The sequence below is a fragment of the Anticarsia gemmatalis genome, chromosome 18, assembly GCF_050436995.1.
Source record: "Anticarsia gemmatalis isolate Benzon Research Colony breed Stoneville strain chromosome 18, ilAntGemm2 primary, whole genome shotgun sequence".
Classification (NCBI taxonomy): domain Eukaryota; kingdom Metazoa; phylum Arthropoda; class Insecta; order Lepidoptera; family Erebidae; genus Anticarsia; species Anticarsia gemmatalis.
In genome coordinates, this window is record NC_134762.1 from 264,034 (window position 1) to 402,687 (window position 138,654).

Genomic DNA, 138,654 nt, shown 5'->3' on the forward strand with positions numbered 1-138,654 from the left:
ATGCGGCGCACTTCGTCCGACATCGTTCTGTCCGCCAGGGCCTCTACGATGTCAAGTAGACCCGTCGCCGCCATATTGAGGGTCCTCATATAACCCCCCTTGAGGTTTTTCGATGTGCGCACGACCTCAAAAATGGCCGCTGCACTCACGCCAGCCTGCGCCCTGAGTTGTTCGGCATCGAGCCGATGCGGCGCGTCCAATGTTGGGCGCTCAAGCCCCTCGTCCGGGTCAAAGATGGGCGCCGGGGGTCCCATTGCGGTACGGGACGAACTCCTCGACGACCGACTCCGGGTAGAAGGAGCACCCGAAGTGGTCCTTCCGCGCCTAGCCACCGGCTCACGTGGAGCAGTGCGGTCCTCGGTCTCAGTTTCCGAGCCCGAAATTTCAGACCCGAGCACCGAGGGCGTTCGGTGTCTTTTACGGCGGGCACCGTCGCCTGAGGCCAAAAATTCATCCACTCCGACTGGGAGTCGTTCCAACACCACAACAGGAGTAAGGGGCCTGGAACCCCCTCCTCCGACAACCGACGAGGGTCGCGCAACACTGGGCGTGCGACGACCCTCCACCACTGCGCAGTCTACACTGCCGGGCTTTTTGCCCCCGATCTCCTCCTCATTGTTGGGCTTCTCGCCCCTCCCACTGTTAACGTCGTTTAGGTTTTTGTTTAAATTTAAGAAATCCATATAGAGTCCCACGAGTATGGGGGAAATAAACCGTCCACCCAGGCAGAGCCCCCTGTACCTGGGTAACCCTATTACACGGTGAGGTCGGGCAGGTTTCACCGGATCTTACAAACTAACTTTTTTTAGTGAGGTTAAGTCCTCTTGGCCCGGCCAATTAAGGCAAGGCCCTCGGTCCCAGCAGTGGCCGCGAGACGTGACCACGACACCTCCACTGGGATAACGAGTTTGAGGGCGGTGACCGAAGTCTGCCCTCCCGGAGACGATACCGAAACCGGGAGAGCCCGCCCTCCCACCGACGGATCACCCGTCCCTCCTCCGACACCTGTGCCCTCTGCAAGCAGAGGGACACGCACAGTGATTTTTTATAGAGGTTTTCTTCCTCGCGACCGCTGTCTCCCCGACCTCCGACAAGCAGCCCCCGATCCTGACCCAAAAATTGAGCCAGGCTTGCGGTTTGGGTCCGCCGAGAACGGTACTCAGCGGACACCCCCACCCCGGGCAGGACATGAAAGTCCGCCCCCCCATGGTTTTTTATAGAGGTTTTCCTTCCTCTCTCGTGCAGTGGCGCTCGCGCACCACCACACGGTGTGAAGGGACCTGGTTCTGAGCCTGAAGGCCTCAGAACGAAACGGTCCCTTCGGGTCTGTCTTGGCTTCGCTAATGCTACTGAGCCCCCTCACCACGACAAGGTGCAGACCCACGAGGGGGGGGGGGGGCAAACCTTTTTTTTTTTTTTTTAACTCGGTTAATGCATGAAATTGCATCCCCAGCGCCCGGGGGAGCGTTGGGGTATGTGGGGCTCTCCGAACCAGAAGGGCTAGGCCTACCCACTAAACCACCGAGGTGTTGCTTCCTCCTCCGCATAATGTCGAGGCTGCGGGATCGCTAAAAGCACGCAACCGCAGCCCCGACGCGGCTGTCCATTACTGGACCCGTCCACAGTGTGGGACGACACCGCAACACACTGGTGCCGTCCCTCCACATGCCCCCTCGTGCAATGGCCAGAAAACTCCCCCGAGTTCGCCGGCCGAAGAGGGCCTTCGGAGGCCGGGACAGACTGCGCGCAGATGCGCAGTATGTCCCGGCCTCCGGTATAATCCGCACCGGCCACCGAGCCCGGAGGTGGCAGACTGCCCTCCCCCGGACCCGGCGGCCCAACAACTTCTCCTACCTACTTCTACTACGGCGGGGGGAGGAGGTGTGCATACCTCCTTCTTCGTACACCCCGCCTCCGCTGGCGGCGCGGGTCGGAGGAAGACGCCTCACGATCCCGCTCCGCGGCCTCCTTCTGCGACATGACTGACTCGCAGAAGGTGGCCACCGCCCTCCAGGACCCCTCGCTATTCAGCATCGCGCTGATGACGCTAGTTAGCGAGAGGTCCCCCTCCACGAACGCCGACATAGCGTGCCTCTGCGGCCCCCAGGCCGCGCACTCAACCAATGTGTGGTGCGCTGTATCTTGTTGTGCACCACATTCGTGGCAGGCCGGTGATGGTTCCCGGCCCGCAATCTGGTGCAGGTACTTACCGAAACAACCGTGTCCGGTAAGTACCTGCACCAGCCGGAAGGACAGAACCCCCCACTTCCTGTTTAGCCAACGGGACAGGTGTGGCTGGATTGCCTCCACCGTGTCCCGGCCAGCGACTGGGGACCGCAGTTGCACGTCCCATCTCTCGACCAGGTCTGTCTGCGCCTCTGACCTGGTCCTCCGCACATCATCAAAGTCTGGGCGTTCGCCCCGCGTTCTCGCCTCCGCTTTGCAGGCATATACTTGCGCTAAGACCCCTGCCTGTAATTCCCAGGGGGGGTCGCCCGCCAACAGGGTAGCCGCCGTCCATGATATGGTACGGTACCCCCTTATCGCTCTCACCGCTATCACCCTCTGGGGTCTCCGCAACAATACTAAGTTTTTAGCGGTGAGAGCATCCGCCCACACGGGGGCACCGTACAGCGCCATACTCCGTACTATCCCTATGTAGAGACGCCGACAAACCGAGCTTGGGCCCCCCAAATTAGGAAGCAGCCGACCTAGAGCGGCCGCTGCGGCAATCAGCTTCGGGGCCATTTGTGTGAAGTGGGCCCCGAAGTTCCACCGTCCATCTAACATGAGGCCCAGGTATTTAAGTTGGGCCCTCACCGGCACCTCCACTCCCTGGACGACTATGCGCGCGTCCGGGGGAGGACCCCGTCGCGGTCCGTGGAAAAGGAGGGCCTCCGTCTTGGTCAAGGAGACCCTCAAACCCAAAAGTGCGAGCCGGTCCACCACCAAAGACACGGCGATTGTGGCCAGCCGCGCCGCCTCCTCATAGGACCCCCCCCGGGCAGCGACGAAGGTGTCGTCCGCATATCCTATAACCTCCGCTCCGGGAGGTACCGGTCCCCGAAGGAGCCAGTCATATCCGATGTTCCACAGGGTCGGACCCAAAACCGACCCCTGTGGAACTCCGCACGTCATTCGGCGCGCATGCTTCCGTCCGTCTCGACCCTCCCAAACTATCTCCCTGTCCTGGAGGTATGCCCCCAACAGCTTCCGGAGGTAGGGGGGCACCCCATGGTACCGGAGTGCCTCCATGATCGTCTCAAACGGAATGCTGTTGAAGGCGTTTGCCACATCCAAAGATACCCCCAGGACGACATCTCCAGCCGCAACCGCTCGTTTGCTGGACTCCTTCAGGGCTGTTAAGGCGTCTAAGGTGGACCGCCCTGCCCTAAACCCGTACTGGGCCTCCGAGAGCTGGGGCCCAACCACATCCAAGTGCTGGACGAGACGAGATGCGATAATCTTCTCCAGCAATTTGCCCGTCTCGTCCAGCAAAACAATTGGCCTGTATGCCGATGAGGAGTCAGGAGGCCGATCTCCACCCTTCGGGAGCAAGCACAATCGCCCGACCTTCCACTGCTTCGGGAACTCTCCCCTGCTGATACATGCATTGAAGAGTCCCCGAAGCTGTTCTTTCAGATATTTGAGCGCGACTGCCAGCACTCGTCCCGGAACGCCGTCAGGTCCCGGAGCCGTTTTCCGGCCACGAAGTCGGTCCAGGGCCAGCTCCATCTCTCCCTCTGAAATTGAGGGGGGAGCCTCTTCCTCTGCGGGCTCCGGAGTAGGAGGAGCCATCACCGGAGGCGTGTGTCCCGGCGAATCGGGGAACAGTTCGCCCACCACCCTGCCGAGAAGATCCGGCTGTAGGGTCTCCGTTAACGGGGCGCCGAGATTCCGTAGTTTCTTTCGGGCCGAGCGATAGGGGCGCCCCCACGGGTCCCTATCTAGGTCCGCCAGGATCTCCTCCATGGCGGCCGACTTGGCTTGGCTTATAGCCAGTTGTAAGGCTCGCTTGGCAGCTCCGTACTGTTCCCGCAATTCCGCCAGTTCGGCATCGGCTCTCTCCCGGTCCGGAGCTCGCCGGTTGCGTGTCCGACATCGGGCGTGCGCTCTTCGGGCTCCGTTGGCTGATCTTCGTAGCTCGGCGATCTCTGGAGTCCACCAGTAGACCGACTTGCGCGCTGGTCGACGTCGCGCCCTCGGCATGGCCGCATCACACACCTCAGTGAGGATGGTGTGCATCCGGCCGGCCAACACCTCCGTGCCGGCTCCCTCCTCCGGCCTGGGGGCGAACCATCGGTGAACGATGGCCGCCTCCTCCGCCAGCTCCTTGTCGAGCCGGCCCAAGTTCCACCTGGGGAAGGTGCTGACGGGCCGCTGCCCACTCGCCGCACCTCCCGAGGGAGGGGAGACCACAAATCTGATGTAGAGGTGATCAGATAGGGTCTCGACATCCTCCTCCACCCTCCATCCAGCCACTCTGCGCGCGACTGCAGGAGTGGCAAAGGAGAGGTCCACAATGGACCCCCCGTTGTGCCGCACGCAGGTGAGAGCTGTCCCCAGGTTGAGCAGGGACAGCCCGGAGAGGAGTCCCCAAACTTGGACTGCCTCCCCCCTCCCGTCCGTGACGGGGCAGCCCCACGCCCGGGACTTAGCGTTGAAGTCGCCGAGGACCAAGATGGACCCCGGCGACCTGCGAAACACAGCCACCCTGACAGAGTCAAGGAATGCCTCGAACTCTGCCAGGGAGCGGTTGGGGGAGAAGTACACCCCAACAATGGTGTACTCCCCCCATCCGACCACGACGTAACCTGCCCCCCTTTCGATGACAACAAGAGGGGGGCCAACACCCATCCGGACCACCACCGCCACCGAACCGTCGAGGTCCCCGGCCCAGTTAGAATGGGGGGGGATGAAATACGGCTCGCAAGCCACCGCAACGTGCACCTGCCACTGCGCGAGGGATTGAAGGAGGAGATCCTGTGCCCTCGCACAGTGGTTGAGATTCGCCTGTAGGAAGCTAGCATGTCGACTACAATCCATTATTATTCTGACATGCTAGCCTCCCTTTCTGCCCTCCCTGGCCGAGTCGAGGCGATGGGAGCTCTCCACGCCCCCACGCCCGACCTTCCTTTTACCGTGGGGGGAGCACAAAGCCTCCCCCCCATTAGATGTCCGGCCGGCTTTCCGGCCGCAGCGCAGACGCTGCACCGCATGTTTGCGGATTTGCAGGCTGCAGTTTTATGGCCCTCCTCACCGCACCGGAAGCATATTTTGCTGCGGTCGACGGGAGAGGGACATGTCGGCCTTGTATGGCCAACACCCAAACACTTGTAGCAGCGGAGAGGCCGCTGCTCAAGTAGTCGGACCGTTGCAGAGGTCCATCCGACCATTATTTTGCCCGCCTTCGATATAATCTTGGTGGCCGCCACCGGGCACTCGGCTATACACGAGCCCATTCCATCGGGGCCCGCGGTGATAGGGTGGACCTTGACTTGGTCCACTAGACACCCCCCGGCACGAGACACAGCAACGGCCACTTTTTCAACAGTGGCCGTATCCCCAAGCCCCAGTACCCGCAGATCGGCGCATTTGACGGGGACCGCTACCTCGGCAACCCCGTCGAGGGCAACCTTCAATTTGTCGGCCAGGGCAATGGCCTTGTCCTGGCTTTGGGAGCCTGGGATCTCGATAATCCGGGCCCCTGTGGCGGATCGGCGAAAGTGGACGGACTCTATGCCCAGGTCCGCCGGGTTCACCGCCTCCTCTGCCCGCTCCATGAGCTGGGCGTACGTCACTCCCTTAGCGGCAGCCTCCGTGTTCAGGGTGACCAGTACCGCGGCCGTCTTCGGGGCGGTCAGCTTAGGCTTGGCCCGCTGGGTCTTCTTAGCCGCCTGGGAGGCCGGTTTTTGTGCCGCCGTGGAGGGGGGGGACTTTTTCCCCTTCCCCTTTCCCTTCTTTACCACCTCCGTCCAGGTGGTCGCTTGGTTCGACGGACCCGCTGTAGGAGTGGTGTCCATCGCCTCCGGGGTCGGAGGTACCGCCGGCAGTTCGGGGACCGGGGGATGACTGACTCCCTTTTTATTCCCCTTTTTCCCCGTCTTTTTCCCCGACTTTTTCAGAGCGGGAATGGACTCCGCTGCAACAGGTGCCGGAGCAGAGACCGGCGCCGGCACCGGCGCCGGGGTGCCAACTGGCACCACCGGGGCCCTGTCCGCCCTTAGAGGTGGGCGTATTCTCGTCTCCGGGAGGAGGCGCTCCTCGATGCCCTCGAAGCGGGCATTAATCATGGTCCCCACTGAGGCTATGATTGAGCGCCTAAACTCTTCTAACAGCTCCCCCATCTGAGGCATGGCACTCGAGACTGCTGGGGTAGGCGGTGGGCAAGTTGCCCTCGTGGCGGTTGTAGTGCTCGCCTGTTCTAACTCCACCAGCAGGGATTTGCGCTCGGCTTTCAACGCCTCATTCTCCCGGCGGAGGCGAGCGAACTCCACCTGAATGCGGCGCACCTCGTCCGACACCGTTCTGTCCGCCAGGGCCTCAACAATGTCCAGTAGACCCGTCGCCGCCATATTGAGGGTCCTCATATAGCCCCCCTTTAGGTTCTTCGAAGTGCGCACAACCTCGAATATGGCCGCTGCACTCACGCCGGCCTGCGCCCTTAGTTGCTCGGCATCGAGCAGATGCGGCGCGTCTAGTGTTGGGCGCTCAAGCCCCTCGTCCGGGTCAAAGATGGGCGCCGGGGGTCCCATTGTTTTACGGGACGAACTCGACCGACTCCTGGTAGAAGGAGCACCCGAAGTGGTCCTTCCGCGCCTAGCCACCGGCTCACGTGGAGCAGTGCGGTCCTCGGTCTCGGTTTCCGAGCCCGAAATTTCAGACCCGAGAACCGAGGGCGTTCGGTGTCTTTTACGGCGTGCACCGTCGCCCGAAGACAAAAACTCATCCGGCTCTCCAATTGGGAGCCGCTCCAGCACCACAACGGGAGTAAGGGGCCTGGAACCCCCTCCTCCGACAATCAACGAGGGTCGCGCAACACTGGGCGTGCGACGACCCTCCACCACTGCGCAGTCTACACTGCCGGGCTTTTTGCCCCCGATCTCTTCACTATTGGGCTTCTCGCCCCTCCCACTGTTTACGTCGATTTGGTTTTGTTTATAAAAAGGTTCCATAAAGAGTCCCACGAGTATGGGGGAAATAAACCGTCCACCCAGGCAGAGCCCCCTGTACCTGGGTAACCCTATTACACGGTGAGGTCGGGCAGGTTTCACCGGATCTTACAAACTAACTTTTTTTAGTGAGGTTAAGTCCTCTTGGCCCGGCCAATTAAGGCAAGGCCCTCGGTCCCAGCAGTGGCCGCGAGACGTGACCACGACACCTCCGCTGGGATAACGAGTTTGAGGGCGGTGACCGAAGTCTGCCCTCCCGGAGACGATACCGAAACCGGGAGAGCCCGCCCTCCCACCGACGGATCACCCGTCTCTCCTCCGTCGCCTGTGCCCTCTGCAAGCAGAGGGACACGCACAGTGATTTTTTATAGAGGTTTTCTTCCTCGCGACCGCTGTCTCCCCGACCTCCGACAAGCAGCCCCCGATCCTGACCCAAAAGTTGGGCCAGGCTTGCGGTTTGGGTCCGCCGAGAACAGTACTCAGCGGACACCCCCACCCCGGGCAGGACATGAAAGTCCGCCCCCCCATGGTTTTTTATAGAGGTTTTCCTTCCTCTCTCGTGCAGTGGCGCTCGCGCACCACCACACGGTGTGAAGGGACCTGGTTCTGAGCCTGAAGGCCTCAGAACGAAACGGTCCCTTCGGGTCTGTCTTGGCTTCGCTAATGCTACTGAGCCCCCTCACCACGACAAGGTGCAGACCCACGAGGGGGAGGGGGGGGCCAAACCTAACCTAACCTAACCTTTTTTTTTTTTTTTTTTTTTTTTTTTTGCGTCAGGAAAATGCATTACTGCATGTCCCGCCCCAGGGAGGAAAGCGGGGGTCTGTCGGGCTCTCCCGCCGGCAAGGCTTCCGGCTAACATGGGCATACCGACTAAAAACCTGACGGTGTTCCTTCTACAGTCACCATAACGTGGCCAGGACGCGGTACCTCCAATCGGATACTCCGCGTCCCAGCCGGTGACGGCCCGCTTTGGATGCGGGCCCTACTTCGAGCGGGGGCGGACTTGAGGATTGTCCCCCCCTAGCTCTCCACTTCACGGGGGTGCGCCAGGAACACACAGCGCACTCCCCACCTCTCGGACCTGTTCCCTGTCCAGGCGACGGAGCGTTCCGCCTCCGCCGCCCACAGGTCCGCGTCACGGGGGCCGGAGATCGTCCCGGCGCCTACGACGCCCAGTGCGTCTTGCGCGGGAAGGGAGGGGAGCGTTGATTTCTCGCTCCCGTTCCGCCGCCTCTTTGAGGGAAATGACCTCTTCACAAAATGAGGCGACGGCCGACCACGCTGCCTCGCTCCCGACCATGGACAGAACCACAGCCGAGAGCGAGAGGTCGCTCCCGACCACCCCGGTCAATTGACGGCGCTGCGACGACCACGCCTGGCAGTGTGCCAGCGTATGCAGCGCCGTATCGGGGCAGTCACCACAGTGATGGCACCTGGGCGTCTGCTCGCGGCCTATGCGACACAGGTACTTGCCGAAACAACCATGTCCGGTCAAGACCTGCGTCAGCCGATATGTGAGCGCGCCGTGCCCTCTCAACCTAACCTTTTTTTTTTTTTTTTTGCGTCAGGAAAATGCATTGCTGCATGTCCCGCCCCAGGGAGGAAAGCGGGGGTCTGTCGGGCTCTCCCGCCGGCAAGGCGTTCCGGCTAACATGGGCATACCGACTAAAAACCTGACGGTGTTCCTTCTACAGTCACCATAACGTGGCCAGGACGCGGTACCTCCAATCGGATACTCCGCGTCCCAGCCGGTGACGGCCCGCTTTGGATGCGGGCCCTACTTCGAGCGGGGGCGGACTTGAGGATTGTCCCCCCCTAGCTCTCCACTTCACGGGGGTGCGCCAGGAACACACAGCGCACTCCCCACCTCTCGGACCTGTTCCCTGTCCAGGCGACGGAGCGTTCCGCCTCCGCCGCCCACAGGTCCGCGTCACGGGGGCCGGAGATCATCCCGGCGCCTACGACGCCCAGTGCGTCTTGCGCGGGAAGGGAGGGGAGCGTTGATTTCCCGCTCCCGTTCCGCCGCCTCTTTGAGGGAAATGACCTCTTCACAGAATGAGGCGACGGCCGACCACGCTGCCTCGCTCCCGACCATGGACAGAACCACAGCCGAGAGCGAGAGGTCGCTCCCGACCACCCCGGTCAATTGACGGCGCTGCGACGACCACGCCTGGCAATGTGCCAGCGTATGCAGCGCCGTATCGGGGCAGTCACCACAATGATGGCACCTGGGCGTCTGCTCGCGGCCTATGCGACACAGGTACTTGCCGAAACAACCATGTCCGGTCAAGACCTGCGTCAGCCGATATGTGAGCGCGCCGTGCCCTCTCTCCAGCCACTCCGTGACCGCCGGCCGCACGGCCTCGATGGTTATGAGGCCGGCGCTGGGGTCTTCCAGTCGTCGCTTCCACGCCGCCAGGACATCTTGGCGGAGCTCTGCTCTCCGCGCCTCGATTTCTTGAGGCGCTGGCAGTGAGCCTCCGCCTCGGGCCTCCTCGCGCCATGTATAGAGTGACGCGAGGGCCCCCGCGTCCAAGTCCCACGGCCTCTCAACCTTTTTTTTTTTTTTTTTTTTAACTCGGTTAATGCATGAAATTGCATCCCCAGCGCCCGGGGGAGCGCTGGGGTATGTGGGGCTCTCCGAACCAGAAGGGCTAGGCCTACCCACTAAACCACCGAGGTGTTGCTTCCTCCTCCGCATAATGTCGAGGCTGCGGGATCGCTTAAAGCACGCAACCGCAGCCCCGACGCGGCTGTCCATCAGTGGACCCGTCCACAGTGTGGGACGACACCGCAACACACTGGTGCCGTCCCTCCACATACCCCCTCGTGCAATGACCAGAAAACTCCCCCGAGTTCGCCGGCCGAAGGGGGCCTTCGGAGGCCGGGACAGACTGCGCGCAGATGCGCAGTATGTCCCGGCCTCCGGTATAATCCGCACCAGCCACCGAGTCCGGAGGTGGCAGACTGCCCTCTCCCGGACCAGGCGGCCCAACAACTTCTAACTCCTACTACTTCTGACTACGGCGGGGGGAGGAGGTGTGCATACCTCCTTCTTCGTACACCCCGCCTCCGCTGGCGGCGCGGGTCGGAGGAAGACGCCTCACGATCCCGCTCCGCGGCCTCCTTCTGCGAAATGACTGACTCGCAGAAGGTGGCCACCGCCCTCCAGGACCCCTCGCTATTCAGCATCGAGCTGATCACGTTAGTTAGCGAGAGGTCCCCCTCCACGAACGCCGACATGGCGTGCCTCTGCGGCCCCCAGGCCGCGCACTCAACCAATGTGTGGTGCGCTGTATCTTGCTGCGACGGCCTCTCAACCTTTTTTTTTTTTTTTTTTTTTTAACTCGGTTAATGCATGAAATTGCATCCCCAGCGCCCGGGGGAGCGCTGGGGTATGTGGGGCTCTCCGAACCAGAAGGGCTAGGCCTACCCACTAAACCACCGAGGTGTTGCTTCCTCCTCCGCATAATGTCGAGGCTGCGGGATCGCTTAAAGCACGCAACCGCAGCCCCGACGCGGCTGTCCATCAACGGACCCGTCCACGGTGTGGGACGACACCGCAACACACTGGTGCCGTCCCTCCACATGCCCCCTCGTGCAATGGCCAGAAAACTCCCCCGAGTTCGCCGGCCGAAGAGGGCCTTCGGAGGCCGGGACAGACTGCGCGCAGATGCGCAGTATGTCCCGGCCTCCGGTATAATCCGCACCGGCCACCGAGCCCGGAGGTGGCAGACTGCCCTCTCCCGGACCAGGTGGCCCCACAACTACCCCTACTCCTACTACGGCGGGGGGAGGAGGTGCGCGTACCTCCTTCTTCTTACACCCCGCCTCCGCTGGCGGCGCGGGTCGGAGGAAGACGCCTCACGTACCCGCTCCGCGGCTTCCTTCTGCGACATAACTGATTCGCAGAAGGTGGCCACCGCCCTCCAGGACCCCTCGCTATTCAGCATCGCGTTAATGACGCTTGTTAGCGAGAGGTCCCCCTCCACAAACGCCGACATGGCGTGTCTCTGCGGCGCCCAGGCCGCGCACTCGACCAGTGTGTGGTGCGCCGTATCTGTTGGCGCGTCACATTCGTGGCAGGCCGGCGTTGGTTCCCGGCCCGCAATCTGGTGCAGGTACTTACCGAAACAACCGTGTCCGGTAAGTACCTGCACCAGCCGGAAGGACAGAACCCCCCACTTCCTACTCAACCAACGGGACAGGTGTGGCTGAATCGCCTCCACCGTGTCCCGGCCAGCGACTGGGGACCGCAGTTGTTCGTCCCATCTTCTGACCAGGTCCGTTTGCGCCTCTGATCTTATCCTCCTCACGTCGTCAAAATCTGGCCGTTCGCCTCGATCTCTCGCCTCTACTTTGCAGGCATACACCCGCGCCAAGACCCCTGCCTGTAATTCCCAGGGGGGGTCGCCCGCCAAAAGGGTGGCCGCCGTCCACGATATCGTACGGTACCCCCTGATCGCTCTCACCGCTATCACCCTCTGGGGTCTCCTTAACAACACTAAGTTTTTAGCGGTGAGTGCATCCGCCCACACGGGGGCACCGTACAGCGCCATGCTTCGGACGATGCCGGAATAAAGGCGCCGGCAGGCCGAGCCTGGGCCCCCCAAATTAGGCAGCAGCCGACCTAAAGCGGCCGCTGCGGTGATTAGCTTCGGGGCGATTTGTGTAAAGTGGGCCCCGAAGTTCCACCGTCCGTCCAGGGTGAGACCCAGATACTTGAGTTGGGCCCTCACCGGTACCTCCACTCCCTGGACGACAATACGCGCGTCCGGGGGAGGTCCCCTCCGCGGTCCGTGAAATAGGAGGGCCTCTGTCTTAGATAAGGAGACCCTCAGACCTAAAAGCGCGAGCCGGTCCACCACCAGTGACACGGCGATTGTGGCCAGTCGCGCCGCCTCCTCGTAAGTCCCCCCCCGGGCTGCTACGAAGGTATCGTCCGCATACCCAATTACTTTCGCACCAGGGGGAACCGGCCCGCGAAGGAGCCAATCATATCCGATGTTCCACAGGGTCGGACCCAGAACCGACCCCTGTGGAACACCGCACGTCATTTTCCGCGCATAAAGTCGGCCATCTCGGCCCTCCCAGACAATTTCTCTGTCCTGGAGGTACGCCCCCAACAGCTTCCGGAGATAGGGAGGCACCCCATGGTACCGGAGTGCCTCCATGATAGTCTCAAACGGAATGCTGTTGAAGGCATTCGCCACATCCAGCGATACCCCCAGGACTACGTCTCCAGCCGCAACCGCTCCTTTACTCAGCTCTTTAAGGGCTGTTAGGGCGTCTAGAGTGGACCGCCCTGCCCTAAATCCATACTGGGCCTCCGAGAGTTGGGGCCCAACCACATCCAAGTGCTGGACGAGACGAGATGCAATGATCTTCTCCAGCAACTTGCCCGTCTCGTCCAGCAAAACAATTGGCCTGTACGCCGAGGGGGAATCAGGTGGTCGATCTCCCCCTTTCGGGAGTAGGCACAAACGTCCGACCTTCCATTGTTTCGGGAACTCTCCCCTGCTGAAACATGCATTGAAGAGTCCCCGAAGCTGTTCTCCCAGATGTTTGAGCGCGACTGTCAGCACTCGTCCCGGAACGCCGTCAGGTCCCGGAGCCGTTTTCCTGCCACGAAGGCGGTCCAGGGCCAGCTCCATCTCTCCCTCGGATATTAGGGGGGGAGCCTCTTCCTCTGCGGGCTCCGGAGTAGGAGGAGCCATCACCGGGGGCGTGTGTCCCGGCGAATTGGGGAACAGTTCGCCCACCACCCTGCCGAGAAGATCCGGCTGTAGGGTCTCCGTTAACGGGGCGCCAAGGTTGCGTAACTTCTTCCGAGCCGCTCGGTAGGGACGCCCCCACGGGTCTCTGTCTAGGTCCGCCAGGATCTCCTCAAAGGCGGCCGATTTGGCTTGGCTTATGGCCAGTTGCAGGGCGCGCTTGGCAGCTCGGTACTGCTCCCGCAATTCCGCCAGTTCGGCTTCGGCTCCCTCCCGGTCCGGAGCTCGTCGGTTGCGTGTCCGACATCGGGCGTGCGCTCTTCGGGCTCCGTTGGCAAATTGTCTCAGCTCGGCTATCTCCGGGGTCCACCAGTAAACGGACTTGCGTGGTGGTCGACGTCGCGCCCTCGGCATGGCCGAATCACACACCTCAGAGAGGATGGTGTGCATCCGGCCGGCCAACACCTCCGTGTCGGCTCCCTCCTCCGTCCTGGGGGCGAACCATCGGTGGACGATGGCCGCCTCCTCCGCCAGCTCCTTGTCGAGCCGGCCCAAGTTCCACCTGGGGAAGGTGCTGACGGGCCTCCGCCCACTCGCCGCACCTCCCGAGGGAGGGGAGACCTCAAATCTGACGTACAGGTGGTCAGATAGGGTCTCTACTTCCTCCTCCACCCTCCATCCGACCACCCTGCGCGCGACTGCAGGAGTGGCAAAGGAGAGGTCCACGATAGACCCCCCGTTGTGCCGCACGCAGGTGTGGACTGTCCCCAAGTTGAGCAGGGACAGCCCGGAGAGGAGTCCCCATACTTGGACCGCCTCCCCCCTCCCATCCGTGACGGGGCAGCCCCACGCCCGGGACTTTGCGTTGAAGTCACCGAGGACTAAGATAGACCCCGGCGACCTGCGAGATACTGCCGCCCTGACAGAGTCCAGGAACGTCTCGAACTCCGCCAGGGAGCGGTTGGGGGAGAAGTACACCCCAACAATTGTGTACTCCCGCCAGCTGACCACGACATAGCCTGGCCCCCTTTCGACGACAATAAGAGGCGGGCCAGCATCCATCCGGACCACCACCGCCACCGAACCGTCAAGGTCCCCGGCCCAGTTAGAATGGGGGGGGACAAAATACGGCTCGCAAGTCACCGCCACATGTACCTGCCACTGCGCGAGGGATTGAAGGAGGAGATCCTGTGCCCTCGCACAGTGGTTAAGGTTCGCCTGTAGGAAGCTAGCATGTCGACTACAATCCATTATTATTCTGACATGCTAGCCTCCCTGTCTGCCCTCACAGATCGAGTCGGGGCGGTGGGAGCTCTCCACGCACCCACGCCCGACCTTCCTTTTACCGTGGGGGGAGCACAAAGCCTCCCCCCCATTAAATGTCCGGCCGGCTTTCCGGCCGCAGCGCAAACGCTGCACCGCATGGTTGCGGATTTGCAGGCCGCAGTTTTATGGCCCTCCTCGCCGCACCGGAAGCATATTTTGCTGCGGTCGACGGGAGAGGGACATGTCGGCCTTGTATGGCCAACACCCAAACACCTGTAGCAGCGGAGAGGCCGCTGCTCTAGTAATCGGACCGTTGCTGAGGTCCATCCGACCATTATTTTGCCCGCCTTGGATATAGTCTTGGTGGCCGCCACCGGGCACTCGACTATACATGAGCCCATTCCATCGGGGCCTGTGGTGATTGGGTGGACCTTGACCTGGTCCACCAGACACCCCCCGGCACGAGACACCGCGATGGCCACCTTCTCAACGGTGGCCGTATCCCCGAGCCCCAGCACCCGCAGATCGGCGCATTTGACGGGGACCGCTACCTCGGCAACCCCGTCGAGGGCAACTTTCAACTTATCGGCCAGGGCAATGGCCTTGTCCTGGCTTTGGGCGCCTGGGATCTCTATGATCCGGGCCCCTGTGGCGGATCGGCGGAAGTGGACGGACTCAATGCCCAAGTCCGCCGGGTTCACCGCCTCTTCCGCCCGCTCCATAACCTGGGTATAGGTAACCCCCTTGGCGGCAGCCTCTGTGTTAATGGTGACTAGTACCGCGGCCGTCTTTGGGGCGGTCAGTTTAGGCTTGGCCCGCTGGGTCTTCTTAGCCCCCTGGGAGGCCGGTTTCTGTGCCGCCGTGGAGGGCGAGGACTTTTTCCCCTTACCCTTTCCCTTCCTTACCACCTCCGTCCAAGTTGTAGCTGGGTTCGAGGGACCCGCTACAGGAGTGGTCTCCATCGCCTCCGGAGTTGGAGGAACCGCCGGCAGTTCGGGGACCGGGGGATGGCTCACCCCCTTTTTATTTCCCTTTTTCCCCGACTTTTTCGCAGCGGGAGTGGACTCCGCTGCAACAGGAGCCGAGACCGGCACCGACACCGGCGCCGGGGTGCCAACTGGCACCACCGGGGCCCTGTCCGCCCTTAGAGGTGGGCGAATTCTCGTCTCCGGGAGGAGGCGCTCCTCGATGCCCTCGAAGCGGGCATTAATTATCGTTCCCACTGAGGCTATAATTGAGCGCCTAAACTCCTCCAGCAGCTCCCCCATCTCAGGCATGGCATTCGAGACTGTTGGGGCAGGCGGTGGGCAAGTTGCCCTCGTGGCGGTTACAGTGCTCGCCTGCTCCAACTCGAGCAGCAGCGACTTACGCTCAGCCTTTAGCGCGTCATTCTCCCGGCGGAGGCGAGCGAACTCCACCTGGATGCGGCGCACCTCGTCCGACATCGTTCTGTCCGCCAGGGCCTCTACGATGTCGAGTAGACCCGTCGCCGCCATATTGAGGGTCCGCATATAACCCCCCTTTAGGTTTTTGGATGTGCGCACGACCTCGAAAATGGCCGCTGCACTCACGCCAGCCTGCGCCCTTAGTTGTTCGGCATCGAGCCGATGCGGCGCGTCCAATGCTGGGCGCTCAAGCCCCTCGTCCGGGTCAAAGATGGGCGCCGGGGGTCCCATTGCGGTACGGGACGAACTCCTCGACGACCGACTCCGGGTAGAAGGAGCACCCGAAGTGGTCCTTCCGCGCCTAGCCACCGGCTCACGTGGAGCAGTGCGGTCCTCGGTCTCAGTTTCCGAGCCCGAAATTTCAGACCCGAGCACCGAGGGCGTTCGGTGTCTTTTACGGCGGGCACCGTCGCCTGAGGCCAAAAATTCATCCACTCCGACTGGGAGTCGTTCCAACACCACAACAGGAGTAAGGGGCCTGGAACCCCCTCCTCCGACAACCGACGAGGGTCGCGCAACACTGGGCGTGCGACGACCCTCCACCACTGCGCAGTCTACACTGCCGGGCTTTTTGCCCCCGATCTCCTCCTCATTGTTGGGCTTCTCGCCCCTCCCACTGTTAACGTCGTTTTGGTTTGTGTTTAAATTTAAGAAATCCATATAGAGTCCCACGAGTATGGGGGAAATAAACCGTCCACCCAGGCAGAGCCCCCTGTACCTGGGTAACCCTATTACACGGTGAGGTCGGGCAGGTTTCACCGGATCTTACAAACTAACTTTTTTTAGTGAGGTTAAGTCCTCTTGGCCCGGCCAATTAAGGCAAGGCCCTCGGTCCCAGCAGTGGCCGCGAGACGTGACCACGACACCTCCGCTGGGATAACGAGTTTGAAGGCGGTGACCGAAGTCTGCCCTCCCGGAGACGATACCGAAACCGGGAGAGCCCGCCCTCCCACCGACGGATCACCCGTCCCTCCTCCGTCACCTGTGCCCTCTGCAAGCAGAGGGACACGCACAGTGATTTTTTATAGAGGTTTTCTTCCTCGCGACCGCTGTCTCCCCGACCTCCGACAAGCAGCCCCCGATCCTGACCCAAAAGTTGAGCCAGGCTTGCGGTTTGGGTCCGCCGAGAACAGTACTCAGCGGACACCCCCACCCCGGGCAGGACATGAAAGTCCGCCCCCCCATGGTTTTTTATAGAGGTTTTCCTTCCTCTCTCGTGCAGTGGCGCTCGCGCACCACCACACGGTGTGAAGGGACCTGGTTCTGAGCCTGAAGGCCTCAGAACGAAACGGTCCCTTCGGGTCTGTCTTGGCTTCGCTAATGCTACTGAGCCCCCTCACCACGACAAGGTGCAGACCCACGAGGGGGACGGCCTCTCAACCTTTTTTTTTTTTTTTTTTAACTCGGTTAATGCATGAAATTGCATCCCCAGCGCCCGGGGGAGCGCTGGGGTATGTGGGGCTCTCCGAACCAGAAGGGCTAGGCCTACCCACTAAACCACCGAGGTGTTGCTTCCTCCTCCGCATAATGTCGAGGCTGCGGGATCGCTTAAAGCACGCAACCGCAGCCCCGACGCGGCTGTCCATTATTGGACCCGTCCACAGTGTGGGACGACACCGCAACACACAGGTGCCGTCCCTCCACATGCCCCCTCGTGCAATGGCCAGAAAACTCCCCCGAGTTCGCCGGCCGAAGAGGGCCTTCGGAGGCCGGGACAGACTGCGCGCAGATGCGCAGTATGTCCCGGCCTCCGGTATAATCCGCACCGGCCACCGAGCCCGGAGGTGGCAGACTGCCCTCCCCCGGACCAGGCGGCCCAACAACTTCTACCTACTTCTACTACGGCGGGGGGAGGAGGTGCGCGTACCTCCTTCTTCTTACACCCCGCCTCCGCTGGCGGCGCGGGTCGGAGGAAGACGCCTCACGATCCCGCTCCGCGGCCTCCTTCTGCGAAATGACTGACTCGCAGAAGGTGGCCACCGCCCTCCAGGACCCCTCGCTATTCAGCATCGAGCTGATCACGTTAGTTAGCGAGAGGTCCCCCTCCACGAACGCCGACATGGCGTGCCTCTGCGGCCCCCAGGCCGCGCACTCAACCAGAGTGTGGTGCGCCGTATCTTGCTGCGCACCACACTCGTGGCAGGCCGGAGTTGGTTCCCGGCCCGCAATCTGGTGCAGGTACTTACCGAAGCAACCGTGTCCGGTAAGTACCTGCACCAGCCGGAAGGACAGAGCCCCCCACTTTCTACCTAGCCATCTTGATAAGTGTGGCTGTATCGCTTCTACTGTGTCGCGGCCAGCGACTGGGGACCGCAACTGCTCACTCCACCTCTCGATCAGGTCTACATGCGCCTCCGACCTGATCCTCCTTACTTCCTCGAAATCTGGTCGTTCGCCCCGATTTCGCGCCTCTACTTTGCAGGCATACACCCGCGCCAAGACCCCCGCCTGAAGCTCCCAGGGAGGGTCGCCCGCCAAAAGGGTAGCCGCCGTCCATGAAATCGTGCGGTACCCCCTGATCGCTCTCACCGCTATCACCCTCTGGGGTCTCCTCAATAGTACTAAGTTTTTAGCGGTGAGAGCATCCGCCCACACGGGGGCACCGTACAGCGCCATGCTCCGAACGATTCCGGTGTAAAGGCGCCGGCAGGCCGAGCCTGGGCCCCCCAAGTTTGGTAGCAGCCGACCTAGAGCGGCCGCTGCGGCAATTAGCTTCGGGGCCATTTGTGTAAAGTGGGCCCCGAAGTTCCACCGTCCGTCCAAGGTGAGGCCCAGATACTTGAGTTGGGCCCTCACCGGCACCTCCACTCCCTGGACGACTATGCGCGCGTCCGGGGGAGGTCCTCTCCGCGGTCCATGAAATAGGAGGGCCTCCGTCTTCGTCAAGGAGACCCTCAGGCCCAAGAGCGCGAGCCGGTCCACCACCAGTGACACGGCGATTGTGGCCAGTCGCGCCGCCTCCTCATAGGTCCCGCCCCGGGCTGCTACGAAGGTGTCGTCCGCATACCCAATGACTTCCGCGCCGGGGGGAACTGGCCCGCGGAGGAGCCAGTCGTATCCGATGTTCCACAGGGTCGGACCCAAAACCGACCCCTGTGGAACACCGCACGTCATTTTCCGCGCATAAAGTCGGCCATCTCGGCCCTCCCAGACAATTTCTCTGTCCTGGAGGTACGCCCCCAACAGCTTCCGGAGATAGGGGGGCACCCCATGGTACCGGAGTGCCTCCATGATAGTCTCAAACGGAATGCTGTTGAAGGCATTCGCCACATCCAGCGATACCCCCAGGACTACGTCTCCAGCCGCAACCGCTCCTTTACTCAACTCTTTAAGGGTGGTCAGAGCGTCTATGGTGGACCGCCCTGCCCTAAATCCATATTGGGCCTCCGAGAGTTGAGGCCCCACTACTTCCAAGTGCTGGACGAGACGAGATGCGATGATCTTCTCCAGCAACTTGCCCGTCTCGTCCAGCAAAACAATCGGCCTGTATGCCGAGGGGGAATCAGGGGACCGATCTCCCCCTTTTGGGAGCAAGCACAACCGCCCGACCTTCCACTGCTTCGGGAACTCTCCTCTGCTGATGCATGCGTTGAAGAGTCCCCGAAGCTGTTCTTCCAGATGTTTTGACGCCACCGCCAGCACTCGTCCCGGAACGCCGTCAGGCCCCGGAGCCGTTTTCCTGCCACGAAGTCGGTCCAGGGCCAGCTCCATCTCTCCCTCTGAAATTGAGGGGGGAGCCTCTTCCTCTGTGGGCTCCGGAGTAGGAGGAGCCATCACCGGGGGCGTATGTCCTGACGAATCGGGGAACAGTTCGCCCACCACCCTGCCGAGAAGATCCGGCTGTAGGGTCTCCGTTAACGGGGCGCCGAGATTCCGTAATTTCTTTCGGGCTGCCCGGTAGGGGCGCCCCCACGGGTCCCTATCTAGGTCCGCCAGGATCTCTTCGAAGGCGGCAGATTTGGCCTGACTTATGGCCAGTTGTAATGCTCGCTTGGCAGCTCGGTACTGCTCCCGCAATTCCGCCAGTTCGGCTTCGGCTCCCTCCCGGTCCGGAGCTCGTCGGTTGCGCGTCTGGCATCGGGCGTGTGCTCTTCGGGCTCTGTTGGCCGCTATCCGTAGCTCGGCAATTTCTGGAGTCCACCAGTAGACGGACTTGCGTGCTGGTCGACGTCGCGCCCTCGGCATGGCCGCATCACACACCTCGGTGAGGATGGTGTGCATTCGGCCGGCCAACACCTCCGTGTCGGCTCGCTCCTCCGGCCTGGGGGCGAACCATCGGTGAACGATGGCCGCCTCCTCCGCCAGCTCCTTGTCGAGCCGGCCTAAGTTCCACCTGGGGAAGGTGCTGACGGGCCGCTGCCCACTCGCTGCACCTCCCGAGGGAGGGGAGACCTCAAATCTGACGTACAGGTGGTCAGATAGGGTCTCGACTTCCTCCTCCACCCTCCATCCGATCACCCTGCGCGCGACTGTAGGGGTGGCAAAGGAGAGGTCCACGATAGACCCCCCGTTGTGCCGCACGCAGGTGTGGACTGTCCCCAAGTTGAGCAGGGACAGCCCGGAGAGGAGTCCCCATACCTGGACCGCCTCCCCCCTCCCGTCCGTGTCGGGGCAGCCCCACGCCCGGGACTTTGCGTTGAAGTCACCGAGGACTAAGATAGACCCCGGCGACCTGCGCGATACTGCCGCCCTGACAGAGTCCAGGAACGTCTCGAACTCCGCCAGGGAGCGGTTGGGGGAGAAGTACACCCCAACAATAGTGTACTCCCGCCAGCTGACCACGACATAGCCTGGCCCCCTTTCGACGACATTAAGAGGCGGGCCAGCATCCATCCGGACCACCACCGCCACCGAACCGTCGAGGTCCCCGGCCCAGTTAGAATGGGGGGGGACGAAATACGGCTCGCAAGCCACCGCAACGTGCACCTGCCACTGCGCGAGGGATTGAAGGAGAAGATCCTGTGCCCTCGCACAGTGGTTTAGATTCGCCTGTAGGAAGCTAGCATGTCGACTACAATCCATTATTATTCTGACATGCTAGCCTCCCTGTCTGCCCTCACAGGTCGAGTCGGGGCGGTGGGAGCTCTCCACGCCCCCACGCCCGACCTTCCTTTTACCGTGGGGGGAGCACAAAGCCTCCCCCCCATTAAATGTCCGGCCGGCTTTCCGGCCGCAGCGCAGACGCTGCACCGCATAGTTGCGGATTTGCAGGCCGCAGTTTTATGGTCCTCCTCGCCGCACCGGAAGCACATTTTGCTGCGGTCGACGGGAGAGGGACATGTCGGCCTTGTATGGCCAACGCCCAAACATCTGTAGCAGCGGAGAGGCCGCTGCTCTAGTAGTCGGACCGTTGCGGAGGTCCATCCGATCAATAATTTGCCCGCCTTTGCAATAGTCTTGGTGGCCGCCACCGGACACTCGACTATGCACGAGCCCATTCCATCGGGGCCCGCGGTGATAGGGTGGACCTTGACTTGGTCCACTAGACACCCCCCGGCACGAGACACAGCAACGGCCACTTTTTCAACAGTGGCCGTATCCCCAAGCCCCAGCACCCGCAGATCGGCGCATTTGACGGGGACCGCTACCTCGGCAACCCCGTCGAGGGCGGCCTTCAATTTATCGGCCAGGGCATTGGCCTTGTCCTGGCTTTGGGAGCCTGGGATCTCTATGATCCGGGCCCCTGTGGCGGATCGGCGAAAGTGGACGGACTCTATGCCCAGGTCCGCCGGGTTCACCGCCTCCTCTGCCCGCTCCATGAGCTGGGCGTACGTCACTCCCTTAGCGGCAGCCTCCGTGTTCAGGGTGACCAGTACCGCGGCCGTCTTCGGGGCAGTTAACTTGGGCTTGGCCCGCTGGGTCTTTTTAGCCGCCTGGGAGGCCGGTTTTTGTGCCGCCGTGGAGGGGGGGGACTTTTTCCCCTTCCCCTTTCCCTTCTTTACCACCTCCGTCCAGGTGGTCGCTTGGTTCGAGGGACCCGCTACAGGAGTGGTGTCCATCGCCTCCGGAGTCGGAGGAACCGCCGGCAGTTCGGGGACCGGGGGATGGCTCACTCCCTTTTTATTCCCCTTTTTCCCCGTCTTTTTCCCCGACTTTTTCGCAGCGGGAGTGGACTCCGCTGCAACAGGTGCCGGAGCAGAGACCGGCGCCGGCACCGGCGCCGGGGTGCCAACTGGCACCACCGGGGCCCTGTCCGCCCTTAGAGGTGGGCGTATTCTCGTCTCCGGGAGGAGGCGCTCCTCGATGCCCTCGAAGCGGGCATTAATCATGGTCCCCACTGAGGCTATGATTGAGCGCCTAAACTCTTCTAACAGCTCCCCCATCTGAGGCATGGCACTCGAGACTGCTGGGGTAGGCGGTGGGCAAGTTGCCCTCGTGGCGGTTGAAGTGCTCGCCTGTTCTAACTCCACCAGCAGGGATTTGCGCTCGGCTTTCAACGCCTCATTCTCCCGGCGGAGGCGAGCGAACTCCACCTGAATGCGGCGCACCTCGTCCGACACCGTTCTGTCCGCCAGGGCCTCAACAATGTCAAGTAGACCCGTCGCCGCCATATTGAGGGTCCTCATATAGCCCCCCTTTAGGTTCTTTGAAGTGCGCACAACCTCGAATATGGCCGCTGCACTCACGCCGGCCTGCGCCCTTAGTTGCTCGGCATCGAGCAGATGCGGCGCGTCTAGTGTTGGGCGCTCAAGCCCCTCGTCCGGGTCAAAGATGGGCGCCGGGGGTCCCATTGTTTTACGGGACGAACTCGACCGACTCCTGGTAGAAGGAGCACCCGAAGTGGTCCTTCCGCGCCTAGCCACCGGCTCACGTGGAGCAGTGCGGTCCTCGGTCTCGGTTTCCGAGCCCGAAATTTCAGACCCGAGAACCGAGGGCGTTCGGTGTCTTTTACGGCGTGCACCGTCGCCCGAAGACAAAAACTCATCCGGCTCTCCAATAGGGAGCCGCTCCAGCACCACAACGGGAGTAAGGGGCCTGGAACCCCCTCCTCCGACAATCAACGACGGTCGCGCAACACTGGGCGTGCGACGACCCTCCACCACTGCGCAGTCTACACTGCCGGGCTTTTTGCCCCCGATCTCTTCACTATTGGGCTTCTCGCCCCTCCCACTGTTTACGTCGATTTGGTTTTGTTTATTAAAAGGTTCCATAAAGAGTCCCACGAGTATGGGGGAAATAAACCGTCCACCCAGGCAGAGCCCCCTGTACCTGGGTAACCCTATTACACGGTGAGGTCGGGCAGGTTTCACCGGATCTTACAAACTAACTTTTTTTAGTGAGGTTAAGTCCTCTTGGCCCGGCCAATTAAGGCAAGGCCCTCGGTCCCAGCAGTGGCCGCGAGACGTGACCACGACACCTCCGCTGGGATAACGAGTTTGAAGGCGGTGACCGAAGTCTGCCCTCCCGGAGACGATACCGAAACCGGGAGAGCCCGCCCTCCCACCGACGGATCACCCGTCCCTCCTCCTACACCTGTGCCCTCTGCAAGCAGAGGGACACGCACAGTGATTTTTATAGAGGTTTTCTTCCTCGCGACCGCTGTCTCCCCGACCTCCGACAAGCAGCCCCCGATCCTGACCCAAAAGTTGAGCCAGGCTTGCGGTTTGGGTCCGCCGAGAACAGTACTCAGCGGACACCCCCACCCCGGGCAGGACATGAAAGTCCGCCCCCCCATGGTTTTTTATAGAGGTTTTCCTTCCTCTCTCGTGCAGTGGCGCTCGCGCACCACCGCACGGTGAGAAGGGACCTGGTTCTGAGCCTGAAGGCCTCAGAACGAAACGGTCCCTTCGGGTCTGTCTTGGCTTCGCTAATGCTACTGAGCCCCCTCACCACGACAAGGTGCAGACCCACGAGGGGGACGGCCTCTCAACCTAACCTAACCTTTTTTTTTTTTTTTTTTTTTTTTTTTTTTTTTTTTTTTTTTCGTCAGGAAAATGCATTACTGCATGTCCCGCCCCAGGGAGGAAAGCGGGGGTCTGTCGGGCTCTCCCGCCGGCAAGGCGTTCCGGCTAACATGGGCATACCGACTAAAAACCTGACGGTGTTCCTTCTACAGTCACCATAACGTGGCCAGGACGCGGTACCTCCAATCGGATACTCCGCGTCCCAGCCGGTGACGGCCCGCTTTGGATACGGGCCCTACTTCGAGCGGGGGCGGGCATGATGGTTGCCCCCCCCTAACTCTCCACTTCACGGGGGTGCGCCAGGAACACACAGCGCACTCCCCACCTCTCGGACCTGTTCCCTGTCCAGGCGACGGAGCGTTCCGCCTCCGCCGCCCACAGGTCCGCGTCACGGGGGCCGGAGATCGTCCCGGCGCCTACGACGCCCAGTGCGTCTTGCGCGGGAAGGGAGGGGAGCGTTGATTTCCCGCTCCCGTTCCGCCGCCTCTTTGAGGGAAATGACCTCTTCACAGAATGAGGCGACGGCCGACCACGCTGCCTCGCTCCCGACCATGGACAGAACCACAGCCGAGAGCGAGAGGTCGCTCCCGACCACCCCGGTCAATTGACGGCGCTGCGACGACCACGCCTGGCAGTGTGCCAGCGTATGCAGCGCCGTATCGGGGCAGTCATCACAATGATGGCACCTGGGCGTCTGCTCACGGCCTATACGACACAGGTACTTGCCGAAACAACCATGTCCGGTCAAGACCTGTGTCAGCCGATATGTGAGCGCGCCGTGCCCTCTCTCCAGCCACTCCGTGACCGCCGGCCGCACGGCCTCGATAGTGACGAGGCCGGCGCTGGGGTCTTCTAGTCGCCGCTTCCACGCCGCCAGGACATCTTGGCGGAGCTCTGCTCTCCGCGCCTCGATTTCTTGAGGCGCTGGCAGTGAGCCTCCGCCTCGGGCCTCCTCGCGCCATGTATAGAGTGACGCGAGGGCCTTCGCGTCCAAGTCCCACGGCGGCGTTCCGGCCAGTAGGCACGCCACTTCGAAGGAGATCGTGCGGTAGCCTCTCACGGCCCTGACGGCCATCACGCGCTGCGGACGTCGCAGCGCGGCGATGTTCTTGGCCGACAGGGCATTGGCCCAAATAGGTGAGCCGTATAGGGCCATTGACCGCACGATCCCGGCGTACAGCCGTCGGCAGGTGTTGTTTGGCCCCCCGAGGTTCGGCAGCAGGCGAGATAGTGCGCCCGCTGCACCTACGAGTTTGGGGGCCAGCCGACTGAAATGGGCTGTGAAGTCCCATCGGCCGTCGAGAGTCAATCCAAGGTACTTCATCGACGAAGCAATGCCGATGGTGACTCCGCCTACTATTATGCTGGATCCGGGTGGAGGGCGGCGTCGGGGCCCATGAAAAAATAGGGCCTCAGACTTTTCTAATGCCACCTCCAGACCCAGCCGCCGGATGCGAGCGACTACTTGTGCGACCCCAGCTGTGGCCAGCACCTCTGCGTCGCGGTGCGTCTTCCCCCGGGCTGTTACCAACGTGTCGTCGGCATAGCAGAATATGCCGACGCCCGGCGGGAGCGCACCGCGCAGAACGAAGTCGTAGCCTACGTTCCACAGGAGAGGGCCTAGAACCGACCCCTGTGGAACCCCACACGAGACTACGCTTCGCGACCAACTATTTTGACCCGGGTAGACAATCGTTCTTCCTTCTAAGTAAGCCCCGACAATGCGGCGGAGGTAGAGTGGCACTCGGTGATATTCGAGTGCCACCTGTATGCTACTCCAGGGGAGGGTGTTGAAGGCGTTGGCGATGTCGAGTGACACCGCCAAGACGACCTCTCCCTGGGCTACTGCGTCCTCCGCCAGGGCCCTGACGCGTGCGATCGCATCAATCGTGGAGCGCCCTTTGCGGAACCCAAATTGTTGGTCCGCTAGGTCCGGCCCAACACAACTTAGGTGTGCGACGAGGCGGTCCGCAAGAATGCGCTCGAAGAGCTTGCCCACCTCGTCCAGCAACACGATGGGCCGGTACGCGGACGGCGAGTCCGCGGGGCGCCCCTCCTTCTTCAACAGGACGAGCTTCCCGGTCTTCCACGATGCCGGGAACTCGCCCCTCTCGATGCACGCGTTGTAGAGCCCCAGTAGTCGGGGCTCGAGGGCCTCTCGAGCCAGGACCCACGCTCGGCCTGGAATGCCGTCGGGCCCTGGGGCGGTGTTCTTAGCCGCGAGGCGTTGCACCGCCACCCTCAGGTCTACCCGGGTCACCGGGGGGATTTCCTCCTCCTCCTCTGCCGTCGTCGTCGTCGGCGTCTCGCCCGGCGGAGCCATGGGCGGCGGGATGTGTGCCGCCCTGAGAGGAAACAGAGCGGACACCACGTTCGCGACCACCTGGGGCTGGAGACTTTGCGTTAGTGGGGGGGCCCAGGGGCGAAGCTTGCCCCTAACCCAGCGATACGGGCGCCCCCATGGATCTGCGTCCAACGTCTCCAAAAGTGTGCCCCAGGCGGCGGTTTTGGCCCTGCAGATTTCTGTGGACAGGGCCTTCTTCGCCGCTCTGTACCTCTCGTACAGCTCCGCCTCTTGTGACTCCGCGTCTGGGGGTCGGCGACGCCTCCTGCGGAGGCGTTGGTAGCGGCGGCGTGCCGCAATACAATTGTTGCGCAACTGCGCGATTTCCGCCGACCACCAATATACCCTCCGCCGTCCGGGACAGAACCGGACGCGGGGCATCGCAATATCGCAGACGCGGGTCATGTCTGCCCGGAGCCTGTCCGCTTCCGCCTCCACGTCGACGGGCTGTTCTCCCGACGCCTGCGAAATCCAGGCGTCGACGATGGAGGCTTCGACTAGCGCCTCCTTGTCGAGGCGTTTCAGGGACCAGCGCGGTCCGACTTCGACCGGGGCATCCTGGCTAGGCAAGGCCCTCGAGGTAACCGGGGAGATGCTGAACCGTATGTATCTGTGGTCAGATAAGGTCTCAACCCCCTCGAGGACTCTCCAGGACTGGACACGGGGCGCAAGTGCGGGGGTGGCAAATGTGAGGTCCACTATGGACCCACCCCGCTGGCGCACGCACGTGTCCACGGCACCCCGGTTCAAGACAACAAGGCCCGTGGCCGCCAACCAATCTTCGACTTCCTCGCCCCGCGCGTCCGTAGAGGGGGAACCCCAAGCCGTGGATTTGGCGTTGAAGTCCCCCAGGACCAAGGCGGGGCGAGACCTATCACGGCCGACCACGGTGCCGATCCGCGCGAGAAACGCCTCGAATTCGGCCAGGCTCCGGTTTGGCGAGAAATATATGCCGACGACGACTATGTCTCCCCATGTGACCGCCACATAACCATGGCCCCTCGCTGTGGGTACGAGGGGCGGAACTCCGACGGCGGCCGGGGAGACTACGGCTACTGAGCCGTCTAGATCGCCCGCCCAGTCATCCCTGGGCGGTACAAAATACGGCTCTGCCGCTACTGCCAACTTTATTGACCACTGTGCCAGGCTTTGGGAAAGAAGATCCTGGGCCCTGGCACAGTGGTTCAAGTTTGTTTGGAGGAGATGGAGAGCCATTAATGTTGGGTCTCCATCTCCACCACGTCTGCCGGCACTTCGGCGGCATTGGAGGCCGCGGGCCGGTCTGATGCCTGCGAAGCGGCCTTGGCCTTCTTCGCAGACTTCTTCTTCTTCTTTTTCTTATCTTTTTTGGGGTTTTCCCCCAAACTGTTCTTCTTCGTAACCTTTGGTGGGGCGCAGGCTTTGCTCCCCACCACGTGCGCCGCCGGCTTGCCTGCCGCGGCGCAAACGGCACAGTTCGGTGCTTCCGAGCACGACCGGGCAATGTGGCCCGGCTTGCCGCACCGGAAGCACGTGCCGCTTCGGTCGACTGTGGAGGTGCACCGCGCACAGACATGGCCTCCCTCGAGGCACCGATAACAGCGACGCTCGCGCGGTGGGAGAAGCTCCACCCGCGCCGACACCCAACCGATCAATAGGCGGCGGCCATCTACGATCTTCTTGGCCACCGCGACTGGGCAGCAGGCCCAAATAGATCCGCCGCCGTGAGGGCCGAGGCGGATCTGACCCAGCCGGACGGAGTCCGCTGGGCATTCGCCGGCCCTAGAGAGGGCGGCTCTTACTTCCTCCGGAGAGGCAGAGTCGTCCAGGCCCGTTATCCGTAGTTCGGCGGTTTTGGTGGGCCTGGACACGCGGACGATGTCCTCCCCGAGGACCTCGCGCAATTTTAGCGCGAAGGCGTCCGCCTTCTCGGCTCCGGACGCTCCTGGGAGCTCAAACATGCGAGCCCCCGTGGCAGCGACCTTAAAACGGACGTCATTGGGGCCTATGCCTAGGTCGGCCAGGTTAATTTTGGACTTTGCGTCCCCAATGACGTCTCTGTACGTTGCGCCGTTCTTCGCTGCCTCCGGCTGCAGTGTTATGACGACTGCAGCCGATTTTGGAGTCCGGAGCTTCGCCGCCTTCTTTTTGGACGCCTTCTTCTTGGCGTTCTTAGGCGCCTTTTCCTTAGGCGCCTTTGCCGCCTTTCCATTCTTCCCGACGAGCTGCCACTCGTTGGCAGTCGCCGGGATTGCGGGAGCCTCTTTGGCGGGCATGGCCGCCACTGCGCTGTACGACGGCTTGCCCTTTTTTCCTCCCTTTCCTTTCTTTGTCGAGGGAGCCGGTGGATTTGGCGCGGTGACGGGTTCTGCTGCCAGCGCTGGTGGCGCTGGTGGCGCTGTCGCCTTGCCCTATCTGGCGGCGGGTGTTGGTGCCGCCGTCTTCGTCGCTCTAGTGGCGGGCACAGGAGGTGCCCCTGCCGCTTTTTTGTCCGCCGCTAGGGGCGGACGGATGCGGGGCTCCGGCGGAAGCCGGGCCTCTATGGCCCCAAAGCGGGCGTCCACCATGAGGCGGAGGTCGGCGATGGCGCGCTCTACGCTCGGAGATGCCTGCCCAGTTGTTACGGGCTGGGCGCCGGTGGTGGTGGTGTGAATGTTCTCCACCACGGATTTCAGCGCCGCCATCTCCTTATTCAGGTGATCGACCTCCGCCTTTAGCCGGCTGTTTTGAGCCTGAAGCGCAACGTTTTCGTTGGTCGCGGACCGCCGACTTAACTCAGACGCCGCCAACCTGATGTTCCGCGCGGCGTCTTTTAGGGACTTAATAAAAGTCCCCTTAAGGTTCCCGGACTTGTCGGCGACCTCGATAACTGCCTCCAGGTTATTCTGGATTGTATCTGCCAATTGCTTGGCAGACTTCTCCTCCGGGTCAGACTCTGGCGCTCTCTTTGTCGGCGCCTTCTTTTTCTTGCGCGCCCCGTCCGACTCCTCGGACTCGGGGCGCGGTCGTCGCTTACGCCAAAGGCGTCCGCTCTCCGACGCATGATGCCCATCGGATTGTATGCTCATATCGGAGCCAGTGTCGGAGTCGACACTGGACTCCTGAGCGATACGAGACCGTACGCTGGGGCTCCCGAGGTGGATTGGGAGCCGCTCCAGCACCACTACGGGGGACAAGGGCCTAGAACCCCCTCCTCCAATCGACGAGGGGCGCGCAATACTGGGCGTGCGCCGCCCCTCAACTGCAGCACAGTCTGCACTGCCGGGCTTTTTGCCCCCGATCTCCTCCTCGCTATTGGGCTTCTCGCCCCTCCCACTATCTTCGTTTTTGTTTTTGAGATTAAGGTATTCCATTAAAGTCCCACGAGTATGGGGGAAATAAACCGTCCACCCAGGCAGAGCCCCCTGTACCTGGGTAACCCTATTACACGGTGAGGTCGGGCAGGTATCACCGGATCTTACAAGCTAAATTTTTTATTGAGGTTAAGTCCTCTTGGCCCAGCCAATTAAGGCAAGGCCCTCGGTCCCAGCAGTGGCCGCGAGACGTGACCACGACACCTCCGCTGGGATAACGAGTTTGAGGGCGGTGACCGAAGCCTGCCCTCCCGGAGACGATACCGAAACCGGGAGAGCCCGCCCTCCCACGACGGATCACCCGTCCCACTCCTGTGCCCTCTGCAAGCAGAGGGACACGCACAGTGATTTTTTATAGAGGTTTTCTTCCTCGCGACCGCTGTCTCCCCGACCTCCGACAAGCAGCCCCCGATCCTGACCCAAAAGTTGAGCCAGGCTTGCGGTTTGGGTCCGCCGAGAACGGTACTCAGCGGACACCCCCACCCCGGGCAGGACATGAAAGTCCGCCCCCCCATGGTTTTTTATAGAGGTTTTCCTTCCTCTCTCGTGCAGTGGCGCTCGCGCACCACCACACGGTGTGAAGGGACCTGGTTCTGAGCCTGAAGGCCTCAGAACGAAACGGTCCCTTCGGGTCTGTCTTGGCTTCGCTAATGCTACTGAGCCCCCTCACCACGACAAGGTGCAGACCCACGAGGGGGAACCTAACCTTTTTTGTTAACTCGGTTAATGCATGAAATTGCATCCCCAGCGCCCGGGGGAGCGCTGGGGTATGTGGGGCTCTCCGAACCAGAAGGGCTAGGCCTACCCACTAAACCACCGAGGTGTTGCCTCCTCCTCGCCGCATAGTGCCGAGGCCACGGGAACGCTTTAAGCACACATCCGCGACCCCGACGCGGCCGTCCACACGTGGACTCCTCCACAGTGTGGGACGACACCCCAACACACGGGTACCGTCCCCCCACTATGCCCCCTTGTGCAATGGCCAGCAAACTCCCCCGAGTTCGCCAGCCGGGGGCCTTCGGAAGCCGGGACAGGCCACGCGCAGATGCGCAGCATGTCCCGGCCGCCGGCGGCGGAAGATGTGTAGGCCGCCGCCACCTCCTCTCCGGCCGCCAAGCCCAAGAGCAGCGGTCCGCCCACTCCAGCTGCCCAGCAGCCTAGGCCACTGACCCAAGAGCGGAGTGTCCCACGCTCCGACTCCAGCTGCCCCGTGACCCTAGCCACCGAACCCAAGAGCGGCAGTCCGCCCGCTACTACTCCAGCTGCCCAGCGGCCCCACCACCAGCCGCCATGGGTTAAGAGCCGGGTCCGACCGCCCGACCCCCGGCTCCCCACGGCAGCCCCACCGTTGCCGCATCTCGCGGTGCGGCCCCGCCCAGTCGCGGAGATAGGGTACATCCCTTCCTCCGCGACCAGCCTCTCCAAAACCGGCCAGACTGCTCCTCTCAGCCCAGCCGGCCGGCCGCTTTTGGTCCCCCGGGGTAAGACGGTACCGCCCAGACAGGGAAGCGGCCTCTCCACTGGATCTCTCTTAGCTTCACCGCAAACGAGTGTCCCACAACCACTCGGTTGCGGCTACTGAGCCCCCCCACCACTGCAAGGTGGAGATCCCTCGGGGGGGGGGGGGAGGGGGGGGGAACCTAACCTAACCTAACCTAACCTAACCTAACCTAACCTGGAGGATCCATACAACAACTGGGAACTACCAACCATCACTTGGGTCAACGGAGTTCCAGGGTGCGGTAAAACCACCTGGATCATCAACAATTTCAACCATCAAACAGACATCATCACCACCACAACAACAGAGTCAAAAAATGAGTTGAGGGAGAGGATTAGTCAACGGCAAGGAGCAGAGGCAGCGGAGAGGATCCGCACAATGGCCTCCATTCTCGCGAATGGAGTAAAGGACCAGGACCGGAGCAGTTGCAGCCGCATCATAGTTGATGAGGCTCTAATGAACCACTTCGGCTCAATCATCATGGTCGTGCGCCAACTCAAAGCCACCCAATTACTACTCATCGGGGACATCAACCAACTTCCCTACATCGACCGTGACAACCTCTTCAAACTACATTATTACAGACCATATCATCTAACACCTATCACAAAGGAGCTGCTGTGCACACACAGGTGTCCTGTAGACGTGGCATACGCCATGCAGGAAATCTACACAGGTGTGTACTCCTCAAGTAAGGTCATAAAGTCCTTACACATCTCCAGCTTCAGAGGAGCCGAGATCCCCAAAGACCAACCAAATACTCTCTACCTAACAAACACTCAGGTAGAGAAGGAAACCCTAAAACACCAGGGATATGGTAAGGGTGAGGGATCAAAAGTCCTAACTGTCCATGAGGCTCAAGGACTACAGCAGCCATCCGTCATCATGGTGAGGATGTCTACAAGAGACATTAAAATCTACCAGAGTGTCCCACATGCAGTGGTGGCACTCTCAAGACACACCAAATCCCTCGTCTACTACACCGACGGGGCAGACGACGCACTCAGTACTCTCATGAAGAAAGCCATCCGGCAGACTCCTACCGAGATTACTGAGTACAACACCAAAATGGCCATCTTAAACAGGGATAATAATATCATCTCCCAGTTAATCAACAAAATTGGACCACATCAACAAATAAATCAATAAATTAAGGGGGAACCAAGAACCCCCAAAATCACTACAAAGTGCAGTCCACCAGCACTGTCAGTAGAGGATAAACACTACAAATATTTCAATCTCTTAAACAAAATAAATCAAAAAAAGGCATGGACCACGCGTCCATGGTGTTTCATTTATTTCCCAAAAAAAAAAAAAAAAAAAAAAAAAAAAAAAAAAAAAAAAAAAAAAAAAAACCTAACCTAACCATCCCTTATACAGGTCGCTTGTCACACCTTGTTGCCGTCGAAATCACACTCAGGTTACAAGAATTGACATGAATTTAATCGAACTTTCGATCTTTGCATGAATCGATTATGGTTCTTCATATTCGATATTTGGTTGGGATTGCGATCGGGATCGGGATCGGGATCGGGATCGGGATCGGGATCGGGATCGGGATCGGGATCGGGATCGGGATCGGGATCGGGATCGGGATCGGGATCGGGATCGGGATCGGGATCGGGATCGGGATCGGGATCGGGATCGGGATCGGGATCGGGATCGGGATCGGGATCGGGATCGGGATCGGGATCGGGATCGGGATCGGGATCGGGATCGGGATCGGGATCGGGATCGGGATCGGGATCGGGATCGGGATCGGGATCGGGATCGGGATTCATTTCGATCATTTCATTTGTAAAGTGTAGTAAGATTTACGATATCATGAAGTTATTTAATAATTTCGAGGAGTCAAAATAACATTTTAGGGAGACGTTATAAGATTTCAGGGAGTCATAATATAATTTCAGGGAGACATAAGATTTCAGGGAGATACTATAAGATTTCGGGGAGTCCTAATATCTTTTCAGGGAGATATAAGATTTCAGGGAGTCCTAATATCTTTTCATGGAGATATTATAAGATTTCAGGGAGTCATAATATCTTTTCAGGGAGATATTATAAGATTTCAGGGAGTCATAATATCTTTTCAGGGAGATATTATAGGATTTTAGGGAGTCCTAATATCTTTTCAGGAAGACATTATAAGATTTCAGGGAGTTATTATAAGATTTCAGGGGGTAATAATATCTTTTCAGGAAGATTTCAGAAAGATATGCAATTTCAGGTAGTCATAATATAATTTCAGGGAGATGTTATAAGATTTCAGGGAGATGTTATAAGATTTCAGGAAGTTATTATGTAATTTCAGGGAGTCATAATATCATTTCGGGGAGATGTTATAAGATTTCAGGGAGATGGTCCTCATAGAAAGATGATGTCACAGCGTCACGGGGTTCAATCGAGTCAAGCGACGCGCGCGCTTCTGAAATACTATTCTACCCACAGGCACGTCATTCATCCGGCGTTCAGATATTTTATGCCATGTTTTGAATATTTGTATTCGTGTTCAGTGAGAATAAGAATAATAATATATGAATTTATTGTACTTTTACGTACGAAGGTGACACACCTACATACATAGCTGCTGCCAATTGTGGATGCCTCGTGATTTAACTGCCTCTGTGGCGGGGTCGATAGTATATGCGGCTGCCGTGCGAGAGGTCTCGGGTTCGAATCCTGGGTCGGGCCAAAAAGTTCTTACCTCTCTTCCAGACCTCTCACTGGTCGTGTCGGTTATCCGTCCCACCTGACTATGAGAGTGATGGAATAGAGGCTGTACCTGTGTATTGTGCACACACTTGGACACTATAAACAGAGTCCTGCACAGATGGCTAGTTTCAATGAAACTGACCGCTGTAGCCGTATATCGGCTAGAAGGACATTATTATAATTGTGGATGAGACATGAGATGAATCCATATGCATGTTTTTTTTTTTTTTTTTCCCCCTATTGTATACACATTTGAAAAAAAAAAAAAAAAAAAAAAAAAAAAAAAAAATTGAATTAGAATTTGATTTCATAGAATCAATAATATCTATTATGCAAGTATCTATTCTTTCTATAAGTACACATGAGCAGTTACTGTTTGTGCGTAGTACTTACTTTTTTTTTAATGTCATCCAACGAAGCATGAAATATTCAATATTTCGAGAAATTAGAGAATGTCTACTTTTTTCATAAATTGTTCTAAATGAATAATTTAATTAATATATAATAAATTTTCATTTAAGAATATTCTTTCCAATAGCGCTAGTTTAGCAGTATTGAACAGAACTCGACTAATTGGTTCCGTACCTAGAAGGTAAATGGCATGACGAGGGTTTGGTGAGCGAGTAAAAGACATGACACAGCATTTTGAGGTGTTAAAGAGTAGTTTGTTATCAATGCTCCATCGATACACATAATTGAGGTCTTCTTGCAGTGTATGCGTATCTGCATTTGTTTCTACGCCGTATATTAATTTGAGGTCGTCAGCATACAGCAAAGCTTTGGAGTGTTTTAATACTGATTCAAGGTATATTATTTCAAGAGTCTCTAGCTGTATATTATATGTATAATCTAGCTCTTAGTGTGCTGGAACGAATGCAACAGTACGACATTCACGCGAGCGAAACCGCACGGGTCACCTAGTATTATACTGTATCTGTCATCCAGCTCAGTACGAAGTGAGAGGAGCGAGGGGCAAATAAAACAAGGTGCGTAATACCTAGATCGTTCGTTATATTAGTTATGTACAAGGTTATAGCAGATAAATGCGTCGTGCGGCGCTCACTCCTCCTCGTGCAGCGAGAACAGCTTGGCCACCTCGAACAGGTCGTCGAACTCGCCCTGCGCCAGCACCTGCACACACACACACACACTACAGCTCTGACAACACTAACGCGCGGCGGCCACAAGCTCAATGACGCACCTGTCTGGCGACGTGCATGCGGTTGAACAAGTTCCACAGCAGCACGCCCACCACGCGCTTCTCGCGCAGGTAGAACACCACGCCGCGCTCGTAGCGCCGCTCCGGGCCCGAGCCGTCGCCGGCGGGCGCGGGCTCGGCGCCGGCCGCGGCGGCGTCGGCGGGCTCGGCGGCGGGCTCGGCGTCAGCGCCGGCCGCCAGCGCCTTGTCGCCGCTCGTCACCGCGTCCGCGGAGAACACGCCGACGGTCGGCAGCCGCGAATCGATGATGCCTATAGCCTGCCGGCGAGACGGACGGTCATTTACATGCGCTTGCGCGTCGTGCGCGTTCGTTCGAAACGAAGCGAGAGTACCTCGTAGCCGAGCTGCGGGCCGAGGTCGCTCCAGAACATGCTCTGGTGCGTGTAGTGCTTGGGCGGCGCGAGCCCGGCCATGTTCTCGCCGGCCAGGCGGCCCGACACCACGGCGTGGTCGTGGTGCTCCACGCGGCGCCGGCCCAGCACCACGTCGTAGAAGCAGGCCGCGTCGCCCGCCGCCCACACGCCGGCGCGCGCCTGCAGCTCGGCGTTGACCAGCACGCCGCCCAGCGCCGGGTGCGTCTCCAGCTGCGACGCGCGCGCCAGCTCCTCGTCGGGCGCCGCGCCCACGCACTCCACCACCAGGTCCGCGTCCAGCGCCGCGCCGCCCGCCAGGCGCAGGCGCACGCCCGCGCCCGCCGGCTCGGCCGCCAGCACCTCGGCGCTCGGCACCAGCGTCACGCCCGCCTCGCGCAGGCGCCGCGCCGCCTCCTCCGCCAGGTACTGCGGCAGCACGGCCGCCAGCGGCGCCTCCTCGCGGAACAGCTGCAGCACGGAGCGGCCCTCGGCGCGCAGGCGCTCGGCCAGCGCGGCGCTCAGCTCGGCCGCCAGGAAGCCGCCGCCGAGCACGGCCACGCGCGCCACGTCGTCGCGCCGCAGCTCCCGCGCCAGGCGCGCCGCGTCCCGCACGCCGCGCAGCGTGAGCGCGCGCCCCGCCTCGGCCGCCGCGCGCAGCGCCTCGGTGCGGCGCGGCCGCGCGCCCGTGGCCAGCAGGCACTTGTCGTAGGCCACGCGCACGGGCTCCCGGCCCGGCGCGCCCAGCTCGGCCTCGCGCCGCGCCACGTCCAGGCGCAGCACGCGCCAGCCGCGCGCCACTGCGGCGCCGCCGCCCCGCGCCTCGAGCTGCTCGACGGGCGTGTAGAAGGCGGCCGGCTCGTAGGTAACGGTGCGGCGGCGGCCGTTCCACTGGCGGAAGGTGAGCGCGTCGAGGTCGCTCGCGGCCGCCAGCTCGGGCTCGCGCCACAGCTCCTTGCTGAGCGGCGGGCGCATGTAGGGCAGCTCGGGCTCGTCGCCCACCATGAGCACCTGCGCGTCGGGCCGCGCCGAGCGGATGGCGCGCATGGCGGCGAAGGAGGCCGTGCCGGCGCCGACCAGCAGGTACTGCACGTGCTTGGGGAACGCGTCGCCGGAGCTGGGCACCGGCGCCGGCGCCGCCTCCGGGGACTGCTCGGCCTCCGCGCCTGTCGACGTACTCGCAATATTGGTGACCGCCACTTGCGACGTTTAATGTTTATACCAAAAGTTACTTGTCGGCCGCTCCGACTGGCCCTGCCTTGTTGTGTACCGTGTTTAAATGATTCGGTTCGATTAGTTACGAGTGAACGGTTAGCATATTAATATGTATATGATGCTCACCCGGCGAGGGACGCTCGTCGAGCGGCACGGGAGAGTCGTCACTCAGCTTGCGGTAGTAGTAGACCTGCGAACGAACAGAACAAGTTATTGCCCTATACTTTTATATACGTGACATTAGTTCAGAATACTTCATTGTACCAGATGAATTTTAGAAATTCACGTAGACACAATTGTTAAAACAAAAAAAAGCATAGAAGATTCCTGCGTCTATCGTTCTTGAGTCAATTGATACTGCAGATTCTTGAGAAGTCACTTAGGCCCTATAACATTACTATATATTAATTATAGGAGTGTAACTAATATATTAATTATAGCATTTGTCTTGTGTAGCATCCAAACCAATACTCCAAACAAAATAAAAATTATAGTTACAATAAATTTAAACTACTAATTGAACGGAACTTCACGATGATACTATTATACATACTTACGATTTACTGTGTCTGTGTATAAATTAAGTGACATAATTCATTGTTTTGTCTATTTTTAACTGCACACAGTAAATCATCAATATAAGATTGAAAAAAATGTATTGACACTGAAAAAGAGCAAGCCCAACTTAACAAACAAAATGTAAAAATCCAAATTAATTCTAAGAGTTCATTCCAATTGGGAGAGAGTGTCGAGACGTTCTCCTTATTTTGTTCTCTACACATAATATATCTCTTGGAGTGGAGGTACATTGTAAATTAAACGACATAAAAAGGTCGTTATCAATTCGATTGTTTTACCTCCGATTGTTTGTATTGTTATTGGATTTCACTTTTAAATTTGGAAATAGGTACTAAGAAATCTGGTCATCTGGATGTCGTATGAGTTTACTTGACGATTATGTAGGTACTAGCTGACCCGCTCAACTTCGCTTGCGTCACCTAAGAGAATGGGTCAAAATTTTCCCCGTTTTTGTAACATTTTTCGTTGGTACTCCGCTCCTAATGACCGTAGCGTGATGTTATATAGCCTATAGCCTTCCTCGATAAATGGGCTATCTAACACTGAAAGAATTTTTCAAATCGGACCAGTAGTTCCTGAGATTAGCGCGTTCAAACAAACAAACAAACAAACTCTTCAGCTTTATTATATTAAAGTATAGATAAGGCGGTAAGAGACTCACCCCGCCCAGAGAGGCGGTGATGGCGAGCGCGGTGGCGGCCACGTGCCAGGCGCGGCGCGGCGGCGGCGGCGCGGGGGGGTCCGCCTCGCCGCGCGGCGGGGGCGGGGGAGGGGGCGCCGCCGCATGGCTGGCTCTCGGCGACGTCAGCACAGTCTGGAGGACACAAGTTATCACAGTCTTACACTCTATATCATATGTCAATAAGATAATGATGTGTTGCAACATAATATGCAACATGTTATAACATGGTCCTGAACTTACAGACAGGTTCCTGACTGGGGAATACACTGTATCCTCTAGACAAAAGATTGCTTGAAACTCGAGGACCATGTAAGTTACATTATGTATATTACCTCCCGCTGTTGTGGTTCCTATTTTATGGATGTACATTACAAATATAATAATTAAATAAAATTTCAAAGTACCCACCGTTCTGTAGCTTTTAATTTTCCTTGCATGCTTGAAAATAACAGGGTACAATATTAAATAAAATACCTTGTAACAGTGTTCTTCATAATTACTTTAAAATTTTACACACATCTTGCACAATCATGACAAGATCATCAACATCAATTATATTCACAAAACTAAGCATGTACATGTATGTATAACAAGAGGATATGTTTCATTTGAAGTGTATTACTAGTAGGATCTACAGAGGGGGCAACACTTTCAACTAAGTACACAATCATGCATGTACAATACTGTATCAATCTCTACAGGCATGTCCCTCTTGACTGAATGTCATGTTATTGTGGAAAAAGTTTGTTTAGCTACTATATTAAATAATTTACAATTTCCAAAATACTTGATACTTCAAGTGCTAAAAATAAATAGATTATTATAAAGTTATATCAAAACGAATCAATAATATATTCCAGAAAATATTGCTAAAGATCAGTGAAGTAATATTGTCTTGATTAGTTTACAAACAAACATGAACAACACAATAATAATTAGTAGACCAGGATCAGCAGGGACTTATTGTAACTAAAAACTATCTTGTTGCATGCCCTACAGATGGAGGGCATAGGGGGAGTGGAAAGATACCGCCAAATATGAGAATCATTGTGTCTGATAAGGGAGTGCTTGTGAAGTGTAGCACTTGTGAATGATGTTGGTAGATGTTACCTGTGTGGCGTGTGGGGCGTGCGCGGCCGCCGCCTGTGTCGACAGTGAGCTGGTGCCTGTAACCAACCAATTAGTGTTTACAACAACTATTAGCACACCAACCTTTACTTACAGCACTTACAATACAATCAAACTTGAAGCCGCAACTACTATAACTTATATACCATTGATAGTTCCGAATATAAACGCCTATATAAACTACAGGTACTTGTGAGTTATAAACAAATAAAGAGGTTATATTCCCATATCAACATTATATCGATTCGCGTAGGATGAGACAAACTCATATTAGATATACTTACGAAAAAGCTTAAATACATCTCTCCTCGCTGATGAGAGTAACTCGAGCGCCTGGCTCTCTATATAAATTGTAGATACGGCTCTGAGCATCACTAGTATTTCTCACTATAAACAATGTTGAAAAAAAATTTTTTTGGTTTGTTATTAATTGACTCAGTTGCAATGTTTCAACTCATTTTTGTGCATATTGTTAAAGTTTTATAATTATTGTGAAATAGAAATCCTCAGTGTAAAACGTCGAGAGGTTATGTCGCTACTTTTTGACATTAACTAGTACATAATGCAACAAAAAAAAAGAGTGGCTAGCTCAGCTGGTCAAAGACAAGAAAAATATTGTAATTTTAAAAAGGTAATATATTAATATTAAATCGTTTTCGTTAAAAATAATCAGACATGCTTCATAGTATTAGGTATCTTTATAGGTATCCTATTTTAAGGAAGCTAGTAACTTTCTCACGTAAAATAAAAAATAATAATTTTAGAAAATCTTACGCCAACACCAAGACAGCTGGAGCACGGGGCGAGCAAGACAGATTACAGAATTGTCATTAATGTCAATGTCAGCTGTCAATAAAATAATGCAGTTTGCCGTGTAGTACAAGATCAATTATATTGCGCCGATATTGGAGTCTACTTAGAATTTTTCATATTACTTGCTACAGCACATTCGTTATATTCGCGCAAATAATACTTATAATCGCGCCATCAGTTTAACCGCAGTTACATTAAAACAAATCAAGATTCCTCCTGCCTCGGCGACTCAGGGATCTTCTCTCCGAACTGCTGATTGGTACGTATTGACGAAAACACTATCTCTTCAGTAATTAGCTCGTGATATGGAGATACGAGATTATAATCTGTCACCGGCTTATGCATAGTCGCTTAGGAGTTATTATTGCAAGACGATGTACACTTACATTATGGAAATATAATGATGAAATGGTTGCATTACGTTTCGGGTTAGCCAGTTTGACAAAGAGTAACGTTAGTAACGTAATGCACTGAACGTAATTATGTACTTGCATGTCTATTACAAATTTTGAGAGTATTGATTACTCATTTGTTTTAGTTTATGGGTACTGTTATCTTACTGTTTTCATAATAATGTAAAACTGATCCCTTAAACTGTAAATTGTTCTGTGTGTTGTGAATGTGTCTCAATATATTTTCCTCTGTTTGACACATTTCTGACTGTTCATTTAGTTTAGGCTTCTCTGTTGACTTTTATATTTTTTACATACCTACATTTAATCACAACCTTTTTCATATGGGGGTAAGCAGATGTTGGCAGACAAAGATTGATACATTATAAAATTGTATTTAAAAAGTGTTGTAATGTATGTTGTCTGAGAGTACAGATCTATATTTGAGTTTAATCATTACTTACATTTACAAAACAAGCTTTACAAGACGCACAATGGTGATTTTATATGCTTCGAAGAATATTTTTAAATAGAGAGTGAAAAAGATGAAACTAAAAGTGAGAGAAATTGTAGTTTTAATGTTGTATAATGTGTCCATTATGTGTAAAACTTTGGATCCACAAATCTGATCTGAATTTCTCTGATTATAACTCTCACTAAATTAAACCACTGTAATTTTCAGTTTTAGGAATAATCTACCCCCCTTTGGTCTTGGTCAAAGATCTTACTTGAGGGGGGGGGGGTCTTTAACCCCTCAATGCCTCTCATGCAAGAAGACCTTCTTCCCAGACATAAATATAAAGACCCCCTCCCTTCCATATGTAATAATAATCACCCCCCCCCCCAACCAATATCATAAAAATGTCACTGTAAACATCCATAATTTGTGAGTTGAATGAAAAGTTGAACTAACTTTAGATTTGTATAATATCACAAAAAAATGAGTGAAGGTTATCACTGAAGCATCTAACTTATACTACTACTGAAGTACAGAGCACTCATACAACACTGTCACATGTTATATGTACTATACATCTGAGTGAATATTGGTGACACTTGTTATGTTGTCTCCACAAGAGCAATTTTAATGTTAAGCTAGTTAATACGTAACTATGCGAATGATGACTGATAATGTTCATCGGATTGATTTGTTGCTATGTGGGGTGACCTCATTATCCTAATATTAATGAATGTACATTATTCTCTTTATCTAATAAAAATTTTGATCTAACATTCTATATAGTCAGTATGTGACCAGGCCAAAGGATAATAAAATGCTCGGTTTGAATCTTTAACATTATTTAATTCATAAATAATGTGCCACTTTGACAATTCACGCAGTAGTAGTATGCATAGTAGGTACATAGGTTCGTAAGAAAATAAAGTATGTGTAACCGAGCGCCGTCGCAGGCTGTCGGAGATGTTGGCGGCGTGCGAGGCGGGCGAGGTGTTCGCGCTGCTGGAGGGCGGGCCGGCCGCCGGCGCCGGCGAGACGCTGGCGGCGCTGTTCGGCGCCGTGCGCGAGCCCTGGCTCACGCGCGCGCTGCTGCACTACCACGCGCGCACCGCCTCCACCCGCGCGCTCGACCTGCTGGCGCGCGCGCCCGACGTGCACGCGCGCCACCTGCTGGACGCGCTGCAGGAGCAGCTGCGCGGCGAGCGCCCCGCGCGCCACCACGCGCTCGCCGCCTTCGCGCCGCTCGTGGCGCGCCGCCCGCCCTGGCTGCACCGCCTGCCGGCCCACCCGCTGGCCCGCGAGGTGCTGCGCGCCGCGCGCCTGGAGCGCGAGCCGCTGCCGCTGCTGCACGCGCTGCTGGCGCTGGCGGCGCTCCTGCCGGCCGCGCCCGCGCTGGCGGCCGCGTGCCCCGCCGACCTGGCCGAGGCGCTGCTACGCCCCGCGGCGCTAGAGCCGCCGCCCGAGCCAGCCACGCGCGCGCACCTGCTGCTGGCGCAGCGCGCGCTGTTCCACGCGCTGTACGCCACGCACCCCTGCACGCTGGTGGAGGCGCTGCGGGCGCACGGCGCCGAGCTGTCCGGCTCGGCGGCGCGGGACGCCTGGGAGAGGGCCGTGGGCGCGCTGGCCGAGTGCGTGCGCCTGCACCCCGCGCTCGTGACGGGCTCGCGCCTGCGCGAGGCGGACCCCGCTCGCTGGGCGCGCGTCGAGATCCACGACGTGGTGGCCGAGTGCCGCCGCCTGTCGCTGCACTCGCGCGCCGAGGAGCCGGCGCCCTCGCCGCTGACCGTCGTGGGGGCGGCGCCGACGCAAGCGCCGCCGCGCGCCTCGCCCGCCCCCGGCACCGGAGCCCACGCTGCGCGGGCGGTGGCCGCGCTCCGGCCCGGCGCCGAGCCGTGGTTCGCTCTCGGCGACCGCTGCGGGGCTGATTCCGCACCTCACACGCCGTTGCCGGCCGACGTGGACGCCGCGGAGCCGCCGGAGGCCGCCGTAGAAGCTACGCCGGAAAACACGCCCGCTCGGGAGACGCGCGCTCACTTTCGCTTCCCGACCGACTCGGGCGCCGTGCGAGCTATCGGCCGGCGCTCGCGCCCTGCGTCTCCGCCACGCAAAGAGACGTCGCCGTCGGCGGTGCTGGGAGAAGCGTACGCCTCAAGACTGGCGCGCGTGGCGCAGGAGCGGCGCGCCGCGGACTCCCCCGTGCCGTTCGCCGGCGTGCCGCCGCCCGCGGGAGCCGCCGTGGCCCGGCCGGAGCCCAGCCGGCCGGCGGCGCCGCTGGACGCGGGCGCGGCGGGCGCGCCGCTGGAGCCGCTGAACGTGGAGGATCGCGAGGTGCTGGAGCTGACGGCGCGGGCGCACTCGGACGAGGAGTGGGCGGACGCGCTGGGCGCGGGGCTGGGCCGCGAGCGGGCGCGCGCGCTGGACCCGCGGCGCGGGGAGCCGGCGCTGGCGGCGCGGCGCTCGGCCCCGGCGCCGCGGCGCTCGGCGTCGTGCTCGCCGCGGGTGTCGGGCGCGCGCCGCTCGTCGGTGGCGGTGCAGACGGTGGACACGTGGCCGGAGCCGCACGAGTTCCTCATTGCCGACTTCTTCCGCGCGATGCCGGACGACACTCGGCGAATGGTGAGTCGTGCGGTTTATTACTTACTATATAATAATATGTATAGCTTAAATATACCTCTATTAAAATGACCGATGTCAAACTGTTCCGATTAATCGAAATCGATGGCAAAAAAACAGATTCACCAGTTTAATCAAACGACCAAAAAAGGTAACTTATCAATAGAATAGAATTGTCATAATTGTTTTAATCGATCGATCTACTTTTATCTATTGCGTCTTCGCACTTAATTTTGTTCGCAGGACGTAACCTCGGAGGGAGGTTGCAAATAATATTAGGATTTCAGTTTATGATTATACGAAATAGTATATATATAAATAGTTAGTTTAAGGATGATTGTGTTGAATTATTTTGATTTTATGTAAGGACTAGCTGACCCGCGCAACTTCGCTTACGTCACATAAGAGAGAATGGGTCATATTATTCCCCGCTTTTTTAACATTTTGTACTGATACTCTGCTCCTGTTGGTCATAGAGTGATGTTATATAGCCTATAGCCATCTTCAATAAATAGGCTCTGGCTATCCAACAGTAAAAGGATTTTTCAATTCGCACCAGTAGTTGCTGAGATTAGCGCGTTCAAACAAACCCTTCAGCTTTATAATATTAGTATAGATTTCTATTTAAAAAATAGTCATGTTAGACATAGCAGATTTTCCGTGTGCCAATTTCTTAACTTCATTAGACGTCACGGCAAAGTTGTGTCACCAGTTTCGCTTGGAACTCTGTCCGGCTCAAGAGTTATTTGTGAGGGGTTTCAGTTTTTATGTTATAATGTGTAGTCAAGAGCAGTGATAGTCGAATGGTGCGAGCGTGTGTAGCCGGGGGCTAGCGCTCGAGGCGACACGCTGGTGACTGATAGAATGGTGAAGGAAAATATCGCTCTGCCTCGTGCCTCGCTGAAGCGTACAGCCGCCGTCAAAGTCGTTAGGTGGAGCAATTATGTACTTAGCGACCCTTATGTATTTCTTGAGGGCGTGCAAAGTTTTCAACCGACTCGAAGCCTAACCCCTTCCTTCCAATTCGAGAAGCGACCCTCGCTCGGTAGTGAACCGTTGATTTTAAATGTATTTGTATGTAAAAAATGCATTTTAGAAAAATGTCATGGAAAAAAAATACAATTTTATTATTCCATTTATTAAAAAAGGGTTTAGCGAAATTTTAATCGGGCGTCACACTAAAAACGTCAGGCGAACTCATAATCTGCACGCATGCTCGTTCGTCCGCAGAGCGGCGAGGCGAGCGCGCCGTGCGAGCGCCTCGACACGTACATGGCGGAGCTGTACGCCGGGCGCGGCGCCGCGCGCGCGCCCTCCGAGCTCGCCGAGCAGCTCGCGCTCGCGCACGCCCAGCTCATGTACGAGCGCTGGCGCCGCGAGGCCCACGCCGAGCGCAACCGCCGCCTGCTGGGCCGCTGCCGCCAGGTGCGCGCGCTCGAGCTGCAGAACGCGGCGCTGCACGAGCGCGTGCGCGCGCTCACCCGCGAGCGCGACGAGCTGCGCGCGCGCCCCGCCCGCGCGCCGCCCGCGCCCGCGCCCGACGCGCCCGGCGGCCTGGAGGCGGCGCTGGCCGAGGAGAGGGCCGCGCGCCTGCGGGCCGAGGCGGCGCTGCGCGAGGCCGAGGCGTGCCGCGCGCTGGACGCGGCCGAGCTGCAGCGCACGCGCGGCGAGTCCTTCGAGGCGGCGCGCCACGTGGAGGCGCTGGCGCGCGCCGCGCTGGCGGCCGAGCGGCGCGCCGAGCACGTGCGGCGGCTGCGGCGCGAGCTGCTGGTGCTGGCGGAGCGCGAGGCGCGGCTGGGCGCGGCGGCGCGCGGGGCGGGGGCGGGCGGCGCGGCGCGGCCGGACGAGCGCGCGCTGCGGGCGGCGCTGGCGCGCGCCGAGGCGGAGGCGGAGGGCGGCGCGGCGCGGGCCGAGGCGCTGGCGGCGCGCGCGCACGAGCTGGAGGCGCTGCTGGCGGCGCGCGAGGCGCAGGTGGCGGAGCTGAAGCGCAGCACGCGCGCGGCGGCCGAGGAGGGCGCGGCGCGGGTGAAGGCGCTGCACGACAAGTACTCGGCGCTGCTGCGCGTGGTGCGCGCGCGGGACGCCCGCGAGCTAGAGCGGCTGGCGGCGCCGCCGCGGACGTAGGCGCCGGCGGGGGCGGGGGGCGCGCGCCCCTCGCGAGCTCACAGTGACGCGGCCGCCGGCGGGAGGGGCATCGAGGCGCCGGCGCCGCGCTCGACGCGCCCTCCGCGTGTCTAGTGTATCTCTCGGTCGGTCGTCCGTGGGGCGTCGTTCATGTAACCCGAGGATCGGAAATAAAAGTCAGTTTTCGTTCGAATCTGTGTTTATCTTAAATCGTCGAGCGGACGCTCGTAATAATACATCATACACGGTATATTTGGTACAAAATTCACAACAAAGTATAATATAAATAGTTAAAATATCAACAAACTCTTATTTACAATGTACAAAATATACAAATACGTACAAAAGAATCAACAACATAAGACTACGATATGGTATTTGGTGTGCGGCGACGTCACGGCAGCGGCTCCACGTAGTTCTCGGGCACGAGCCCCGTCTTGCCGTTGAGCGTGCCGCGGAGCCAGCCCGGCTCGCCGCTCGGCGCCACGCTCGTGATGATCTGGTTGGGCTCGAACGACAGCTCGCCCTCGCTCTCGCCCAGGCACGCGTACAGCGTGCGCACCCGCCCGCTGCGCGCGCCCCGCCCCGCGCCCGCGCCCGCCCCCGCGCCCGCGCCCGGCGGCGGCGACGCGCTGTGGCTCGACACCGACTCCGCCGAGCTGCTGCTGGAGCGGCCCACGCCTGCGAACACGAACCACGTTATCACTCTGTCCCACTGACCACATACATAGATAGACTGACCACTACACGCGAGCGCACGAGCGGCGCGACTCACCTCTGTGCGGAGCCAGCGGCGGCGCGAAGTGCTGCAGCAGCTGGTGGTGGTGCGGCGAGTAGCGGGCGCCGGGCGCGCCCAGCGTGGGCGCCAGGGAGGGCCCGAGCGCGGGGCCCAGCCCCACGCCCACCATGCGCTCGCAGCCGCCCACGCTCACGCCGAGCCGCTCCACCACGGACATGTCGCGCGCGTTCATCCCCACCGACGTCGGAGACGTCCTGCAACGACACAAACACGCGTTATTCGCACCGCTCTCGACCACTACCGATTTTATCACAATGACACCACCACAATTTCACTATCTACAAACTTCTATAATAAATAAATCATAACTCGAACCGTCACAGAGATCAATTTATATAATAATATAGAAAAAACATTTAAAAAAAATTATAATCGTCGAAACGAGATGTCGAACACACACAGCGTGGCTCACGACTAGGAAGATTAATAAACGAGGAACAAACGGACACTAACCCGGCGATCACGAATCCAGAGAGACAGATAATCATTTCGCACGTGTGAGTGAGTGAGTAAGCAGGTTGACAGTAGGTCGATGTGTTCGCTGCGGCGCTCAGAGCGCGAGTGCGCGCAGTGCGGGGCGCGCGCTCTATATAGCGCAGTAGCGGTAGTAGCGGGAGCGGCGGGCGGCAGATGCGCCACACGTGCAGCCACACACCTGCCGCACCGCCGCGCCACCACCGACTTACCTCCTTCAGGAACTCGGCTACATGGAGTTCCAAGACTCCGATAATTTTCTCATCGTATAAGCCAAAGACAGTAAGAATTCGACACTCTAAGAACTGTGCTCTTATAAATACGTGAAAAGTTAAGTATAAACAGTTCGACCGAATTCGACGACACGGCTTTCGACAAAAGCTTATAATTAGAGGATTAAACGAAACGAATTAGTATCTAGTATATGTTTAATATCCCGACTTTGATTGTGTCTGTAATACACACACAGAACAGTGTCACAGAAGTCAAAGTATCTTAGACAAAGATTTACGCCTCTTAATTGACAGAGAATATTGGAGAGCACAAAAGTTAAGAAGCGCGAGCGTTTGCATGAGTGTGGCTGGCGCGCCTGTATTGCCTACATTCTACCAAACGCACCAATTATGCAGATAGAGTTGTGATTCTTAACGACAAAACTACCAGGAAGTACTTAGAACAGTGTGGCCGCCCGGCCGGAATGAAATAGGTAAATCATACCTATTTCTTTTATTGCGTAAAAATCACACTTTTGGTGAAAATGACACTGAATCACTCTGGTTTTAGCGTCAATAGTGTCCGGAGATGCGGCTAACGTGTGGCGTCGTACTTGTGAGCTTATTCGATCAACGTTCATACATTCGTAATCATTGTATTGCTTATGTCTATGTATAATGTACCTTACAACTGCTAACACATTTTGCTATTAGTGACACAACAACTTATTAATAAAACGTATTGAAAATCAAAGCTGGTTTGATTTTTAAAAAATATGTTGTTAAGTTTCAGCTATAATTCTAGATTTCCGTTTGGGCCAGTAGTATAAGATTGAGATCGTGTTACATCAGATGTATATTTGACTACTAATATCAGGTAGGATTACCTGCGCCAAACATTTCTATATATGTATTTGAACAAACAAAAACGCGTTAGTAAGGTGTTTATGTTTATTACACACGTTCATTTAAAAAACAAGCGATCAGCTGACATGGTGTTGTGTCAACATAAGCATAAGTTACTAATTATACCGTGTTAAGAATTATTAGATGATAAGGGCAAATTATTCTGAGTGAAGCTTAAACAATAAGGCGTGAGCTCCACAGGAACAAAGAGTGTAGTGGTGATAGTGTAGGTAGTGTACTAGTGGTACTAGTGGTAGTGGTGGTGAGGTGGTGGCGCGGCGGGCAGGTGCCAGGTGCACATTCCGCGCACGCGCAGCTGCCGCGTCCTGCATTCTTATCTCTCGCCGAGGCTTCGGACACCCGGCGCACCCCCCCCTCCCCACACTCCCTCCTCCTCGCGCCCCAGGCACCCGCGCGTGCAAATAATCCCGCTCGCTGAACTACTACGTACTGAGCAGCGATTACTTGATGCACTTACTAGTTGTCGTCTTTGTTTATTTAATTTCCCGCTTTTCATCCCTTATTAATAGTCTGTAGGTGTGTCAAAAACACAAATGGGTATTCAGTATTTACGATTATTGGGGTGATCGAGATACATTATTATTCAAAAATGTTAACATATTGCATTTCTCCTACACATAAACTATAAGTAAAGGATCAAGTCATCCCTGCAGATAACGGAGCACGAGGTCGAAACGACCTATTAGCCAAGCCCAGCTAAGATCAATTTATTAAATATCATATTTTGTAAACCTATTTTTTTTTTCATCGAAATTAAGAACAATATGCGTAAACATTGATAATATTGAGTAATTAAATTAAACGGAACCATCTTGTTTTCTACTTGTAAGGCAGTATTCCTAAAGGTTTATTATTAGCCTCCAGATACAAGAAGCTTCGCTTCGTTAAGAAAAAAATCCCAATACATAAGGTAGAGAGTGTTGTGTTGTGTGTGTTGTGTTGTGTGGAGCGCACAGCTGCGCGTCGCTCGGTGCGGCTTCACTGACATCTGCCGCTGTCACACTCACTGCTGAGCGCTGAGTAGTGAGTGGTGACTGTAGGGAGCTAATCAGCATCAGCTGAGCTTGAGCTGAGTAGGAACACATGAGCGCGGTCGACAGTTGAGAGTAGAGGCCGCGGCTCACGATCACTGGGCCGCGTCTACTTAGTTCGTGTCAAACTGTCCATATCACGGTGTTTATATCCAAGTAGTAAGTATCAATATTAACACGAAGTTTATTTACTTTATAATATCTACTTAAATTCATTCAGCAACAAAAATAAAACAATTTACTTGGGACATTTAGTAAATAAACCATAGTTAATATCATAAGTATATTCCCTATACCATACACGATATACGTAGGTACACGTTTCAATGAAACGCATAACATGTTACATAAAAGTATTAATTCAATTCAATTAATTATATTCAATAAGGTTTATGATTTAGAGTGAAAGTAGTGTATTTTTTAGAGATATTTCAACCCAATCTCATTCACGCCCAAAATGATATCTTTCAAGTGAACACTACTACTAAGATTTGTTTAATTTATAAGTTGCCAGGTGTGTCGTGAGTGTAGTGAGTACCGTGTACACATAGGCGTCGTGAATAAAGATAACGTTCAACTTGCGGCTAAACATTGCGCAGCGCAGGCGCACAGGTGAGCAGCGGGCGGGGCGGGGTGGGGGGAGCGGCGCGCGGGGGATAATGACGCGAGACGTTTCTTTTAGTGTTTGTGTCGCGAACAGCTGTCGCGCGCAGCCTCAGCCCCTGCACCCCGCCCCTCCGCCGAGCATCTCATCAAATGCCTGTCCAGTCATTATCGCACACTTGCATAACTTCATGTAATGCTCACTTTTACATAGTTTTACTTCATTTGCAACACGTGTGTACGTCGTTGGTTACTGTGTGGTGTGTTGGATACTAATGTACATAACATTAAAGGGTTCAATGTCACGTATCTAGGTGTACCTACGTTAGTCGAAGATACTTGAACTGGTAATAAGGAACCCGTAAAAGGTTTAATATAATTAATCAGAGTATTGAGCAACCCTGTTATTGTTAGGTCGTATGTATGTATGTATGTATGTATGTATGTATGTATGTATGTACAGGAAACTTTTCAAAAGGTTCAGAGTGAGCAAGTTGTATGACGAAGCAAGGCAGATGATCGTGAACACAAATAGCGAAGGGGAGCTTTTTGCACCCGATCAAAGTGATTGTGCCAGCGACCACGTGGCCAAACAAAAAATCAGGTAGAATTCGATTGTAAGAGTCGTCGCCGTACAACTGTCGCACTGTCGACCCTTACACCACACACGACAGTGTAGGTATACCGATACCGACACAATCTACACAATGACGTGACAACGACAACTAGACGTCGTAGCGCTGTCACGTCACCACTGTCTCGCACAAACATGTCTCGGTACACTGATTTACTAAGACTACGTTACCTTGTATTCTAGAAGACACTTATTAGTTAGGTTTCGTCAATGGTCTACACGTACTATTATGTACAGTATTGTACCGGTGCAGTCAAAGCATGACCGAAACAATTATTATTTCCATCGAAAACTTTCCCTTGAAACTAATAAGTACTTAAAGCAATGATATAAGTTCCTAAACTTGCCCACGCCCACTAGGTCAGTGGTGAATAAATCCAGGGTTCGAACAATAGGTAGCTCCAGTGTGTGGAAGTAAAGTGGAGTGGTGCGCGGAAACGGAAGCGCGCGACAATACCGCGCGGCCACCTGTGCACGTGTGCAGTGTGCAGTGTGCACGCAACTACGACCTGCCCACCAGCGCCGACCAGTGACCCGCCCACTAATGCAAGCTTTGTTTTTATTGAGTACGCTTCAACTGCTCTTTTGTTCACAATTGACGCTATCCAGAACGACAACACTTCATTTTAGATCTTTTGACAAATATCTTGTACGAACTATACGCAAAGTAGATAGTGATGGCAGACTACACGGTGAGGCGTCAGCTTGTCCGACGCGACACAGGTGCAGGCAGCAAACATTGAACACACGTAAGGCTTCCTCCGATCAAATGAACTAATAATGCGTGTAACATACAACAGCGGCAGTACTTAACTCAAGTACACGGAACATAAAAGACGGAAGATTTAAGACAGAATAATACAGGGTGTAACAGACAGGCTACCGAAAACGAAAAAAAAATGATTCTAGACATGATTCTGGTGCTTATGGCGTTGAAAATTTTTATCGCTTTTTTCATGATTTTTCCGATTTTTTATGCGTTTTTTTTATTTTTTTTCGGTATTATTTCGTTAATACTACACAGTGCAACATGAATATGAGAAAAAATCCGTCATATTACTGTTTTTCACAAAAAACAGCAATGGATTAAAACAACGTATAAATTCGCTATCAGCTGTCCGCGGCCAACGACACCGCGCCGGCGGCGGCCGGCCGCGACGGTCGACGTACCTACGCGCGCCACACAGACACGATTACGCACACAGCTGTCAGCCTCACTCTCACTAGTATGCAGCGTTACTTAGTATTTGTTCTTCTATGTTAAAAATGAAAATGACATAATTATCCCGCTCTCCGATAAAAGGTACATTAATAAGATTTAAAATGTGTGATATCTTATTATTATTACACGTACAAATACATACAGAACGACAAAAAATCCTATTGATATTCTTTAGCGCTATAAAAATCTCTAATAAACAATTTAACAAGTATTGTCGCTTTGTTCTTGCAAACTTATTATTCTATTCGATATTTACACGCTCATTCATACAAGCGCGGTGCGACTCGAAAAGTAGATGGCCGTAGTGACGCGTGACGCCGCGACCGCGCGTGGATGTTACATAGATGGGATGCGACAAAATGAATGCTAAGTAATTCTCCGGGGATAATGAATTATGATAAGTTAGTTTCTCTAATAAGAATATTAATGGATATTGATTGTTATCATTGTTATGTACCTACATTTTTTATGGTTTAATTAAATAAACGTTTCGTGTTTATTTTATTTACTTTAATCTGATTTTATGTTATTAAATATCAAAGTAGGTATTTTAAACTTACATCAATAATGTTTGTAATGTTATTCGGTATTTGAATAGAACTACAATGCAACGAGTAACAACTGTGACAAGTAAAAATAGTACCTAATGCCACATCAATATTTTATTCAATCTAATTTCTCGCTGGGATCCTAACTCATCGCTCGTCACCAAATCGGCGGCGCGCGCGCGGACGGCGCGGAGGGAGCGGGTGGCGCGGGCGAGGGGCGGCGCGAGTGAGCGGAGAGGCGCCCGCGCCGGCGGCTCTCTTTGATAGTTCGAGCAATTCGCTCGCGGAAGACGGAAGCTCTTCACCGGTGTCGTTCGTTATGTCCTATTCGTCGTGTCGTGTGTGAACTGTTGTTTATTATTACTTGTTATTGTTTCGGTTTTGAGTTGTTAGTGTTTTTATTGTTATTATTTTTGTTGTTATTGTTTTCGAAGTGCAGTTGTGTTCGTAAATAGAAAGAAATGTTGATGTGCTATGTATGGTGAAGCACGTGGAAGTGCACGGCGTGCTCTGCACCTGTACGTCCGGATCCAAAGGTACCTACTCAAACTCTCGCCATACACCAGGTATTTGCGTGTTGATAGACATTGATAACAATTCGTTTTAGCACTTTCTTATTATTGGTTACATTTTGCTATTATTGTTTGATTTCACGTAAGCCAAGTAGGTATCTACCTACTTACAATTTTACTATGAGCTATTGTAACATACGAGCGTACTTACGATACCTACCATAAACGATACATGAGATTGTTATCTAATAATACATACTAGTGAGCGCATAGACGTGGTGGTACGCGTACGTACCGCTGATTGTTGGCAGCTCCTCGCATGATCAATTATTGTATCAACCACATTGTAAAACTTTTGGCGATTGAAAAGAGTGGCCGTGAGTTTCTCGCAAGCTCTTCTCATAAGGCTCTACCCCCTTTCCGAGCTAGTGGTAGATTCAGTAATTGTAACGACTATCGTAAGTGTCAACATTTGACCTAAATGAATAAATGATTTGATTTTGATTTTGATACCTACGACGCGTCGCGACATGTCGTCGCTCAGCGCGCCGCCGCCGCCAGAAATCTCGTAGGCATGCGCGGAGATATATCGCGTTGTTCACTATACATTGAATGCTCAAAAATGACTAACTCGGGAACCAATCATTTCCGAGAAAAATGGTTGAAGTAAATTTCGCGCATTTAGTGTCACAAAATTAACACTGAAGTTTTCGGTTAACCGTCGTTTACACCCTGTATATGAAAAATACTGCAGGATGACTTAACAATGAAATGCCCCCTGATGTGATGTATATGATTGTCTTATATTGTTATACTTGTATGTTGACTATAGTTAATGGCAAGGTGACAGGTGGTGGCCGTGCTTGCTACTCCCGCTATTCTCCTGCGCAGTCATTAATTGTGCAGGCACTACATGTTCATTATTCAGTAAGCTTTTTTAAAAATTGATAACAATGAAAGGCTATAATAGTAAATATTTCGTAACATTTTTTTTAACAGTATGCTACTTTTTGTTTAAATCATTCAATGATCACAAAGTGTCGAATACAAAAGAGTAAGAAAGCGTTTCGTTTGTGAAAAGTAAATACAAAAAAATCATGTTAAAGATGCTAAAGAGCGTGCAAGTTAACGGCACCGCGGCACGGCCTGCCTCGAGCGAGCAGTCTGTAGCAGTCTGTGCAGTGCACTCAGCACTGTGCGGCGACGACCGGCGGCGGCGCTATTGTGTGATTGTGTCAAGGTTGCGCCATTTTAAAACCTGTTTACCAGCTATTATTCGGTGCAGGACCATCGCCGTCATCGCCTTAAGATAGTGTCAATAGTATTTACCGGTTCATTTAGCTTGTCATCTTTACACATACCTATTATAAAATCACATATATTTTACTATGGTGCTTATTTTTAGCCAAAAACCTGTTACATGTGCAATAGTGCAATGTGCATGTCAAATAACAACACAATACAAAATATCGTGAACAAATAAATCTTTGAGATTTGACAAAAAAACCATAGCCTTAAAATATTCGATGCCTCGGGTCTTGCACGCGTTTACAAAAAGAGGTTTGAAAAAATCCGGCCCGTGCCAGGTGTGCCTTCTTCAATAATAAGAATTCGACCCAAAAAGGGATGTCGGCCATTGATGGCAATCTAATTTGAACGTAACGTTAGCAGATGCGCTGCTAAAAGAAAAACATATCGAGTAGAAGTTGAGCACGCGGCGCGGCGGCGCATCTCCAGTGATCTCGACACTAAATAATACTTGTAACTATGTGTTGTAGTGAGTCGCACGTGCGCCGCGCGGCGAGTGCGCCGACCAGGTACGCGCGCCCTACAACCTACAGTATCAAGGAACAAAGGATTTATACACAACACAATACTCGCCAATTGTTTTGTTATTTTCTTAACTAAATATTGGCCTCAGGATTCCTATTATAATAAAGGCGCTAATGCTCCTTTCTTTTAAGGAATGCTCCTCTATTCTAAGACCGATCTCTTGTTAACAGGTTCCCGTTGCGATCGCACAAGGTTTCCATACTCGTTTAGAGTCACACCTTTTGTATTCGAAGCTACACTACTGGCTACTGTTCAAAACAACGAATACAACAGAAATTAGGAAAACTCAATAGCACCTGGACCGATCCGAATCGAACAGAATCGAACAGCAAGTCACTACCGTTGAGACATAGAGGTATAAGTCAGTATTTTCCCTGACAAGGCCACACTATGGAGCCAGCTGTTATAACTGTATAATTGCCTGCCTTGATTTCATACATCGACCTGTGGTTTTTATAGAAAACTAATTTTACAATGCCTTGTATTCACTCAGTCCTAATTGTATTCAATGAGACTCGAAAGCTGTAAAAACCTTACATGCTCAACCCTACACCCTAAGTGGCGGCGAAATACTCAGACTGAGGTGTAGAGTTTGTAAACACCTTATTTATGTAAGTTGCTTATAATTTAGAGAGACTTGTGAACACGTGGCTTAATATCTATTCTGTAACAAGGACCCCCTACATCAATTTTCAGACCTCTAGTTAAAGATGCTAGGGGTTAAAAGTTCCAAGATTTATAATATTTTTATAGTCCTGTGTGCTAATATTAGCTTACACCTCAAATTTCAGCTTTCGAGAACTTCAGGAAGTACCTTATACATTTTGGTGATCATCAATGAGTGAGTGAATCTGAATTTATCTGGTAGGTATAATCCAAATCTTAGTTACGTATACCCAATACGACGATGCGCTTTGAGAAAAAGGTAGGTAGTGCCCTTGTGTTTCACTCGGCTCGTCTTGGCAGGAGCACTCCCGGGCCTCCAGAGAAATGCGAAAGTTTGGATGTGACATTTTGTTGGATGTTTGTTACTCAATCACGCCACGACTACGGAAAAGATTTTGATAATAGCAGTTTAGTAACTAAGGACCGGCCTAACACATAGCCTATAGAAATACTGTCCTTTGTCCGTGACATAACTATAGTCCACGCCGATGGAGTCGCGACCAACGGCTACTTACAAATAATTAACACTCGTTCTAACAGTGAAGGAAACTTGCATCTCCTTTGTCCCACATGCTCAATTTATACATTAATTACAATCAGTTTAGCCTTTATTCCAACTGTGTTGGATAACTCGGATCGTATTATGGTCACCCATTAACAGAACAATCTCGGCAAACGTAATTTAACCTCAGAGATCGATCTGTGCATTCTGTGCGGCTGTTGTTACTAAGACACGAGCTTCGCTCAGATTCATTACACTCATTTGAATCCTCATAATATGAAAACAGGTATGAACAAAAATAAATATGTATCGCACGCAACGTCTCAGTACCAAAAGCGTCGGGTGCTGAATGAAACAAGTGAAACGTTGCTAGTAGTTTGTAGAGAGTAGGCACATACCTGAGCGGTCCGTTGTGATGGAGCGCGTGCGGCGCGGGCGGGGCGTGCGGGGGCGGCGGCGCGGGGGGCGCGGCCCCGCCCTCGAAGACCTCGGCGTAGTGCTCCAGCAGCGTCTCCACCAGCACGTTGTAGAACTTGAGCTCGAGGATGGAGGCCACGGTCTCGCGCTCCGGGCGCAGCAGCGTGGGCCCGAAGCACACGGCCAGGTTGGACGACGACATCAGGTTCTTGTCGCTGCGCGCCGCCACGCTGCGCACACCGCGCACGACACGCACACGTTAAATGTGAACTATCTCGCCGTGGGACAGAAGCGTCCAGTGCCTCCATTTTGTACACTCGATACTAAAGTCACTCTATCCAGTACCATACATTGCAATCGAGCTACTCGTTAGAAAACCGGCAGAGAATCACGAAATATCGTGTATCGACTACACTAACTAACATGACATTTAACGTGGGTCAGAGAAGAAAAAAGATTAGTTCTGAAAAATCGTTCTAAATGAAATTTTACTGGCAATAATCGTGTATTAATAAAATTTAAAATATATTACATTATATAGAGGATGAAAAGAAATCATGTAAGGTATTATTCTCATCAATAATAATTACAATTTACGTTAAACCGTATAAGTAAAAATAAAATACTAACATCAATAATATGACATTGTCATAATTATGTTGTTAAACGAAATATTAAACACAAAAAAAGCGTTTATTTCTTTTGCCTCCGTTAAAGCAGGCAAAGGAAACAATACGCATACAGCCTTGTCTTCCTAAAATATACTATATTATCCAATATGGATTATTTGAATAATTAAAAATTTAGAAAAATATTTCATTACTCAATTTGAATTTCGAATTGCTCCTAAGTGTGCATATAATATGATTTATTTTAATTATTTTATTATTTGGTGAAAAATGGCGTCATTAAAGAACATAAGTTTTGTAAGAATATGGTAGGGGCGCTGATAATATTTTTTTCTTATAAATTTTTTCGATAGCTCGTTGCCGGTCGTCGATCCTCGACAGTCGTACAGAATGCGGGTACGGTACTCACTTGCGCAGGTGCTGCATGACGAGCTGCAGCATCTCCCGGTTGGTGGGCGGCAGCGCCCGCACCAGCGCCGCCACGCCCGCCGCGCGCTCGGCCCGCCGCTCGCACTCTGCACACACACACACAGGGTGAGGCTCGCAGCACAGTCACACACGACACACTAGGCACACATACTTACTCGCCACGGCGATGAACTGCGCGTGCAGCGCGCGCGTCAGCAGCGGGTCGGGCAGCGCGCGCAGGTAGCTCTTGAGCGCCGACGTCAGCGTCTTGGTCTCCCACTCCAGCGGGTCGTGCAGCTGCGCCGGCAGCAGGCGCGGCGCGGCGGCGCAGGCCACGAGGCGCGCCACCTTGGAGGCCACGCCGGCCACGCGGTACAGGCCCTGCTCCTCCAGGCCGCGCGCCTCGATGGCGCCCAGCACGGCGCGCACGAAGGCGAAGCCGGCGTCGTCCAGGCGCGCGGCGGGCTCGGGCGCGGCGCCGGGCGGGGCGGCCGGGCGCGGCCGGGCGTCCGGCGGCGGGCAGTCCACGGCGCGCAGCCAGGCGGCGCGGTCGCGCTCGCCCAGCGCCTGTAGCGTGAGCGCGGGCCGCTCGCGCTCGTGCGGCACGGCCTCCCAGCAGAAGCGCCGCTCCACGGCCTCGGCGCAGGCGCGCGCGCCGCACACGCACACGCTCTCGGCGCCGCCCGCCTGCACACACGCACTCATGAACCACCGACACGCGGCTACGTCGACCGCCACTAATGCTAGAGTGGTTCCGCACTGTGGTGTACTAGTCTACGCTCTCGTACGTTCGTAAACGCACGTATGTGAGAGCACGTCTAATACTTAGTCTCACGAGCAGGTCTTAATTAATACTCTTCGCGTCATAAAAAGCGAAACGCCCCTCAAATGAGTCACACCAGCACATCAAAATATGACTATTAAACATACTGCATTTAATTTGTGTACTTATGCTGATAATAATAGTTTTTGTTTTATCAAAATCGGATCAAAATTACCGAAGTTACAGCGGTATAAAGATTCACTGCTTTTTAAAATTTGCGTTGCTTCGCGCGCTATGCGCCGACGTCACGTCGCGACAGACACGCTTGTTCGACTGCGGGTGATGCGGAGTTTTGATTTGAAAAGTGATTTGCATTTAATATTTAAAGAGTCTGTGTATGTGTATGTGTTATAAATTTAATCATCGTGTTTTTTGTAAAATAAGCCTCCACTAAGATATCCTCGATCTCGATCGCCATGCACACAATCATCAACTAAACCCAGGTAAAGAAAGTTGAACTCGTATACTACTAATAATATTTTTGTGTGTAGTTAACAATAAAATTGAAGGTTTGTTACAACTGGCATTACAAATAATGAGTGTTACGTACCTACCAAGTGTAAATTTGGAAAACCTAGTTTTAAAATAATATTATAAAAAAAAAATTGTCACCCCTGCCTCTGACTTTAGTCAGGTTGATGGCTATCATATGAACGCATGAATCTACTCTGTAGGTAGTCTTATATGATTGGGTGTGTAATGAGAACTTTTAATTAAACTAACATTTTAATTTTGATATTATTAGATTTAATAAACGTGGGTTCTTTTTTCAAAACAAAAAACCAACGCCAACTCAACCGCCGCGCTCGGCTCGCCGCCGCCTGTGAGGTCATTGAACTGCTCATTAAATAGTATCAACTGTTTAGTAGAAGTTCATTGCTAGGTAGGTATGAACATGATATGGCATCTTGATCTTGAGGAAGTGTTCAAAAGGCAATAAACGTCTATTTAACATTTGCGCTTGACAGTATCTGAACCGGGCTTTAAGTTTTAGATTAGGTGTCTTTTGCAAAAATATAAAACAATTTACCTACATGGTACAGAAAAAAACAATTTTTGGGGTGTTTTTTCACTGGAGTTAGTACACATAGGAACAATACAATATTTTCTAACCATTTTGTTTATCCACTATAAGTAAAACAAATTATTTAAAGCGAAACCGCGAGAGCGCAACGAGCCTATGTAGGTATCGGCAAGTACTGACGAAATAGCAGTGTCGCGAGATGACGTCACACGTCCGTGCGGCCGCTTCACCGGAGTTTGGCGCGAAGGCCAACTTTGACGTTTAATATCTCGGTCATTTTTGAAGATACGAAAAAAATAAAAACAGATTTTTTATCCTTGAAGTACCTAGTTTTTAAATATGCTCATAACAAAAATCATTGGTGTGACTCATTATCTTGAGAGGTAAATTTTCACACAAATACTTTATGCACGACAAAACCTATACTTAATACTTACCTAGTATTATTAATTTGGCTTTACGAGCTGGCCTTTTAAAATAAGTAAGAGTCAAAATAAGTTCCTTGAACTCTTAACTGATTGTAGTCACTGACAACCGTGACCCTACTACAATAACTACATAACACAAGCTAAGCTTCACTCGCTGATACTGACACTCAAGTATTGTGTCAGTAAAAATATTATCTTATTTCTCGAGTTACCTACTTTTTACATATATAGTGTTGGCAAAAAACGTTGATGTGTCTCATTGTTTACTAACTTCTAATTAACTATTGATGTCTGTCTGGCTCTATGTGTACTTCAAAGAGTTTAATTTCATCAATCTCGCTTAAATTTAACATTGAAAAGCCTCAATCATTTGAACTGCTTTGTTACATATAAGCAAAAGATATGTCTTGTGTTATATACGATAGATTAATAAAACAACTGCAAACGAAAGCACAACACTGTGCGATGAGCACTGAGCACGTGTAAGCGGCGCCAAGGGGCGGGGAGGCAAGCGGCGGGCGTCAACAGTGGAACACTGTACTTACTTCGGAGGTCGTGGTAAAGACGGGCCGGATGTCCCGTAAATTGACGGGGCCCAGCATCTGATGATAGTTTATGTCGGTTACACGTTTGTACAAGGGACACGTACAACTAGCGCGTCGAGCGGCCGACTGAGCTGAACTATACACGCTGAAGAGGGAACTCTGTACGTCACGGCACTTACGATGACGAGTACCGTAGAATGGGGTTACTTTAGGAAAATTTGGGGTGAATTTGATTATAGAAATAAGTAAATTGTTCGCATAAATAGCTAGCGACGAGATCGGTTTTCTGGTTCTTGGTACTAAATATCGTTATGAATATAATTATAGCATTTCAAATAGAGTGCTGACCTTTAACATGTCTATTTTTTTCCATTTTAAAGTAACCCCTGTATTCAAAAGTAACCCCGTTCTACCGTATGTAAAGTATGGACCTCGTGTAGCGTCGTGACGGCTCGTGTATCGTTACGTTGAGCTGCGCAGCTCAGTCGCCGCTCCACGGTGAGTGTGTGAGGTTCACGCGGTAGCGTCGTGTCAGCTGTGTGACATGTCGCTAGTGTGTCGGTGAGGTGGTGTAAGTAGTGTGACAGTGTGTGAGTGACTCACAGTCTTGACGTTGATCTGGTTGTAGGGCGTGAGCGAGAGCAGGCGCGAGCTCTTCTCGTACGTGCAGTAGTGCTTGCTCCACGTCGTCGTGCCGAACGCCTCTGTACGACACAAACACACGTACACCGTTATTTCTTTATCCAGAAAAAGATATGCATAACAACGAATAATATTAATAAAAATTACAATCCGGTGGCGGCGTTGATAACTTGAATAATAGCAATATTGCATGTAATGACACAAAAATAGTACTTGTGAAATGTTAATGCGCTTCATATTTCCCTCTAGAAAACGGACGTAACTTATTCTAAAGTAAAAGCTTAAGTTTTACGATAATAAATACTTTAAAATAGGCCGCAGTGGGGCGAGGTTACAAAGATTAGTGCAGTACTCACTCTTCTCCATGAGGAAGAGGTAGCCGGCGCGGGAGCCGCCGCCGCCCGCCTCCTCGGCGCCCTCCTCCTCCTTGTTCTGTCACAACACACGCGCTACATTACATCCCTGACACCACACCAATCAACTTACTACTTAAGATCATGCATAATAAGTCAAATTTCAACATGACAACTGACAAGGCAGTACAGTGAGTGAGAGACCACGACAAATATTATTCAATGTATGAGACAAAGTAGTCCCTCGACGACACCTCATCCTTAATCACAGACTGTACGTGACGTGTGATCTGTCGGTTACTTATTAATATGAGGGGAGTTTGTTAAAGTGTGTATCAAAGTGTAAGTACTGACCATCTGGCGCACCTCCATCATCTTCTTCATGAGCGACTCGGTCTGCTTGCTCATCTCCTCGAAGTTGCTCCGCGTCTGCACACACACACACACACGCAGCGTTATCGTCAGTGTTAGTACACACGCACACGCACACGTACACACACACTCGCATGCTCCTACCGCGCACGCACACACGCACACACACACACACACACACACACACACACACACACTCGCACACGTGTGACAGGTCGAGGGCATGCATGTGAACCGTCGGGCGCTGCATGAATGAAACTTAAACGATTATTATTGGTGAATGAGCGGTGATGAACACAAACAAAAGCAACTGGTCATTAGTGATGTAGTCGTCGCCACTCGGCCGACAGTATGAATCACACTAGACCTACGAGTCAAGTCGGGGGGCGCGCTCGCCGACACCGCGCGGCACCTGCGTCACGCAAACACATCTGTACTGTATACCGCGGCACGGCGCTGGGGGAGCGGGAGCGGGAGGGGAGGGGGAGGGACGCACGCACCCGCTGGATGCGCAGCTGCAGGTCGCGCACGCGCGGCTCGGCGTCGGCGTGCACGTCATGCGCCGTGTGGTGGAAGGTCCACCAGCCGAACACGAAGCCCAGCAGCGTCTCCACCAGCTCGAACTTCTTGCGCTCCTGCACCGCCTGCAGCTGGAACACGTACTCCAGCGACGCCTGGCAGAAGTCGCGCTCCGCCATGTCCATGGCCGCGTCCGCCTGCACGCAAACAAACGTGGCGCGTCACAACCTGCGCGGCACTAGTGGCACTTGTGGCACTAGTGCTAGTGAGAGACGCGAGCGAGCCTCACCTCTTGGAACACGTTCTCCGGCTTCTTGGTGGAGAGCGACAGCGTGCGCTCCTGACTCTGACAGAACTTCGCCGTCTTCTTGTCGAACTTCTTCTTACCCTCCTGTAACGCGACAAGCACACGTTAAACGACAGCCGACTTGTAACTTATGTTTGTTAGCTCGTCTACTGGGAATTTTTAAACAGGAAGACACCAAAACTATACTATCTAGTTGCAAATGTTATTACATAACTGAATAATTGATGTATTCTTGTAAGAAATAAAGTATCTCAAACCTCAAAACTTCGGGATTCGAGTGCAATATTATAATCTCCGGAATACTACTCGGACGACTACTTAGTCGCACTGATAAAAATTTTGCAAAACATAGAATATATTATTTTGAATGGCAGTTAAATATAATGTAAAGTGTAGTAGGTATTGAAGGGTGTATTTACCCGGACGGCGCCGATGTGCTCCTTGCGGAAGCGCTCCAGCGGCTGGATGATCTGCTCGTGCGCGCGCCCCAGCTGAAACATCACAACCTCACCTGAATCATCTACCGTCAGGGCAACTCTCCTTACAACTCATTACATCGCACCACGTATGGATATCAATAATTAACATTCACATACTACTTTGACTGCAATACTATCATGATGTAGGTAGATGCTCCCATCATGCTTCCAATACACTTGTTATGTTATTAGCACCTTTATATTGATTTAATTTATTTATATTATACCTATGGGTGTTCGGTAGTGTTGATAGCAGCTCCTTACATCATCAATGATTTATACCTAATAGAAGGATTGTTAAAATTAATTGGCGATTAAAAAGAGTGGCCTGGAGTTTCTTGCCAGCTCTTCTCATTGGCCCTACCTTCCGAACTGGCGGTAAATTCACTCTCTGTATCATTGACTATCATAAGTGTCAACATTAAATTGACCTGTATGAATAAATGATTTGATTTCTTGATTTTTGATTTTTCATACAACCTACAACATATAACCTATCATCCTACTGCTGGGCAAGGGTCTCCTCCCGTAATGAGGGAGTCGTTAGACCTTGAGTCCACCACACAGGCCAAGTACGAGTGGGGGACTTTGCATTACTTCAAGAAATGCGAGAAAAAACTCTCAGACATACAAGGTTGCATCGCGATGTTTTCCTTTACCGTTGGCACAAGTGATCACTTATAATACACACATAACTTGGAGAAGTGTTCAGTGTGTTGGCTCTGGTTCGAACCATCGATCACTAGCGCTGGAGGTGCGACTTCAGACCACTCTGCTAACACTGTCTCGACTTTATTGACATACATCAAATAAATCATACCAGGCTACGGAAGAAAAAACGCCATTATTTGTTAACAAGAAACAATTTAGGATAAGATTAAGCCAGAATGTTTAAAGCTAAACCGTGGTTAAAGCACAGTTAAATGATTTGGCACAAGAAGGGTAATGTGCCGTATTGTCGGATATTTAACACATAAACTATATAACATGCAACTGTGCAGTTTACTTGACTGCACGTCTGGTGGTCTAGTCGCAATAGTAATTAACATAACTGGACGTAGTCGTGCTGTTGCATGTTGTGCAAACCGGAAACATCCCACTGCTTGTTCTAATTGACTTATTTAAGATCACAAAACGGTCCTAATTCTATAATCGGGTTTAATCACCGAACGAGAATTGGTAGGTTCTAGTACATTACACACATACAGTACCAAAAACATAATGGATTTAGAAGTATATTTAATACAAGACGAGACAGTGAAGGGGATGTTCCGCGGCACACGTGTTTACTGCAAGCTATTTGTGATAGAGCAGACTAAAATTGTCCTTAATGTTAAGGACTTAAGGCCCAGCTGGAATAGCAAGCTAACGGTGAAGTAGCAAGGAGCGTTGTCTGTAAGCCGGCTCATCAGCGCGCCAGCACGTGCGGGGGCTGAGTCACACGCGGCTCGTCCTGCGCCGAGTCACCGACACACCGCATGAGCAACTACTCAATAACACACGGATAAAGGACAACTACAGTGGTCACCCACTATAAACACATCAATCCACTTCACCGTGCACGTGTGCTGATATCATTATCACACGTTACCTTACAATTATATCTGCACTGTCAGTGTGCCATTTAATACAATAATAGGTTACATTCCCGGTTGTATATTATATGTCGTTATAACTATACAAACTTCTTCAACTAATGAAGTTTCTCTTCATAGTTTTTGTTGCTCGCTTTACAAATCAGAACAACATGGTTATCGGACGTTAAATACATGATAATGAGACACGGCTATTATGCATATATTAGTGTCGACGCTTACAATGTATGTTAGTGTATAGACTGTTCGTGTATTGTATGGGTGTAACGGTGACAGTATGTAGGAAGCAGCTTTGCTAATTGTGTACAATAACAAGATCAGTGATGGTGCGTGCTCTCAGTGCTGTGCTCGGTACAGCGAGTGAGTGCGATGTTTGTATGCGCACACACGTTCCGTCGCGATAACCTCTCTTGTGCTTCCTGTGAGTCCTAACAGTGCACTCGCAGTACTCACAGTAGTGACAGTAGTGCACACTCCATGCACACTCGACGTGCTACATGCCGACTACACCACTATTACTAACAGCGCACGTGCGATCGATGAGTTATGTCCTAGTTCGTGACACAACACCAACGCTCTCACAACCATCCATCAATAATAAATTAATTGAAACTTTATCACTTGCTTAAACATGTAACCAATTCGACATTACAAAACAAATATGCAGGCGATGCAGACGTGTATGTGTATGTATGTGTGTGTGTGTGTGTGTGTGTGTGTGTGTGTGTGTGTGTGTGTGTGTGTGTGTGTGTGTCTATGTATGTGTGTGTGTGTGTGTGATTGCGTAACTGTTGCATCGTGTTTTGGTGACATTCACGTGTGGAGTTTTGTGCAACTGCAGGTGCTCTCGCAATACACATTATATTATGTTGTCACTCGATCACTCGAAACCACTGAGCGAGTCCAAATGACCAAACTGCTGCCTAACAGTAATATAAGACAAGGATTCATCAGAGCATTACACCAAAACGAGATGTAGTACGAATTCGCCAAATTCGGTACAGCTATTGAGTTACCTTTGTGTATAAATACAACCGAGTTCACCTGACCCCGCGCTTGAAACCGGATCTTAGAACGTAAAAAGTCGCCAAATATAATAAAATTCTATAGTTCAATTAATAAGTGCCCGAATTTCTAAAACAAACGGTATCTATATAATTAACATACTTATCGAAGTGGGTCTAAGCGCAAAACAAGAAACTCGATATAAAAGCAGCGAGAGCAAATATACCGGTTGTGTAACGTCATAAACCGATATCAACACTTCCATCCGTGATTAAGGACTCACTTTCGCTGAGCGACTGTGGGCGACTGCGAGCGGAACTGTCCGCAGCGCGGTGGACTTGAGCTGAGCACCGAGCTCTCTGCACCCTGCAGGACTGGTGCAGCGCAGCCCTGAGCTTGTGACGATGACGTGTGAGGAGCCGCGTCACTCGCCGGGCGTCAGCCCACGTCACAGGCAGCGCGACGCGAGCGCATTGAGATTCAGAATGCGCGCCGCGCGTCCGGGCGTCCGGGGCGCCGCGTGCTTACGTAACGTGCCACTAATTGTGTCAACGCCCTCGTTAGCATTCATCCCGCGCTGCACCAGTAAAAGTGATCGTTGTTTAACTAATGGAAAGTGATTTCCTGAAGGTCGGCCGCGCTTGTTTATAAACAAGTCGCCGGCGCCACCCGGTGCGCACGCGCCGATACCGCCGACATTAGATACCTGTACTAGTATACATACAGTACACTACCTTCTTTACCGACACTACTCGGGTACGAGTAGAGTAGGGTAGGGTACGCGTTACTTTTCCTTGACATTGGGTTGGGCTGGTCGAAAGTGGCACCACAATAATATAATCTTCCGCTCGGCTTAGGAACCGGTTCGGCTCGAAGGCCACACACGCGTACAAGTACTCACGCGCCGTGAACCGAGATAAACCATGCACATACCTGTGCCGATGTACGGACTACTCACTCTACTCACTGTACTGTACGCAGTGTACCTACCTACACACAGCGGGCTTGTGTAATTAGGTACCCTGTGTCTATTATCTCACCGAAATATTCGTGCAATAAGTACCCACTCATCTCACTCGTCTCACTCGACCGACGATGTGGCTGCTTTGTACTATACTGTTATTTATTGAACGATCTTCCGAAATTCGAAAGAAGACAGGCAACGACAATAGCTAATAAATTGACCTGGCTATGACTTGATATCAATGGTTAGAACCATGAGTCCAGTAATGTTGGTCATCCTTCTTACTAAAGGCATTTTGAGTAGTAAAGGCAAATGTAGGAAATTGTTGGCAATCGCCGATGCTAGCAGCACTTGCAGCTTATTGAAGAAGAGGAGTGTTGTTGAGTGTGGTGGCGAGGGTAGCGTGTGGTAGTGAGTAGTGAGTGGTGGTGGTACTGACCATGCGGTCGCGCTCGTCCTCGATGGTGCGGATGAGGTGCGCGAAGTGGTGCAGGCTGCGGCTGATGACGCGCTCGTCCTCCGTCATGGAGGCGCCGATGCACGCGAACTCGAACTGCTCCATGCTGGCCGCCAGCGCCAGCTGCGCCGTGCCCAGCCCTGCCGACAACACGCACACACCTTATATGTATATTACGCTTAAGGACTATACTTCAAACTTTTGTCGTAAATAATATCTTTGGAAAGGGTATGTCGTGGCTAAATGACAAATAGGTACATCGGTTGTGCAACGCAAATTATCAACTTCATATGCATACATCGTGGAACTAATTAATAACAATGACTAAATGAACTAACAACACAAAATACTTAGCAGAATTTCAGAGCTTTAGCCAAGCTTCTTCCTAGGACTTCGTCTTTAGATTTATTTAAGAACCGTAGTTGTGCAATGTAAATACATAGCACCGCTACAGTTCCTAACGAAATCTTATAGATTTCGTATATAAAAATATTATATTGCGTCAATCTTTCAACATCAGTACCAGTATCTGTATAAATATTATCGTTGCACACAATGTTTAGTACATTATTGTACAGTCATTTAGCGCTAATTTTGCACCGAGCGGCAGTTGAGGAAAAATACGGTATTATCTGTACTTCTAAAATTATATAATGTTGAGTATTTAACAAGTAATTTATTGTTTTCCCTTGACACTCGCTAACACGTTCCTGCGTTTAACACCACTTGCACATTGACCACGTCAACCGCTTCAATATCGTCGCAATGTCATAACGAGCTAGTTCCACAATGAAGCGAGAAGTGTTCCAGATCATACAAACAACAAAATTACTTGAAATAAGATTAAGCAACGTTTAACAACGAGAGGTGAAATCGTCTAGAGACGATTCGCATCGACGTATCTTCGACATCACGGTAGATGATAGCTAACTACGGAACACGATTATCTTTAGACAATAATTTCATTATTTGTAATCATTTCATACCTAAACATTAGATAATACTTTTCTCTTGAAAATGAAAACCTTCGAACAGGAATTCTTAGACAAGATTACAATCGTCATATCGAATTAAGACAGATAGCATATCAGAGTAATCAAAAACACTAGATCCATAAGTTCAAAACAGATAAACGCACCACATAACTCACATAACTATGCATGATTTTAAATTGTATGTACCTAGGTATTACCTAGTAGGTATAACTAGACAAGTAGACACTATTACCGCGGTAACATTAAATGAATTACGGGAAGCTTGCAAAGTGCTCCGCTAGAAGGACAATCACTAAGACTAATTTAGTCTCTGCGACGATCACTGATGACATCTTGGTGTCATGCAACACGCCTGCGCCAGTGACCCAGTGTGTCTCTATCTCTACAACTGATATGAAAGCAAGCAGAGAATACTCTCACACCCACTACTACTGGCATTGTATTGTATGATTGACCGGATCTGCCCTGACTCTGCTTCTCGTCCCGGCGGTCGCGTCGTGCGTCGGTCAACAACACACAGTGCGTCACAGACTCACAGTGCGACGCAAACTCAACGCGGTGGCCACGGCGCCGCACCGCACCAGTGTTATCGCATGTAAAGTGCGCTGATATAAAGTCCAAAACATTGTCATATTATGTACATAACGGCGGAATTCGATGAGTCTTCATTAAATAATTAAATACTCTCACTCATATAATAGCGGCGCGGCTCAGCATCGCAGGCGCCGCACGGTGGGCAGCAGAGAGCACAGTGCGCCGCACGCGACACTCCTCTACATCATACGTAGATCGTTAGTGTTACTGGCTTGGCTTGTCAAACAAATCTTGTACGATTTACGATTATTGCAAAAGAGAGATCCGTATTTTCGAAGCGTCGTGCGCCTTCTATGTATAATAATGTATAAGTATACTCGGACTATCTATTCAGACACGCAACATATAATATTATAAGCATTGACGAAACTGCTTACTTAAAAGAGTCTCTATTGTTTGTCCTCCTTAAGAGGCTTGAAATCATCGCAATGATTATAATTCATATGTAATCATAATGAGCATACAAACAACAGCTCGGAGCCCCCGTCAAGGTGAATCGATCACAAAAACATACATTTATGAAGGAACGACGCGTCGTGTGTAAGATTATTGAAAGTTAATTACGTGTTTATCAGCATCGGTCGACGATGCATCGCTGTTCAAGGACTAGATTAAGAAACGCGGAGATACCGGCCAGCGCTATCGGCGCAGGCGATACGAATACGACGCACGTACGATAACTTCAACGTCAACATCATTGTCGTCAAACACAGCAGGGAACTGACAGAGCAGCATCACAATCATCAAGGCATAGAACATGCGCATCGAATCGGACGCGCTCTCATTGTGTCGTGGGTGACGGCATATCTGTGACAATGTATTTAAAGCAACAGTATCGGCAGCGAGTAGTCACAGGCTGTGCCGAGTGGCGGCGGCGGCGGCGGGCGGCGAGGTGGGCGACGCTGATAAGGCGCGGAGTTGTAGCGCGGTGTCGCGCTGTGAGTCACGCGCGCTGAGCAAATATTGCGCGCTCCCAGTCGTTAGTGGCTATGTGCAATGTAGCGCGCGACGCAATCCACACTCACCGTCACACACTCCACTGCACAAATACTTGACAGTTGCACATACCTCACTCATTTGTCACTAACTCACCAGTACTCACCACTGTGAACAGTAACTGCTCTGTGCACATAACAAGCCTGTGTGTACACACCATATTAGGTCCCAATATGCTCCAAAACAAAAATGTTTTTAAATTTACTTTCACTGTGATTTACACATTATCTAACACAGCCTTAACAGAATACAGGTACAAAACATACATGTTTTAATAGGCAAAATTTACAAGACATTATAAAATGTTCCCCGTGACAACAGTAACACATGCATGTATGTTTGAACAGGTGATGGTAATAAAAGATGTGGTTAATAAGGAGTCAAGTGTGAGTTAATGGAAAGTAACAAGTGAGTGAGATATAAAGTAACATTGATGAGTCAGCTGCTGTTGTGTTGTTGTGAGGTGCACTCACAGCAAGTGCTAGTGTTGGACAGATGCACAGAGACACACTAATTAACTAAGTCATTGACACAAATACCTGCATCACTGTCACACACGCTTCACTGCATCACTGCACATCACAACACTCACACACACACACACACACACACATCCTACATCCTAATCTCACTGTACATTATGTTTTGTCACATTATATCACATTCTATTCATAAACAAATATGTAAATAGATATGTTGACAGTGTTACTTGCAGCTTAGATTACTTTACTAACAATTCTATTCTGTGAACATGTAAGAGATGAAAGTCCTTAGTTAAATTATGAATAAGTGATGGGGGTCATGATAGTGTGGCAGAGTGACATTGATCAGTGATCAGTGAGAAGTGTGACATGTCTCTCACACACTATGTGTAGACACTAGATAACGTGCAGCACTCACATATCATTACTGGACTATCACACTCCAACACTCAAGGGCTCTTCATTCAGTGCATATAAGTATGTGTGTATGTGTGTGCTGTCCTACTAAACACAATGGACTGTGTAATTGTTATCAGCTGCTACAGACAATGTACACCCATTCATAACAACTTACAAGGTGCAGCATAACATACAGTCCAGGTTCATTCCTACACATGCACGAGTACCAGGAGATGCAGGAGCAGCTCTCACTGAGACCCTCACTCTCAGTGTGCTGTGTGCTCGGCAGCACCACGCGTCAGGAGGGTAGGGATCAATGTAACAATGTGTCGTCGAGTGTCTCCGGCTGGCGCGCGGACACAATGCTCGGAGCCACCTTTGTGTAACGCATGAGTAACAGAGTGACCTTGGCGAGTAGGCGAGTAGGCGCGCGCGGCAGGTCGCAGCGCGCGCGCCTCCCGCCGCCGGTGAAGGGACGCGGAGGATACTCACGTTTGGCAGCTTGCACGACATCCTTGACTTCCTTGATGAGTCGTTTGATCTGCTGGCTGGTGCGCTCCAACTCCTTCTCGTGCCTCTGCAGGTTCTCGCGGAACTGCGGACTGTCCGCCAGGCACTCGGTGAACTCGAGCGGCTGCAGGCCCACGCCCATCGTCACCCACTCTGCCGACGCTCACGGTCACAACACCAGATACGGACACTTTCACCGAACGCGCTTCGTCGCCACCATCGCGACGCGCCGCTCCTCGTACTGCACTACACGGACGGATGTGAGGGACGGTCAGTTCCGACTCCGAACTACTCACTACCACTACACTATCTAGAAAAACGAATAAAAACTGCGAGACTCGTCCCACAGACGAAACGATCGCTGCGTAGCTGTCAAACTGACGAATTAACAGTGTTGCTACACAAAAATCTTAATTTACTACTTTTACCGAAAAGTGATTGTGAATTTGACAAGTTCACTCACATTTTTGTCATTGTTCGACAACTCGTAATGTCTAATGGTATATAACTTAACATAGAGTTTGATATTATTGTAGCAGAATTCATGATATGACTACAAATTAACATTATTTGTTATTCTCCATCGATGAAACTATTTTCTTAAATTATATGTCATGGTACCTACTCCTACCAATTGTAACATTTATAAAATGGCAACATTTTTGTCATATGCTTACGTTCCTTTACACATAAGATAAAATGGCAATAAATTAAATGAATTAAATCTAATTTTCTCATCTATACTAATATTATAAAGCTGAAGGAAACTACTGGTCCGATTTGAAAAAATCTTTCAGTGTTAGATAGCCCATGAATCGAGGAAGGCTATAGGCTATATATCATCACGCTACGACCAATAGGAGCAGAATACCAGTAAAAAAATGTTACAAAAACGGGGAAAATGTTGACCCATTCTCTTATGTGACGCAAGCGAAGTTGCGCGGGTCAGCTAGTACTAATAATAACAACCTATGTCTAGTCTGAGTAACTTTAGAATGCATCCTAAACTCGATTTGAGTAGCGGGCGGGGATAACAGGATAATGTGAATGAAAGAAATATTTATATTCAACTTGATAATTATTATATAGTCAACCAATTAAAAGTGAGTCCACAGCTTGATGGTAATGCTGGTAAGTATATAATCAGATTACTTCGTTTTGTTGTTATCAGCTGGCGCTGGCGCGGGTGCCGTCTCTTCCTCTTCGGATCCCTCTTCCGATTCCTCGTCGTCATCAGAATCTTCCTCTGATTCAGAGTACGAGTACGAGTAGTCCCCTCCCTCCGCTCCGCCCTCGTCTCCTTCACCTGTAACCAGGGTGGAATCAAGGAGATCGTTTTATCTAGTATTATAGTATTATGGTCAGGTCAATGTCACTCAAAGCATAACATAATATGTAATTTTTTATCAGTTTTTTGTTACTTAGAATACGTAATGTAGTCACCTGAATAGCTGTATCCAGCGTCCCCGTAACTGGAGTCGCCGTAATCATCGTCGTCAGCCGCGGCCGCGCCCTGTCGTCCGTAGCGATGCGAACGAGCTGCAGATACACAAACACATAGTATTATAAATGTAGTGAACGTTGACATGACTAGTGGAAACGGTAAGAATAATGTAATAATGATAATTACTGGACATGCTGAGGTCGGCGGTGAGGTGCGTGGGGTAGGCGCAGCGCGGGCAGGGCGGCGCGGCGCGGCGGTCCGTGCGCACGCCGCGGCGCCGCACGTGCTCCTCGCAGAAGCACGTCTTGCAGCGCAGGCACGAGTACTGGCCCAGCCGGTTGCACGACTGGCACTTGTACGTCTCCGACTCCAGCACCTGGCACGACGCCTGGTGCTCGAACTGGTCGTCCTCGCACAGGAAGCCCGAGCAGAAGCAGCATCGGAACACGCGCCCTCCGTGCTCCCAAACACCTAACAGATTAGCTCATCTAATAATTGTCTTCTACAAAAATTACATTTAGCAGTTTTATACGTTGAATGTGACATGAGATACAGACCACGTTCGCACTCGAGGCACACGGCGTCCATGAGCGGGCAGGTGCAGGCGTGCGACGTGAGGCACTTGCGGCCGTGGCACACCCACGCCTCGCAGAAGTCACAGATCGCGCCCTGACGCAACACAACACCGCAAACACCACAACATTAGCAACTGTTTCACTTTAATAAATATATTAGCATATTTTTATAAATTATGGGATAATATCCATATAAGGACTGACTGAGAAACCAAACAAAACCATCCATCACTATTTTTAGTTAAAGTCAAATTGATGTGAGCACACAATATTGAGCAGTGACAGTTTGTGAATTGAATAACAATACAAATATGCGTATTATTATGAGAGTGGACAAAATGGTGCAGTAATTTAATAAATTATATAACATTATGTTCTGCTTAAAGGTATAAAATAGAAAGTATGTGACAAATAAGAGCAGTTGAGAGAGTGATCCGACAGACCAGTTACATTACACAACACACAAGTTACATAAAACAAACTACCATCATTATTATGAAAACCACAAAAAGCTTCAAGTTAAGATTTCAGAGTTGAATGTTCTACTTCAATGTTGCAACACCAGTAGTTCTTCAATATTGACTTCTTTTTGTTAACATTTAGTGTCAGTAGTAATTCATACATTTCAGATAGCTTGTGTGATAGATAATATGGTAGCAAATAACTCACCACCATGCCAAGTCCAGTGGTGAACACTCCGGGGTGGCGCACCACACAGTCCCCAGACTTCAGCATGCACTTGACCTTGCCGCAGTGAGCACACGTCGGCAGCCGCTGCACTGCCTGACAGAAGTAGCAGAATGCACGGTTCTTTTGCTTCCTAGCAACAAACATACATTGTTTAATGAAATGTGACAAAATGCATACTTTTCTTCGGTTCCTTTAAACTTATTTTAATTAATAAACTAACCAAGAATCTTTTATTACATGTTTAGTTTTAAACTAACTACTGCAAAAGAAAGAAGTTGTTACTCAATTGTTCCAACACTACTGAACAGTTTTGATGAATTCTGTTAGTCAGATAGTATTATCAACTGGATAACAAGTATTTTTTTTACTCTTGGTACTTTTTCCCACAGAAAGTACTTTACGCGGTGTCAGGCTGAAATTAAAAGATATTCACAATCATGTAAAAGACAAAATATGACGTGGCAAGTGAACAGCAATCCAGTCGTAAGCAGCGACTATCGGGCTTGTTTTGAGAGTAAGTGTGAGGTGCTACAAGAAAGAGGAGTATTACTTTTGACACTTGTCGCACTCCATGGGCACGTTGCATGGGTGCTGCGCCAGGTCAACGTTCTCGCGTGCATTGCGAATCTCTTTCTGACGCAGCTTTTGTTTCTCAGCTTTTTTTCGCTGTCCAGTCTTCTTTTTAGGCATTATCTATAGTTCTATATGAGCAAGTTAGTTAAATGCCGATAATATCAGCTGACTGATTACATGGAGAAATTGTGAAGAATTTTGTCGACATTCAAGCGAGTCTAATGACAGTATTGACAATGACGTTAGACGTCAATTAAAGTCTGTGTGGAAAGCATTTCAATTTTCTTCATAAAACCGTGCGTGAAATCATGAACTTGTCCTTATATTTTGGTATTATAAAATATTAACTATCGAAGAAGGCTATTACTTAGTGAATTCAATGCTATAAGTATTAGAAAAATTGAAACATTGAATTAATTAATCTTCAGTAGTTTTCCTTCTTAAATTTAACGTTATAATATCTGCGTATAACGGATCATAATATGTTCGTTTGGTAATGATAAAATACATGTAATTTTCTTTTCCCAGAGATGCAAATAATATTTTTTTGGCACTCTGGAGTTTATGTTTATGACCAAGTAATCATAAAAGTGTATGCATTTATCACGTTTCAACATCTCTGACGATTATATGGCGTTTAAAATGAAATGATAAACTTTAGAAACAAAATCAATAGTCATGCCGCAGAAAATACCAATTTCTAAACGATTCCCATAACTCTACTAAATTGTAAGGCACGGTAGAAGCTCAGAAGTGACTCAACAAAGAGCGTCGTTTAAATTAAACAGTGTTATAGCTGCGCACTTGTACAGTAATCAAAACAAGAATCAAAACAAACATTTATTTTTATTCTCGGATCCCCTCGTGCCCCGTCCTCGCGTCGCGGGGAGTCAAACGTCGCTTGTTACTGTTCGTTAGCTGATGTGTTCGGCCAGTCGCGCGTAGTTTGTTTATTGTTAAGAAGGAAGTCTCACACTACGCAGATACAATGATATCTCCACTAGACCTGGTTAGTGCTTTGTTTTGTTTCGTTTAATTAAGTAAATAAGTTAGGCAAATACCTACCTATTTACAAATAGACTAACATCTGTTTTGGTATCGACCGTTTTACGAGCTTAAGTGTAGGTCTTGTTGTCGTTATGCAGTTGAGCAACGGGATAGTAAAAATATAACAGCATTATGTATGCAAAAGCTAATTAAGTTATTTATGGATTTCTATTTTTATAATAATGTATGTACTTAACTTTATAGCTAGGTATCTATTTATACCGACTGAATACCTTATATTAACTGCGTTAATAAACTTCGTGTTTCAATAACTTTTAGTTTAATTTAATAACAAATCAGTCACTTCTCAGTGTCTACTTATTTAATTGCGCAGGTACACCCAGTAGGCACTGATTGCATTTTTATACCTAATTAATCTAACAAGTGTTTTAGGTAATGTATGCAAATACTTACTTTAACTAAGGCTTTGAGAAATGTTAGCATGATTGTGTTCGATAAGCAAGTTGTAAAAAATCGCAACTAAATTTTAGCCTTGAAATATTCGCGTTTAAGGTATTTACGTAAACCGCTAGCGGTGTATCATTAATAACAAGTGATCAAGGGCACACGCCAGCCGCACGTCACAAATCACACCAAGTTGAAGTTTAACACTACGATCAATTATTTGAAGTAGAAGTCACCCTACGTCATCTATCCTATCCTACATGATGTAGGTAGCTGTAGCTCAATAGCTCGATAGATAGAGCATGGTATCAATGACTATTGAACGACTATCGAGCTCCTCTCTCAATTGAGTTGTGACACGCTTCTGTCTTCGTCTACTTAACAACTACTTATTATATTGAGTTCAAAGGTTAAAAGTTTCCATAATATAAAGGAAACAATAAATGTTCTGTTGCACGCGAATAAGCTAAAGACAACGATTATTCAAGTCCTCGGTAGTCCAACCAGTTTCTGTATAGGTACTTAACATATTCGTGGTGAAAGTGTTAGCAATAGCTAAGTTTTCAAACATTTATGGAATGTAAAGAGCACGCACGACTAAAGAAAACACCTCACTTTGATCGCGATTGCGTGCAATAAGAGTTAAAATATTTTTTTAAGGAAAAAAAGTAATTAGAAAAAGTCGAAGTGCCTAGCATTAGTAATCTCTAGTGTTAGTGGTTTTATAGCAGCTGACCTAAAGTATTATAGGTATATCTATTATAAGAATAACGAGGTCAATTAGTAAGCAATACAGATCTAGGTAATTAATAATATTCATTAACTTAATGATTCAGTGGCAGAAACTACGCACTTGCTGATAACTGGGCATTGAGTTCGATATTCGGGTCAGTCGGTTTTGTTCCTTGTTAGAAAATTGTCATTAGTCCTTTAGCCTTATACCATAGAAAACATAATAGTTTTATACTTTGCGACACAGATCTCCAAGACTTATTATTTTTACACGGAAGTTTTAGTCAGTCTGATTCCTGATATCCCATCCATGCTAATTCCGTAAGAGTGAAAGTACTTACCCTAATCTAGTTAAAGACGGTTTCGCGGCTGAACTGCTGACCCGATCTCATATCCCTGGGAAGAACAAACGCTCCTTTTACACAGAAATATGCTAAAGAGTCGTTTGTCTAGACTATCTGGCCGCCCGCGACACTGCCGGAGGCCGAAACTGTTATGTGTTAGATAGGTAATGGCACAAGGGAACAACACGATTTATTAGTACTCATACCTACAGTTCCCTCTGGAGCATATGACAATTTAGTGTTTTGGGTTATACGGGTAATCTACTCCGTGGATTCAAGAGATTATGACCGTCGAGCATTTGGTCCAACAGGGATGGTCCAGCATATTGTCTATTGCGTGCTTGGTGGCAGCCCCTTCAACATTACAAAACTAATAAGGTTTCGTGTTACTCATCTACTTACTTATTTTATGCTTATTTACTACTACTTAGTCCTCAGTGGGAGTCCCACCTGTGTTGCAGGAGGAGACACAATATCGCCTAGTTAGGTACTATCTGGTCGCTCGATCGCTAATAGCGATCGAGCGACCGATTGAATAGCCTATTCAATAATTGATTCGTCATTGAGAGTCATCAAGTCAGCTAAGTGCAGCGTCTGCGTGACTCGTGTTAGGTATCGCGTGTGTCTCGTCCACCCTCCTGACTGCACGTACAGATAACGAAGCATATATAAACTGTCTTGGCCGAAGGATGAATCCAAAGACCTCACGCTCTTGTATGTAGCCTTATGTATAAATAAATTTGTCTGTGTCTGGCATCACCGTGTACTTAGTCGATTATAAAGGAAGTCAGTGGTGCAGACGTTGTAAGGTATTTAGAATAGTGTGGTATTATTGATAGTATTGTTGTGTGATGGTACAGATGAAGCGCGTGGGCGTGAGCGGGCGGCTGGTGCCGTTCTTCAAGTGCGTGTGCGTGTACTTCGTGGCGCTGGGCGCGGGCGGCGGCAGCTCGCCGTCGGCGGGCGCCGTGGCCGCCAAGTGCGCGCCCGTGCTGTCGCTGCTGCTGGCCGTGGCGCTGCACCTCGCCGCACTGCCCTACCACAAGTCAGTACACTCAGTACACCCAGTACCCGCCGTGGCTAGACTACTCGTTACTACTACGCCAGTCACCGCGGACGTCCCGTCCTACGCAGTGCATTCACACCATTCATACCGACGATTAGATAACACTGCCAAAACAATCTGATCGATAATACGAGTATATTGTTTACCTTTACATCACAACTGCGACGATAAACTCATCGCTGTTTATTTACTTACAATGGAGATCGGAGGCGATTAAGTCGCAGTTATTGATAATTCGACGTTCTATAATTATCCCTCGTATTGTCGATGACGACGTTTCTGATGCCTCTATCCATAGTGTTTAGATTCGTATGATCCTCAGTACCGTCTCGTGAGACGAGCCGAGTCAATTTCGAGGCAGATCAGTATAGCATACCGATATAGAACAGTCGCTGGAGCTCGTCGTCTACCGGTAGACGACGAGGAGCGGCACAGTGAGTGAGGTGGCGGCGTGTGCAGGGGCGGGTACGCGCGGCGCGTGGCGGCGGGGCTGGCGCTGTCGGCGCTGGGCGACGCGCTGCTGGTGTGGCCGCAGCACTTCGTGGCGGGCATGGCGGCGTTCGGCGCGGCGCACGTGGCCTACCTCGCCGCCTTCGGGTTCCGGCGCCGCGCCGCCGCCACGGCCGCCGCGCTGTACCTGGCCACGGCGGCCTTCCTGCGCCTGCTGTCGCCGCCGGGCCCGCTGCGGGCGCTGGTGCCGGGCTACGCGCTGCTGCTGGCGACCATGGCGTGGCGCGGCGCGGCGCGGGGCCGCAAGGCCGCCGCCGGCGCGCTGCTGTTCCTCGTGTCCGACGCCATCCTCGGCTACAGCCTGTTCGGAGGCCCCGTGCCCTACAAGCAGGTGAGCGCGCGCCGGGTACGAGCACGTCTCTGTGTGTATTAGTAGACTCTAGTTGATCCCCGTGTTTGTGTGTGTGTGTGTGCAGGTGCTGGTGATGTCGACGTACTACCTGGGGCAGCTGGGCATCGCGCTGAGCGCGCTGGAGGCGGGCGCGGAGGCGAGCGCGTGAACGGCGCGCCGCTGCGTGTGGCGCCCTGCTCTCCGGCGGCGAGGAGCGCTCTCTCGTCATCTTCCTCTCTAGTTCGTAAGCTATGTACTCGCGGTATCGGTGTTGTAGTTAGACTACCCTAGATATTCTGTTACTACGTTAGTAGATAGGTATAGTATATTTTATATGAGCGTTTACAAGAGCGTCGCTCCGCACAATATTCAACGTGGTTGGATACAATCAGTCTGTGATATGTGATCGATTACTGTCTTCTTATAAAAGTTATACAATTTCGTGTTTCCTGTTACGGTTTGAGGGTCGGTGTGGGTGGTACAGTACTGACAGTACGTGTACGCGTGTGACGTCACAGTGAGATGGTTCCTGTTCGTGTGTATCGGTATCGCCGGTGCTTCGTGCGACGGTGTCAGTGCCAAAGTGTATGTCGTGGAGCGCGTGACTGGTGCGCGTCCGGTGCGTGTCCGTTGCGGGGTCGGCGCGGAAACGTGTCGGTGACGAGGTGTTTTGTTTCAAATATTCCTTCCCAGTGGGGTGAGAACAGACAGCGATCAGGTCGAGGCGAGGCTCAGACCAATCCACGTGTTCTGTAGTTGTTAAGACTGATATATTAAGTACTGCTATATGTCTAATTGTCTTCATATATTATATGTATAGTATGTATCGTATTAAAGAGACGCGTCTCGTCGCCGCTCAGCGCTCGGTGTCACTGCAAGTATGTAACATTCCATGACGTCGTAATATTTTCTTCGGTTGCATTTGATTGTTATTTCCAAGTCTGTTCACGCGACGTAATCGCACACATACTTACTAGTGTAGTGTCTGTAGTACTAGCGTAGCGGCGGCGAGCGGTGTGATGTGTGTGTGCGTGTGCGTGTGTGTGACGTCACGGCACACATCACACCACGTCGTAATGAATCTCCAGCGCTCGGCGTAGTTCGAGGCGCACTTCACACGCAGTGAGTAGTTAGACGTAGAGGTAGCGATCCAAACATATCTACTTGTTACATACATACTTGTACCCTGCACTGTACCCATGTACTACCATACCTTGTATGTATTAGTGAGCAGGCGTGCGTGTACGTATACGTGCGCAGACACGTACACGCACGCTACCACCTTTTATACTTGTAATTATTGATGTGATTTTTATGTAAACCAATATTTTATTAAATGTTATATCGTGGTGATTAGTTATACCTTTACATTATAATGTATGTGCATACAATATAAACGATCTGAACCGGTGACCCGGGTGTTTGCTTGCCTTGCCTTTTGTTCCTCCGCGCACACTGAACACGCGGACACAAATAACACACGAGCATCATATAAAAATATTTATTATAATATACTTATATAAAACTTAATTACTGTGTACAATAACTTAACAACAAGTGTGTACAACGCTAGCGTGGACCGACGCCGGGTGTCGGGCGCACCCGCGGCGCGACGGTCACACTCAGCACAATATGCTTTATATAATTCATATTTAAACAATAGTGAGGCGGCGCGGCTCCCGCGTCGCACGACAGCAAGCGTCTAGCGTGTCTGCAGGTCACTCCTACTATATACACTCTGCGGATATCCGGACCGCGCCCGCCGCCCGGCGAGTACGCGCACTACTTCGTAAATACGCGGCATCAATGTAGAACGAGTGCAAGTAGGAGGTGAAGGCCGGCGCGGTCGTGGGGCACACGTGTGAGGGGGGGGGGGGGGGCTACTCCCGGCGCAGGTTGTCGAGGCGCGCCTGCAGCTCGGCGTCGGCGTCCGAGGTGCCGGCGCCGCCCGCCACCGCCGCCGCCGCCGCCGGGGTCTTCGCCGCGCCTGATGCACAAACAATACTTTATTATCATCGTTCACTAGTAACGTAAGTACCACAAACATGTAATTGGGAAGCCTGTTATTATATCTTAAGTCTTTATTTGTTGGTCTCTATATTATCAAGGATCAGTCTCAAATCTATAATTTTAGCTAGTTTAAGTAGTGAGAGTTAAATACGCAGTATAGGCGTGGCAGTACTGACCGGGCACGGAGAGCGAGCCGGTGGCCTGCGGCAGTCCCGACAGCGTGTCGTTGAGCTGCAGCCCCAGCTCGTCCAGGATCTGAGACACCACCGCGTCGCTGCACAACACATACACATCAAACACATTACTTCACTTAATATCAACAATATGACTCAACTGACTATGTCAGAGTTGTTTATGCAGCCCGAAAGCCTTTGACGTGGCTTAACGACAGTTATCTTCATTGACAACAACGGGGACCGACTATTTACGTGCCCTCCGAAGCACGGAGGCGGTCAGTTCAGATACCGCTAGGCGGTCACGAATCTATGGAATGATCGTGCCAAGGTTTGCCTAACCCACAGACCGTTTCCTGACCGGTGAGCGCAACTGTCTATGGATGCATGAGACAAGTGCACAATGTGTGAGTGTGAGAGTGAGTGGTACCTCTCCTCCTCGTCGTCGTCCGCCTCCATGGCCTCGTCGATGGAGTCGTTCATCATCTCCTCCTTCATGTCCATGATCTCCGACTGCTTCTCAAACTCCTGCAAACGAAAATGTAAATTCATTATTACTACATTGTACAATCGTTACAAAACAAAACGGATGCATGAGATCCGTTTTTTTTTATCTAACTTTGTCTATGTAAAGCACACAAGTATTCGCTTCGTAAGGAAATCAAACTCAGACGACCATGACACTGTCAACATAGTGGTATGGGTGCACTATGTCAACTACTGCGCGAAGTGTCGTTAGAGAGACAGGCGTGTGTAAACACATTAGAGTGAAGTAGTTAGAGATGGTGGAGGTGATGGTGGTGGTGTGACGTATACCTGTAATATCTTCTGTATCTGCGGCATGTTGAGCTGGCGGTTCATGGTGGCCATGGCGCGCGTGACGCCGCGCATGGCCTGCGCCATGGTGTTCTGCGACTTGAGCGTCTGGATCTTGAGCGCCACGGCCTGGATGTTGGCCTTCATCAGCATGAACTTGCGCACGTAGCGCCGCGTGCGCACCAGGTCCTTCGCCATTATCTTCACCGCATCCTTCACACAACAACAACTCACTTAACAACACTTAACAAGTCACCTTTATTATCCTGGAGCATGACCAGTCTACCTTATAAATCTTCCGTCGGAAAATATTAGGCCAAAGCAATATACCTATCACCATGTATGTAGGAATAAAATATGCCAGTTAAATGTAGATAGTGGCAGACCTATGCAGTCACTAGGAAGATCATATTCACACTTTGACATTTTCAATATTTTTTTGTATAAAAAAAATATATTTAATTATTGCAATTAATCAACAAACTGTCACTGTGTACTAAACTTCCTTCTAGCAAGAAAAATCATAATAGACAATATCATCAAAAATAATGTTCTTTATCGGTAAAACTATTCTCTGGTTCCAGTGTGCTAATTCTTCTAATAAACTTCTAATAAAAATGTAGCAGTAACTGCAAGAGTAGTGAATACAAACCATTTGTCCTTCCTTAGCTAGTTTCTTAATGTCAGCAATAACTTTCTTCTCCTGCTGCTCCATCTTCATGCGCTCTCGGTCGAGGTCGCGCATGGCCTTGTTGAGCGCGCGCTGGTTCTTGCGCAACATCTCCTCCGGCGTCATGCGGTGACCAAATAACCACTCCATGATAGCTGCTCTCACCTGGAACCTGTAAATGTTGACTTTTTAGGTTACAGCATGACAAACTTTATAGCACTGAAATAGAAAATAGATGGCTTGTTAATAGAGGTGTCAGGTTTTAGTCTTGCATAAGATTAAAAAGTTGTTTCTAAGATTTTTTACCGATTTCATAGCTAAGAAATTTGCATAGATAAAAATATTGATTCACAAATGCTCCTGTCAACAAACAAACAAACAAACAAACAACAATAAACAGCTTAATTTTACCTATTTCATGCCTGTTTTCTTGTTGCTTATGTAGTTTACCAAAACAGCGCAGTACCTATAGCAATAGACTAAATTCATTACTTCTTTGGTCCTCTGTTAAGTGCACAGACTACTCCTATAAATAAATTCTAGTGCAGCACATGGATGATGTAATTTCCCTTTAAAATACAGATAAGAAAAATTGTCTGTATTTATGCAAAAAGGCACCATACAGCAAATACGTACTTTTGAGATATCAAAGGTTTTATACAAAAAGATGTTGATACTATCAGTTGTAGTTGGTTCTGTTCTGCTTTTTGTAAACCATATTTCTGAGGCGAAAATCGAGTCGTTCTCTTTTGTATAAGGTTTTAGACCACTTCTATATTAGTAATCCACTAAAAAGTTAAAATTTAACACGTTCCCTGCCCGCGACGCGTATGTGCGTTCTACAAAACGCACATACGCGTCAGGGGCAGCGAACGTGTTAAAAATTGTCGTGTGGTTCCATTTTGCATAAATACGGACAATTTATGTTAGTGAAATAAAGTGCATCATATCAGTGCTAGACACAGAGACAGTAATGAACAAGTAGCTGGTACCTACTACTGTATGGTTTGGTGACAGACATGTTACACATGTCACACATGTTTCACATTGTAGTTTGAATAGCATAGTGAGAAGTTGTAGAAAAGTATAAGTAATTTTATATATTCATAGTAATGAGTTGAGTTTCATATATTTAAATTAAGAATTAAAATTTTGATTAAACACTAGTTACTTTGTAAACTAATTTCTAATGTCTCTAAATTACAAGTGTGGGTGATGCTAATCACTGTAAATGAAGTTGGCATCATTAAAATAAACAATAATAGGTTCTTAATTATTATGCTGTGGCCTTGGATAGCTTGAAATTAAGAATAACATAATTATCTTTAATGTTAATTCTGGTTCTAATCACAAACAAATCTTACAGGAAAACATCTAGTAACCTCATATTAGGGGTTTTCATACCATAGTATTAAATTATTCACTATGCCATATTAAAACAATTGTTTACCTGTCGGATTAATATCTCAAGAACTTGCGATTTAGCTAAATAACAGCAAAGACAACTATTTGGAGTGATGATTCACCATCCCCTGACTGAGGTCACTCACTCAATATTTACGATGGAATTTCACACACTGTTACTCATATGATAGAAATAATATTTTTTGGGCTATCTTTATCTTCTTTTTAAATATTTTATTAAGATCTAATAAAATATTGTTTACACAAACCAAGTAGGATTTTCACAAGTCTTTATCACCGCAATGTCATTACTGTCAAGCCAGCTGTCAATGTCAAGTCAACAAAGACGTTCAAAAACTTTGCGAATAGGGAAAGTGTGTAATTAGTACAGCTGAAATTCCAAATAATAAATATTATAAAGCTGAAGAGTTTGTTTGTTTGTTTATTTGATTGTTTGTTTGAACGCGCTAATCTCAGGAACTAGGGGTCCGATTTGAAAAATTCTTTCAATGTTAGATAGCCCATTTATCGAGGAAGGCTGTAGACGTATCATCACGCTACGACCAACAGGAGCAGAGTACCAGTAAAAAATGTCACAAAAACGGGGATTTCTTTACCCATTCTCTCTTATGTGACGCAAGCGAAGTTGTGCGGGCCAGCTATTGTAAATAAAAACATGCCTTATTTTTCGATTAGATTAATACTTATCACCTATTATTTTAACCTGAGTTTTCTTAGACCAATGTGTACCTACCTACAGTTTGAAAATTTGATTTGACTTTGACATCAATTTTGACAATGACTTTTCTCAGGGCATGTAATCGCGCGCTAAGCTACTGTTTTGAGTAAACTTTGATTTGATTATAAGTCTCGTATAATAATACCGTTAGTAATGAGCGAAGATGATGTTACTATTATGGAAGTGGACGAAGCTCCACCGAAGGCTTCAAAACCAAGCGCAGGTCCAAGCGGTTCAAGTAAACCTGTGTCCCACTTGCCGTGGATCGAGAAGTACCGGCCGGTGACGTTCAGCGATATCGTGGGCAACGAGGATACAGTGTCTCGGCTGGCGGTGTTCGCGCGTACGGGCAATGCACCCAACATCATCATCGCGGGTCCGCCCGGCGTCGGCAAGACCACCACCATCCTGTGCCTGGCGCGCGCGCTGCTGGGCGCCGCCTTCCGCGATGCCGTGCTGGAGCTCAATGCGTCCAACGACCGCGGCATCGACGTCGTGCGCAACAAGATCAAAATGTTCGCACAACAAAAGGTTCACTACCATCTGTGGTTTTACATAGTTTTGTTTTTATTAAGCTACATAGAAAACATCTCAACTCAACGTCATCCTTTTGAATAATCGTTATGTTAGAACTTCAGTCATCATCATGGCTTAGCCTTTCTTCCAAGCTATGTTGGAGTCGGCTTCCAGTCTCACCGCATGCAGCTGAGTACCAGTGTTTTACATGGATCGACTGCCTATCTGGCCTCCACAACCCAGTTAACTAGGTTATAACACGATACCCTTCAGTAAGACTGGTTGTCAGACTTTCAAGCAAGCAAGTACAGCCGGGACCCACAATTTAATGTGCCTTCCGAAACTTCAGTACTCAATCAATAATAAAAAGTGACATATAAAGTGAGAAAACTTGCTTCCTATGTATGAGTGAACAAGGGTTTCACTAGTAGAAGCATATCAATATTTCTGCATTGTCCTATTCTAACATTTAAAAGGGCATAAGTTAAGACAAAAATGTGCAATTTCTGCAGCTTAATTGTTTATAGAGAAAACAAAACAAATAATAATTGACTTTAATATTGTCATTACTTTAGAAGCGTTTAGAAATGATTTTAGTTTCAAATACTTGCCTTAGGTCGTAACTTACGTCGGTCGTAAATGTTACTTTCCACTGCAAGATAGTGCTTAGAAACAATTAACAACATTTTGTTGGAAAAGGTGACACTGCCAGCGGGGAGACACAAGATGGTGATCCTGGATGAGGCTGACAGTATGACAGAGGGTGCCCAGCAAGCGCTGCGCCGCACAATGGAGCTGTACTCGCATACCACGCGCTTCGCCCTTGCTGCCAACAACTCAGAGAAGATCATTGAGCCCATACAGTCACGCTGTGCCGTGCTGCGCTACTCTCGACTCACTGATGCACAGATACTTGCCAAGGTAATATATTTCATTTAACTTGTTGATCTGTAATCATGGTGCGCTGATCTTTAGCATTGAGTTTGGTTTTACTAACTTTGTAACTATCCTTTGGGTGATAATTTGACATCAAAATGGGATAAAAAACAGAACATTTGGTATATGGTATCATCTAGCAGTTCTAGCTCAACCTTCAATTAACCTTGAGTGATAATGATAAGGAGAATAAAGCCAAGCATAAGTTATTCGGTGTATTATATAATGTATAGGTACTGGAAGTATGTGAGAAGGAGCAGTTGTCGTACACGGAGGAGGGCGTGTCGGCGGTGGTGTTCACGGCGCAGGGCGACCTCCGCGCGGCGCTCAACAACCTGCAGTCCACGGCGCAGGGCTTCGCGCACGTCAGCGCCGACCACGTGTTCAAGGTCTGCGACGAGCCTCACCCCATGCTCGTGCGCAACATGCTCGAAGCCTGCATGCGACAAGACATACACGAAGCTTACAAGGTACGGTGCGATGCTACGATTTCTCATCTCTCGCCCCCCTTTCGTGTCACCTCGTAAGACTAAAGCGTCGGCGCTCGGCAGGTGATCGCGAAGCTGTGCAAGCTGGGGTACGCGGCGGAGGACATCGTGAGCAACATCTTCCGCGTGTGCAAGACGCTGGAGGCGCCGGACGCGCTGCGCCTGGCCTTCGTCCGCGAGGTGGGCGTGACGCACGTGCGCGTGGCGGACGGGCTCGCCAGCCCGCTGCAGCTCGCCGCGCTGCTGGCGCGCTGCTGCCGCGCCGCCGCCGGCCTGGCCGCCGCCTAGTGCGCCGCCCCCACCGGCACTGTCATGCCAGACTTTATCCGTGTGACACGCGGAACGTGTACTGTATAATATTAAGTTTTCACTTTAACTACCGTTAACTGTGTGTGATACTTGGGCTATGCTCGTTTGGTGTATGTGTGTTATATTGAATTGTAAATAAATGATAATTGCATTACTCGCCTTATAATTTTACATTTTTTATCTGAAGAAAATAATACAATCGAACTGTTTTATATAAAATTTATTATCCGATTACGTTTCACATATACATTATAATTACTATTATATAAAATTCGTAACATTGTAAGTTATAAAATAGTGCGTACGATCGCATCGTGCGCACGCGATTATCTCAGTAGTGGAATGTTCACCGCGCGATCTCGATCAGTTTGTTGTGCTCCATCATGAGACTCTGCAAGACACCACATCATGCAATTGTACTCAATCATCTCGACTCTCTACTTATTCTCTTTAAACGTATTAAAATTTGGACTAGGTGTACAATAATTAGCACCAGGTATGTTATATCTAATATAATATAATGTAATATTGAGTATGTTGCTTGTTGTCGGAGAGGGCGCGTGGTGGTGTCGCTCAGTGTATGACGTGCTGCTCCTCCACGGGCACGTCCTCGATCATCTTCTGGTGCTCGTCGCTCAGCGCCTGGACACACACACGTCAGACTGGCGCCACACTCCCCCACACTCCGCACTCCACACAGTCACACTCCGCCACGACCGACACTGTCAACATGCGCCCTCTCCCAACAAGCCATGCAGTGATGCACATTATATTATAATACAATCATACATACTTATCATATTATATACAATTTAGTAACACATAGAGATCTAAAAAGAAGTATACGGAGCTGAAATTAATAAATATATTATACAAAGTAATAACGATTATTGTCAGTAGTTTCGTTAGCATATAAGTGCCCATAAACGTTATTTTCTAGTTCTAGCTAACGGAAAATTATATCTACTTTTCCTCGATTAATGTTATAAGTCACAAGTAAATGTGTTTAAATCATACATATATTGAGAAAGCGTGTAGGTTGTATGTTAAGAAGCAAGCAGTGTTAGTGTACTGTATTCATACAGCTAGTAAGGTACCTGCGGGTATTAAGGCCTGTCGGGTAATAAGGCCTAAATCACAAAAAACGTACGAAATACAGTAGTTGACGATCAAGATTACTGTCACACAAGCTCAGAGCGTATACAAGTCGCTGCAAAGTGGCGGACGCACTCTAGCACTTCTCCTCCCGCAAATATCGTCGAAATCATTCAGAAGTGCGGTTCAGCAGCACGAATTATAAAAATTGACTCTAGTAAAACGTAAGTTGTTTAGAAAATATCATATTTACAAACCTGTATTGACTGTCCGCTTATTAATTAATGTATGCTTGTCTGTAAATTACCGTTTTAAGAGACTTGTAGTTATAAAAATTATATTATTATTCTTTTCTGTAAATAGGTGGTTGGCGGATATTAAGGCCCATAAAATTTTACAATAGGCCTTATTATACTCCTATTTTTTTAACTGCTATATAAGTAGGAGCGTGTTTTTAAAATGTTTTTTAGTGGTAGTATATACGTAGTTTATATTTTCAATTTATATATTATTGTTTTTAGTGCTTACAGTCACGATGCCTCCCAAACGACCATTGTGGTCAGAAGGCGATCTGACAAAAATAAATCACAAAAAAAAATGATCGGTACTGTCATGCTTGCAAATAAGATAGAATGGATGATGCTATGAGGCAATGTTCGCGATGCTCTAAGTGGTACCACGAAGAATGTGTCGGTTTGACTGCAGAATATACTGATGATTTTCAATGTCCTGATGGATGCGAATAAGGACATTTTTTTAATTTATTAAGACTACTATGCTTTCTATTGCCTTATGTTAATGATTATTGATGTCAAGAATACTAATTTACTTAGTTTAAGTTGATTTTTGAATAGTTTATAGTATAGGCCTTTTTACCCTACCCTATTATAATAAGGCCTAAAGACAGCGTTTTTTTAAAAGTGATATAATGTTTTAGTTTTAAGCTTTAGAAGCTATTTTTTGTTTAAACTCGGTAGTAATATAAGTACATGACTGATTATTATAAAAACTGGTTGATTATATTGGATATTCTTAATTTTATTACAAATCTCCCTTAGCTAGGCCTTAATACCCGCGGGTACCTTATAGCGTCTGATCAGTGTAGAGGTATTTTAGGTGTTTGACACTGCTGAGACATTATTGATATACTGCGTTTTCGACGACTAAGTTTATATGGACATTACTCCAGCGTATGCGATGTCAATAAAGTGTCAGTAGCGGTAGTGAGGGGGCGGTAGCGGCGGTGAGCTCACCTTGAAGTACTTGACGGTCTTGACGCGCAGCTCGAGCGTGGCGTCCTCGTCGCACACGAACAGGGTCTGCGCGTGCTGCTGGAAGGCCGACACCGTCCACATGTGGTTCACGCCCTCCTCCACCGCCTTGGCCAGCGCCAGCGACTTGTGCACGCCCGTGATCAGGATCATCACCTGCACACACACGAGCGTCTCGTTACGTCACGTCCTTCTCCCTATGCCCGCAGTAGAAGCGCGAGCGTTACCTCCTTGGCGTCCATGACGGTGCCGACGCCGACGGTGAGCGCCTGGCGCGGCACCTTGCTGATGTCGTTGCCGAAGAAGCGCTTGTTGGCCTCCAGCGTGTCGTAGGCGAGCGTCTTGACGCGCGTGCGCGACACGAGCGACGAGCCGGGCTCGTTGAAGGCGATGTGTCCGTCGGGCCCGATGCCGCCCACGAACAGGTGCACGCCGCCCGCCTCGGCGATGAGCCGCTCGAAGCGCGTGCACTCGGCCACCAGGTCGGGCGCGTTGCCGTCCAGCACGTGCGCGTTGCTCGGCTCGATGTCCACGTGCTTGAAGAACTCGTTCCACATGTAGTAGTGGTACGACTCGGGGTGGTCGCGCGGCAGACCTGCCACACACGGACGGTGTTAATCCTTAATTACTAAACACCACCATGTCCACCATATCTTATACGAAATCTTTAACGATTCCCAAACTCACCGACGTACTCGTCCATATTGAAAGTGGTGACGTATTTGAACGAGATCCTGCCCTCCTTGTAGAAGTCTATGAGGCGGCGGTACATGCCGAGCGGCGTGCCGCCGGTGGGCAGGCCCAGCACGAAGTGTCGCCCGGGGCCGGGCGCGAACTGTGTGATGCGCTGCAGCACGAAGCGCGCCGCCCAGTCCGCCACCACCGACGCGTCCTCCAGGATTATTAGCCGCATTGTTTTTATTTCAACTTTACTGAAACATAACACATCACGTGTTACTGATTTGCTATTTACCAGGTACCTACCATGCGATTAACGATCGTCGTCAGGGGGATGCGCCCGCGTCGGTTCGTTTTGGCTAACAGTGACAAATTAATCAAGTCTAACATTTCACTCAACATGTTGACCATCAAGTGAAAAACACCGGCAAAGCGGAGTGCTAGAGCCTCCTGAGTTCTCCTATATTATTTATTACTAGTACCTACCTACTACATACTGTAGATACAAAGAATACTTAGTAGGTATACAGATTAATGCAAGTGTTGACAAACACCTATCGATTCCCAACCGCTAAACTCAAGTCAAATATTTGTATTTATTTACCTATGTCTTTTATATCATTTACTATGTCGTCGGTAAAGATGCTAAGTATCAGGAAAACCTATCCATAACTTGAAATTATGTCACAGTTGCTCTATTGTTGCATAATTTTCTGTTTACTTCGCAAACAATACAAGTGATTACAGAACGCAACGATTAAAGTGTTATTGGCACACTGCAGATAAAGTGTCATCGTCCCCGATATACCTAAATAAAAACATTGCTGCGATATGTTATTTATTAAATAATTTATTATATTTACTTTGCGGCACAGTCACACATCTTATCAATGGCATTTCCATATTATGTTTAATGTATACCTACGCCGTACGGTTACAGGATTCAAAATATAATTAAAACCTTAGTTACTGAAGTCGAGCCAGAAATGGCAATCGCCGTTTATCATTGTGATTGAATGATATAACTACATAACTTAGATTTATTTCCAATATAAAAAATGTAAGCTAAGTAGGTAGCTATATACCTACCTTTATGGTAGTTGTCACCAAGGCCTGCCGATAAAGTTTATGTTGTGTTGAGCTACGTACGATACCCCAGACTCCGTGATCTACGAAAGTTGGTACATGAAGTAAGGATGTGCCTAAGAAATTATTCACATTTTCTTTTTTTAAAGACATCAGTTACAGAAAAATGACGCTATAACATTGGCTGCCTACAAAAGAATGTAAAATTAAAAAAAAGTAAGTAGTTGTTTCCCGCGTAAACTTGAAATGAAAAGTTTCACCCGCACTCATCGCCAAATGTCGAGTCAAGTAAGAGTGTGAATATAAAGTAGTGTTTATCGGTGTCAGTGTTAAGTTTAAAGAAACTGAAAACTTACCGAAGGATGAAGGACAGAAAATGTTTAAAATAGGTATGTACTGTAGAAATAAATTAATGATAAGTAGGTAATTCTGTGTATAAGCGTCGCACGCAGGATAAATTCATTAAAATCGCGTGGTGAGTGAAGTGTTTGCATTTTAATTAGTATTTTCATGGAGTAGGTATATACCTACGCCACAGAATAATAAGTACCTACGCGCTGATCTTCGTGTGACCTGTTTGTGCCAACTGCCGCGGTCGGCAGGAGTGACACACAGAACCTGTTTCCTTGTCTAGACATAACAAGTTTTCACAACAATCGCTGTACCATTAGGCAATTTTGAGGATGTTATTGTTACGAAGTTCCCAAACTGAATTCTAATTTGTAAACAAAATAATTGTCTGAACTCAATAATTCGTAAGACTTTTGGACAAATTGCAGTGTTTTTTTTGTTTATTAAAGTATTTTCGGCGTTGCCAATTTATGTCAACAACCTTCAGCGGAGGTCACTCACCTCTAGGTGTGGAGGTCGCGCCGCTCTCCTGTCGTGTTCGCTATCTGCTTGATGATATTATTGGTATATGTGGTATGTGATCCGTGTGATCGGCGGTTTCTGCGGTCACGACTACGATGAACGACCGCCCACTTTGCGAACCTATTTGTTAGTGATAAGTGTTATCAAAACTCGCCTGACGTTAGTTCTCGCACGCCAGCAAATGTCATGCGTCATGCGACCGGCGCGGCGACGTGACACTACTGACAGCCAGCGCGAGGTGTTGTCGCACTACAAAACACACGTTCAGTCACACGCAGGGTACAAAACAAACACAAACACGCTTCCAATAAATGTGATTTATTTCTAGGTCAATAATACTTATCGGGAGATTATCAATAACTTAGAGACCCTAAGTTTTCAACGTAACAACTAAGTCACATGACTTTAACAAAGATCTGTGAACGAAGACAATTTTTCTAGACGCTCTCGACTCGCCTCATTGAGTTACGAGAGTCGGGGAGTTTAAAACATAACAGAATTACCTTTGTACAATTAACACAATTAGTCTTTTCAACACACTTAGAAACGGTAACTCGCCAAACAGCTTTTATAATCACATAATAAACATATTGCAATACAAAATGACAAGTGACATGACAATCTCGAGAGAGCTAATCAATTATGTTGAACTTGAAAAATTATGTTCTCCGGAGATCACGTAAGCAACATCATATAATAGCGCACAGTACCTAGCCACGAATACCTAGTATTTAATAAAATAGTTTATCTACTTATAAAAATACTTATGTGTAATATAAACGGTATAATAATATAATGTCTATTTTAAAGTATATTTATAAAATATAGATGTGGTAGTGTTGAAATAGATAATCAAGATATACAGCAAATGATTCGACGTCGTGGTGCGCACGATCACTAGCGGAGCTGCTCGCAGGTCCTCTCGTATCACAGAACTCGTACTTAGCTCCCGGCGTGCACCTCGATAGCTCCCAACTACTAACTAAACATTGTATAACAACATTTCTCGGGAATCACTTCGTTGTGGCGACGAGGTTACACCGTGTTACGACCATATCTCCCGCGCTCGACAATACCAGTGGCTCGCTCCTGTTAATTAACATAAAACTCAGTATGTGTAGCAGCCGTTACTATTCTAATTATACCTCAAATCGCCAAATTAAACATTTGTCAGTCAAACTATTAGCGCCGGAGCGATAACTTAACGCGTGGCGCTCGTGGCCTTTTCTACAACATATACAACATGTCCTTAAACAAATAACAGCGGAGCGGCGGCTCTCAGACGTCCACCACACTGCCCTAACTACCGTTACAACGATAAAAAGGAACTTTCGAGATTAGAAAACAACGTAGAGTATAGATAAAATATGTACAATATTCTCGTCGGGCGTAACTTTCTATCGAGCTCGCACCTCACCGATAGAAAATTACAACCGAAACGCGCGTATACTTTAATAAAGTCTAACTTAGTCCAATTCTTAGATCGACGAGTGAAATATTAGCACTGAACCAATATCGTCATAATAGATGAGAGTTCCGGCGCCTAGTGCGGCATGTAGCGCGGCGCCATGATGAAGTTGTGGATGGGGATGTGCGGCGTGTAGGCGGGCTCGGGCGGCGCGGGCGGCGCGGCCGGCGCGGGTCAGTCGCGGCGCGCGCGCTTGCACGGCGGCTCGCCCTCGCCGCTCCAGTACGCGTACTCCGGCAGCCACTTCACCAGCTGCGCGTCGAAGAACTCCTCCAGCCGCTTGGCGTCCTTGTAGATGGTGCTGTCCACCTGCGCATACGCACGGTCACGGTCCGCCGCGCCGCCGCCGCGGGACGAGGCGGGCGAGCGCGGCGCGCTACTCACCGGGTTGTACTTGTAGGCGTTGCGGAAGAGCAGGCGGCAGTCCGCCACGAACTGCGCCACGTGCGTGTAGCGGTGCGGCGAGCGCGGCTGCAGCTTCATGCGGATCATGTCCAGACACATCGGGCGCGAGATCTACCGATGAGACATAGTTAGCGGTGAATATTTAACGAGTATTAACGATGATTCGTCACGAATATGGATCGTGGCGCACCTTGGAGTGATAATGCAAGTTCTCGGGCGGCACGGGCTCGCGGAAGGGCAGGCTGGGCTCGTACTGGCAGTACAGCTCCAGCGTGATGCGCTCCACGAGCTTCTGCAGGCGCGGCGTGAACCCGCCGCCCGCCGCCTCCTCGGCCGGGCTCAGCTCCGCGAAGTTCACGCACAGCAGGCACTGCCACGTCTCCGTCTCGCTGCAACGCAAACGTTACACGTGCAGCGACCGAACGTACACCTCCACTATCGCATCGAATCGTTACAGGAATTAGGCGGCGGAGCGTACTCACTCGGGCAGCTTCTCAATGGTGGGTATGTGGCAGTACTGGTGGAACACCTTGGGGCACTTGTCGCAGCACATGAGCTCGCCGCCGTCCATGCACACGGCGCACCAGTCCTCGTTGGGGTCGCCGGGCCCGGGCGCGGCCTTGGGCGGCGCCGGCTGGTCCCCGTCCGTGGACGAGTGCACGTGCGGCGCGGGCGACGGCGCCGGCTCGCCGCCCGCCTCCGCCACCACCTGCACGCCGTTCGAGTCCAGCTTGGCGATGGTCGCCATCAGGTCCTGCACCGACGCCGCGCACACCTTGTCCAGCTCGCCCGGCACCGCCGCGCCCTGTCGGCGACACGCCACGCATTACTAACGACCCGACGCGCGACCACACGTCACAGAGAAACAGGTCGGCTCACGTTGAGGCTCGGGCTGGGCGTCTTGGGGTTGGTGGACGTGACGGCGACGGGCGGCGCGGCGCGCGCGCGGCCCAGCGTGATCTTGAAGTCGTGCGTGCCGCTGGACACGGCCGGGCCCGCCGCCGGCGCCTCGTAGCCGCCGTTGGCCAGCGCCTGCTGCGGGATGTGCCACTTGGCGCCGCCGGCGGCGTAGGCGGGCGGCGCGGCGGGCGGCGGCGCGGGCGACGGCGTGCGCGGGCCCCCGCTGCGGCGCCCGCAGCCCGGCGCCGCGCCGCCCGCGCCCGGCGCCGCGCCCGCGCCGTAGGCGGACGCGTTGGCGGACGCGTAGGCGCCCATCACTGTGGACACGAGCGCGGCGTGAGAGGCGGCGAGGCGGCGCGGCGGCTCGGGCGCCGGGTACTCACTCTGGTGGTAGGCGTGGTGCATGGCGAGCTGCGCCGAGTGCTGCGGGTGCGCGGGCGGCAGGGCGCGGGCGCCGCGGGACTGCGCGTTGAGCAGCCCGCGCAGGTTCAGCTCGTTCACGCCTGTGGGTGGGAGCCGCTTGCGGTCAGTTCGCGCTCTACGTGCCCGATTCTTTCGTTCGCGTTAAACGTCGGGCGGGGAGCTCGACCGACGCGCTCTCTTCGCCGAGATTGACCCGATAGACCTCGCCGAGCCGAGTGGCTTTCGATCGATTCACTATTACAAATAATATCATAGTCACCGTGTAGATGATGCGGGTGCGTGGTGGAGGTGACGTGCGGGTGTCGCAGCGGCGTGTTGTGTCGCGCGCGCATCTGGTGCTGGTGCTGCATCGGCAGGTAGGCGCCGCCCCCGGCCACGCCCCCCGCGCCGCCCGCCACGCCCCCCACGCCTCCCACCCCCGCTCCTCCCGCGCCCGCCACGAACGACTGCGGTACACACGCTCATTACAATATGAACACTATGATAAACATGAGCTGACGAAATACGAGTATCTACTGACTTACTCATCAAAAAGACACCATTAAATGTATTGAGGTACAGTTACATTGTACTCTGTAGTTCGCAGTGCATATTTCATAAAAGATTGTATATAAATAAGCAAAAATAAATTTTAAGCGACACTTCAACATACACTATTGAATATTGCGTATAATTGCACAAGACAGAATAAACAATGAGTTGTGAAATATGATTGACCATGAAAGTAAAGAATAAGGAGAGTTTTAAAATGCATCCGCGTTCATTACATCACAATGCGTGGAAAACTATACGACAACTTACCTTACTCAACTTACCTAATATAAAGGGTTTAAAAAATTACTTTCAGTGACTTCAAAATAAAACAGAAGCATGAACTTACATAATTCTTAAAATTAAAACAACTTAACATAATGATATTATACTTAATATGGATTTGAAATGTTTCATTTTATACTTTATAAATATCCGCTAGGAACAGAAACAGTAAGTAGTTGTCTGTATCACGTCATGCATTTTGTCACAATCTAACACCAATAATATACGAGTAATAAGCTCTCAACAAGCAAACAAGAAACAGAAAGTTCTGCAGATAGTTCCAGCCAATCAAAGAATGAACAGCGGGTGAGCGGGCCGTATGTCTCTCACTGGCGTGACGGGCGCGCGCCGCCACAACCACACATTCACTATGACCACTACGCCGAGAACTGACCTGGTAGCGGGCCAATGTCTGAGACATGGAACAATGTCGGGAATCAGTCGGAACGTCCTCCTTCGGTACGAACAATTTAGAAAAACGTTTCAAACGAATCTACACGGTCGGCCGTTGGTCGGCGGCGAGAGCCGGGGCTCACCTGGTGCATGGCGACGTGCTGCAGCGCCACCACGGCCGAGTGCTGCGGCGCGTGGTGCTGCGGGTGCGGCGGCTGCGGCGCGGGCGGCGGCGGCGCGGGCGGGTGGTAGGGGCCCTGCGCGCCCGGCGCCGCGCCGTCCACCTTGCCGTCCACCACGATGGCGCCCAGCCCGGCCAGCACGCGCACCAGCTCGGGCAGCTTGTCCAGCGCCAGGCTGATGCGCACGGGGATCTCGGGGTTGGGGATGTCGGCGCGCCGCGACTTGATGCGCTGCAGGTGCGCGCACACGTGCCGCTTGGCGTGCAGCACGGCCGTGTCGCTGCCCGCGTCCAGCGCGCCGTTCACGAACCCCACCACGTGGTCGGTGATGGCGGCCAGCTGCTCCAGCGCCTCTTTCTTCTCGCTCAACGTGCGCTGCTTGGCGTCGCACACCTCGTTGAGGCGCAGCACCAGCTGCTTGCCGCGCGTGTTGATCGCGTTCGTCAACCTGTCGATCGCTCAAGGTTATTGTGTGTCCGAACTGGACGGCGCCGCCCGGCGGGCTGGGGGGGGCACTCACTTGACGACGGTCTGCGTGATCTCGTGCACGAGCGCCTTCTTCTTGTCGGCGATGAGCTGCTGCCGGTCGCGGATCACCTTCATGGCCGAGCCCAGCAGCACGCGCTTGTAGCTCACCTCCGACAGCAGCGAGCCGATGTTCGCGCGAGCCTGCATCCGTCGTTTGAGTTTAGTTGTACGGAAAAATACTCTATATAAACTTTTAATATTAGTATTAATAATAGAAATTTAATTTTGTTATCGACAATATAGTTTGTCGTAACATTAGTTAGTGATGATGTTTATTAAGCTCTTTCGGGAATATCAGTGGAATGAATAAGTCGTGGAGGAAGGACCTGCGCGGCCATCTCGGTGCTGAACTGGTACTTGTGGTCGCGGTGGTGCGCCAGCTGGCAGTCGCGGCACGTGAGCTTGTCGCAGGTCTCGCAGAACAGACTGAGCCTCTCGGCGGGGTGCGCGGCGCAGAACATGTCGTGCGAGGCGCGGCCCGGCGCCGCCGCGCCCAGCTCCGCCGCCGCCTCCTCCTTCGACTTGATCGTGTGCTCCTTCGTTATCTTCAGCCTGGCGAGCACGAACACGTTCCAATTAACGAGTCACCGAGCGATCGGTTCTTGTTGCAATTCAAGTGGAAATACAATCGTATGAACGAATAAGGCGCGTGAAGGTGTAACGCGCTCGTGTGCTGACCTCTGGTGCGCGTTGACGCAGTTGTCGCAGATGAACTCGGCGCAGTCCACGCAGTAGCTGGTGGCGGGCTCCGTGTCCTCGCAGCTGTTGCACTGCTGCTCGCCGCTCATGCCGCCTGCAACACGCATACATACACACGTCAATTAACAAAACACTCCTCTGTACACGACTATTTCTTACGTCGAAATTAATAAAGTCAAGGTCACATTAATAAAGTCAAGAGATAACATTCTGACGGAATTTCTTACCTGAAGGACCAAATGTGAAACTTGTACAAATGAACAAAATGTATGTTGGACAATCTGCACATAGCTTGTAATATAATCACTACTTCTTATTTGTTAGTGTGGGCTAAATAAAATTAGCAAAATTCCATATTAATGAGCATTTTTAAAAATAACCTAAACTTAAGGATTTCATAGAAGATAAAATGTATTATGTAGTCAAAGGTCAAACAAATATCTTTATCATCTAAAGTTGACACAGTTAAGACAAAAAATTAAACATCACATTTTTAAGGAAAAATATGCATTTTTTTATGCTAGCTATATGGTTTATCTAATAAGCTGAGATTTTGTGATTCTAGAAAGCTAAATAATTGAATAGTCCTCAAATAGAAGGAGTACAGACCGTTGGTGCCGGCCTGTTCCACTGTCATCTTCTCCATGACGAAGCGCTGGTCGATCATGTTGGCGAGCTGGCACTGCAGCCGACACGCCGGGCACGTCACCGTCACGCGCTCCGCTCCTACCACAGTACAAAACTGTCAGTTTCCCACCACATTACAAACCGTCAACACAAACGCACCAAGTACATATTGAAACAATCTACTGACTCAGTGCAAAATAATTAGCGAGGCTAACGACAAGGACATTTCGATACATTTTCAATTTGTTCATGTCGTCTATATACAATCAATAGAAGCGTACCTAAAAAGTCCCTGGAGCTGGCCTGCTTCTCCTCGACCTTGGCCTTGAGGCAGGGCTCGCAGGCGGAGTGCAGACACTCCATGAGCTTGGGCGTGCCGTCGGTGAGCATGAGCGACGTGTGGCACAGCACGCAGCGCGTGTCGGCCACGGAGGCGCGGGTGGCGGACGGCGACGCCAGCGAGTCGGCGCTCGAGCCCTTACACGCGCCCTCCGCGCCTTCCGCGCTCGCGCCGCCCTCCGCGCCCGCCTCCGCGCCGCCCGCCACGCCCATGCTCACATCGGGAGTGCTGCTTACCTGGAAACAGGATATGCAACCAATATGTACACTATATATTGTACAATTCTTAAAGATTCTTTATTAAGGAAATTGCTAATAAAGTAAAGAACAGAATTTAATGCAACAATTTATTCTAAACATCTGCAACTAATGTTTGAGAGACTCATAAGGTACTTTATGAATTGTTGCTTATTGTAGAGATACAGCAATAATATAGTCCTCATAAAACCTAATGGGTGAGTGACCAAACCCTCACCTTCTTTGTCCAAGGTCACAGGTACAGTCACCCTATGTAGTGCACGGACAGTGCACGCTAAGCACAGCACAGTGTTTACATCATGTACATAGTTTATATAGTGGTAGCTATTAAGTGTTAATATAATAGTCAATCATGTAATTAATTACCTACATTCATAACTATCTAATTATCAAACATTAAATGTCTTCTAAAATTTGTAATGTAATGTCTACCTAATAAACTTAATTATGTTTTAATAAGCAGGATTAACACAGAATAAACAAATAAAACATTATATTATTAGACTTACTGTACATACAATAAGTCTAATATTATAATGTTTTATTGGTAACTGTTGGCAAGCATAAGTATCTCATTATAAAATGTTACTGATGGACATTTTTTACATAATTAGCTGACATATTATGGACTGATTACATTTATTGATTACATATATTACATACACTGACTTCCTATTATGTCAAAACTTTAAAATTGACCAAGAAAAGTTATACAAAACTGGTAATAAAAAATGTAATGAACAAGTATAAAAAAATCATATTATATGCAGTACTTTATTATTAATTTAGGGATTAGTGTTGTGGTCTATTTTTATTAGAACCATATCGATTTATGACCTTTGTTTAGAAAACATTGTATTGTACAATAACATTCTGGCTGTGGGAGCATTAAAATAAATCCTTAAACTATTTAAGAAGAATTTAAAGAGTTTAGAAAGTTCTCTCAGAGCATGTGAATTATCTGTTAAGTTGGCTCATTTACTCTCAGCCAGTATCTCATAGTTTTTAAAAAAAAAATATAATTAAGCCTATGATATGAAAGAAAGTTTTGTTCCAGAGGGTAAGAAATAAGTGAGCAGTTTCCATACCTAGTAGTTTAGAAACAAGTTATACTCAAACCTAAGTAGGCACCTAATGGATTAGAATCATATCAAGGAAATAACTGCATTATTTTTAACATGTTTATTGCACTAATAAAAACTTGTGGAAAAAATGACTATTTTTTAGTTAGTCTCAGCTACATTACATAACAACATTCGTATTTATAATTTCTGAACTGGCTGGATAGAGTAAATTATATCTCATAAGGTAATTTATTTCTGAACAAGTGTTGGTGCTTTCTTATGTATGTTCTTACATTGAGCGCGGAGCCTGCCGGCCCGCCGGGGTCGGCGAGCTCGTCGGGCACCTCCTCCTTGATGGTGACGCCGAGCAGCGGGCCCAGGTCCATGAGCGCCCGCTCTATCTCCTCGCCGCTCGGCTGAAAGTTTACGTTCTCCATTCAACTGGCTACACCGACCGCCTCACAACCATTTCACCAGCCGCCCCGACATCCCAAAGCGATGATACGTCTGAGGCACTTTCACTACACAGCCCGGAGACACTGGCACGTCGACATAGCTAATTGAGCTCCTCGATTGCGAGATGCCGCCGCACAACAGCGTCCTTCGATTCACACTGATCTAGGTACACTTCCACGTCCCAATTGCACTTTGATAATAAACCGAACGAACAAGTTTTCACTGAAACTTTTTCTCGTTTACGCTAAATCAGTTTATCAACAAAATTATCTCTAGAAATTTTAACATGCGTCCGCTCGCTCGACGACTACCAACGATCATAGACAAGAGAGATTTTTATTTGAATTTTATAGATTTACAATTAAATTAAATAACTTGTCGTGTTTGTTGGCAGTCTTGTTAACCAGTTTATAATTTAATTTTATCACATTTTTTCTATGCTATTACCTTTAAAATATTTAAAATCAAAACAAGATTATTTTGTATTCTTAATACCAATGTTTAAATCTATTGTCTATCCATGTCCTTAAATTAATGAAAGAATTGCTTTTCTAATGCTGAACTATTTAAAAACGATAGTTCAGTGATATGGATTATTTTAGTTGATATCAGTGGAATATACTAAAATTTATACGCGTATGAATTATTCCTTTTAAATAACCTTTCCTGAAATGAAACGCGATGAGGACGTAGAACGTTGACATGACGTTTGCGTGACATATAGTGACAACACGTCGAAAATGGCTGACTCCGGGCCAAGTAAAAGCGATATTGAAGCAATTTTTCAGAGATTACGCTCAATACCAGCGAATAAAGTGTGTATTTTTTTGAAGCCCTGAAAGTACTGAATGAAGGTTCAGTGATAGTTATGTTTATGTTGTGGTGCGCAGGTATGTTTCGACTGCAACGCGAAGAATCCTACGTGGTCGTCGGTGACGTACGGTGTGTTCATCTGCCTGGACTGCTCCGCGGTGCACCGCAGCCTCGGCGTGCACCTGACCTTCGTCCGCTCCACACAGCTCGACACCAACTGGACATGGAAGCAGCTGCGGAACATGCAGCTTGGCGGGAATGTGAACGCTGTATGTCTATACACTTACTGTTGGATCTTAAACTGTTAGACCCTCTCTACTGCTCTGTTACTGATTATTGTAGTTTTTACAATATAAGGATTGCAGTAGTGGCATGTATTCATTGTTAATAATGTAATGTTTGTTGTATGTGGTGCAGACTCAATATTTCCGCACGCACGGACTAGCGACAGACGATGCCAGGCAGAAGTACAGCTCGCGAGTGGCTCAGATGTACCGTGACAAGCTGAGTGCCATGTCCGAGCAGGCCATGAAGACATATGGGACCAAGGTAACTAGTTTAATACTATAGTTATAAAGTCTTTGTCCGCATAGCAATAACGTACACATGATAATATGCTGAGTAACTATATTCATGGTTTTCATTATTCGAAATTTATTTGCAGTATGGGGTAAGTGTACTCTAAGTTATTATATTCATATTACAATTTATGTACTTTGTCTTACAATGACATTTATTATGTTTGATTAAATCCCTGAAAACTAAATATTTCTGATTGACAAAAATATAGTTCTTATTTTACCTTTATATAAAGTGATAAGTGTTTGCATTCTTTGTACAAGTTATTTTTCATGTCATACTTGATTGATAGGCATAGCGTCGTAGCATATTTTATTGTGGTTGTAAAATAGTAATTGGCCTGTCATCAACACGACAACAAATATTCACTAGTGTTTGGTACACAGATAAAGTAAATGTGCTTAAATCATTGCTCATTGGGTACATTCAGTTATGACTTACAACCAGTGTCCCAGCATCTGAATAGGTATCAAATAATATATTAGGAGGATTTTTTATTTATCATAAAGGTTATCCAAAACTATTCCATAGGGTGTATAACTAGATGGTATTGTTATCAATTTTACCTCCAAGACAAGTTGTTACAGGTGTTAATGTCAAACATTTGTATATTAAAGTAATCTATAGTTTGTGTAGCACTGGTAAGTTGTAGTATGTAATAAGTAACTGAAAATCTATTAATATAACATGTTATTTGTTTAGCTGCACTTGGACGCGGCGCCGGCCGAGCCCAAGGAGATCAAGGAGACCGAGGTAGACTGGTTCGCGGAGCACACCGACGCGTCCGCCACTAATACTAGCGAGCTTGCCATCACTGCACAGGTAACACCACATAACACCACTACACCACATCTAACACGTCAACAATTGCTGACATCTCTTTGAGTCACCATGAACATTTTTTGTTCAACAACTTACCTAACTAAAACCTTTTTGCTTAGCGACAGAATTTTGTTTTAAAGGCTATGACTCAAAGAAATGCCACACACCACTAACATTATTATACCTTCACTTTAAGGTTTACTTTAAAATGAATAATGCCAAAGCAGGCCAAAAAAATGCAGTTTTAAGGAAATTAGAAATATTATGTGATGCAACAATAAATTACGAGTTTTGATCATGAGATATCTTTTGTAATAGTAATATGAAATGAATGGATTACTCTGCTTACTTCCATGGCAATAAGGAGTGGTGTCATAATATCTGTGTACATTGATATCTATGTGACATTCCCAGTATTGAGATGATGTATTATTGAACACCTGTACCACAGCTGACCACAGCTGAGTTGACAACTATCAATAGTAATTGTTTACCATATTGTTGAACAACATGAAGGTATGTCCCATACTACATGCTTGTTTCAGTTGCCATACGCTTTGTCATTTGATTTTACATTTGCTGTGTGAAATGTTATAATAACATACATGTAATCTGACGTCATGACAGGTGAGTGTTATAGCAAAGTTTTGTAAAGTGATAACACATAAATCTTTGTATTACATGAACTGATAATAATACGGAAACAGTGGATTGCGTGTGGTTTGTAGTTTAGACAAATGATAAGCATAGTTTTGAACATTGTTTCGGCATGAGCAGGAATATGTGTGGCATTCCTCGTGTGTAATTACAATCAGTTCAATAAATGAACTTGATAGTCAACAGCTGTGTGTTTGTGTAAATAATAAATAGTTTATATTATGTTATACATTCATATAAACTGACTGTTATACATAATGTACATGATACACTACTGACTGACTGACACACTGTACATGAACTACACAGTTTCACTTTGATTATGTTACTACTAAGCATTTTATATTTTGAATAAGACCTTTAGATTTTTGAGGAGTCCTGGTTACCACATAAACTTTTACAACTTTTTGGAGCCATTATTGCTATAAATTAAAGCAATGGTAGTGATGAAAATATGTGAATACATAAGTATTGTAAAGTTTATAAGACAAAAACAGTGCAGCAATTTTATAGTTTTTTTATGTAATGGAATATAAAAATATGATATTTTGTTCATGACTGTATTGTACTTGACGTGGCAGAGCAGCGCGTGTGTGAAATGTGTCACGTCGTAGATAACTCGTCGGTCGCGTCTCACGCACACGACGACTGTCGCTGTGAGCTAGTGACTCACTGGAACACATAGCATTGCGTCACTGATACGTTATCAACGTAAATATCATTTCACACCCTATATAATGTATTACTGTGAATGTAAACTAAATGTAACATTATATGTACAAAAAAGTTATTTTATATAATAACAAACAAATTGTAATATGATCAAGATACATTTGAAAACAACGATTGAACTGTATTGTCTGTATTTGTCATGGTGGATGGATGAATGCTAAAATGTATTGACTTATCAGTAGTCCGAATATAATGTAATTTATGTGCTTTAGACCAGTCGTAAGTTTTTCTTAAATATTACTCACTACACAACCATCCATGTATGAATTTACTGTTATAATAAGGTGTCTGTCTGTTGGTAATTGTAAATGATGTGATTTGCCAGATATCGTCCCCGGGCGACAACGAGCTGAGCTCGCAGGCGCGGCTGTGGGACTCGGGCAGCGCGGCGTCCGCCGGCGACACGCCGCGACCCTCCAGCATCGGCGCCAGGAAGGCACCCGCCAAGCGCTCCGGGGTATGTCCCTCACACCAAAAATAGCTTTACAGTATTATATGATTTTTAATAGTACTAATGTATTTTCATTATTCCTAGGGAATTTTCAGTGATTACTACTTGGTAACTCGTCTTTGTTAATCATATTGGTTTGTTCTTATTACTCTAAATGTGCCATGGTTATTTTAATATACTTTTCCTCTCTCAGCTGGGCGCACGTAAGGGTGGCTTGGGTGCGACGAAGGTGGCCGCTAACTTCGAGGACATCGAGCGTGAAGCTATCATGGCGGAGAAACTCAAGATGGAGGTAACGACTGGCACATAACTCGTGATCACTTACTATCTGTTACCTACTGGTTATTTATTGAACGATCGTGTCGCGTGGTGCAGGCGAAGCCGGCAGAGAGCTCGGCGACGCTGGAGTCGGTGGAGCAGGAGATATCGTCGCTGCGCCTGGCGTACCGCGAGCCCGGCGCCGCGCGCCCCAACTCCGAGCGCCTCGGCATCGCCGCCGCCAGCCGCGCCACCAAGGCGTGAGTACACGAGCACGAGCACGTGCACGTACACGTGCGTAGTGTAGTGTGCGGGCGGGTGGGTAACGTGTGTGTGTGTTACAGCGGCGTGTCGCACTCGGCCACGTCGGACATGACGGTGATCGAGCAGGACGAGGCGCCGCCGCGCACCGCCATCGACGACATCGACGACTTCAGCTCCGCCTTCACCATGATCAGGTACGTCTGGCACCTATATAATAATGTAAGCCTTCTTCTGTGCACAAAACTGGTTATAAACGTATCTAACGTGCAGGAACGAGCCGTACAGCAACAGCCGCGGGCTGGACAAGCTGTTCGGCGAGGGCTCCCCGCGCGGCAAGCTGTCGTCGTCGGCGTCGCTGGACGTGACCAGCATCGAGCCGGAGCCCACCCGCGCCGTGCACACCATGTTCTCTGCACCCCCCTCCAGCGCGGGCCCCGCCAGCTCGGCGCCGCCGCAGCGGCCGCGCCCGCGCCGCGCCGAGACCGTGGACGACGACTCCGCCGTCAAGAAGTTCGGCTCCGCCAAAGCTATCAGCTCCGCACAGTTCTTCGGTGAACAGGTGCGGTCTTTGTATTGTATGAAGTGTCCAGAATCTATGTATACGACTACGTGGATTTTGACTTTAACTATAAGTTGTAATTGAATTATTATTATTGAATCATAAAATATCGGTATACGTGGCAGGACTCTCGGTGGGAGCGCGACTCGAACCTGTCGCGGTTCCAGGGCAGCACGAGCATCTCGTCGGCGGACTACTTCGGCGGAGACGCGCCGCGCCAGCAGCGCCAGCCCGGCTTCAGCGTGTCCGCGCCCGACCTCGACGAGGTACGCCCCACCATCACGCTGTAGTATAACTAGCTATCACTCGCATAGTAGAGTGAAGAAAGTATCTATTATATATTTAATCCTTTACATGTTATAATGAGAAACAATATAGTAGTAATATCTGTATGTCGGCGCAGGTTCGCGAGTCGGTGCGCGCGGGCGTGACGCGGGTGGCGGGGCGGCTGTCGTCGCTGGCCAACGGCGTGGTGTCGTCCATCCAGGAGCGCTACGGCTACTGACAGCACCACCACGCCTGCCCCCACCACGACCACGCCGACTGGTAGACGCCACCACCACCACCACCGTCATCGGTTTTATATTGTATCCATCGCGCGCGTATCGTTTATAACGCATCATGTATCTAAGTTCGGGGGCACAACGATACTATTAGTTATTTTGCATAGCGTCCGGTGTGAGGTGAACGTACAATCTAATAAATATATTCGAGTGTCGGTGTGACGTGGGGTTCGATTCTCGATTACTTTGTGCGAACCGCGAGGATTTTGTTTCGAGTCCGATCGTGTTTGTAATAAGTATGTGTGAAGTCCCCCGCGATACAACAATAAGTGATTCCTAATTGTTTTATATGAACGTGGGAATATTGACTACGGCGTGTATCGTCTAGCTTGTATCAGAGTATCAGAGTAGTATGGTCCGACACACGCGTGTACAACGATCCTTTATATTGTATATACGGCTGCCGCTCACTGCTGATTGTTATTCCTATATCGTCATGTCATTCACTGTCACAAGTCACTTTTACTTTCATTAAACAGAATGTATCATGATAGTCACAGTGAGTGGAGGCCTGATAGTTAGTTAGTAATAGTGACAGCTGCTCGACTGACCGAGCCGTCTGCGTTAGTTCTACAGTTAGCATGTATTACACATTCTTCCAAGTTAGTAGCCGCGGCTCGGGGGCGGTCTATGCCTCGCCTGAGACCCGAACCCACGGTCCTAGCGCAGACAGGGACTCGTGTTACGGTCTCAGTCGTAAGTTCGATATGAAATGTTTCACTGTGCGATAGTTAATATCAGAGATACAAAACAAATGCTATCGGCGCTAAACGTCTCTATTCAATCTCCACTTTTTTGCTTCATTCATATCTATAGACACAGTGCGTGGAAGACATGTCACAGTACTGAAACAAACTGTTATTTCTATAGTTTGTTATACGTTGTCTGTGCGGACACGCTGTGTTCGTAGATGTGGTCGAAGCTTCATCTGTTATTGTTCGTAACTTTATATTGTTTATACACTTTAAATTCTACTTTTATTTAAGATATTTGATATTTTCGGACGTCCATATCATTGCTGTTGCTGTATTATATATCGTACAAGCGTAGTGCAGTCACAGCGCGCGTATCGTGAGCTCTCATGTAAATATTGTAACATATTGTATAGATACGCGTGTCGGCGTGCAGACAGTGCGCGGTGCGACCGGTCGCAGCTTAAACGCTCACAGTTATGCTAAATATAAGTATTGAACGCGTGTCCGCTTGTCCCTGGACCTGGTGCAATCTTATTATATTATATAGTGACGTATTATGACAAGTTAGAAGTGCGACGCGGCGGAGACTGTACATATGACTAGAGCGTGTCTCGATAAATACGCTCCTATATATCTCTGAAGGTACTACACTATTTCTCTATTAGAGCTTATATCTGTCCTGCATTTCCATGTTGAACATGTCGGTGTGACGTCACCGCGCCCTCCTCCGCCGCGACCGCCGACACTTCGCATTCCAAATTTTGATAATGAACCATTAGTTAACAAGTATTTGATAATAAATCGTTGCATTATACAATAATATAACTGGTGCGCTCGACGATTTGTTCGCCAGTAACGGAGCATTTAACATTTATTTATTTGATGTAAACGTTTCGGTGATAGATAATTTTTATTTTTATAGTGATTTAGTTAAGTCGATGTCAGTATCGTGACGGTTAGGGCCCGGCGCGTGTCGTGACACTCGTGACACTCGAGACACTCGGGTGTCGCGTGCGCGCCGAGTTGTATGTAAGCATGTTTATTTTGTTAGTTTATTTTTATTGTCATCAGTAAGTTTTGCGAATTATATTAAGATAGTGGGCCGGGACCGCGACCGTCAGCTCCCCCGCTGTGGCCGGCGCGGTGCTGTGTGGCGGCGGCGGCGTGGTCGTGGTCGCGGCCGCGTGACCTACAGTTAACTAAATATATCCGCTTCACGTTAACGAGAGAACGTCGCACGTTCTTCAGTTCATTAAACATTTGTATAGTAATAGAATTTTGTTTTTAGATAATAATTATTGATATAAATATACAACATTATATTTGCTACCGCTTGTTTTATTAACACCACTATTGTCGAAATCAAAAACATAAGAACATTTCATAATAATAATTTATTGTTATTATGTTATATTTATACATAATTTATACTAAACACAAATATATACATCAGCTGAGTTTCTTGGCGACAATACAGACATTTTCTAGCGACACAGTGGACGGTACGTAGTAGCACAGCCGGGCATCGAACCCGCGAGCACGCAGGTGCAGCACGCGGCCCCAGTCCAGCAGGTGCTTGGCGCGGCGCCCCACCTCGGCGCGCTGCTCCGTGCTCAGTGCAGCGCTGGCTCGCGGTACCTCCTGCTCAGTGTGAGGCTCGCTAGTTGGGTCTCCATTACGTGGTTCGTTCGTCACTTGTTCGTTATGTTCCTCGTCTCCTGTTTGTTCTAAATGTTCTTGTTCGTTATCTTCTCGGTTCCGTCGCTCGCGACTGCGTCCATCGCCACAGGTCGCCCACGACACTATACCTAGCATCACGTTCATTTCGTCGCCGCTTATGCCCAGTTCCTAGACAAAATTGTAAGTTAGTTAATTTTTTGTGTCTTCGCAAGCTCGAGAGGGTGGGTACCGCATCGCTCTCTTATCGGGAGAATGAAACTTTCATTATGAGAACATATATTATGTCGAATATAGTCACCTGTAGGGGTCGATTGGCGATATAGGCGGAGCGGTCGCAGCGGTGGTGGCAGCACGTGGCCAGCACGACGCCGCGCGTCTTGTCCAGCACGCCGTCCGCCGTGATGCAGCGCAGGGCGTAGTCTGACAATGATCACATTAAACGTTATCAGTCTCTAGGTAAGTTCTGGAAAATGAGGTGCAACTAAGGCGGAGGAACGTACCGGTGGCGACCCCGCACAGATGCTTGGCGAGCCCCACGACGTGCTGCGAGCCCTGCACGGCCGGCACCTGCTGCAGCGCCACGTGCGCCAGGTCGGCGCGCAGGCGCAGCGCGGCGGCGCGGCGCGCGTTGTCCCGCTTGTGGCGCAGCGACGCGCGGTCCAGCAGCAGCGCGCCGCTCGCCCGCCCCGCGCCGCACCACGCGCCGCACAGGTAGTACGACATGTGCCCTGCGGGGGGGGGACACTGCATTATACTTCGATTGTAGCTCGACAATAACGCAGAGGCATGTCTCATATCTAAATGATCACTACGAAACTAGTAACATTAAAACATTAATTCATTACGACCTATCTGAAGCACTTCAATGCGTGATGTCTTAGGTGTCTGAGTAAAAAAATCAAAAATATAATTTACCTTTCCCTGCTCCCAATTCGACATAACATGTATTATCTGCGACTAATCCCTCGGTCTCGGCCAACCACAGTAAACTGGAGACCTGTCTCAAGTGTCTGAGAGAGCTCTCAGCGCGATCACTCTCTGAGAACTCCTGCAGCACTGAACTGTGGATGGGATGTTCTGGCTCTGTTGTTATGTTGCCTTGTATATGTGCTAAGATAAAGAGATGGTATTATTACTTACAGAAAAATTCCAAGAGACAAAATTTTTGTATTAAAAAATGTGTTATAATTAGCAAAATTGGTTTCTTGACCCTGATATATACTTACTTTCATATAATAGGTTAACTTTTTCTATGACTTGCATCACTGTCTCCTTGGACAGTTGACTGAGAGGCTTCCGGACGCATACATCGGTAGGAGTGGGTGCATTGATGTTGTGCACGATGTACGGCGGCTGCGGCAAGGCGCGCGCGTTGCAGATCAACAAGTGCTTCTCAAGCTTACTCACATAACACGTGCTGGAACACAATAAAGACGATAAACAGTAAAGTAACATAGAAATAAACACAAATTTAAGTTTACTTGGAAATACTTTTACTCACTGTTTAGGGTCGTTCGGGCAAGGAATACGGGTGTCATCCTGTAAATTTAATACTAATCAATTATTTTTCTACATGAAATGGGTGGAAGACAGGAATAAATGATAATTTATGTGAAAATAATGAATGTATACCTCTCCGTCAGCTGTTTTAGGTTGTGGTTCATGTTCACCGCAATACTTGCGTCCTGGCTTTACTGTCATACGACATAATCTTTTCTTCCTCACTACAAAGAATTGGCATTGCGGTTCGCTTGAACCATTTATGCCCTGACGCCCTGTAGAGTCACACATTGTTTGTTTACTAATATTTCAGACTCAACTTTTTGAGGTTAGAAATTAGCGCTAACGTCAAATATGTCTTGTTGTCAAACTGTCAGAAGCCTATTTGAAGTTGCCATGTAGTAAAAACATTAAGTGGATCTTGATAAAGTAAGCTGGCAACACCGGTTTATTTAGACGTCAACAAAATTTTAGGTTAGGCGTCGCATCACAGTGGTTTCCTTTTGTTTTTCTTTCGCGTATTATGTAGTGTTGGTAGAGAACCATGAGTTCACCCAGCAGAGACAACGAGGAGCCGTCGTCAAGCACGGCGCCGGCGGACGAGGGTCCCGGCGCCAGCAGCAGCGACGCGGCGGACGCCCGGCCGCCCGCCAAGCGCAGGTTCTCGTCCACCGTGATCGAGATCTCCGACACGGAAAGCGACGACTCCGACGTTTGTGCCGTCAACTCATACCAGGCCTCCGCGGACGAAGTCAAGCGGATACGAGGCGGTGAGTTTTGGCGCAGGAATAGTGCAGTGAGCTTTGCGCGGGAAACACAAATTTGAAGAAGCGTTTATTTATGTAGTGCTTATTTACATTTGTGCTGTCACGGTGTTTTGTACACAATTTATTTTTAATAAAGTGACCTACAGATATTGATGCGTGTCATCACAGTCCTTGGCACAATTCCATATACCTAAATACAAGTCAAATTGAGCATGCCTTATTAATTATGTATAGGATTCTGATTTGATTAATTTCATACACTATTTTATTCTCGATATTATCTTTATGTTTTTCAAGTCATAAATAACTTAAGAATACTTGTATGTGCAGTAAACAATGTGAAAGTGGTGTCAACCCTGAATTAGAAACCCTACATGAATGGCAACATGTTCAACTTTGTAACCTGTGTTGTGTACATTCCAGCTGACTACTCATCATCATCAAGCTCCTCAGAGTACAGTTCAGACTCTGAGGAGTCGTGGGAGGATGACTCCATCCTGGTGGAGGACAACAAGGCTGACTTGAAGGTGGTGAAGGCACAGCTCAACCCTCGAGCCAACCGCATGGATGATCCACAGTTCAACCCTAATATTAAGGTAAACATGCAATGTACATAATAGCATTAAAGTGTGTCAGGTGGCACTAGGGTGACTTTTAAATAAAACAATATAATATGGAACCAGTTAATCCCTATTAGGCAAGCTGCAAATCAATTGAAGCCACTTTTTATCAATATTTATTAAGGTATAAATAATAATATGTGCAACTAACCTCAATATTTTCTATTTCAGTCACAAGAATTAATAGATAGGTTATCACTTCACTGGAATGAGCAGAAGGACTTCAAGAGTGGTGAGGTGACATTGACATGTGAACCATTCCGCCTGTGCCTGCTGCAGGACTTCCTCGCCAACCCGGAGATGATCAACAACATAGTGGACGACATGAACACCTTGGACTGGTCACGCAAGAAGATGGACCTGTATGAGTTCCATCAGACGGCAGATCTAGCCAGCCTCACGTGGCAGAGGAGTATTAGAGGAATATATGAGCTGCTCAAAACTGAAGTTATGAGTTGGGTTAGTAACAGCACCTGAACCTCATATATGTGTGATGCTGATTATAATCCAATTGTATATTATAAACATAAGCATAATAATTTATGCATTAAGATTTGAAGCTCACAAGAAAGAAAAAAGATAATTTCAATATTTCTTAAGAGATTACTGGTAGTTAACTATTTATTTGACACTTTAAAACTGAATGTAACATGTGTGCATGCAGGTGTCGCAAGTGACGGGTCTGACGCTGCGGTCGGTGTCCGCGTCGTGCTCGCTGTACGGGCCGGGCGACCACCTGCTGGTGCACGACGACCTGCTCGCCGACCGCCGCGTCGCCTTCATCCTGTACCTGGCGCCGTGGCGGCCCGCGCCCCCCGCGCCTCCCGCCGCGCAAGAGAACGGCGCCGGAGACCACCATGAAGAAAACGATAAGGCAATTGACATGACATTTTACATTATGAATAAATAATTGACTATATTTGATTTGGAGTTTGTAGCGATTTGCTACAATATATTTTGAGTCTAGTGTTAAAATATTAGTCTATGAAAATGTGACCAATGGGCTTGTTGATGAGTATTATTGTTGTGTGCAGGCGGGAGAGTCGTGGGGCGGGTGGGGGCGGCACATGGGCGGCGCGCTGCAGCAGCTGGCCCGCGACGAGGCCGGCCGACCCACCGAGGTGGTCCGCTCCGTCTACCCAAGGAACAACATGCTCGCCTTCTTCAAAGTCGGCGCCGACTCCTTCCACCAGGTAACTATTGTCTATTCAATCAAGTATTTCCTTTAAATGTTCATTTACAACATTAACAATATATTTATAAAGTAAACTTTAACCAAACCTTAGCAATAAGTGTTAAATAACTTAAAACTCAGTAAAATGTATGTGTGTAGGTGGAGGAGGTGTTGTCGCTGGAGTTACCGCGGCTGTCCATCAACGGCTGGTTCCACGGACCCGCGCCGCCCGACGCCGAGCCCGAGCCAGAACCCGAGCCGCCCCAGCCTCCCACACAGCATAGACCTCACAACGACATCGTTAGTATATACTTATTTTCTGTAAAATGTTTAATATAACCTATTAATTCAAACTATGTAAAGCTATACTGTCTAGTTACAAATATATGATTTTGAAATTGAGACTGTTGCAACATTGTAATGATGTACGTCGTGGTCGATGGCAGGTGGTGCTCAGTCAGTGGTTCGAGGCGACGTACATGTCCCCGCGCAGTCGCATGCAGATCCAGGCGCAGATGGAGCGCGAGAGCGAGGTGTGCCTGCGCGACCTGCTGCCGCCCGCCAAGCTCGAGGAGGTGATGGAGGCGCTGCGGGACCCCGGCGTGCCGTGGGCGCGCGCCGGGCCCGCCAACCAGCGCCACTACGAGGTGCTGCCCGAGGACTGGGCGCGCGCGCAGCCCCCGGAGCACCCGCTGCGGGCGCTGCTGGCGCTGTTCGGCAGCGCGGCGCTGCTGCGCGCGCTCGGCGACTGCACGGACCTGGCGCTGGCCACGTACGAGCGCCTGGAGCTGCAGCGCTGGGCGCCCGGCGCCTACACGCTGCTGCCGCCGCGCGAGCTGTACGCGGCCGCGCGCCTGGAGGCGGCGCTGTGGCTGGGCGCGGGCGGCCGCGCGGCGCCGGGCGGCACCACGTACGTGGCGCCCGACGAGGCCGAGGCCGACGCGCTCGTGAGCGTGGCGCCGGCGCACAACGCGCTCAGCCTCGTGTACTGCGACGCGGGCGCCGCCGCCTTCACCAAGTACGTGTCGCGCCTGGCGCGCCGCCCGCCGCGCCCCTACTACCTGCTCACGTGCACCTACCGCGAGTGACGCCGGCGCCGCCCCGCCCCGCCCCGCGTCCCGCCCTAGCCCCGCTCCGGCTGCGGCGGCGGCGCGGCGACCTATTGTCCCGCGCTGCTATAGCGCCGCTCGACGGTCGGCGAGTCCGACGCACGCGAGATATATTTTTGTATCGTCGACGCAGAGGTCCGAGCTCCGCTCCGAGCGCTAGATAAATAATAAATAATATAAATAGAGTATGAATTGACTGTGTGCGTGTATAGAATGTGTTCATGCGAAGAGTTGTACGGAAATTAATATTTTTAGTAATCTGTATGTGTAAGTTAATATTATAACGTTGTGTTAGTTACGTTTTGTACATAATAGACATATTGGTTAAATATAAGAGTTTGACTTTATTGATTTGTTAAGTTTGTTCCCCCCCGCCTCCCCCTCTCTCCCCGCACCCTGCGCCCCCCGCGCCGTCGTCTCCTGGCGGGCGAGTACGGCGGTGTCGAGTTACGGGTACGCAACAGTAATTACTTGTTCGATCTTAACTTTATAATTAAATGGCGATTGGTGTCGGGAGCAGCATCAGTTACATTTTCATTAAGGTGGGATTCATTTTCCTTAATATTTGTTCAAAAGTAACTTAAAACATTTATAGAACACAATGGGTACTCTCTTTATTACACGCATTTATTTGTTTGGTTTTCCTATATCACCTGCCCGGTCCACAGGTATATAGTAGGTTATGTATAGCATGGTCTACCAACAACCATTTGTAGCTTAATAATGAAATACAATATACACGGGTAAAGGAAAATAAAACACGTGTAGTACCTGTTAGCGTTTAATTTGCGAGGTATCAAATAGCGCGGCGACACTCGCGCTGGAGGGACAGACGACGGTGTGACGGCGAGAGGAGCCTCCCGCCGGGACCTGCACGCTCCTGTTGTATATCTACGTAAAATTACACGATTATCATTATTCCTAACGTAAACACCGGAATCTTAAAGATTGGTGGTATAACTGACTTATTATGACTCTGCTCAGATACATCGACTTTTAATAAGTTTAAATAAAATCTAGAAATATTATAAAATATTAGTACCTACCTATGGGAGAAAGAGTATATTTTATTCTGAAACTTTATTGCGAATCATTGAAGTGTTCGGAATTAAAAAGTATGAGTATCGTAGGAGCAACGCCGAGGAGACTAAAGTTAGTTTTCGGACAAGAGGCGTAGTATTGCGTCACGTCCGTGGCGCGGGCGGCGGGCGTGCGGGGGACGAGCGGGAGACGTGCGGGACGCAATCAGCGCGAGCCGGCGACGTGACGACGACGCGCCCCCGCCGGGACTGACACGATTATATCACATCTCTTTGTTACATTTCGGACTGTTACATTACAGATATTGCGATTTTAACATTAAATGGATTTTAAAGTATGATATAGCTTTTACATTTCTGGTTCTTCAGTGATTTTACCGGTTTAAAAATAATGAAAGTCTTAGGTACGTGTACATTTCGGTATAAGAGCAGAATCAGCACCAATTTATCGGTGTAAAAAAAACTTGGACAGAATATTTATTAACACTATCTTGCAGTTATGGGTTGAATAAATGATAATTCTTTAAAAGCTCAGTTGACCTCACCAACGGTGGGTAGGAAACGATAATTTACCGCGAGGTATGAGTCTCCTTTAAAGTTTTCATATTTCATTGAAATAAACAGCAAAAGTGAAAAGTTGTTTATTTATCAAAGAAGTATCGAGTGCGAACTACTGAGGTGTTATCAAACACAATCAGTAGTTCGCGAAGTAGCCGCGAGGTGGCGACACCAGTGACGTGTTCAAATAAACTACTGAGAGCCACATTGTTAATAATGCACCTAACTCTAGCAGGGCTACCTCAGCATCAATAAAACGGACATTTATAAGAAGCCGTATACTTGCATGGCTGAAAGTAATGTGAGTAATGATGAAGGTAGGTACTATCTCACTGGCCTTGGTCGTTAATGCATATTTTGATTAGTTACTTCTGTGCACGTCGATCTTCGTACAAGCTAAGGGTTTTGAGGACTTCTACTTCAAACCCAGTTGCCTGGATATATCGCGATGAAAAGAAAATGCTGGTCTAGTTTTGTGGAACCTGAATCGCATGGGTCGGTACGCAATATTGCTTTTCACCTGTTGTCATAAAATATTCTTCGACAAATGTTTCTAATGGTCGTTTGCCAGCCCTGATCTACACTCCTGTACCTGAGAGTTCTTCGCAGGACTTGCACCTTGCACTGACACCGAGAACCCCTCACATATAACACTCTATCTATAAGTTTACCTGCACAGTTAACTGGCGGCCAACTGACTGATATATTTATGAACACATTCACTCTTTATTGAGCGTCGTTGTGAAGCTCGCCGTGACGGAGCTGTCAAGATTTAGTGGTTAATTAATATTCGCGAGCGGATCGATGGCGCCGCCTGATAAATAACAAACATTTGTTCTACTCATTTATTACAAGTTCACTAACTGTACAACAAGATACACGCCTACTGAAAATGTTAAGTTTTAACACTTCTACTTTTTACGCGGTTTTTCAAAGCTTATTGAATTATTTTTCTTGCAGACGGGTTTCGTTATAGAGATCTAGATAAGGTATATGTAGATACAGTCCCGGTAGATAAGTAACTAACAAATTGAATTGCAGGCGATAAGGAATTTTATCACAGCTTAAATTGGCATCGACTTTACAAGGCAACACGTTACTGGGAAGTCTTCATAGGTGTAGATATAATATATTTGTAACAAAATATCGTCAAAGTTTCTTGTTTTAATCATAACAATAATGATAATGTGTATATTCCGATATTCTGTATTTCCCGTGACAAGTAATGTGTGTATATTGTATATGTAGTGATGTACGTAAATACGTAAGTTTGCCACAAGCTGTGTACTTAGCGAGATTGTTTGTTGAAGTTTACGCTAGCATAATGTCGCGGCGTCGCTCGCGGTCGCGCCCGTCCTCGCGTGTTTCATACTTGTGTTCAGTGAGACACCGACACGACACTAACTTGTGTTGTACGATGCTGCTCTACAAGTCTTGTGTCTTTCACTAGATTTTGTAAATAATTATTTAAGAACTTTTGAAACTAGGGTGTTACGTTATGCTAGTAAATAGGTACGTGATTTTGTGAGCGAATCTCGTCACACCTGCAGTATGGTTTCTACAAGAGTCCTGTTGCGTGGGAAGTGATATCGACAAACAAATTATTGTTTAACAACTCACTGGGTCAGTGACAGTAGTGCTATTTGTTTAACATCACCTTCAAGTGATCCACTTATGTCCTTTTCTATAAATAGTTGATCTTTCTATAATACGTAGGTAGAGCGAGTTGGATATGTGCTATATAAATAAATGGTTTAATTTAACATTAAACTATATGTTAGGTACACGTATACCTACCGTGTTATTTTCATTGTCTTGTTCAAAGAGCTTTCTAATAAGTAGGTACTTGTAATATTTTATATTGTCTCAGATGTGACTTTAATCTCAAAAAAAAAAACAAAAACAAAATGCATGCTCATGTTTTTTGTAGCGCCGTAGATAGGTAGGTACTATCTGCTAACGAAAATTGCGTAAAACATTTCTAATTTAGTCAGCAGTATGTATACTTAGCTCACAGAACAGAGAAGTAACAGTTAATTCATTAAACAAGTTACAAACAAGAGCCATTAAACAGGTTTATATTTCACAATTGTGTCTATTAACTAATGAACGTAAGCAGGTGACAAAGCGGCTGTCTCTCGGCTTACGCTCGAATCATTTACATTTTTGTTTCACTGTATTGTTTATGTAGACGGTGAAGAAGTTTGGAGACAAAGTGAGCCGCCATTGCCGCCACAACGAGAGTATAATCAGCTTAAATACTTTAGATTAAAGCTTCGGTCTGAGGCGACGCGCGTCGATGACTCCGAGCTGTTTGTAAACTAACTTAAAAGTCAAGGTAACTGTGTTTAATGAAGCTGTGTGAGAGAGCACTCTGCTGCTAACTTGTGGTCACACTAAACAACGGCTGTCGTCTAAGCTGCTATTTGTAAGGATGAGAATGGCCAAAGATAAAGATCAGGCAAGGGATTCACTAATCCATGGTGGAGACCTTTACTTAGCGGTGGAATATTCGACCTCGAAAATTGAACAGAAAATACGAAACAAGCTCAGACTAGTTACCTGTAAGTGTCAGATTAGGTACCTACCTGTATCGTAAATCGTAATGCTATCCTTTGCAGTGGTCGTGTAATATACTAAAGTATACCTGTATTTGTAGTAATTAGCTATAAGCCTTAGTTAAAATCGATGTGCACCCAATACAAGTGATAAGTTCTAATAAATCTTTACCTAATAAACTAATTTTCACCCCAAAAATATGTAAAATGATGGAATTTTCCTACGACATGTTGAGCCAGAACATAAACACGTTGAGTCAACAGGTTGTATGTGTTATGTGTTTGTACTCCTTCAATAAACGTAATGTATGAACCCATACAACATCACACGACATACAGCCTTTAACACGAACCACTTTTACATATTTGATTTGGGCTCAGAAATATTTTTTATATCACCTTTTAACATAATATTACAATACGGCTTCTATTATAAATAATGTTATAACAAAGAACTTGTATTTGTTGAGTTTATTCTTGAAATCATTCGTTTTACTGAAAATCAAAGAGAATTTAGTGCCACATAACGGCTACGAGATGGCGCTGTAGTTTATAGAAATACGGTTTGGTAAACTGTAAGTTTATAGTCGTATGCGGCGCTGTGTTCATTACTTACATTCATTGCGAGAGGCTTGCGAGCATTACCGATCGACGGGACCCACATCGCGCGCTTAATACTAATAAATAAGCAATAACGTCGCCGCTGAGCCCCCGTGATACAGGTAAAAAGCTCGCTACCTACACAGCTACACACATAATATTTGCTTTTTAGTTTCAATTTTCGCTCGACTCTGAGGAAAAATGTTGAAGCAAAAAGTTTTGCTTTGAGACGACGTATTAAAGTTATTTAAAGCTGATATTAATCACGTGAAGCAGAAGATCTAACTTATCATGCATACTACGAACTGAGACTGCCATCTTTGTCAAGTTTCGTGGAGTTTTTAAACATTCACGTCGTGGGTCGTACTAACTAGGTATAGCAGGTGTGTATGTGCAGATGTATATGTATATGTGTGTGTGAGTGAACAAGCGGTGTGTCTGGATGTGCCGGATATTGAAAAATCAGTGAGTAGTGTAGTGTCGGCGTGCCTCGGTTCTGAATGAGCCGCCGGGAGCGAGCGCCGGGCGAGGGCCGGAGCCACGCAGATTGTCGCAGATCCGTTACACCGGAAACTTGCTCCGTGCCGTCACTCACAAACAACGGAAGTATCTAGTCCAGGCAGTTTTATTTTTAAAATATATATTTTTATAACGCTTTCAGTAATCTTCATTCAAATATTCTGAAATAGAATCTACTTTATAGCGTGGGAAGAGACAAAAGATTTATTTATCCTGCGTAGGTACACCTCATGCCTGAATTATCTCTAAAATAAGTAACTTCATCCAATATTCAAAAATGTCTAAAATTTCAAATTGCTTTACCACCAAGTAATATATTACAATTTGGTCATCATGGAAAGGGTGGTAAGCGCAAACACGAAGCCTTACCACGTCGATATCTCTGAACAGTGATAAAGGCTTGTAGCGCCGTGTTTTTGTGTGAACAAGATAATGACAAGCTCGTTCTTAGAGCGAGATTAACTTGACATTTGTTAGCACGATACTATCTGTGATAGCCGAGATTAACGAGAAAATTCCTCATTACTTCTTTATCTAAACATTTTTTTTGTTGCATGATTGAGAGTGTGAATAAAGCAATAGAAGTTATTAGGGATTGTAGCATGTTCTTTAGTCTCTACTTTCCTCTATGGAGAGAAGGCGTAATTTTGAGTAAATTTGTATCACGATAAAGATTTTCTCAGAGCACTACTCTACCACCTGATAATAAATAACAACTTTCTACACTACAATACTATTTTCTTATTTTACTTAGGTAGAACATGGACCATAGTACTTACTGTTGGTAACGTTTATCAGTATGGCTTATGCCTTAATTGGCGATAATTTAAATGTACCTACTTATTTCAGTACAAAGGAGGAAGCGCTAATTGCCGTTAATTATAATTATCATTGTGGATGCAAATCATGAGACTTAGAGGCGGGGCCGTTATGTTGGTACAAATACAAATACTCAATGTTTCTGTAAAGCTTTTAGGCCTTGTATCATATAAGCAGATTGGCTGACGATTTTCCATATTTTGCTGTTTATAACTGTAATTACGAACAGTTTGTGCGTTCATTTAACTGGACACAAACAGCGAACAATGAAGCAAAGACGATCTATGTAGTTCACATAATTAGGGTCACATTGAAATTTCCTAAGTAGTACTATATGAGATGAGATAATGCGCACAAGAGTGGAGCTGGCAATAACCTCATGAAGAACAAACTTAACTTATAATTAAATTATTTTATTTTAAATAAGTTCGATACAACTCCGTCTTTATTTTCAAAGCTTCACAGTGTGGTGGTGTGAGGGCGCGTCCGAAAACTAATTACAAAAGAAGTCATAACAAAAGAACAAGAAGAATTAGCATATTGTGAACATTTTGTGTTAATTCGACAACGCGCCACGTCGCACCACGTCGCGCCTCGATGGACTCCGCATTAAAATACATGAGAGCTTTTTACGCAAAATTCTTGGCAAGTTTGTACGTCTGTCCGCTCCTTGCCGACCGCGGTCACGGCGAAATTAAAACAAATATTGTGACATATTACCGTACGAATGTTTCTTCTACGTTTCTCTAAGGGCTGTGACGTAATTGTAGATCCTTTAGGTATCTGGACGTAGGGAGTTATAGTACAACCGTGGGAACGGGACATCTGAATTGAAATTATATCTGAATTTTCAGCGTGATTGACGATTAAAGATTACGCTAACCTCGTTTGTTTGACAGTAATGGGTAAAAAAAGACCTTTAATTTCAATCGCGTTTAAGAATGCATTATAATATTATGTGTACAAGTCGCGAAAGTTTAAAATACGGTTCTATTGTACGTTGTTTAAATAAATTGTATAAAATAGTCGCGAGTGAGAGATGAGTTTCAAATCATTGTCGAAGTTACTAGTGCTCACTACCATGTTCGGCGAACTGAATGATCATTCATATGTTCACGGTCAAACTTCATTTATATTAATTAGCCTAGTTAATCGTTGACGACAGATTTGCATCATGTTTTTCACACGGTTAATAGTAAATGTGTTTGATGTGGTATCCACGTTGATGTGATAGGATTATAGCTTGATTTAATTAACCTGTTTATAATGAACTCGATTAGTAACGTACTTGTTTGTTAAATACGCAGTTGGAGTAGCCTAGGGTGCGCAGAACTATTGGGACTTGGGATTTTTTTCTAAATATTATCGATTGAGGTAAAGGTATAATGTATAACGTCATTATTGCATACATCTTTAAGATCTTTTCATTTGAGTACATTAGATGTATTGCATGTTCTCGATATGCACAGCTTTGAAGGAATCTTCTTTCTAACAATCGTCTTTCTAGAACTGAGATCAATTTAACTGAAATTTAGTACTTAGAGTACGACTTCCTCATCCGTCAGCTATTAGTACAATCAATCAGAGCTCTAATGTCGGTACGTTTGTTAAGTGAATGTGTACAGAACATGTCAGCAGTTAATCAAGTCATTTGTACAATGGCACGTGAATTGATGGCAATCAATTGCGCTGAGTCAAATGAACAGTTCGCAGCGAAACGACGACTTATCGAGAGGAAGCGTGTGTATGTGTTTGAATGTAAGATTACGCGTTCATTTTGCAAACTGTATTATTAAATTAGGTATAAATTCTCATGTCTAAGACCAAAATCGGATTATTTACCCCCGGTTTCTGAGTACATTTCGCCGCTGAATAGATAAACTACCGTTAAGTGTACCTCAGAAACCGGGGGTTATTCATTCAGGTCAAATATTGTCACTTGTGATAGTCAATAATACAAAGAGTGAATTTACCGCCAGTTCGGAAGGTAGGGCCAGTGACAAGAAATCCCAGGATAGGTACAAATCTATTTAAAATAACTATGTATACTTGGACAACTCACATACGGTTTTCTGATTTCGAAATAAGTAAATCTTGTACTATAGTAACTTGAATACGAGCATACATATCGTAGAGATAAATTTACATCCAGGTTCAAACCATTTTGATTAAATGACCAATCATTCCCATCTGAAACTGATTGGAGTTAATTCCATATTGAACATTGCATTCTAAACACTGCAAAAAGGTTTAGTAGCAGGCTGTATATAGTGCGTGGTACTAGTTGTGTGAGCAGACTGCGAGGCGCCCGTGCGTCCACAACGAGCCGCTAGAGAGCATCGCATTCTCCGTCACTTTGCTGATCAATTTGTACAATACAATAGCGGAGCGCTATTGTATTGTTTGTTTAACGTTGTTTTAATACAGTTTCACAGTTTATCAATATGCCAAGAATAACCAATCAGCTGGTTAAAGTCTCAGGAAATGTTTGAAAACAACTATCAAACTATCATGTGACAAATATCTGATACTTATGTGGGAGTGGTGGAATCAAGCCTTAGAGTACAAGCGACTACTTTAAATAAGTGCCTCTGCCAGTATCCTCGCATTCATTTTCTTGTCAAATTTCAACATTTTACGTAAAAAATTGACCAACGCTTCAATTTTGTTGTTCATTTCATTAAAGGCTGGAGAGCGATTCATTATGTGTACCTAAGGTTTACTGTGTAGGGTGTTTAGCTTTACAGGTCCTTAGCCAAACAGACAGTTAATTGTACCGATATTTTACATTACTGTATTTAAGTTTTTGCTTTACAATTTTAGCCTTTTGCTAAAGAATGCATGTGACATTTAGTTCACCAACCAGTATGTGTTGTTGTTATTTGACCCAAATACACGACATTGTTATTAACGGGAGTTTTATGGTGTCCAATTTGCAGAAGATAAGTCCATGCCTGTTATATTGTCGCCATAAAAGTGATAAAATCTGAATTATATCCTAAACTGTGACGGAGATTTGGTTTTATTTCCGCGTGGTGAGCTAAACGAGTAGTTAACATAACTCAGTGTGACATGAGTGTCATTAGACTTGACAGCGCGTGACATATGTCGTGTGACGGGCGACAGCGAGCCCGTGCTAACTGCAGTGCACGTTGGTTATAGTTTAACGAGTGGTGGCGGTAAACTGCGGTGGAACGGCGCGTAATGTGCGTGTTTGTGAGCGGAGTTCAGCTGTGTGGCCGAGAGTATGTCACGTACTGGCCGCGCTGTCGTTGTTCATAAACAAACTGACCGGTTAAATCATTGTAACGGCTTTGTAGTCTTAGATTTTGGTCACTTTGCTAATAAACGTGCATTTTGTAAAGTACGTACGTTTCTTGTCAGAGAGAGCTACCAGATTGTTATTAAATGAGCATGATATTAAGTTCAGTGTTCGTTCGTATGGGAACTTAAATAAATAGAAAAGTAAAGTAAAATACTATTTAATGACGGTCAAATTTCCTTCAATGTCTCAACTTTAACTATGAATATAATCAAGTTTCTTTGGTAATTAGTTATTTTAATGTAAAATCTTATTATAAGTACAAGGCGATGACAGTTCTCAAAAAAATCCGTCCGAACTTGTGTTTTGAATTAAACATGGCGCCCGTGAAACTTTTCACAAAGTTAATTTATAAAAGTAAAATATATTATCATAATACTCATTATAAACTGATCGAAACATCTACAACAAAATAACTTCGAGTAGTCTTGTAAAAACGTAATGTGAATAACCGTTACTGTGAGTGGCAAGACAGGGTCCTTATCACGTTTTATGCTATGAGATACAGGATTCCAGTGCCCTGGCCCACTAGGATGAACACTGATAAGGATTGTGTTAGAATATCAACAATAGCAATTTTTAACTACACCACGGTGTGTATTTATTTAAGTAGAGTATTGTAGAGACATACTTTTATTAAAGAAAGACTGTCCTGGTAATGTGTGCCTAATGTACCGGAAACGAGACTTATTTTTCACAAAAAAAGTGAAGTTGTGCCTACCTGTTCGTATAAGCTAAATTTAATGTAGAAAATGATAGACGTAGGTAGGTACAATAGTGTTCGTATAGAGGTGTGTGTGTATGTGTGTGCGTGAGTGCAGGAATTCATACATTGTCAACTGACATTGCACGTCATGATGCTCAATAGATCTGTGATTTACTAACAATGTGCTACCGGTGTATTGCTCTGTCTACAGTTACATAGTAATTGTTCTAGTGTTGCATGACAATACCATAATTTCAACGAGAGATTGCTCTACCTTTTTTAGTTTTGGTTGTGCTTTTCTCAGGCTGATTATTCGCGTTGCATGGTTATCATATAATAGAATATGAATAGAATGACCGACTTTCAGGCGCAGTAGTATCAGTAGTGTAAAATGTGTGTTCGCATCAATTGCCGTATTCTAAGTAGTCTATGTTAAAACTATTACACAATTTTGGACAAAAGTAGTAGCTAAGTAATGAAGAACATTCTATAATCCCGGATCGTAATGATTACGATACCGCTAATAAGATTCTGTGGAAAACAGTAATATAATTGTTCCTTCAGATTAACTGTTCCTACCTAAGTTAATCCAATACTTATTATTACGTAACACGAAAGCTTACGTTAAAAAATATACGCAAAAATTCTGTATTATGATAAGTATTCATTAAAAAGTATGGATTCCACAAAGAATTTAGTTTTTAGCAGAATTAGAATTTAGCAGTGCGTTCATAGATGATGAGTCTTCATTCATAAGCACAGGCACTCTTGTAACTTCCATTTTTGTATATATGATGATACTCATCTAACAAACTATTACAGGGACTTATTCCAGATCCGTTGTCACAAACAACGGCTCCCGAGCACCGCGTGTATTTCGCTCACCTGATTTATACCTCCACTATTAAACAATTTAACCAACAAACACCACCTGACACTATCACATAACACAAACGATTATAAACCTTACTGCTTACTAAATAAGAGTGATGTTATTCGCTGTAGTGTATTGTATTGGTGAACTGATCGACCACTACAACGGATGCAGGGCCACCGCCTGTGCATTAGTCAGGGGTGATCTGAATTGTAAAAATATATAAACGATGCAATGTCGCGCTTATATTTCAGTGTTTTCAGTATTTCAGGCTATTGAAAGATTGAGTTGAAATCGGAAGTGATTGTTGATGAGATTAAGTAGAGTATGTGTGTATCTTGAATACTAGCGGACTGTCCCGATTTCGTCCGGGTATAGGTATAGTATTTTGTCCCGTTCATTCCATTTCTATGGGTATTTGATCCCATTGTTCCCACACAAACCTTGTCCTTCACGGTTACAAACATATTAAGAAAAGAATTATCCAATTTAGTTTAGATGTTAATGTGAATAATTTTTATTTGTTAAATTAATTATTTTAGGACTAATGCCCTCGGCCCTATAGTACCTTTTTACCCAACTTTGTTATCATGTTTAGAGCACATTATAGAAGTATAACAGTAGTAAACGAATGTCGAAATAGCGAAATGTTTCTAGTACACTATGACAGTGAGTATCATCCCTATTATAAATCCTCTCAAACAAATGAACGTGAACAACTAAAGGTCGTATCTTACGGAATAGTTTTACTAAATATGAACGATATTGTTACACTATGAACACCTGCTGCTGCACAATATCATCGAACTGTGATATCGAAAACAGTTAGTTTTAGCGATTGTATGGCTGCACCCCGCTTTCCGCATTGTTTTGTTTATTTATTTATTTTTTTAAAATACAACTCCCCAACTAAGAATTCCTCTTGCGTCGGGGCTTTTACAAACACCGGATTGTTCCGTGTGGGAATCAATCGCTCGACCTCTCGACGCAATGGTAGCAGCGTGGCGACCTAAACCATTACGCCACGGATGCAGTCAGATGTTTGGTGAACAACGTGATTTTATGTATGTATGCAACTTATTTAGCGTGTGAAAGGCTAAAGCCTAGTTCTATTCTCTACAACTATAGACTATCAACAACAGTCTAGCTAGCGCGGAATTTTTCATCAAAATCTGTTTAGCGCCTCTACCGGGCTCCGTAAGAACTATTTTGGTAACACATATAATTATTTCAAACGTTCGATACTCGACAGTACCGACTGTATAGAATTGCGCTACAGTCCAGTGTGTTTGAGCCCTAAGTATTGTATTATCACCTAACATAATACAGCACGTATTTACATAGTAACGAGTGGCTCACCACAAACCACTACTAACCAGTGACGACACATAATTTATCACGCGCCTGTATACACTGAACATTGCGTCGCGTACGACACATACGACACGTCGCGTGGGACGCGTAGGATTACTGCACATGCATTACCCACCGTTACGTTAACGAATTAGCCGCTACAACGGCTATTAGCCGCTATTAACGGCTATTAGTGGTCACATCGGCTATTTATGTGAACACCACTAATTCTATTATTTCATGTTTGTGAAACAGTTGCGGTGTCGTAAATAAGGATTATGTTTTAACTAGTGAATAGTGATGTGTGTGTGCACTACTGTGCAAGTACTATTGCACATTGTAGAGCGACAGTAGTTACCTAGTGTAAATAGTAAATGAGTCAGTAGTATATTTGTATACTGAGGAATTATCTAAAAGATAAAAAAATACGCGTTTTACGAGTAGTCAAAGTACATAAAGTCTGTTCCTTGCGGTCTAGCAGGTAAGGTAGGGATTTTCTTTTGTTTCTTCTACGTAATATTCATATCATTTTCAAGTTATATATATATATTGTTAGAGGAAGAAAAAGAAATGTGACATTATGCCATGACGGTGCAAGCGATCCGTCGTCTATAATAGGGCTTGCAAGGTCATTCTGGCCTCATTTGTGTCTCCTAGAGTTATTATCTATGGTTCATATTTACGATGCAGTCACATACACTATTGCTCGGATGATAAAAGCCCCGTACTTTGTTGTTTAAACATAATTAAATAGCTTAATATCGAGAAATTGAGAGAGCAGGTAAATGACAACCGGACATGCACATCGCTGCCTCTGTTGTGTAAATAACTCCGTTCAAAACACGTTCATTTTAACTTGAAGGACAAAGAAATCAGAGAAAAATGTCTCCTTTCTTTAAAAAACAAACAATAAATATTTTATGCAGTAGTTTTATTTCAAAACATTGTTCATCTCTTAGTAATCTTGAGGAAAAACATAAGTTATTCGAAAATATCTTGTGACATTTAATTCCGATTGAACAAGTCACTTGATTTAGACCAAAATATAACGCTACATTACGATATTTTAAAAGTAACTTGAACAAAATAACAGAATTCCTTCAATAAAAAAGTTTCGTATAATCCTTTACACTTAGAGTCAGTTTCACCTATAACCTATTTGTTAAATAACAGGACAGGAAATGTATGAAAACAACTGTGAAATTCCGTCCAATAAGTTGATAGATATTTTCAAATCCCAATATCCTTTATTACGAGTTTTTAATCTTGTATAATAAATCAAAGTTAAAGTTTGTGTTTGTTAAAGTTACTAATACCTATGTAGGATTTTAAGTGGCAGTACAAATAAAAACTTGTAAAAAAGTAATCGGCGGCGAGGCGCGCTCCTCGGGGCGTCATACACAAACAATATTGTAAATATTATTATATCGCCGGTACATTCTAACCAAGCCAAGTACTCACGCGCGACTTGCAACCGTGGTTATAAATGACTAGCTGACCCGCGCAACTTCGCTTGCGTCACATAAGAGAATCATAATTTTCCCCGTTTTTGTAACATTTTTCACTGGTACTCTGCTCCTATTGGTCGTAATGATATATAGCCTATAGCCTTCCTCGATAAATGGGCTATCTAAAACTGAAATAATTTTTCAAATCGGACTAGCAGTTCCCGAGATTAGCGCGTTCAAACAAACAAACAAACAAACTCTTCAGCTTTATAATATTAGTATAGATTCGGACACAATACAAAAGTAGAGTCGTCATCAGTTTAGTGTGGAGTATGAGAAGCAACTAACTGCTTCTATTGATTGTTTTGGCACCTTCAATTCATCACATCACATTTTCCACGGTATATTATTACAAATTAAGAATATTTATACGCGAACATACAAATTACAAGACTAGAATTTGCTTGCTAAATGTTTTCAGTTTCAGTTACAGCTCGCTAGTGAGCGCTCGGCCTCAGGGCACACAGTGCGGGAAATTAATTGTAACGTTTCGCTAATGGAGCACGGAGCAGGCCGTTTTGTTCCGCGGCCCTACATCCCGGCTCCCGGGCTCCGGGACTCCGGGACACAGGGCGCCATAAATTTTTGGGATGGAATGTAAGCGGGTAAATTCGTTGAACATTTTTCCGTTACCCCCATTAAATTTGTAAAGGGTGTATTAGTCTCCTTTGTGCGTGGAGCGCGGGCCACGCGGAAGTTTAACACGTTACAACGTTATTGTATTAGCAGTAAATGTTTTAAATTATTTCCCGGAAGAGGTTATTAGTTTCATAGAAAACATACGAAAACGAAACCATATGTGAAACTAATAGATGTTAATGTAACGTACTCGTTTAAACAATAACTATAATTATTATAGCAATATATAAAAGCTATAAAACTTTCTTAACGCATACATTGTTTAAGACAGACATTGTTTGCGACCACGGCTTAAATATACCTGTGCGATTACTTTTGTCACAACGTCAAGCAAACCAAGGCACAATGCACAGGCTCTTTCATTTCTAAGGTTAAAACATCTCGAAAACAACTTCAAATAAAAGTCCGGGAATGAAAATTATGTGTAGTATTACAAAGTCCCCCGTGCAAGCTTGGTCGCCGGTCGCCGGCTACCGGTAGCAGCTTGTTGTACAAACACATGCCATTTGTTTATCATTAACAACGGTGCTTAACTGCTCAGTGCACTTGAATCTTACTTACAGTGTAACATTACTGTAAGTAATGAGTACTTACACTAATGCTACACTGTTACACGCTTACAGTTTCAGCACCTAGTTTTACATTTTAATAATATTAAAACTTATTGTTGTTTTTTCAACTTGTGTACTGAGTGTTTTGTACGTTTTAAGTATTTCCTAAAAAAGTGACATTCAGTAGTAGTATCTATTGGGACAGATTCGACATCATAAGGTTTGCTACATATTCGGTTTAGCAATATTTATCGAACAACAAAACCGACTCAAACTGTTAGATGACCCATAATCGTTGCTCTCTATAAAAAATGAGCGCTTACAAACAATATTTATATACACATCACACATCTTCAAGCGATCTTTGTAGTAAACACAAAGGCTTAGCAATTAAAGCAACAAGCAATAACAGAGTGAAGATGCAACATGTACGGCCTCCGCTCGGTCTCACTGTGTGGTCACGACACCCCCCTCCCCGCTGCACTCGCCCCCCCCCCCGGGTGTAAGTCGTCTCCAGTGAGCCACACTGAGGCTGCAATAAGCCGCAGATGCCGCACATCACACGGATGCCTTATAAACCGTCTAGAGACCACTTTATAACCTGACTAGCTTTCCGCACGCTGCTTTGCCTGCGTGGAATGTAATTCCTTTGGGGAGAAATTTCCGGAAATCCTCTCTTAGTAAAGATAAGGAAGATTTCTTAATTTTTATAGCTAATTTCATGTTTCTACGCTTGCTAGTTTCGGCTGTGCGTTGTCCATCAGTCAATCACTGAATAACGGAAGAGTTTTATATACATTGATATACAATAAGCGTATTTAATCAAACGACGCTTTATATTTGACAGTCATATTTTGGTTAATTTTTATTCCTCGTCAGACTGTTCATCGAAATATAAATCTTTCTTGTAGTTAAGCTAAGTATTTTAGGATGAATATTGTAGCTTATATAAGTAAAAAAAACTGTACCGCCTGTTTGTAACAGATAACGGCACGCTGAGTCGTAAACACCGGGGAAAACCTAACGTTACTAATAAATCGAGAACGTTTAATTATATTTACTAACGGCCAATATCGACTAGCATACTCTAGGTTTTTCACCACTATTATCAATTTTTTTTCCCAAAACAATATGACAAAAAGATTGGCCTAAGTTTAAAAGATAATTGAATTTTGTAAATGTAAATACAGCCTAACTTCCATCCACAATGCACGAGCGAGCAGTTAATGACGGAACTGTTTGCACAATGCAACAATTTACCTATATCTGCTGCGTGTTGTGGTCAGCTCCTTAATAATGCGGTGGTCTGACCACGACCACAGACCACGTCGAGCGTGGTGTGTGGTGGTGTACTAATGCGCCCTCTGCGGCCGGGCGCAGGCTCCATTGTGTGGAATAAACTAATTATGATGATACACAAGCAGCCGATCGGCAAACTATTGGTGACCGCACACACACTATCGCATGATGCACTGACGCGCCGCCACACACAACATCACGATGTACACGAGATACTTTATATCGCTTGTAGAATATTTGTTGTGGCCGTTTTATGAACGAATGGATTTCGCAGCCACAATGTGCCAAATTTATTGTGTACGCGATTGTGGTCGCACTGCAGGCGTTGCCTCCACCAGCTCGTAATCGATTTGTGACTAAAATTTAGATTTAGATATTTGAAATATTGAATACGACAGAATAGATCTTTATTAGCTTAGAATACAGGTACATTATTTTATCATTATTACAAAATAGGATGAAAATAATATGATAAGATAGTTATTATTATTACTACAGTTAGGTGTGTTTCAGCTGACCATCGTCAGGCATTTTTCATCTTTCAAAGTCACTTGAAAACTTAAGGATTGAGTTAACTATTAACCATAAGAAGGAAAGTACTTAAAAGTATATGACTACGACGCCAGACACTGTAGTTTTGTATTACAAACTAGTCGCTCAACATGATGCTATAAAGTATCTCGTCTGTTCCCACTAATGCGCTGATTAAATTCGGCGTGCGGTGCGCGGTGTGTGTTAAGTGCGGGGCATGAGGGGGAGGGGTGAGGGAGGGGGAGAGGGGTGCTAGCGGTGGACAAACAACCGATAGATAAGCTTGTTACACTATTAGCTAGCTCATTATATGAGGCACACTCGTTCACTTAGTACCTGTATATATGTATGCATCGTATGCAACCGTATACACACACACATACAGATGTAATCAAGCAAGTAAATAGGTATAGGTCTGCGTGTAGGTGTTAAATTGAAAAGCCACCCACAGGTTTTTATGCCTTATTTAGCAAAAAAGTGGTCAGTCTGTTTATGTGCCCTTTGATGATGAGAGGGTTAGCTCTAATATAGCAGCTAGCTTACATTTTGTAGATAATATTTGATACAGTTACCTACGACAACAGAGAGACGACCTGTCCCTGGAAACCTGTATAAAAAACTATGAGCAAAAAATATAGTAAGCTACAAATAGATCCATGATGATATAAATATCTGTGAATGAGTGAATGTATGAATAAGTGTTTCAGATCAAAGCTCTGTTGTGTGGGGGTTTCCACGAAAACACACTCAGAGCCACTCCTCGTGAACTGATGTCTGTTGTGTTCACACGATTCTTAACACTGTGTCACCTTATCTCTGCCCTTGCTCTATAGACAATAATGTTCAAATATTTATGGCTCAATACACAGCTTTATGCGTAAACTAGTCATATAATTGAAAAAAAACCTGTATTAAATGAACTGTTTTTAACTGCAATTTATTAAATTGTTAAAATCTATTCAATCAGTAATGTAACATTTCTAAAGTAGGATTTTAACCGCTCGAATAGATATTGAATGAAGTACGCGTAGCCGTTCACTACGAGAGCTACAAGTTCTACGAGCGCTATAAGAGCTACGGGTGCTACGACGCCTACGATTGCTACGACAGCTACGAAATCTCCGACGTTCCGGAAATCAAGTGTAACACTGAATTACTACCAGATTTTTATAAACTCCGTAAATAATATAATATGTAAGTTTGTAGGCTACTATTAAAAATGTATGAAATTTTGATGATTTATATTAGCTTAATTTAGTTTGGTATTTTGTGTGTGCTACAATGTTCGTAATCATAATACCATTGTAACAGGTATTGTGGGTACGATTCCTGTACTGAAAACATATTAATATGACTAAAGATTTGATGCTTGTAAAATTACTGAGATAATTACTGCTTTAAACTTCGGGAAACTACTTATTTTAGCCTTTAAAACAAATGCTTTTTGTATCATATAAATGGCACAATTCTCTTTGAAGCTCGTTCTGTCAATTGTAACGGAGTCTGCCAAGCTCTTTAGCTAACATATTTAGCTACTAGTGCGAGTGCAGGTCTGCTCACGACTCACACAATTGTATGTGACGCTGATCCTTAACCGATGGATAGTCGCTACTGGGTAAATACATGTTACAGGGAATTCTGTCTGTTGCCATCTCGTACGTGAACTACTGGCCTAGCGAAAGCTGATGAATGATATCCCTGCAAAGAATATTAACGTAGTGTAATGTAATTTTTAACGTACATATTCTGTGTTTGGGTATCAATTTTGGAAGACGAGCCAAGCGAAGGCACGGTAAAATACCACTATGGATGAGCGAATGAGTAAGTGAGTGAATGAACTTTATAACACCGAGCAATTTCTGAGAAATTCTTAACAGTAAACTAAGAAAACACTTTTTGGCCCGGGATTCGTACCCGACAGCTCTTTCGTGGCAGTCGCATATACAACCAACGGCGCCACAGAGGCTGTCTTATACATACAAACGTAAGTTCAAACTAAGGGTCTCCTCGAAGTAATTTTATCTGATCTAAAACGACGCCGAATACGATTATATATGCCATACAAGTAAATATAAGCAAAGTAAATGAAGTAAGTGCAGGATATAATATGTAAATTGATAAGAGCTCACGAGTAAAGTGTAGCAGAGATACGTTATCGCGCTGAGATTAATCTGTCCTTACATTAGTAATGAGACTCCTGTTTGAACACACATAATACAATATGTACATTGACAAAAAACACACGGCTATAATGTTTTTTTTTCGATTAAACTTGACAATTAACAATAAATTAGAAGTCATCGTGTTTTAGAAATATCACTCTTTCTAAGGGTGAATTATTCTTTGCATGTCTGAAAGCTCTAAAACACAGTGCTTGAAGGGTAAAGTTCTCAACCTGCACATGATCAGCGTAGTGGAGTCAAGACCTAGCAGAACCTGAAAACCCCTTGTATTCAAGGTTGTACTCCTAGAACACGAGCTTGGCAGCAGTCGGACAATAAAGGGTTATAAGATAAATTGAACTTAATAGTCTGTATGGTCGGTGATAGAAGTGGAGGCCGTTCTGAAGCACAGGGATGCTCGAAGGTTGACATGATGGGATTAGCACAAGATCGAAGAGAGAGAGAGAATGAGCATCGTGTTTACAAATAGCGGTCGTTACATCTTAAAATTGTACATGGTAAAGAAATTTCAGTACTACGATATTATCTATACTAATATTATAAAGCTGAAGAGTTTGTTTGTTTGTTTGTTTGAACCGATTTGAAAAATCTTTCTGTGTTAGATAGTCCAATTATCAAGGAAGGCTATAGGCTATATATCATCACGCTACGACCAATAGGAGCAGAGTAGCAATAAAAAATGTTACAAAAACGGGGAAAATTTTGACCCATTCTATCTTATGTGACGCAAGCGAAGTTGCGCGGGTCAGCTAGTTGTTAAAATAAAACTATTTTATCAAAGTTCATAAACTAACTAACGGTTATTAAATGCAAAATTAAAATACCGTTATTGTAAGTTTTTCACAAAAACTTAGCAAGTTATTGCTAGGTACTGGCGTGCCATAGTTATGGGCATAAATATGTATAAGCTCATATTTTCACAATAAAATATAACTTATTGAACCAGGTTAAGCCAGACTTATGCTATTGGTAAACAAACAATACGCAGTAATTGTGACTGTATACAGTAGTTATTCAGTTTGTTTAATGATGTTTATTAAATTGTGACAGTGTATCTATTATTACTTTTAAACTCTCGCGTTGCATGTTTCATGTATAAAAGGATACGGGAATTAACGCGAACACGCATTAAGAGTCAGCCTGCGACCACGATAAGTGCAACTTGCGCCGAAACGTTAGGCATTTCGAGGTAAAATGTGTTTTCGAGGTAATTCCCGTATCCTATTATATATTAATGTGTCCATATTTTTGACGCTGACTGTACGTAATGTACATGTTATAGGCACTTGTTGATCGTCGTTTGAGTGGGCCTCCTTTGTGAAGTGTTATTAAATTCTGTGCGAGAATAACTTGCGCTTCGACGAACAACTAATTGTTACTTAGAACATCATACAATTTAAGCATAACCAAAATAAAGAAGCAGTCTAGAACGTAACGAACGAGAGTCCCTTGTAATCAAAAGGTAGTGAATCTAATCGTTAGTTGAGGTTTTTTATTGATTGAAGTTATTTTGACTAGACTTGCAAAGTTTAATATTTGGAGATTCAATCGAACAATCTCTCTATTCTTTTATACGAATACACTAACTACCCCAGTAATACTGGTAAACCCAGAAGTACAAGAATTTTATTTCACCAAAATATCTAAGTTAGTCTTGAAAAAGAGACAATTTTGACTAAGACAAATGGTTTCCTCCATCCAGCGAGGTCGATGACCCGGTCCCATACGTTTACCTGTGTGGTGTATCTAAGAACACAATCTGCGCTGCCTACCCCCGTAAGTCGTGTGGGTCGCGGGTCCAAAGATACATGCATGTAAATGAACGAGGGATAAACACGGTGTTAGGCGAGTTTTTACTGAAAAGATAAAAATAAGACAAACTTTTTGTTTGAGAGATACATCTATCTATAAAACAGGGTTGTTAAACATTTGTAACTTGTCTATCAGGCAGATAATAAAACTAAATAAATATTACCCGCATACTTAATTTGTCTAATTAAATAAAAGCATCCATTTTTTACGGTCCGTTCGATGACACAATGGATGCGAGTGTGTCTTTCGCCTATTAAGACTGCATTCTATGATGCGTCATGTCGTAAGTACTGGCCGAAACGTCAAGAAAATTAACACAAATATGCACAACATCGTTAATCGTTTGTAATAACTATTTCAACCTTGAAGATATATAAATGTGTGTTTAATAAAAAGTCTTAGTAACACGCAGCACTAATGAGTATGTTGTAGTCATAGTGATAGGTATTTAGTGGTCAATTACCGTCACGTGCGACACACGCGTTCATAACCATCCTTGTATGTATGTATGTATGTATGTATGTATGTATGTATGTATGTATGTATGTATGTATGTATGTACGTATAACACGTAGCATTATTGTGTTCACGGCGTTATATTAAATGTTAATGAACACTGATTATTGCGAACAAAACTATTTGGAAACACTAGGCTTTTGCGTAGAATTTGTCCGTACATTTTTAAATATACTTTTTTTTGGCCATAAAAACGAAGCTCGTATGGCGCTTTTAAAACTTGCATTTGTCAGGTAAAAATATGTTAAAATAACTGTTAGTGTGTTCAAGATCAATATCACCGTAAGTACGTTTTCATTTGACTGTATCTGTGATCTGAGCAGTAGGGTATACGTCAGCTGACGAAGATCTTGGGTGCGATTCCCGGCAAAGGTGGTGCTTGGTGTGTTTAAATTTTTATGATAGAGTTCTTTGCAGTAGACTGGACTTTGCTTACGTGCCATATGGTAATAAGCTGCTACTAACATTGTAAACGGCGGAATTTCAAATACCGTAATGTTGATAGAGTTCTACGGGAAATCAACAAACGTAGATCTGGCATCACGCTTAAGTGAATTCTCTGATCAATAGCAATGGTAACTGCACATTACGTTACCAACTAACTTTTAGTGGCGTTATGGTGGAGGTCGTTACTTCGATGGGTGATCGGCAATCGTCAGCACCACTCGGAAGCACTCGGCTCCACTCGCGTTTATAGCTGACTGCGATGCGGGGGTCCATTGTATTATATAATTATCGTGATAGAAATCTTTGCTCATTTAGATGAAAATAGATTTTTATTAGTTGCTTATTTTTTCTTAAAATAATATCGTTAAATTTTATGATGCTTCTATGTTTATTAGTAGCGCCAAAATACTTTTGAAAAAGATTTATACCACCATAACCTTATGTGGGAAAACTTAAGAAAAAAGTATCCCAATAATTCCATCATGGTTTTGATTATAACCGATTTACAACGATTGCTTATGTCAGCCATTATTTACAAATCTGCCGTCAACATAACGAAACGTGAACTGCCTAAACATTTACGTGAAAAACGCATGAAAATTGCCGAGTTGTTCGCACGACTGGCTCTGTCCGCCCCATTGGCAGTTAACTGGCGTGATAATACGCGTATTTGCTGAGGTTGCTTGGAGCTAGCGAGATCGACAACTACTCATAATCTATACTAAATGTAAATGCGATAGTGTGGATGTATGGATGTTTGTTACTTAATCACGGCCAAACTACGAAACAGATTTTAGTGTAACTTAGCAGTGTTGCAGTTTAAGTACCAGAATAACACATAGGCTATAGGAATACTAGTTTATGCCCGTGGTTGTTTCTATGACACATGTGTTTATATAGGTATGGTAGCGGTCTATATAATAGCAGGTGAAGGTTTGTAGGTGGTATATTGACAGGATTATTCGAATACTAAAGTGCCGTATGTACACATATTATAGTGACAGGCGTCGCGGGTTAGAGCTAGTAATATAATATGTAGGTTTTGTCGAGTTAACAATATACAGTGATTAGTGTGAATCAAGGCAGTGTTTGTACACAATAGTGCTGACAGATTGTAATTACATGCTGATTCGTCAACCTAGGCATTGTTATCTAATCTATTATTGTATGTGGGTTTGTTTGTATTTGCCGTTTCAATATTTAAATTTATTTCAGTTCATTAGTTAGATAATCTAGGTACACTAATATTATAAAAATGAAATGTTTGTTTGTTTGAACGCGCTAATCTCAGGAACTACTGGTCCGATTAAAAAAGTTATTTTAATGTTAGATAGCCTATTTATTAAGGAAGGCTAGATATATCATCACAATACGATCAATAGAAACAGAGTACCAGTAAAATATGTTGCAAAAGCGGGGAAATTTTGACCTATTCTCTCTTATGTGATGCAAGCGAAGTTGCGCGATTCAACTAGTGAATTATATACAGTCAGCTCCGATAGCTAATTTTTTTCTGAGACGAAAATGGTTTTTATTCTTGATTCAGGCTATCGCATCGCCAACCGCCTAAATCGGTTGAGTAGTTATCTGTTAAAGCGTAAAGAAATTGACGTACTTTTAAGTAATTAATGAAGATTTTGCTTGTCAGCACCTTATTCCTTAGATCACTGAGGCAGTTTCATATCAAATAATATTAAATTAGTAATAGTATCATATTCTATTATTCATTTATTAGTGCACGGCGCACGCCTGCGACTTGTCCGCGAGAACTTAAGTTTCCCGTTTTCACATTGTTCTTTATTTATTGGTCATAACGTGATATAAGATAAATAACATATACTTAGCCTTCCTGAATACATTTTTTTTAAATTCGAGCCAATAGGTCCTTAGATGAACGCGCGCAAAGGAACAAAGAAAGTTTAGCTTTATATAATTAAATAAGTATAAATAAGAAATTAGTACAGATATTTGCCTTAAAACTTCACATTACTTGAACCAAGTTTTCTCCATTAACATCTAAGTATGGTACAGTATAATGCACTCACGCGTGCACTGAGCACCTCCCCTCAGTAATACACTAATACAGTAAATACAATAAGTACAATGAGTACAATAAGTACGGTGAATACGTCGTAATGAAGTAACGAACTGAGTGCAGATAATAGGATATCATGCGAACATCTTAGCTCAGGTAATGCAATGCTATGTACGTGACCTAGATGACGGTAAATGAGGAATACATGACCGAAATGTAGCTGCTGTATTTGAATGTAGGTACGTTAGAGTAATCAATGTAAACTAATCCTGATTTTGTTCGTATATTTGGCCTATGAATTTACCTGAAATCTCAGAAATTTGCCGGCGTTCATATTTCACTCAAAGTATCAAAGCTGTGATAACTTTTAAACTTTCGCGTTGCATGTTTAATGTATAATAGAATATAAAACAGCCTGCGACCACGGCGAGTGCAACCTGCGCCGAAAAGTTAGGCATTTTAAGGTAAAATACGTGTTCGCGTTAATTCCCGTATTCTATTATACATTATCAAAGCTGTGCATAGACTTGGACATAGTTTATCGAGTGTTATCCGAATTGGACGTATAGTCGGGACCTATATTTTCATTCCAAAGTGCTCTGCTTAAATGCATTACACAACACGGTGCTTACACCACTTTTCATTATCGGTGAATGCAATTGGCTTAATTAGGTTGCGCTTGATGTTATAGTGTTTGTGTATAACAAGCGTCTTGAACCTCGCTGTACTTTACATACGTTGTTAGATTTTTTAGCCTAGCCTTTCTTCCAACTTTGTGGCAGTCGGCTCCCCGTTTTACAGTGTTTTTAGTAGTACAGTTCCAAATACCACATTAGTTCGAGAGCTTGTTTAATATGAGTGATGAATACAATTCGTTAATGTTTTGTATAATACTCAGTAAACAGAGTGACAGTTGCCAGTGAACATTATTCACACTAACTACGTGTGGGGCGGCGCTAACAACAGGCCACCCCGCGGGACATGCAACTGTCACGTATCACAAAAACGAAGAAACATACACTACACACTTATTAGACATTCGGTAGTTTGCTCTTATGATTTAACTTTGATACATCTGATACATCCCACTCATAATTCCCAGCATAAGTATTTGTTGTGAGCCTGATTGTCAAATTATATATATAAGTATGTGTTTAGAAGTATATAAGTAGGTTTATTAGTTACTTGGTTACCATAGTACAAGCTCTGCTTAGTTTGGAATCAAATGACCGTGTGTGAGTTGTCTAATGTTATTTATATTTATTTCATCCTTAATTAATTCAAGTGAATCACAATGCGTGTATGTTTGTTTGTTCCCACAGAACATACCATGTATGTACGAACATGTGTCGTTTACAGAGTACTGCATACAATCACCGCGAGTGCTCATCCAATATACACTCACATATAACTGGTTTCATCTATCGTTTCATTCTCAAAATAGAAGATCGTTTGCCACAACTTTCAATCATATCCTAGCGGCGCCTATAGCCAGTGGCGCTCACCGGTCGGAAAACGATTTGTGGGTTAAGCAAACCATGGCGCGGTCATTCGATAGGTGGGTGACCGCCTAGTGGTATTTGAAATGGGCGTCTCCGTGTTTCGGAGGGCACGTGGAAAGTCGGTCCCGGTAGTAGTCAATTAAGACAATGGCTATTAAGCCACGTCAAAGGCCTTCGAGCGACTTGAACAACTTTGACACTAGGTTCACTAGGTTGACCACTAACCATACGATGAGAAAGAAGAAAGTATCATATTAATTTATTAAAAAGATAAACAGTACTCATAGCTAAGTAGTGTTGAATGATGTAATAAACGTTACAACGCGATTAGGAGCGTTAATCTGCACCCACAAGATCTTGCAATATAAAAATGACTAAAGTCACCACTTTGTTGTCATAAGAAATAACATTACAGTCAATTTATTATTCGTTCGGTTCGCTAAAGTTTAGAACACACTTCCCATGGTTGCTAATCCAATAAACTGATCGTATACCTGAACTAAACCTTAGGCATTTCACTAATATTTCATCGAGCGCGTATATTGTTTGTGTGATGAAAGCGCTAAATTGTAACAAATTGATAGAGGCTACGTGTGAGTGAACTAGGTCGATGTTTAGTGTTGCTGTCTCGCGTGTGATCGGTGCTAACACTTTTATGAAAGGAACGTGACCGGCTAAACGTGCAAGTTTCACGGCCTGCCATACTTCGATATACTCCTCATATGAACCAAGGTATTGTTCAGGTAGAAATTATCTCTAAGACATTTCTGCGTTGTACAAACCTGAAAATTGGAAATTAAGATACATTAACATTATATACGCATTTGGC

At 48.0% G+C, this 138,654-nt stretch overlaps 12 protein-coding genes across 18 annotated transcripts; 5 read left to right on the plus strand and 7 right to left on the minus strand.

Annotated features, from left to right (window-relative positions):
• Positions 1-34,384: 34,384 nt before the first annotated feature.
• On the minus strand, positions 34,385-39,119 carry LOC142980570 (apoptosis-inducing factor 1, mitochondrial-like). Of its 2 annotated transcripts, XM_076126022.1 has the most exons (8): positions 38,851-39,119; positions 38,549-38,604; positions 37,847-37,876; positions 37,418-37,570; positions 36,304-36,367; positions 34,945-36,128; positions 34,595-34,870; positions 34,385-34,524 (listed from the first exon to the last, which is right to left on the minus strand). In XM_076126022.1, exons 1-8 carry the CDS (start codon positions 38,936-38,938, stop codon positions 34,453-34,455), a joined length of 1,923 nt encoding a protein of 640 aa, XP_075982137.1. In that variant the 5' UTR covers positions 38,939-39,119; the 3' UTR covers positions 34,385-34,452. The 2 variants fall into 2 exon arrangements, with proteins under 2 accessions (XP_075982137.1, XP_075982138.1); XM_076126023.1 differs by lacking the exon at positions 37,847-37,876 and having other exon boundaries at positions 38,851-39,118.
• A 162-nt stretch (positions 39,120-39,281) lies between these two features.
• Tsc1 (tuberous sclerosis 1 protein hamartin) lies at positions 39,282-45,158 on the plus strand. Its single transcript, XM_076126019.1, has 3 exons — positions 39,282-39,638; positions 41,182-42,844; positions 44,072-45,158. The coding sequence occupies exons 2-3, from the start codon at positions 41,192-41,194 to the stop codon at positions 44,963-44,965; spliced, it is 2,547 nt and encodes an 848-aa protein (XP_075982134.1). The 5' UTR covers positions 39,282-39,638; positions 41,182-41,191; the 3' UTR covers positions 44,966-45,158.
• On the minus strand, positions 45,147-70,272 carry Graf (GTPase regulator associated with FAK). 2 transcript variants are annotated; one of them, XM_076126020.1, is made up of 14 exons: positions 69,854-70,272; positions 65,878-66,035; positions 61,815-61,886; positions 61,378-61,479; positions 61,070-61,285; positions 60,552-60,626; positions 60,201-60,276; positions 59,806-59,906; positions 59,203-59,259; positions 56,559-57,069; positions 56,384-56,489; positions 55,327-55,575; positions 45,741-45,958; positions 45,147-45,646 (listed from the first exon to the last, which is right to left on the minus strand). In XM_076126020.1, the coding sequence occupies exons 1-14, from the start codon at positions 70,011-70,013 to the stop codon at positions 45,360-45,362; spliced, it is 2,388 nt and encodes a 795-aa protein (XP_075982135.1). In that variant the 5' UTR covers positions 70,014-70,272; the 3' UTR covers positions 45,147-45,359. The 2 variants fall into 2 exon arrangements, with proteins under 2 accessions (XP_075982135.1, XP_075982136.1); XM_076126021.1 differs by lacking the exon at positions 59,203-59,259.
• Positions 70,273-70,930: 658 nt separating this feature from the next.
• Positions 70,931-73,388, minus strand: Noa36 (zinc finger protein 330 homolog Noa36). Its single transcript, XM_076125855.1, has 6 exons — positions 73,131-73,388; positions 72,560-72,710; positions 71,873-71,984; positions 71,502-71,786; positions 71,315-71,410; positions 70,931-71,177 (listed from the first exon to the last, which is right to left on the minus strand). Exons 1-6 carry the CDS (start codon positions 73,268-73,270, stop codon positions 71,020-71,022), a joined length of 942 nt encoding a protein of 313 aa, XP_075981970.1. The 5' UTR covers positions 73,271-73,388; the 3' UTR covers positions 70,931-71,019.
• Positions 73,389-73,936: 548 nt separating this feature from the next.
• Positions 73,937-79,001, plus strand: LOC142980455 (lysoplasmalogenase TMEM86A). Its single transcript, XM_076125849.1, has 4 exons — positions 73,937-74,162; positions 76,542-76,726; positions 77,207-77,588; positions 77,674-79,001. Exons 1-4 carry the CDS (start codon positions 74,142-74,144, stop codon positions 77,755-77,757), a joined length of 672 nt encoding a protein of 223 aa, XP_075981964.1. The 5' UTR covers positions 73,937-74,141; the 3' UTR covers positions 77,758-79,001.
• A 74-nt stretch (positions 79,002-79,075) lies between these two features.
• Vps2 (vacuolar protein sorting 2) lies at positions 79,076-82,979 on the minus strand. Of its 2 annotated transcripts, none has more exons than XM_076125848.1 (6): positions 82,931-82,979; positions 81,240-81,429; positions 80,588-80,800; positions 80,202-80,299; positions 79,775-79,872; positions 79,076-79,575 (listed from the first exon to the last, which is right to left on the minus strand). In XM_076125848.1, the coding sequence occupies exons 2-6, from the start codon at positions 81,405-81,407 to the stop codon at positions 79,469-79,471; spliced, it is 684 nt and encodes a 227-aa protein (XP_075981963.1). In that variant the 5' UTR covers positions 81,408-81,429; positions 82,931-82,979; the 3' UTR covers positions 79,076-79,468. The 2 variants fall into 2 exon arrangements, with proteins under 2 accessions (XP_075981963.1, XP_075981962.1); XM_076125847.1 differs by having other exon boundaries at positions 82,708-82,979.
• Positions 82,980-83,329: 350 nt separating this feature from the next.
• Positions 83,330-85,815, plus strand: RfC4 (replication factor C subunit RfC4). The gene is made up of 4 exons (XM_076126165.1): positions 83,330-83,931; positions 84,616-84,837; positions 85,086-85,322; positions 85,404-85,815. The coding sequence occupies exons 1-4, from the start codon at positions 83,554-83,556 to the stop codon at positions 85,626-85,628; spliced, it is 1,062 nt and encodes a 353-aa protein (XP_075982280.1). The 5' UTR covers positions 83,330-83,553; the 3' UTR covers positions 85,629-85,815.
• A 39-nt stretch (positions 85,816-85,854) lies between these two features.
• On the minus strand, positions 85,855-90,876 carry Oscillin (glucosamine-6-phosphate isomerase Oscillin). 4 transcript variants are annotated; one of them, XM_076125929.1, is made up of 6 exons: positions 90,632-90,876; positions 89,783-89,862; positions 88,703-88,947; positions 88,243-88,610; positions 87,998-88,171; positions 85,855-86,291 (listed from the first exon to the last, which is right to left on the minus strand). In XM_076125929.1, exons 3-6 carry the CDS (start codon positions 88,926-88,928, stop codon positions 86,223-86,225), a joined length of 837 nt encoding a protein of 278 aa, XP_075982044.1. In that variant the 5' UTR covers positions 88,929-88,947; positions 89,783-89,862; positions 90,632-90,876; the 3' UTR covers positions 85,855-86,222. The 4 variants fall into 4 exon arrangements, with proteins under 4 accessions (XP_075982044.1, XP_075982045.1, XP_075982046.1 ...); XM_076125930.1 differs by lacking the exon at positions 89,783-89,862 and having other exon boundaries at positions 88,703-88,942; XM_076125931.1 differs by lacking the exon at positions 89,783-89,862 and having other exon boundaries at positions 85,855-86,040.
• Positions 90,877-90,954: 78 nt separating this feature from the next.
• On the minus strand, positions 90,955-99,532 carry LOC142980434 (transcription intermediary factor 1-alpha-like). The gene is made up of 14 exons (XM_076125810.1): positions 99,048-99,532; positions 97,375-97,669; positions 97,076-97,192; positions 96,446-96,560; positions 96,094-96,319; positions 95,760-95,908; positions 95,201-95,687; positions 94,108-94,294; positions 93,809-93,928; positions 93,405-93,742; positions 93,008-93,330; positions 92,716-92,914; positions 92,505-92,636; positions 90,955-92,429 (listed from the first exon to the last, which is right to left on the minus strand). Exons 1-14 carry the CDS (start codon positions 99,189-99,191, stop codon positions 92,295-92,297), a joined length of 2,967 nt encoding a protein of 988 aa, XP_075981925.1. The 5' UTR covers positions 99,192-99,532; the 3' UTR covers positions 90,955-92,294.
• Positions 99,533-99,887: 355 nt separating this feature from the next.
• ArfGAP3 (ADP-ribosylation factor GTPase activating protein 3) lies at positions 99,888-106,930 on the plus strand. The gene is made up of 11 exons (XM_076125771.1): positions 99,888-100,025; positions 100,101-100,292; positions 100,441-100,572; positions 101,305-101,424; positions 103,139-103,270; positions 103,458-103,556; positions 103,640-103,782; positions 103,867-103,980; positions 104,057-104,345; positions 104,471-104,611; positions 104,749-106,930. Exons 1-11 carry the CDS (start codon positions 99,951-99,953, stop codon positions 104,848-104,850), a joined length of 1,539 nt encoding a protein of 512 aa, XP_075981886.1. The 5' UTR covers positions 99,888-99,950; the 3' UTR covers positions 104,851-106,930.
• A 48-nt stretch (positions 106,931-106,978) lies between these two features.
• LOC142980516 (tRNA:m(4)X modification enzyme TRM13 homolog) lies at positions 106,979-109,117 on the minus strand. The gene is made up of 7 exons (XM_076125949.1): positions 108,916-109,117; positions 108,785-108,822; positions 108,510-108,700; positions 108,199-108,393; positions 107,784-108,011; positions 107,582-107,703; positions 106,979-107,451 (listed from the first exon to the last, which is right to left on the minus strand). The coding sequence occupies exons 1-7, from the start codon at positions 109,072-109,074 to the stop codon at positions 107,053-107,055; spliced, it is 1,332 nt and encodes a 443-aa protein (XP_075982064.1). The 5' UTR covers positions 109,075-109,117; the 3' UTR covers positions 106,979-107,052.
• A 97-nt stretch (positions 109,118-109,214) lies between these two features.
• sud1 (Prolyl 3-hydroxylase sud1) lies at positions 109,215-112,800 on the plus strand. The gene is made up of 7 exons (XM_076125948.1): positions 109,215-109,553; positions 109,974-110,146; positions 110,342-110,629; positions 110,835-111,044; positions 111,205-111,363; positions 111,504-111,644; positions 111,791-112,800. Exons 1-7 carry the CDS (start codon positions 109,328-109,330, stop codon positions 112,430-112,432), a joined length of 1,839 nt encoding a protein of 612 aa, XP_075982063.1. The 5' UTR covers positions 109,215-109,327; the 3' UTR covers positions 112,433-112,800.
• Positions 112,801-138,654: the final 25,854 nt, after the last annotated feature.

Coding starts and splice junctions, on each gene's coding strand:
- RfC4 (XM_076126165.1), top strand. CDS start 83,554: ATGAGCGAAGATGATGTTACTATTATGGAAGTGGACGAAGCTCCACCG. Junction 83,932..84,615: donor AAATGTTCGCACAACAAAAG/GTTCACTACCAT, acceptor TTGTTGGAAAAG/GTGACACTGCCAGCGGGGAG. Junction 85,323..85,403: donor ACATACACGAAGCTTACAAG/GTACGGTGCGAT, acceptor GGCGCTCGGCAG/GTGATCGCGAAGCTGTGCAA.
- Noa36 (XM_076125855.1), bottom strand. CDS start 73,270: ATGCCTAAAAAGAAGACTGGACAGCGAAAAAAAGCTGAGAAACAAAAG. Junction 71,411..71,501: donor CGCCGACCTCAGCATGTCCA/GTAATTATCATT, acceptor GTGTATCTGCAG/CTCGTTCGCATCGCTACGGA. Junction 71,178..71,314: donor CGCTGGATACAGCTATTCAG/GTGACTACATTA, acceptor CCCTGGTTACAG/GTGAAGGAGACGAGGGCGGA.
- ArfGAP3 (XM_076125771.1), top strand. CDS start 99,951: ATGGCTGACTCCGGGCCAAGTAAAAGCGATATTGAAGCAATTTTTCAG. Junction 101,425..103,138: donor AGCTTGCCATCACTGCACAG/GTAACACCACAT, acceptor GTGATTTGCCAG/ATATCGTCCCCGGGCGACAA. Junction 103,557..103,639: donor CGGAGAAACTCAAGATGGAG/GTAACGACTGGC, acceptor CGCGTGGTGCAG/GCGAAGCCGGCAGAGAGCTC.
- LOC142980455 (XM_076125849.1), top strand. CDS start 74,142: ATGATATCTCCACTAGACCTG. Junction 74,163..76,541: donor TGATATCTCCACTAGACCTG/GTTAGTGCTTTG, acceptor GTGATGGTACAG/ATGAAGCGCGTGGGCGTGAG. Junction 76,727..77,206: donor GCCGCACTGCCCTACCACAA/GTCAGTACACTC, acceptor CGGCGTGTGCAG/GGGCGGGTACGCGCGGCGCG.
- Oscillin (XM_076125930.1), bottom strand. CDS start 88,928: ATGCGGCTAATAATCCTGGAGGACGCGTCGGTGGTGGCGGACTGGGCG. Junction 88,611..88,702: donor CAATATGGACGAGTACGTCG/GTGAGTTTGGGA, acceptor CGTGTGTGGCAG/GTCTGCCGCGCGACCACCCC. Junction 88,172..88,242: donor CCGTCATGGACGCCAAGGAG/GTAACGCTCGCG, acceptor GTGTGTGTGCAG/GTGATGATCCTGATCACGGG.
- Vps2 (XM_076125848.1), bottom strand. CDS start 81,407: ATGGAGTGGTTATTTGGTCACCGCATGACGCCGGAGGAGATGTTGCGC. Junction 80,801..81,239: donor TAGCTAAGGAAGGACAAATG/GTTTGTATTCAC, acceptor TGTTGTGTGAAG/GATGCGGTGAAGATAATGGC. Junction 79,576..79,774: donor CGGCTCGCTCTCCGTGCCCG/GTCAGTACTGCC, acceptor TTTGTGCATCAG/GCGCGGCGAAGACCCCGGCG.
- sud1 (XM_076125948.1), top strand. CDS start 109,328: ATGAGTTCACCCAGCAGAGACAACGAGGAGCCGTCGTCAAGCACGGCG. Junction 109,554..109,973: donor AGTCAAGCGGATACGAGGCG/GTGAGTTTTGGC, acceptor TGTACATTCCAG/CTGACTACTCATCATCATCA. Junction 111,645..111,790: donor ATAGACCTCACAACGACATC/GTTAGTATATAC, acceptor GGTCGATGGCAG/GTGGTGCTCAGTCAGTGGTT.
- LOC142980434 (XM_076125810.1), bottom strand. CDS start 99,191: ATGGAGAACGTAAACTTTCAGCCGAGCGGCGAGGAGATAGAGCGGGCG. Junction 95,909..96,093: donor GCACCGAGATGGCCGCGCAG/GTCCTTCCTCCA, acceptor CGACGGATGCAG/GCTCGCGCGAACATCGGCTC. Junction 92,637..92,715: donor ACTTGCATTATCACTCCAAG/GTGCGCCACGAT, acceptor TCTCATCGGTAG/ATCTCGCGCCCGATGTGTCT.
- Graf (XM_076126020.1), bottom strand. CDS start 70,013: ATGGGCGTGGGCCTGCAGCCGCTCGAGTTCACCGAGTGCCTGGCGGAC. Junction 60,277..60,551: donor TGATGGAGGTGCGCCAGATG/GTCAGTACTTAC, acceptor GTGTTGTGACAG/AACAAGGAGGAGGAGGGCGC. Junction 56,490..56,558: donor GCAGTTCATCGCCGTGGCGA/GTAAGTATGTGT, acceptor GTGTGTGTGCAG/AGTGCGAGCGGCGGGCCGAG.
- LOC142980516 (XM_076125949.1), bottom strand. CDS start 109,074: ATGTGTGACTCTACAGGGCGTCAGGGCATAAATGGTTCAAGCGAACCG. Junction 108,394..108,509: donor AGTTAACCTATTATATGAAA/GTAAGTATATAT, acceptor TCTTTATCTTAG/CACATATACAAGGCAACATA. Junction 108,012..108,198: donor CGAATTGGGAGCAGGGAAAG/GTAAATTATATT, acceptor CCCCCCCCGCAG/GGCACATGTCGTACTACCTG.
- Tsc1 (XM_076126019.1), top strand. CDS start 41,192: ATGTTGGCGGCGTGCGAGGCGGGCGAGGTGTTCGCGCTGCTGGAGGGC. Junction 42,845..44,071: donor CGGACGACACTCGGCGAATG/GTGAGTCGTGCG, acceptor GTTCGTCCGCAG/AGCGGCGAGGCGAGCGCGCC.
- LOC142980570 (XM_076126022.1), bottom strand. CDS start 38,938: ATGCTCAGAGCCGTATCTACAATTTATATAGAGAGCCAGGCGCTCGAG. Junction 36,368..37,417: donor TCACCGCCTCTCTGGGCGGG/GTGAGTCTCTTA, acceptor GTTCGTTCGCAG/GTCTACTACTACCGCAAGCT. Junction 36,129..36,303: donor CGACGAGCGTCCCTCGCCGG/GTGAGCATCATA, acceptor GTACGTCGACAG/GCGCGGAGGCCGAGCAGTCC.